Here is a 144179-nt window from a genome sequence, read left to right on the forward strand (position 1 = left end):
TAGATGGGAATGTTAATGATGAGCCCGGAATGCAAGTTGTTACAAAGCCTTTGAGAATAAAGCTGCATGCCCTATATTCCCCTCCCTTGCTGTTCCAGTTAAAACCATACATGCGGAAAGACAAATGAAAATGTTGCCATGGTGATCTGAGCAGTTACCAAATCGTGTACGGTGTGGGAAGGACTCCCTGAAGAACCTTATTAAGCTGTTGTTGCTCCTTTTTAACAAATATTTTCAAAAAGCCATTTTTATTTCAGTGTCAATAAAACAGCTACTCAGTTAGCTAAAGCCTGTTTATCTACACCCCACAATAAAGCTGAACACACCACGCATTAAGAAGTATTCGTGTCACAAGTTAGGAATGGGAATCCTACACTGTAAACTTTCAAATAAGAACCAAGATAAAATCTGTCAGGCCACTTCAATGTTTATCAGGACAGGTACTGTGAAGCGGCTTTGTGCCTAATAGACTACAGATGTCTTCAGCTGCCAAATTAAAACCCAAACTTTTAAATGAAAGACATCCCAAAAGCCTGTTGGTTAGAAGGAATATAGTTTTTTTTATGACAACATCACAGGAAGTAAATTACCACGGAGGCTCCATGTTAGACAGACGTGGTGAATGAGCTGGCCTGCAGCAGAACCACAGCCCAGAGCCACCTCTCTGTTGTGACTGAGTGTGGTTGGGTGTGGTGCATTATCCAAATGGATTGGCAAGAAAATAAAACCTTCCTTTGCTGCTATTTGCCTTCTAGGTATTTAAGAAGCTGATAGAACGCAAGTTTGTGTGGAGGAAGCATGGCCTGCATGTGGCTGTTAAGAGCCTGAACTCAGTCAGACTAGTGCAGCTCTCTAACCAAGCTTTCCCCTGCCATACGTGTGGAGCTGCCTTCGCAGGAGCTCCAAAGGAGCGACATTTCCAGTACATTGACACACCGTACGTATAAAGTACTGGAGTGAGGGAACTCTCTTAATATATCAGACCAGAGAGGAACTTCCACTTTTTTCTTTAAGAATAATTTTTTATAAAAGTCTATAACGCAACATTTTTTTTTCCACCAGATGCCGTGATTGAGCTTAATTTTACTGAATGAAGGCAAGTGATCAATCATATTCCCTACCTCATTCTTTTCCTCTCACTGTGCTTTAAACAAAGACAAAATAAAAAACCTCCCAGAACCTCCACAATTTATTTGCTGATAACTTATCTCACGATTAATCTGGGGCTCCAAAATATACAAACCTAGTGGCTGTCAACAGCATAGCGGTCTCATTGCATATTAGAATCATAGAATGGTTTGGGTTCGAAGGGATCTTAAAGATCATCTAGTTCCAACCCCCCTGCCACAGGCAGGGACACCTCCCACTGGATCAGGCTGCCCAGGGCCCCATCCAAGCTGCCCTTGAACACCTCGAGGGATGGGGCAGCCACAGCTTCCCTGGGCAACCTGTGCCAGGGCCTCACCACCCTCATGGTGAAGAAATTCTTCCTTATGTCTAGTCCAAACCTGCCCCTCTCCAATTTATATCCATCGCCCCTCATCCTATCACTACAAGCCTTTGTAAATAGTCGCTTCCCAGCTTTCTTGTAGCCCCTTCAGGTACTGGAACTGTTTCCTGAACAACAGTCCTTTACTGCTACTCTCCATCCCCATAAAGTCTTGCTCTTGCAGCCAAAAGCATGTAGAAAGCTCCTTAGAAAATGTGATGTACTGTACTGGTCAGGGCAGAATTTAGACCCTTTGCTAAGCTCCTCAGGAACAGCTGAGGTTGTTACACTTCAGTTTACTTTCTAAAATAATTTAAATTGTTATCATTCAAAATAAGATAAGCAGCCACGTGTTTCTACAGTTTTATTGATGCAGTCCTAGTGTGTAACTATACATCTTCATTTTACTTGTAACTACAATGTTGCTTTACTAAGATTGTTTCTGTAGTCAAGTTTATTACAATCTTCACAAAACATTTATAAACACCACTTACGGTAAAAGACTGATTTTTCCAAATATTGTAAATCACTGGGATTTTTTCCTATGTCGTGCTACTTGAGGAAAGGTCACACTTCTCATTTTAGATACAAATTTGTAAAGGCAAATGAATTAAATTCACCTTCCAAAGAAAATAAGAACGTTAAAAATAGCTTCAGAATCCGTATGACTCATTTAGGTCCCAGAAAAATCTATGACTGGCAAAGATATCTACAATTTGATACTGTACTCAAGACTTTCATTAAGACCAAAAGAATCTTTATGAAGAACTGAAATTAAACTTTTAACTTGGTCTGAAAGATAAGGATTACCTTGAATTTTTTAGGATTTGTTAATTTTTATTTTTTACCAGAAAATGCACTACCTTCTAAAAATATTGTAGTTATAGGCTAGGTACTCGTATCTGAAGAAAAAAATACTAAAGCTAAAAGCATGCAACACCGATAACAAATTTTAGCATAAGACATTTTTAATTGAAAACTGACTCAAAGGATAGTACAAAAGAGTTTCTTCTCCCTAAAGGGATTTTCAGATGCAGGCACTGGAATAATAAGGGGATCTTCTCCAATGTGAGCATCACAATATGCCAATAAATCTGCTGCAGCCTTGGATACCTAATAGAAGAGAAGAGAGAACTACAGTAATACTTAATTCTGAAGCAATCTGCATTGCAGAAATATTCTTCATATAACATAAGATAATGGCAGCTGTCATAAAATAGGAGGAGAATTGTTTATTCTTTAAGTTACTAGAGACCACAGCTCCAAATTTCCTCTTATTAGACCTAGTAATCCTTATATACGTTTTATCTAATTTAGTGACATTACATGGTATCAATTTATATGATTCATTCCTCTCCATCAGAAGAAAGGTCAGGAGCAGATACTCATTAAAATACATATTTGCTAATTGCCCATAAGCAATGGGGATTCCCCTTGCAGCATGTGTTTCTGTAGGGGCCACCTGCTTCAGTTCTTGTTCCCAGTCACTGGCTGTAGGGTTTTCCACAAGCACCCTCTCTACCTTTTGCTCTTCTGGATGCAAAACACACACAGAAACAAAAGGTTCTTTAGGCACATGACCATGGGATTAAAAAGTAATAGTAAACCAGCAGCAAGACTTGATCATTGTGTATTTTTTATCTTAATATTTGTATAATTCTAAAATGACCAGTTCTGAAGTCTCTACATTCAGAACATCAGTTTGTCCTTGCTGAAGGGCTGTACAGAAACATGACTGTGTTGACATACAAGATATTTTTAATGAAATGAATAATTAAATATTAAACCATTTCAGCTGTAGCTGAAACCTTGTAACCTTTGCAGGTTTGTGCCATAATAATATTAGTGACATTAGGCTGCAACAAGTCATTTATTTTTTCAATAATTTACAATGCATATACAAAATATTTCTGGTTTGCTCAGTTAGCAAGATATTTACAATTAACCGTATCTCTTTGTTTTGCCTAATTATTGTGTTTTCAATGTGATAATAGTTGAGAAAATAAGATAGGAAGCCTGTACAAAAAAGTCCTTTCTTTGAGCACCATGACAGCTTCTCTGGAGTCAAACACCAAGGTCAGGAAGTTTGCACAACTATAGTGAAGAGGAAAAACAAATTGGATTTCTGGTATTTTTCTAGCAGGTGTGTCATCACTGTGAGCTTTAGCCTCCCCACACCCTGCTTGATTTGGCACCAGTCCAGCCTGTAGTAGGCTTCAGATTAAACCTACGAAGGAAACGAGCATTGGAACAGGATATGCATGAAATCTTAATTAACTTTTGGTAGAAAATAACTGTATTTTATTATTTTTAAAACTATGAATTAAAATATGCCTTTAGAACGCTTAAACGCATAAAGTGCCTATGGTTGCCATCCCAGTATAGGCTATCCTCCTAGCAGAGGAAGAAAGAGTGTTACTTTAAATTAGTTTGCTTTTGAATTGGCCTGTAAAACAAAAGGGCAGCAGAGAAACTACAGAGAACAACAGATTGCTGGACCCAGGTGAAGTAGAAGACTGAACACTAAACTGAGCAAATCAGTAGAGATATTCAGAAAGACCAGTACTTCTCAAAAAAAGAGGTGGGTGAAACAAAAATATGTGGAAAATGACGGACTTCGAAGCACAAAGAAAGGATTATCATTATTTTCAACATACTTTAGTTATCTACTTGCTAAGGAATTATAAAAGAACAAGCCTCAGAGTGTGAGGGCACTGTCTAGAACAGAGTGGTAGAACTGCAAAGAATAAACAGAAAACTTGGGAATCCTATCATATTCCAAATTTTCACTTAAATTTACTTGTGAATGTTCAAAAAGCAGGTTCTCCAAAGAAAAACACGATGTAGGCAGAGCGTGAAATTCCTATCAAGGCCAAAAAAATATCACAAGACAGAAAACGTACTTACCTTTGCTAATGACCTACGCTATATCTCACTGTACTGTACACTAGTGTAGAAAGCATTCACTGAAGAGGAGGTTAGCATGTTTCCAGTAACATCAGGAGGAACGTACCCCCACAGGAGTTTGGAGAAGTATTTTCAGGTAATGACAATCACCAGTACATTCATAATTATTTAACATAAACATTTTCACTTTTCTATTGTCCTTCCAGGTCAGCTGCATGTCTCAAATTAAGGCAGCTCTATGCTCTAATTAATTTATTAGCTGGACCTGAACTCTTGGTCAAACAGACCAAGTCAAACTTGGAGCCAGAGGTGCCCACGGAAAGCTCAATGACATCTTCAATGCTGTCATAATAAACGTTGCTGCCATAAAACCTAATGGAGAGCTAGTCTAATACTCCGTGTCCCAGAGACAGGGTTTATTAAAGATGCCCAGCACATATCATCTTCAATTATTAAGCTAATGAATAAGTTATTTTATTCATGAAACCACAATCTTTTTAAGTAGACTGACCCTATAGGAGCAAGGAACCAACAGTGGACTGACCATTCCATAACTACTGTTTGTTTCATGTACAGATAAACAACGTCAGCCCAAGTACATTGCTTCTTGTTCAGTGGGAGAGAAGTACAACTCCAATCATCACTCTTAGAAGGGATAAACCCGGTAGTATAATTTTCTACTCTACATGTGCTTTGACATAATTTAAAAATAAAAAGGATTTTTACTAGCAAAAGCACAGCATAGTTTTTTTATCCAACTTGTCCAATTCTGGTAGGCATGCCATGAAGCAGAGCAAGCACTTCCTTCAACATCACAGTGTTTAGACAAACCACAGTACAATTTAGTAGAAAACAAACCTGCAACAAGGAACTGAGGAACATGAGCAACATGATCACATTTCAGCACATTGTCACAAACTAAACCTGTACCAGGCTGTGTATTTTCATTCTTCAAAAAAATAAAAAGATTTGGGGAGGAGAAGTCCTCCCATTGGGATTAAAGTAGTTATAAAAGTGAATTATGGCCATTTCTTCACTCAAAGCAAAGTAGCTCAGGCTTGCGCAGTGGAATAATGACCACTCACTAAATGGAGTTAAGTTAGCCGATCACACTGCAGGAGCAATGAAAACACTGGTCGCTGTGAGCAGCGTTGGCAAAGTTGGAACCGTGGCCAAAAAAGAGAAAAATACAGCGTTGCCTCCAGCAATTTTCCTGCACAGTGTTATTACTCAGAACAACAGTGCCGGATGACCTCTGCATTGAGCATCGCATTAAGGCTCCAGCAGAGATGGCTGCGTTAGCACATGTCAGCAAGCAGAGGCTGCCTAATGGCCAACTCTGTGATTTGTTCCTACACAAAATAATGTGCTGATCATGCTGTTTGTGTCATGCAGGAAGCTAAATGAAGGCCACTCTGTCACAGCTTTCACTCACCTTTAGGTTTATTTGTAGCTGAATGCTGCATGGACAGTTTCAGAATAGCTTTTACTAAGAATTAAAATAAGCACATCTAATTTGAATATTCAAATTAAGCTAACATATTTATCATTTCACTTCTCATATGCTTGGTCTGCAGATTCAAAGTCATTTATACAAATTGAAGAAGTGGCTAAAGCAAAACATCAGAATCCAGTTTGATGAATTTTAATAGAAAGTTAGACTTTCTTTTTTTTTTTAACCTTTTAAAGCGTATAGACAGAGAGGCTGGAGTATGTAGGCATCCCGCCGATCTCACATTTTATACAATTATTTTTATTCTGTGTAGTGAAAAACATACGTGGTTGTCAAATTATCAAAAGGAAAAAAACCAACAAAACAGTCAACATTGATGCTTTAAAGAATTTGTCTCAAGAGGACTGTGGAATTTCACCATTATATTTTAGAACAGCAGAGGTGATAAAAGCAGCCAAAGTTAGAACATAAGCCTGTTAGCTGCACTAATAATTATAAGCTTCAATGACAAGGGAAAATGCTGCAATTACTATGTCATCTGTCTTGTCATAGATTGTGACTAATTACCATCCTTGCTACAACACCCACTCTGCTTATCCTTTACATCTAAAACAAAGAGATTCACACACATTTATTGGCAATCCTACCGCTTATCTCCCAACACTATTCAGAATCAGTTAGGAATATTTTCTACCTTCTTAAGAAAAAAGCAAATGGAATAATAACTGATACACCAAGATTCTTAAATGGCAGAGCACTCCTCCTTCTTTTTCTGCTTGCAAAGAGGAGATTAAATAGCACTTTACTCTGGGGACAACTGTGATAAAGCACCAGTATTATCTTTGCTTTCTCAACTTTAATGCTAGCACCTTTGGAAGACACATTATTCCACTAGTCACGAGGCCACAGTCTGCCTTATTTGATTTGATGTTTCCTAGCTTGGCGTCTTTCCATCCGCGCCTCCTGCTTTCTACTTACTTTTCCATTATAATTCTAGCTGTTCCTTCTGTGGGGAAGTAAGGCAGGTCCAATTTATGATCCTTCTGGGATTTTTATGGTTTATAAAAATGCGCCACAGTAATACTCCTTCCAGCTAGCGATCAATACACCAATAACGTCATCCTCGCCTTTTAAGTTGTCCTGTTTCTTTCACACCTCAACAGCAAGCTGTCTTTGTGGAACCTCAAAATGCTGCACTGTTTGCTGCTCCGATTGGTTATAGGACTTGATTTTTATGTTAGTCGAAAAATCCAGAACACAGGGGGTAACAGGCAACTATATAACATATAAAACTCAACATTTTTAATTGAGAAGACCCAACTCTCGCTGGTTACAAGAGCTACCATGCATGGAAAACAAATTGCCTCGGTAGTACAAAAATGAGCTGGAACTTCTGATTTCCCTAGTCAATAATGCAGGCATCTTTTTAATTTCAACAATGTGGTCTTGTTTGTTATGGAAATAACCATGTGGCTATAGCTACCTGCAAAATAGTGTTTAATTAAATTATTAGTAAAGCGTTGATCTTTTGTTACATGCCTAACTAGTTTAAGCAGATGCAAAACATAAAAAAAAAGGAAAAAAAAAAAAGGAATTAAGTTAAAGGCATTTCTCTGTCTTTACAGTTATGATCCGAGAACTCAGAATCTCCTGTCTTGGTAAAATTTGGCTATAGTGAAACACGTTCTTAACTGTTTAAAAATTAAAAGGCAAAGCAGAACTTCAGGGAATAAAAAGCCAACCAACCTCTTCTCACAATCTCCCTTATTCAAAGAAACTCTAGAAACCAAGACAAATATTCTGCAAACTGTGTATCAGTTCAGTTTATATTAGTATAGGAACCCTCAGAATACTGAAACATATTTCCTTTACTGCCTTCTTGGCTCCAAGTTCTTTTGAAAGGTGAAATAACTGCACTTTCAAGCTATTTGTTTTTGAGGTCTGCCACACTTCCTAATAACTGTGTTATTTTTAATTAAACTAACTAAAAATAACATACGCCTTTCTTACATAGGTAATTAAGTACATTATATATCTAACTAATGAAGCTCTTTACATAACTGAGCTAGTGATGTAGCACATGAGTAACCAGTGATTACATAAAAGCCAGTATAAGACAATCTACTAAGTGTCGACAATTTCATATAACAATAAATCGGGCCTTAATTTTCCCAATTGTTCCCTCTGCCACTCACCCCCCCCACCCCATTCCTTCTAGTTAGTTGTGTTGTTCGTGCAGCTGCAATATGGCCTGAATCAGGGGACTAACCCCACTGAACACTGAAAAGGCACATCTTCCCTCACTGATGGAAACAGAAATACCTGTCCCTCTGGACAGGCACCTACTAAGTGATGAATTTGTCAAGACGCTATACAAAACAGAAACTGTAGTTTTGCAGATTCAATGGCCTTACAAGACATTGCTAAAAACTGGAACAAAATGAAGAAATTGAAATTTCTTTTTTTTTTCATATAAGCAAGATTGACTATTCATGTGAATTCCACTAATATTTCTGAATTATAAATACTATTTTTCTAATTAGTGAGCTTATGATACGATGCCATTTTAAAATTGTAATTGGATACTTTTGCCCCCATGCTGTCTACACAGAGATTTGCAGCACACGGTATGGATGAGTGAACAAACCAAGTTAAGACTACAAGGAGAATATAAGGTACAACATTTCTAAATGGTCTTACTGCATTTGTAAACTCAGTTACAAACACTTACAGTCTGTAACAACTCAGTTACAGTTATTTGCAGATAAAGTGGTTATTATGTATTTATTATTTAAATACATTTCTTTTTCTAGTTTCTCTGTCTCTAAACTCTTCTAATTTGTAGAGGCTGGATTTTTCATCCAAATAGCTATTCCCTGTTTTCAGAGACACAGAGAGAGAGACAGCACAAAAAAGATAAGCACTGCTTTCTTAAAACTTTCTATGACAATATTAGTTTTTAGGTGCTTGATTTATTCACAAAACTTTAGCCTAGGAGAAGGCAAAATGACAGGGAAGAACAATCCATGGGCTTTTCTGGTTAAAAACATTAAGGACCTCTGTTTCATAATGCCTTTAGTAAAAAGATTTAATCCATATACATATAGAGGCATGATCACACCAAATCTTCACATACAACGGGCAAGTGCAGAATCATAATTGAACTGTAATCACACATATTTTTTGGTTCAATAATGTCAGTGCTAAAACAAAACAAAGTCATACAGCTTGTGTCATCATTATTCAAAAGTATTGCAATACCTTAAAGACACGTTCCAGTTCTTAAAGGAAAAGAATCTAGACACCCGAGCTGCACCTATGTTCAGCTACAAGTGACAAAGAAGAGCACCTGTGTATCTGCCAGCTCACTTTAAATATTGCACAAAACAGCACTTTTGACAGATATAAAAGGCACTTGTACAGAAGCAGACTAGAAGCCAGTCTCTGGAAATCACTTCACTTGAAACAAGCCGTTTGTATGTGACCAAGTCACAGTACTGAAAATTGTTTTGTAGCTCAATACAGATTTTTTTTATTTCAGGTGATCACTCCTTTCTACAATATCAAAGGGAGGCTGTATCACAAACTAGTGAGTTAATTCAAAACATCAACAATAAGCCTAAGTTTACCTTCATCCTGTCCATGTATGCTTCCATTTTTAATTGTTCCACAGCTTTCCTGGCTTGAGATATATTTGTTGTACTGTTTGACACTAGTTCCTTCATTTTGTTTTTCCTAGAAGAAACAAGGTTGAGACAATTTAAAAGTACAGGTTACAAATACAGCAATCACTGAGAGGACAGTTATCAGCAATCTAACCAACCCTCACCAACTACATCGATACTGCTAGATCACCACTACAAACCAGACACTGTTTATTTCCGTTCTCTTCAACAGCACCTTATTGCATTACACATTTACATTCCCCTCTGCCAGTATTCAATCTGAATTCTGTAAACAACATACAAATGCAGAGTACATGGCCATTATTTCAGTGTAGAAACAGTTGCCTTGGTTCAGGTTGCCAACACATAATGGCTGTTCACAAACAAGCCTTGCAGCTGTTTGACTCCATACCCTAGTTACACCTAATAACATGAAAACAAGTCAGAAATGTGCACCATAGAAATGAACGCCACACCAGTCTCATTGATCTATAGAAAGTGATAAATTTTAAGAAAGAAAAAAAGTCAAAATTCTGACTACAGATTTAAGGAGTTTAGAAATGAAGAAACAGATTATGAAGAAATAATGCAGTGGTGTCCAAATTTTTGCTTACACATCCCCAGTGAAGCCTAAAGATGGCTAAAACCCAGTACAGTACAGTACAGTACACACCACAGAAATGAATTACGTCTTAAGAGATCAGCAGCTCTTGGGAAGGGCCATCTAATCAAGGTATGCCAGTGTTTGTTCTTGCATTGTGAGTCCTTGAGGGCTTGAGAGTAAGTACACGCGTTATCCTGCAGTCCTCAGCACCATTACAAGAATAGTCAAGATGACTACATTGGAATCTTGAATAAAGGCACAATATATATGTGTCGTAGGTGGTCTACATGTCAGGAGACCTCGCGCTGACACCATTTTGCAGCCCTGGTCCAGCACGAGTAACAGTTACTATCTTGGCATCATTGGAAGTTGGGCTGAGCCCCCATGAGAAGAAAGATAAGATACGATACCAATAACCTAGACAGGTTCTTGGACTAGTTATACTACCTAGTAAGACTAGGTGCTGAGGCTTTGGTCACCTTGTATATACACAGTATGCCACAAGTGTCACCTGAAGCACGATTAGTCTAGTGGCAAGTGTTAGAAACCAATATAAGTTGGGCAATGCAAAAGACACAGGGTGTGAGAAGCAGATGGAACACAGGAGAAAATACACAAACCCAGGCATTTCATGTTGCTGCCAAAAGAATTTAGGATCAGGTCTTTCAAAACAAATACTTGCAGCTTATTTCTGGGCAGGAAGTAGACACCTAGAACTACACAGATTTCCCTTCTTGAACCTCAATAGGTTAGCTGACCCAGTCACTGGGGTATAAGATACAAACCAGAAATCGGTAGGACACAGAAAATGCTCTCATAGAAAACCAAATTGTATCTGCAATCTCTTAACCATAGTAGAGTCAACAGAAGCACAGAATCCAGAGCACAACAAGAAGGGAGGAATAACCTTTCACCGCTTTCATGTCACAAAGCACAGATGTTAAAAGACAAGGCAAAGACAACTGTTTCTTCTCTTTTCTAACATTGGTAACCTGTGCTGTAAAATGGGATAGTGGGATACAAATAAAATGGTGAATCACGCTCAAAACTAATTTGATAAGCAAAATTGTCTTTTTCAGCACTTGTGTAAGTCTAGGCAGGGGAAATGCTACCTTAAAATACATTATTTGTGTCAAATAAAGCAAGGGTTTTAATATATGCCGAGGCAAAGAAGAGGTTTTCTGTACACACTTGTCACTTGAATGAAACACAAGTTTCCCCCTTCGCGTAAACTCTGATAAACTAAAACCATGTCCAAACACAGCAGCTTTTTCTTTTGTGTCTTGGGTTTTGTTTACAATTGTTTCACTCATATTCTTCACAAAGCACAGGACTAAATACATGTGGAGGAACTGGCTTGGCATGAAATGCCTTGTGTGGTACAAAAACCCAAACACAACCAACAGCCTCCAAACAATTTTCAGATGTGTTGGGACATGCAGCAGATAAGCAGAAAGGATACGAGACGTTCACAAGAGCAGGAGGTTGTGAATTACAGCTCATCTCTGGACTTTTTTATTGCTATGCAACCCCATAGCTTTTAAGTCTTGATCTATCCATAAAGATAGTATTAAACTCATTTATTTTTGTTTACAAAATGATAGCCCCATAAGCATGAATCATTTAAATTTTGTTATCATCTCCACAGCTAGACTGCTAATGACCACAGAGCCAAAAAAATCAGAGCTAAACGAAGTCACAGAGCCATTTCTACATCTGCCACAGCCCAAGTTCAGAGGCAAATCAGAAATTTAATTTTGAATAATACATTTAAATTAAATAGATTTAAGCAACTGCAACTTATAAACATTAGAGCCAGACAATCTGAACCACCACTGGCCTCATCCAAGTCGGTGAGAACACTGTTTCTAGTACTTCCAGCTAGTTTTTAAGTATCTACTGAAAAAGAGATTGAGTTGAGGCCATAATGGAATTTTGAAAAGACTTTTAGGCACAAAAATGCTTTAAAAAATCCAAACCATGTTTCCAAAGCAATGCCACAAACATCATATGTCCTTACTTATATTCTGAAATAGCAAATGTTGGAAAAGTTAAAAAAAGAAAACACGTATCTTCTCTGGCAAATTATTTAATGATATCAGAAAATAATCACTAAAAGAGGCTTTATAAGAAGAACTTTAAAAAAGAAAAAAGTCTAGCACCTTGTGTTTCAGCCACAGGAGAAAATTTCCACTTCTTATTAGCAAGAGGTTTGTTTATACTCTGAAGCACAAACATTTGTTCTGTTCCAAATCCTGCTCCTACCCTGGCCTTTACACACACTTAAATATTTAACTACCATGTTTCTGGAAGTGCTTAGTATCCATCTAAGTATCTAATCTCTTTTTTTCATACAGACAGTTCTGGTTCCAGAACTTCACAAGTCGGATTTCTCCTGTTTCACATTTCACTTACCAAGCTACGTATACCCCTGCCTTCTCTCACACTCTGCAAACACATCATGTATATGCACATCAGTCAAGGTCCTGTTACATACAGAGTGATGTTGAGGATGAGTATTGTATTCACTTTCAAACCAGGCTGCTTTGAACCAGGCCTCAACAAGGCTTTGGTTGAGATCTGGTTCTGTTCTCTTTAGGACCTGTGATATTCTTTAATAACCTTAAGCTTAATATTCTTTAATGAAATAATACTGCTACTTATAAAAAAGCTCGAGAAAGAAAAGAAATTTTAATAATGAGAGTCTTATTACACACCCTCTCCCTGAACAATCATCCCCTGGAATGTGAGGAAGCCTGCCAAACACCCTCTTGTGGGATCTCTCTTAGTGTTTCTTTTAAGGCTCCGACCCTCTCTCCTAAGAGAGCCCTTTTAAACAGTCAAGGCCTTCATACTCCCGGGATGGCACAATTAGGTTTGCATTGCATCTGGGAGCAGCCTACAGGGTCATGGAACCATAGAAAAGTTTGGGTTGGAAGAGACCTTTAAAGGTCATTAAAGGTCATCTAGTCCAACACCCCCTGCAATGTGCAGGGCCATTTTCAAGTACATCAGGTTCCTCAGAGCCCCATCCAACCTGACCTTGAATATTTCCAGGGATGGGGAATCTATCACCTCCCTGGATAACCTGTTCCAGTGTTTCACCACCCTTGCTGGAAAAAAATTGTTCCTTATATCTTTTAGTCTAAAACCATTACTCAACTTTCCTGTAGCCCCCCTTTAAGTACTGAAAGGCCCCAGTAAGGTCTCCTTGGAGCCTTCTCTTCTCCAGGCTGAACAACCCCAACTCTCTCTGCCTGTCCTTATAGGAGAGGTGCTCCAGCCCTCTGACCCATTCCAAGAGGTCCATGCCTTTCCCGTGCTGAGGACTCCAGAGCTGGACATAGTACCCCATGTGGGGTCCTGTCAGAGTGAAGTAGAGGGGCAGAATCATCTCTCTCAGCATGCTGGCCACACTTCTTTGGATGCTCAAAAGGAATAACACCTCCCCATCTTTTAAATTACCAATAAAGCTTTGAACCAGGAACTACTCTGCTGGGTTTGCTGATGCTCATTCTTGGTTGCTTTTCCGGCACCCTCTATTAAGTTAGATTGATAGACATGTACATAGGTCCTGATAATCACCATAGTTACAGCAGCTATGTTAGTGATCAGACTGTGTGCAATCCACATGTTACTGATGCGTGTCACCAGACCTAGACTACATAGGAGCTCGTTTACGCAGTGTGTATGTATGCAGCACGCTGAGCTCATTAATCTAGACTCTGCGACTCTTCTCTTTCAGGGGAACCCTGATCACGTTAACAAAGAATAGTGACAGCAGCTACACGGGCTTTTTCAGCCCAGTAGTTTCTGCTGAGTGGCACACCACGCCAGCCAGCTGTTTCCTAAAGCACTGTGCCTGAGAGCTGCATAGTCACAGCCTCCCAGCCAGCCAAATTTTCTGGAGTTTTGGGGTTTTTTACCTCATATGAACTTCATCCTTTTTTCTGGATACAGTTAACTCATTTGTATTGAAGATCTTAATTACCAGGGCCTATAAAAATGCTTGTAAAGAGCAACTTTTCTTTATTTGTTTTTAGAACAGATTAGATTGTACCCAACAGCACTTCAAAGGCCAACTTATCTTATGATAACCCAGGAAGTTGCACAAATATTTGCAGGTACAGCTTGACCTTGCAGAGGGGCGAGGGGTGTAACCTACATTCACCAAACTTTATAAACACCTGTCAATAAAATCCAGAAAAAGTCTGAAAATTTGAGCAACACCGCAAAACACAGTTTTCAGGCTCTTCAGTATGAATTTGTACAAGCAACAGGGATGAAAAGCTGCAGTGCAAATTTCTCCCTTTCACTTCCAACAAGTACAAGCTTAAAACATCATGCAAAAAGAATGACCTCTAGAATTCAGCCTAAAAAGCCTGAAACCCAATTGTTGCCTTCTTGAGAAAAGAAAGCTGAGGGGAGACCCTATCGTTCTCTGCAACTACCTAAAAGGAGGTGGGTGTTGGTCCCTTCTCCCAAGTGACAGGTGATAGGATGAGAGGAAATGTCCTCAAGCTGCATCAGGGGAAGTTTAGATTGGACATCAGGAAAAAATTCTTCATGGAATGGGTTATCAGGCACTGGCACAGGCTGCCCAGGGAGGTGGTTGAATCACCATCCCCAGAGGTATTTAAAAGGCGGGTAGATGAGGTGCTTAGGGATATGATTCAGTAGTGGACACGTATGGTTGGACTTGATGATCTCAAAGGTCTTTTTCAACCTAATGCTTTTGTTTCAGTGACCTAAACTGATAGACCTGAAATGACTAGACCAGAGACCCTAGGGACCATGACTGTGAAGAACACCTCCTACACAAGCTCTTGGACCACACAGCACAAGAGACAAATTAATCATGCAACTAAGTGCCAGCGACATTAGAGAGAATTGTCCCTGAATAATGACCTGCAAATCACATTCTACACTAAAAAGATCCTACATTTCATTCTCCGTTTGCAAACATACCAGGAATATAAACAACAAAATTTATGGCATCACAGCTGTTTGATGCCAAACTGGCACATCAAAGGTATTTCAGGTGACAGAAAAATAAAAATAAGGAGGAGTTCTACAGTTGCTACTCAAGTAACCTAAGAAGCACCCCTGCACTAAGACCACCCATTATCTGAGCGAGCATCATTGTCGTAGGTAACTCCCTCTGCGTTTGCAGGGCATGCACGGGATTGCAACAACTGCCCCCAGGATCTCAGTTCTTAGTCCAAGATTTACTGCACCTGATGTAGCTCCGTAAACAGAGAGAGAGGTTAAGGAATCATTTTGTTTTCTCTATCCCATGGCTCTGCAAAGAAATAATAGAAAATCACTACAATTTTATACTCCACCCAGTAAGGATAAGCTTAGTAGTATGAGCAGAAATATATTAGATTAAAAGCAAGAACACTGTTCACGATAAGAAGAGAGTATAGTTTTCAATCTAGAAATACGGTGGCTTCAAAAGTAACTGCCGATCACATAACTGCAAAGCAGCCGAACTTGAAGAGCTCGGTTTTCGTTGAACACAGGTACTTCACCAGCCCAGCTGTCAAGCTCCAGAAATTCTTGCCACCACTCCCAAATCTTTCATCAGAAAAATAGCAGCACCCTCCTCAACACTTGAGAGCCTAAGGAAACACCGGCTGAGACAACGCGACGTTTGACAAGGACAATCTTTCTACGCAAAACACTTCTGGTGGGCGTACAGGTTGTGTGCACGTACAGCCCAGCAACCCAGCGGAGATCTAGAAAGTCCCGAGACAGAAAGATGAGACCCATCTACTATTTCACCTCTTTAGGTGATAAAACGTAGCTGTGACCTCTTAACAAAACACACCGGGCGGTTCGATTATTCCACTTAAATCCCGTTTGCAGCGTATTTAAACACGCAAAGCGGAGGAAGACACATACACACACACACACACCCCGCCCCGAGAAGTTCGGCGCTTTATTACCTGCGAGGTTAAAACGCTTTTGAGTTTTAACCTGTCCAGCAGGGCGGCCCCTTCCTCGCCCCTTCACGGCATCAGGGAGGGGGTCGGGTTGGAAGGGACCTTAAAGCTCATCCAGTTCCAACCCCTCCCCGCGGGCAGGGACACCTCCCACGGGCAGGGACCTTAAGGCCATCCAGTTCCAACCCCGTCTTGGCCCCCAGCAGCTGAAGGCAAAGGAACGGGCACGCCGGGCTGCGCGGGGTCTAAGCAGCTTTCCCCCCCACCCCCCCCACTCCGAACGCGGCAACGGCGAAACCCGAAGCCGACTTTGGCAGAGAAGCGGGTGAAACGCCCCGGCTTTCCCGGGACACCGGAGCCGCCCCCCCCCGCCCCGCGTCCCGCCTCCCCGGCAGCGGCGGGGGCCGCCGGGGCACTCACCGTGTGCGGGCGGCCGGCAGGGAGGGCGGGAAGGAGGGAGACGGGGAGGCAGGGGCGGAGGCGGCGGCCAAGCGGCCCCGGCGCCCGGCACGTGGCGCGCGCCGCGGATGGACACGCCCAACAACAGAACGGCCCCGCCCCCACGGCGGCTGGCCCCGCCTCTGGGGACCACGCCCACCTCGGGGACTGGCCCCGCCCAGTCAGAATCAGAGTCGCCGAGTTGGAAAAGACCCCCCAGGATCATCGAGTCCAACCATTCCTATCAAACACTAAACCATGCCCCTCAGCACCTCATCCACCTGTCCTTAAGCACCTCCAGGGAAGGTGAATCAACCACCTCCCTGGGCAGCCTGTTCCAGTGCCCAATGACCCTTTCTGTGAAGAATTTTTTCCTAATGTCCAGCCTAAACCTCCCCTGGCGGAGCTTGAGGCCGTTCCCTCTTGTCCTGTCCCCTGTCGCTTGGGAGAAGAGGCCAGCACCCTCCTCTCCACAACCTCCTTTCAGGTAGTTGTAGAGAGCAATGAGGTCTCCCCTCAGCCTCCTCTTCTCCAGGCTAAACAACCCCAGCACTCTCAGCCGTTCCTCATAAGGCCTGTTCTCCAGCCCCTTCACCAGCTTTGTTGCTCTTCTCTGGACTTGCTCCAGAGCCTCAACATCCTTCTTATGGTGAGGGGCCCAGAACTGAACACAGGATTCGAGGAGCGGTCTCACCAGTGCCGAGTACAGAGGGAGAATAACCTCCCTGGACCTGCTGGTCACACCGTCTCTGATACAAGCCAAGATGCCATTGGCCTTCTTGGCCACCTGGGCACACTGCTGGCTCATGTTCAGTCACTGTCAACCAACACCCCCAGGTCCCTCTCCTCCAGGCAGCTTTCTAGACAGACTTCTCCTAGTCTGTAGCACTGCACAGGGTTGTTGTGCCCCAAGTGCAGGACCCGGCATTTGGCCTTGTTAAACCTCATACCATTGGTCTCAGCCCAGCGGTCCAGCCTGTTCAGATCCCTTTGCAGAGCCTCCCTGCCCTCCAGCAGATCGACACTTCCACCCAGCTTAGTGTCATCCGGCAATGACACTCACATCTGACCATGCTTGACAGCCCCCTGCCACAGCAGATGGCAGGAAAGCCACCCCAGCCCCATCTTCGAGCTTTCCCTACCCCAACCCATGCAGCAGCACCTCCCCGCCACTCCTTTCCCTGCCACAGCCACCTGCGTCCCCAGCAGGCGCCCAGGGATCCATCAGCCCTGCGTTTCTAAAAGGTGAACAGTCGAAGCCTAGAGCAGAGGGCTGGGCATCTCCCTCACACTAGGAAAAGGAAGGAAAAGCAAAGCAAAACCAGCATGAAAAAGGTAACCATTGTGGAAAAGGGAGAGCAGGGGCCACCTCCTTGAGGCTGGAAGGTCAGAATAAAACAGTGAAGTGTTATAGATCGATTTTTTTTATGTGCTCCTCTGTTACAAATTTGAGAGTCAATCATAAAGGCCAGCGGCAGTTAAAGTGCCAATTAACATTTTTAATGGAAAAATTAGTCTGCCCCAGTAATTAACATGTTGGCAGGAGCACTGCCACTGCCATCTCCATCTGTTTCGTTCCCCAGCGCAGTGACTGATCTCTCTGAAAGGCATCCATTTGTCACCCATGTCACTTATCCCACTCTCAGCACTTTTTCCCATTCCATTTTCATACAGCAGAAGCATTTCCAAGTCACATTTATTTCCTGTATGAAGGGAAACATGGAAGACCCTCATTGTTGAAAGTGCTCTGGAGCCAGAGCAGCCTCCTCAAAGACTGAGTCAATGGCTTTTAAGGCCATGGTGTTTCAGAGAAGGAAATGCAGCAGGTTGAAGGTAAACATTACTGAATTCAAATGATAGAATGGTTTGGGTTGGAAGGGACCTTAAAGATCAGCCCACATTCCACCAGCCCAGGCTGCCCGAGGCCCCATCCAACCTGGCCTTGGACACCTCCAGGGATGGAGCAGCCACAGCTTCCCTGGGCAACCTGTGCCATTGCCTCACCAAGTAAGTAAGTGGATAAGCTTACCTTAACTACAGCTCCAGAAACTGATCAGCCCCTGCTGATGATGATCCATTCATGTTTAATTGCACCATCATTCCATGCAAGACTCTACTCACCAGGCAAAGGATTTACACAGTATTAGACCAGGAGCTCTTGCTAGATGGTTCAAATGATCAGCCAGAAGTCAGTGATTTACACAATACTTCTACCACTGGATTCTAACGATTTTATTCTTTAAGCTAAAATATAAGAGCAAAATGGCTGTTTAAAAACATATTTTCATCATATATTATCTAGACATGTTTTCTTTTTAATGTGCAGACTCATATATTCAACCAAACCCAGGAGTCTCCTACAGGAGTTGGCCTATAGGCCTTGAATGCAACACCTGTAAGCAATGGTTTAAATGCAAAGATCCTTAAGTTCACGTCTCAGAGTCAAAGATGAAAGGTGTTTTTAGTTCATCACAGAAACCATTTTCCTGCAGAAAACTTCATCAATTTTAAGTCAGTACTCTACTGATTTTCTTTTGTTTCTCCCATCTGTTGTGAGGGCTTTGTCTAAACAGTGGATCTCAAATCCAAGATCACCATTCCCTTTTTCCAGCAATGGTTTGGAGACTCACTCTCTCCACAAGTGAATATCTGGCTACTGCATCCCCATCCCTTTCTCACCACCCATCTTCACAACCAGAACATAAATGATCTGGGTTTACCACAGAATCCGGGAAGTGGTATTGGATACACAGACTTTGCCATGTGAACCTCTCACAAACCCCGGCTTCCAGCAGAAGCTTTCCAGTCAGAAGCCTTCCAGAGATTCTAGTTTTCTATTTCCACCCGTCATCTTTTTCTTCCTTCCCTTAAAGAATCCAGGAAAGAACTGCTTTCCTGCCCTTTAACTCACTTAGGTTTTCAGGGAGAAGACAGCTGAGAAGAGGGGGAATGTTTCTTTGAGAGCCACCATTTCATTCAAATTCAGCCACACATCCTATAGGAAAGGAGGACATGTGCACACATGGGCAAAGGGTTAAGCTGAGGGTTTCTCCTCTTCCAGTCTTACACTCCCCCATTCAGTTTGACAGCCACACGATGCACTCCATAAACAGAACTTCCCCACTTCATGTTTTTTAAAATATGAAACAAATTTATCTGGAGTAAAATGTGCAAGATGTCTAGAAAGAAGTGACACGAAACCAGGCTAAAAATCATGTTTCTCATCACCTCAAACAAGCTGGTACAAAGATCTGTTTATTACCCAACAGCGTGACAGTGTATATACAAAGACAGCGTGGAATGTGACATTTACAGGGAATTTCAGTACATCATGCACAGGTACTATTGCAATGTTATTTTATGAGTTCCAGGATGTTAAGCTGAATAAATATTCATTGCTTCAAAAAATCATTTTTACTTTTACATAAAAAATATATAATAATAATAATATTGCACTCTTTACAAGGCCAGCAGTTTTGCATATTGATTTGTAACAAGTGGAGTTCTACTTTATAAAAATAAGCCTTTGTGAGCAACATCCCACGCCAGGGAGCACAAAAGCACCCCAAAACCACAATAGTTGCATTTCTTCCTCTGAAATAAAGCACATCACTTCAACATAAGCCAGGAAGCTTCCCAGTCGGCATTTGGACCTCACATTAACATTCAGACAGTGGAAAACATGACTAAAGCCATCCCATACAATGCTGCTACAACATACACGGTTTAAAATTCAGTTCATACAGTACATGGTCACTTGTTTAATTGAACCAAAGATGAGTCTTTGTGACATGGACTATGAGAGTACCCAAAGACTGTCTGGAATTTTCAAAAGAAGTGTAAAGATTTCTTGTGTCTATGTACTTTTCATCATAACCTGTCAATTTAATACATGATGTTCTGAAGGCAGATGAACCTTAAACATGAGAAGACACAGCAGTTTGTCTGTATGGCAATAGCGGAACATGCTAATGATAAAAAAAGCAAAGCAATTCACAGAAAAGTGTACCTACATCAGACTTGCTTAACATTCTTTTACTATTCGCATGACTAATAGGCACTCAATTAATGGTGTCCGGTTTAGAGGCCTTCAAATCCATCACCTGAAATGTTAAATTTTGATCTGGCCTAAGAATTCAAATTTATTAAGCCTTTCACAACAGAGGCTTATTTTTTCCCCCTGCTTAAAAATAGCACCTAAGAATAAATAACATTTGCACAGTGTATCTGTGTAAACTCTTCCAAACCATCTGATGCTTATGAACATTGAGCATTCAAGCAGTTAGATTCAAACGTTTTACAGTGTATTGAACTTCAATGACACTAAAACTGGACTGCATCTGTGCCTTCTTAAACACCTTTTTTTAGAGCTCTTGAAGATAAGCTGTGTGTGTATACAGTGTATGTGGTGCCACAGGACTGCAACAGCTAGGTATTACACAAAGTTAGGGAGTTAACTAAAACAACAAAACCGAAGTGTAACCTAAATATTGCTTCATGATGCCATGAGGTGTCTACCCATCAGTAAGACAAGTTTTATTTTTGCCTGCTGTAAAGACTATTCTGCTAACAGAGAAGATGGCAAAATTTACAAATTTAAAGACAGCAGAAATTAATTTTTTTAGTATTACAATACCATAAGATGGTGCAAAAAGCACCTACTAAGTTCTTTTGCTTCTCAAAAAAAGCAATTTTAAGTGGTCTTGGATTTTTAAGTTTTGGGTTGCTTATCCCAGAGCCAACTAATCCCACACTCAACTAATCAGATATACATATGCTAACATTTTAATAGATATTTACAGAAATTTATGCTGACGATATTTTACAACATAAGAGGGGGAATAAGCATTAATCAATTTCCTTAAAGACTTCTGTCCAAGAAGCAATTAAAAAAACCCCAAACTATTATGTTTTGTATTGCAGCATTTTGACTTGCATGTTAGAGCATTTATGAGTCGCTTTGCTGGTATTGGAGTATATGACCAGAGCTTCCTGGTGACCTGGATATGCTACAGGTTTGTGCATGCACATATGCAATTTTACAACCACCTTCAACTGCTTTTAAAAAATCTGTTCAGTCCTTTGAAAGACATTCAAAGTACTTAAAAATCCAGTTAAATAAGAGATTCTATGATCTATTTTGGATTTAAAGTGCATCAGAGACATGAGTTAGCCGCAAAAATACTCATCACCCAGCCGCATAACTACTAAGGAATGAATAGAACATGGGTAACTTCAAGCGCTGCTGGTCCTTGCGACACCAAGCTATAACGTTTCCATCACTATTAGCTGTGAACAAGTGGTGCCCATCACAGGAAAACGTAAGGCTGAAAAACAAGAAGACAATCTATTTTTAAGTCACACAGCTTTGTCCTGCACTTCACCATGCCACGCACTTTAGTATTCCTCCCTTTGCAGCACCAAAAAAAAAGGGATAGGATCAGTAGCAGCATCCTACTCCTCTACCTCTGAAAGTAAATGCTCTCTGAACTCACTTGCTGACAAAATAAACTAAATCCATCAGATTTCACGGCACAGCACGACTTTTGTTCAGCTAGGCAGTTCTTAAGCTATAAGAGTAGTAAAGCCCTTCAGTCTTTCCATGGGTAATGTCAGAGACCATGAAGGTCAGCATCCATTTTCTGTCACATTTAAGTGGGAAACTTATAATTATTCAGTAGCTACTAAATCATTATCAACAAGCTTTGTGAAATATGCTCCTTAAAGGAGGAAACAAAGACAATAACTACTATCACACAATGCTTTTTTTGTTTCTAAAGAACAGTTATTAGTTGTTTGGGTTTTAAATTATATTTCAGCAAGTCAAAATGAAATCTTTTTTCAGAGTAATTTGTTACTAGGCTGACATTAAGATTGTAACATTTTGGCACAACTCTAAGACCTCTGTGCAGGGTACTGTACCACTGGGGATATCAAAGACTCAATCTTTCAACTAGGCCCCAAAAGCACTTTGGCATGGGAATAATTCTGCTTGTATAGATCAAGGGGACTCAGTACACAAGTACTCGAAAACGGCAGCTTCCACGTTCTTCTGAGTTTCCTTCACTCCCTTTTTCACCATTTCCCTCCATCATCAGGAAAAAAATGTTCAGGTAAAATGCAGTGTTTTCATTTATTTGAGGGAGAAAAAGAACTGTCTGCTTGAGTCTGACAAAGTTAATATTTCATTATTTTTACACATGATCCTGGGGAAAAATATTAAACTTAAGAACAAGAAAAGTAGCTATTGTTCAGTTCTCAAGGGAATCCTCCTAATTTCTATCTCCCAGCAGCAGAAGCTGGTTATTACTGTCATTACGAACAGTACACTTGTGCTCATTTTGCTTTCATGAATAATTAGCAGGATTTCATTGTTCTTTTTAGACATGGGTGTTTACCTCCTGTTCTCATGTCAAATTCATGTTCAGTACTCAAGGCCTTTTGTTGTGTGGGTTGTTTTATTTTTTTGTTTTGCTGTCTTCCCTCACCCCTCCCCTCAAGAGATAAATCTATTTATTGTATACTTAAGATGTTTTACCTTACAATAGGTTTGGCTGACTTTGAAAATGTTATTTCTCTTACTGGCTTCAAGTCCCACGTACTCCACAGTCTGAAAGAAAGAGTAATTTTTCTTCACATTTAATTTTACAAATATTTCAGTAACAAAGCATAACCTGTTTAACAGCTCCTAAGACCGGAAACAGCAACAGCTTGTCCACCTTCTATAAAGCAAACTACCAGCATGATGTTTGGCTACATGCTCTCAAACTGTGAGCCTAAGTTATAAGGCATTTTAGTAAATAGAAGTTTCAAATGATTACCTTACAACTCCATTTTCGAGCCCCCCTGCAATCACGTTGACAGACACTCCTTCAGGCTGGTTAGAGAAAGCAACAGAGCAAATACTTTCCCTGCAGTGCACATGTCCCACGAGATCACCATTCACTGTCCAAAGCCTCAAATCGCTGCCCCCTCCAACTGAAATGGAACATAGCAGGGCAATATTAAAAAATTATATCTAGACTACAGCTTCGTCTATGCAGCAGAATTAAAGAATTCAGCTTCTTGAAAGATCAGGTTTAAATGACATGGAGTGATATAGGCTGCAGTAAACACTAACTCTTCCCTCGTTTTGTGACAGGGAGCACAAACCACCAATCCACTGCAGTGGTTTAGAAGACATCACTTGATATTTATGGAACATTGTACTTTAAAATATGTGAATTACCTTTTAATGACCAATATTCATGCACTAACAGGGAAGCACAAGGAGGGAGTTCATACTGCTTTAAACAGCTAGTTCTTACACCCTGGCATGCATTTTAAGCAAAATACTTAAAAGTACTAAGCACAATCTTACCTGATTATCTGGGTTATGTGACTCTATCAAAGAACTAATAATCTATCTACGGCTTTGTTTTAAAAGGGGTTGAAACTCATGTCCCTTACCAACTGAAGAATGCAATCATTTCCAGAAAAAAAATAGGTTTGAGCTACAGACATGGAGTTGAAAGTCCCCATCTCAGTTTAAAACCTAAATATTAGGTTTCTGAAACGACCAGAATAATTTTCCCTTGTCCTTTAATACTACAGACTGTGCCATTTTGCTTCCCCACCTCCTGATTTGGAATAGTATTAGTTTCAGCTCAGTCTATGGAGAATGACAGGAAGATATTTAAGTATGCAAGACTTGTCTTACTCCAGGCAAAAAAAGAAAGAAAATTGGCCCAAAGTGAGAGCTGGGTCAATAATGGACTTCTAACAATACAGATAAAGGAAGTTGAGCTCTTTTCCTCCTTATTCTGTTCCTCCTTGGATTAATGGAACAATATCCTGTCCTTTAGATTGAACCTATATTCTCCCTAGTCTCAAGTTAACTCAATATACACAGGTATCCTTAGAGACAACAAAATGGTGTGAGGACTCTTACAATGGTGTGTCTTGTCCCTGCTTTACTGATGCAGTCTTGTAGCACAAGTCAATCTTCAAGTCAATTAGTATCTTCATTTATTAAATACTCAAAAATCCACTGTTCAAATAAGTCTTAATGCTCTCATTCAGAAACAGTACTATGTGGAAAACAAAACAGTGCAAAAACTTAGTATTAAATAAGATGGAAGAGAATAATTTCCCTTTGGAGGAGCCCTAATAAAAATATCTACTGTTTCTGCTTTAGTATAGCTGTTATTCCTCTTTTCTTTAAACTAGTGAACAGCTAAACAAATCTGTGTTTGCTTCTGCAGATATGGAAGCATTTAAAGGGATAGAGTGAATAACAAAACTGTGTTGCTCTGTAATACACTGCACTCCCCTAAAGAACTGTACCTCCATCAACAAATCTCTTAAAATGAAAGCAGACAACTTCACAGAATTTAGGTCTCCAAGGAATCTGTTGAAATGTCAACTCTTTATGAAAAGACAAACTGCTCACTTCTACATTTCCAGATTTTACTCAAACATCTCCCTAAAATTTCTGGTGAAATTTATATACTCCTATGTAAAAAAAAAAAAAAATATCAAAGAGAGCTTCTATTTGACCAAATGCATCCTTGGATGATTAACGCTCAGTAACATATAATAGCAAGTCTCATGATTTATTTGGTCTGCAAATCAAAACAGCTTTCTCGACTGCCAAACATACCTGAATCACAAACTGTTGCAATATCGCCAGTGGTTTCACTAGCTGAAACTGCAGTCACAGGACTCTTGTGCCCAGCCAGGCTCTGGACATAGCACAGCCTGAAGAAAATAAAGATGACAAGCCTAAAGTTCAGACTCAAATACAGAAAAGGTCCTTTGAGGAATATTTAAGACTTATATTAATTTCAATCAATATTTTGCACTATGATGTTATTTTTCATATTCATTCTAGAATGCCAGCACCTTTCATGGGAAAAAACAGTAAGGGTATGACTTACATTTAAGATTACACAGAAGAAATTCAGTTAACTTTAAACAGGTAAAGATACTCAGAAGCTGGAAAACAGGTATTTAAAAGAAAGCCACTGGATAAAGTTATATAAATACTTGTACCTGTTCAAATCCCAGATGATGCAGGTTCCATCTTTACTGACACTTATCATTATACTGTATGGTTTGCACACAAACAAGCTTGTTATTTCTGCTGTGTGACCATATAGATGGACTTGAGACTCCATTTCTATCTCTGAAGGCTGAAAAATAGCAAAATAAAATGTGAACTCATGAAAAAAACCCTAATGAATTTTTTTTTTGGAAAAGGATACACCTTGGGGCAACATTAATTCCTAGATTTAAAAAAACGCTTCCTATTGTTTTTAATGTAATCTGTTTAACAATGTTGTTAGTGCTTTATGTTTAATGCTTTACAACATAAGCCATACATATCATTAAAGTTCAACTTTTTGCTTCCAGCGCTTTAGTGTAAGCAAACATTTTGATGTTGGCCAATGAATCGAAAAGAAGAACTCTTGTACTTCTGTCTCAATTACACACCTTGTAATCAGACAATTTGTTTTCTGCAAGACTGCTATTTCAACATGACAGTGAAAACAGTCCTCATTATTTTAGCATCTACAGCAAGCACTTGGAAACATCAAAGGAAAACCCAGCTCAGCAGTTATCACTCCATGTACAGTAAATTACTGGGAATTCCTCAAGCTGGTGCCAAGTCCTTCAGTGACACCACATTGGAAAAATACACAAGAAGAAAAGTTTAAATATAGAAACTGCTAGAAAAAAATTAAAGCAGGAAATTTAACACCAAGTAACACTTCTTAGTCAAGTTATATAATTTGAAATGATTCAGACTTTCTGAAAACTGGCTAAATTAAAGAAGCGGCTTAATCAGAATACTAGTGTTTTAATTAAGACGATTTGCTGTACAGAGTTAGAAAAAAAAATCTTTTCTTGTAAAAGAAAGGAACATTTTTCTGCTTGTTTCCTAATGTGTCAGAAAACATTGTCTGCATTTTTGTATGAGGGCAGAGGATGCATACAGCAGGTCTACAAAAAGCCTGAGAGTAGAAACAGGCAAGATAAAAATATGCATATGTTTAACTCTAGTTTGCAGAAAATTGATGTTTCTGCACTAAGAGGGACAACATAATTCACGTACTATTGGCAAAAGTCAACACACTTTTTTTCAAGAAGACAACCTGCTATTTTGCTCTTGCTACTGTGCATCACATCCAAGTAAGACACATAGAAGTAGTCAGTTGCCAATTCTTGCAACTGTGGTATCTCACTTCTGCAAATCCTTCTTTAATTGTTTCTCGGTTTAGAGCAAAAAATTATACCAAATTTTTCCAGCAGCAATCAAGACTTCTGATTTTGTGAACAACAACTGATTTTGCTAACCCTTTCACTGCGTTCCTCTCATTTCCTTTAAGTGTTTGCTGTTGATCTGTATTTCTATGCTTGAACTGAAAGCAGGACTCACCTTTAGCAGCTTCTCTCTGTAGCAATACTAGCAGGCAATGGTTTACTGAGTCTTCAGAGGGTTATTGCAATAATATTACAATACTGTAGTGAGACAAGCTGGAATTTTAGCACTAACTATGTTAAGGTCTAACAGGTTATAAAATAACTACCTCATGCTTAAAATGCCATCTATTTTTTTACTTCCCCCTTGCTTTCAGATGACAACCACTAAAACAGTGTCTAGGTGAGGAAAAACAGGCACATATGTATCTACCTTCAAATAGCAGTTCTCTGTTGGTTATCAGAAATGACTGCCTACAGCACTCGAGTGGACACTTTAAATGATGACTGCACAGTTTTAATCTGATTATTAAAGTGCAACACTAATAGTCAGCAAGTGACGGCTGGAGTAATTTGTACAACCAGGAAGCTGCCTTGGCTGAGGTTTTCATGGAGGTATGACTTATTGTCAACCTAGAGCACATTTTCAAAGCAGTACTTCATTAGTTTTCTGACCATCGTGAACAAAGGCTAGGAAAAATAAGGCATCTGAAATACAACATTGAAGGTTTTTCAATTCTGACAGCATGCCTTTGAATTCCAATATCCAATTAGCAGCATACCTGTTTATATAAAGTCAATGCATAGGCATAAATGTGAAATAACACAAAATAGTCATGTTTTAAGAACTGCATTGTAACAGACCATTCATCTCATCACCAAACAGCTGTCAAGATGTATACAGAACAGATGCTAGGAAGCACATTTGCATTCCCTGCAGGCCACACTTTAGTAACTGACTCAACAACAGGAGCTACAGAATTGGCACGAGGTCAGTCTGCCTGGGGCATGTAAAACTGTTAGCGCTGAGAAATTCAGCAAAGATAGTCTCAAAGACAACAGCCACGTAGCTGAACAAAAACACCACTTGTTTGAGAAATGCAGGGAACGTAAGAAATATAATCCCCTTACTGTAATTTCTTCTTAGCATTGCAGAAAGCAAGTATATTGAATTTCTATTTTAGTACCTCAAAAAATTTTAAACTGGAATCCAAGCCTCAGTTCAGGTTATTCACAAGCTCACTATACTGGTGAGTAGTTAGGGTGCCTGACTTCAGATTCAACTGAAGCTTGCAGGCTTCAAGCTCTTTCATTTTTTCAAACTCAAAGTGTTACTGAGCTCAGGAGGTCTAAGTTGCAGATCACTAGAGAATGGAAGAAAGCCAAGGAAGAAATCACTATGTTTGTGCTTTTCCCAGTCTAAGCATCTGCTTTTTCTCATTGTTGAAAACAAAACTGGGTAGACATAGCAGATCATACCCAGATTGTCTCTAGCCCATGCTAATGCAATGATTCAAGAGCATCAGGAGTACAATAAAGCAATTGTATTTGCCGATACCCATATCAAGCTAAGTTTGAGAAATCAGTTTAGTTTAGCTGCTGCTAAGGGTAATTCTGAAATTACCTGTCAAGAAAGTTAAACTCTTTGTTAAAATTATGAAAAGTAGAAGTTACTGATTGTTAAAATCAGACAGAAGCTCAGAAACTCAGCCTGAACTGGAAGATGAATTTCAAGTTCTGTTTGTGTATTCATACCATGCTTATTGTCACATAGTATCAGGACAATTTCTACTATCTTAGTATCTTCCGCTAATGCATTAAGTAATACAAGTTCTTTTTCTCCCTTCTCTCCTCAAAGCCCTTCTCCTTTGAGAATATGACAAAGGGAAGAGACTTAGTGCTTAATATGTACACTGTCAGAGATTTCTTCCTGGCTCTCTGGAGCGTAAGTGCCTTCTGTGCTTGAAATATTGTCTACTTTGGGGAAATGCATTCCACAGTTTCAGTTAAGGCTTTGAAAGGCTATGTCTCCCTCACAAAAAAATTTACTCTTTAATGTAGGGAGCTTTATTGTGCCAGGGAGCTTCAATTCCAAGCCTGAGCCTGAATACAGTCAGAGCTGTCTCTGTGAGCAGTTATGCACCCAGATGACGAGGGCTGACTAAAGGCTAGTGGTATAACAACACCTTGAGGAAAACTCACAAATATACATGCTGAAATAAATCTATTTGACAATGTCAGATAGTCCTTCAAAAATAAATACTAAACAAGCACATGATCCTTCTAGCAATTGTCCTGAAGATGATATATTCCCCTTTTCTTGATAAAAAAAAGAGACTGTAATAGCAAATACAGATAACTCCTTAAATATAAATATTGTCCAATGGAACTTACCGTGCTGCTAGTGAATCTGTTCATATACGCTGTGATGACACCAGATTTACTACCTGTGAACAGCTGACAACTGTCTGGCACCCAAGCACAACTTGTTACCTTGGAAAGACAAAAGAAAGCCAAAACAATTCAGAACAGGAACTATTCTAATGCTATTTTCATAGCATTTGGTCAAACTGACTCTTTATTGGTTATCCTAAAAGCAGTCATGTAAGATAGCTAGGCTAAAGAAATCCAGGAGTTAAAATATACCTGCTATAGGTCATACTTGCTATTACTTCAGAGACTACAGTAAAGAGGGAAATCATGTAGTTCAGAATTCACAGCTGAAGAGCAGCCAACTACTGCAGACCTCTAGATGGTACAGCCACATCATAAGCCAGAAGCTTCTCAGTAGAATCTCATCAACCACTGCAGTGTAACAGAGACTATGCAGTGTTCCCCTTCAATCTTTCAGACAACAATTCTCAGAGGAATCCTAAGCTATAGTGGAGTTCTGCTTCTAGTGGGAGCCATCTATAATTTTTTCCTATACTCATTTTTCTTAGCCCAGAACTTAAACTTTCACAAATCCACACCGGTACTTTATAGGAGAGAAAAGATAGCAAATTCAAATGCATTCAAAAGGAATCTTCACCTAGTACAGGAACACATCCAGGAGCAAGATACACTGGAGGGACACATTGCAAAGGAGAATCAGATTAACAACAGTTGTGTTTGCATGTTCATCTCCAATAATAAGATTTGTTATTTACCACAGTCTCAGCAAAAACGGAAAGCAAGGCAACCTACTGCCAAGTCAGGCCAGCACTTAAACTAGCAATATTAAATTGAAAACCAGGAGAATGATTTTTTTTACCTGATGGAACTGTGAACTCTGTATAAAATTTACTGGAGGTTCATTTTGCTTGCTTTTCAGTCGTAAAATGTTATCTGCATATCCCCAGCTCAGGATAGCTGACCACTGAATATCTGTGCTGTGCATGCTTCTCACACCTGAAGGAAGGCATGTAATACTGTGTCACATTTGCAACAAAAGAGTTTATCACTTTGATAGTCAACAATAAAAAAATCTCAGGTCTATATATTCTGTCTTGTAGTAAAACAAACTCCAAAGCTCCAAAATAAGATACTTCCTGTTAGGAATTAATCTGTAATGTAACAGTTTTCAAAGACATTCAGTGATCTCCAAAGAGTCTGCCACCTGGACAAAGCTTTTTTTTAAATGTTGCATCTAGTGGGAATGGAGAAAAGGGGAATAGGCTGACAGCATTTATGATTGCTCGTAACTTCAAGGAGAACGTTACTAAATCTTGTTCACTAAAACAAAAACCAACAAACTTCACTAATACATGTTACAAAGAGAAGAACATGAGAACCTGTTTTTACATTACCAGTAAGAACCTCTCCAAGGAATTTATCTGCAAGCAAAAGATTCATCATCTCTGCTTTTTACTGATAACGTCCCTCATTCTCTGCCTGTAAAAACACATTCCTTTAATTTTTCTTTCTGTTACTACATGTTCTTTTCATCTGTTCTTCAGTTCTTCGTGGACTGAAACTGCTGGCAATTTATAAAGTTAAATCCTTGTGCTTCAGCCACTTGAATGAAAAATATCCACCTATGAACAGGATGCTTTATGTAGTTTTGAAAATTAAAAGCAATATCCAGTCTCCAGAAAAGATACTACACATGTGGAAGCTGTTACTGGATTTATAAATAAATCTTTGGCCAAACTGACTACATTTGGGAATTTTGCTGAAGAATAATAGTAGCATCAGATATAAAATTATTTCTCATTTTCACATTTATTATGCACAGGTTCATACCTTGCTCCTTGCTATATATCATCAAAAGGCAAAACTTGCGGGACAAACCACAGATCGCTCTAGTTGGCAAAGCCTGGAGAGAGCCAAATCTTTCTCCATGCGGCTGGCTAAAGCAAACAACAGGATCTGGAGCACTTGGGGAACCAACATATTCTCCCCACTTCAAACCTTTTATCCATGGTAACGGACTCTAAAACAAGCACAAGCATGGTTCAAATTAAAAGGTGGTAAAAAGTTCACAGAAAAACATTATTTCATTAGCAAGTAGAATCATTCATATCAACCCCATGAGCAACCATCACATTGTAGGGACTGCTGAAGTAGTTTAAAAATTCTAGTAAGACAAATATGAAGCACTGTAGTATTATCAACTAAACTATAAACTTTAAGGGAGTTTTCCCACTTTAAATGCTGAGATAGCAAGATGGCAGTTCAGCTAGTGTAGTGAATGCTACCAATTTCTTTATATGTAAGGATTCAGTTTCTCACTGGACTTCAGGGAAAACAAGTGTTTGAAGTGAAAAAAGTCCATCTGTCCTGCCAACAATGAAAAAGTTGTGGATGGAATAAAGCACAGTATATGTTTACCTACTATAGGTTCAGACACAGATTCCCAAACTGATCAATGAAAGTATAATACTGGTTAAGCAAAATGCTTTCCATGTTATTTGCTATAACCAAGGTACCACCTTCTGATCACAGTTTGACACAACATATATCAGAAATGCATGAAAATAATTTTCACTGTCACTTCACTAATTTTGTGCATTTTCTTTACAATACAATAAGGGCAACAAATTAATTAAACCATCTTGCAAATTAAAGTGACATACTGGATATATTATTTCTTTAGTGTGTTCTCTGGTTTCTCTGAAAGCAAACTGCACCAGTAATCCCATGGCAGCAGGAAGTTCTCCTTCCATGATAAGCCTGGATCCAGGTCTGCTAACATGTGCTGTATGGAACAGCTGGCGAGGTGTCTGCCCATACGTTTTTATCATTGTTTCAAGAGCTCTTCTCTGAACAGGATCCTCAACAGCAGAAACATCCATCCCAAAATAGGTCTAGAGAGGAAAAAAAAAGGGGATGAGGCAAGAATAAGCTTGTCTAGTTTGGTTTTGGGAAAGATTTCTCAAACCATGCACACAAATTTAGAAGCAGACTCCATGCTTGGTTAAAGAGAACAGTGGAGATATTTATTTATTGGAGGTAACTACCACATTAAGATTATTATGTGAGTTGCTCCTACATGTATTCCATGACTAACTTCTGTCAAAGAGGTTTTAGCAATTGTTTTCTAATCTGTGCAAAACCAAAAGGGTTGCTGATGATAAACAAGTTGAGAAAGTTTTTCTGTACCTCTTTTTAATTAATGTATTAAAGCTCTGTTTTGGGGTGTGGAGGGAGGAAGAACCTTCATGCTTCAGGAGACTTGCAATTTTTTTTTTGTTCTACTTGTCTTTTTCAGGTCTCCAATTGTGTACCATATACTCTTCCTCAGTCACATTGAAAAATGCTTTGACTTTTCTCTTTAAAAATGAATGAACAAACTCACAGAAACTCAATATTTGAAATTTAAGGTAATAACTAAACCAATACTTAAGCACAAAAAAAGGAAGGAAGAAAGCATTTAGATGTCTGCTTGAAAAGGAAAAGCCACCACTGCCAAACAGTACTGTTTTATTAGCTATTCCAGCTATAGAATAAACACTAGACACATGCAACAAGTCCTTTGAAAGCAGGACTGCCTGGCTGAGCAAATCTTATGATCGCAACGGTTAAAGCTAAAGAACTACAATCTGATGTATCTGTGTTATGATTAAGTAGTGAAACTCTAGAAATCTTTACATTGAATGAAGACTTATTTGAAATTAAGTTTACTGGAAAGTCTCACAGCAATCCCTGGGATCTTCTCAGTTCTGCACTGAAATTATTAAAGCGTTTTCTTATTATTTAACACTTCACAAGCAAGGGATCTTGCTTCATGCTGCTGGATGTTTTTCAAGCAAGTCAGACTGAACTTCCTCCATTAAGTTATTAAATACAATGACCAAACATACTGTTTAATAAATACTTACTGCAGGGTGAAAGACATTAATAGCCTGAACAGAGGCCTTGCCTTTTTGCTTATAACCAAACACCAAGTCAATCCAGTGACAGATTGTTTGGGAAACGTGGTCAGACTCCAAAGCCTGACGATGAATCAAGATGAAGAGACGAGGATCATTACGAGCCCAGGGTGGAAGATTGACATGGTTAACTCTGTCACCATTTTGACGTACTCCAAAATCAAAACCTGGAAACAGGAGAATAAGCATTCCAACATTTTAGTTGACAGTGACTTCCAAAAGATCTTTATAGCACCATTAAGCACAGCAATTGCTGATCAACAAAGCAGCACCATTAAGTTCCCTCCCAAACACATTCAAATTATACACACACATTCAAACAGAAAAATAAGACAGCAGGAAACTCCTTTGCATCTCTGACATAATTATGAAAAAATATCCTTTAAATCCTACATAACAGCTTTTTTAGGACATCCAGCAAATTCGTGCCAGATTTCTCCCATACAACTACTGCTTAGCATATTCAGTTAAGGGATATAAATGTTCTCAGTTTTAACCCACAGGCTTAACTGTACAGCTGTTTTGGGAATATAGTTTTGGTATCCTCTTAGTATACCTTCTCTGTTAACTAGAAAGTCGGGAAGGTAGAAAAATTCTGGGATAAGTTCCTTTACGTCAGTCATTGATTCATACGAAGAAAGTCGCCAGGTTGTATTGGTAGAGTGAAAAGTTCTGTCTGGGATGTCAAAACTTTGATCTGTAAAGAAACCCAAACTGAATTTGTTACATCAATGATGGAAAAAGTAACAGTTGCACATCTGCAACTTCAAGTAGTTAGCTGCTCTGCATTTAGCTGAGAACATTTAGAATTCTTCCATCTCAATTACTACGTGTTACACATGGACTGCAAGTCAAACATAGGTCAGCTTTTTATTCTACATATACTAAGGTGTAAATAAGACATACAGCCTTATGGTCTAGCTTGATAATTTCTGAATAGTTCTACTGTGAAAGCATACCAGATTTAATTTTACTAAACTTGGCTATTTGGAATTGATAAACCATGCTAAACAGAGTAACCTACTGCATTCCTGAGTCACTGGGAGAAGGCCCAGATGTGACAGACAAGTGCAAGCAGAAGTACTCTTACCTTGATAGGCTAAAAACATTTTAGTAAAAGGTGGCAGCCTAACTAGGAAATGAAGCACAGTTCCACTGTTGGAATAATGAGATCCATAGTGATATGGTTGTACAGGGGGCATCGGATCATCCTCTCGTGCTCCTTTACGGTACTCTTCTTCCAAATACTAGAAAAGCAGTGGGGGGGTGGGCAAAAAAACAAATCAAACCTCCTACTCAGACAGCATTGCAATAACAAAAATAATAGCTTGCCCAAGTTGTCTAGGAATGAAGCTTAAAACTTCTAGAGGAACATACATTTAAAAGTGATTTGGAACCAAATACACTTCAAGTGTCTGAAGACACATGACCATTCTTACAATCCAGTTCACTGCCAAAGTCTTAAGCCAATTTAAATAACCTGTTTTTTGTTATTCATTACTTTTGCTTTATTTTTTTTTTCTCTTGTTTTCTAACAGAGCGGTCATTGTATAAGCTTTTCAATACTAAATGGAAAAAACAATATTTGCAAGTACACTAGACCATGATGATATAGACAAGTCTGGAGGTGCAGCTGCAGATGCTTCCATTCTCCAGCATGTCATTACTTCCTACAGCCTTTAAAACATTCTTAAGAGCAAAAATCAGAGCACTGTAATTGTAGTGCATGTTAAAATAACTGGGTACTTGAGGGAAAACAGCTTATCTGTTATCAAAGAGAAAGAACAGCCACAAGTCCTGCTGTAGTAATCTTAAATAAACAGCAGTAGGTTATCATCCTGATCTTTAGATATATGTAAGCTTATAAGACGATAGCAATTCAACCTCCTCAACAGTATCCCACCAAAAGACTACATTGATTTATGACTTCAGGTACAGGAACAGGCAAACAGGTTCCAAGCATGTTATGAGACAACTCCCAGGAAACACAGCATACTGGAAACGAACTCCATTGATATAAAATACTGGATTTGCAGATTCTTTTCCCCCCTCAATAACGTACGTAAAAAAGAAAATAAAGTCTCCATATAACTTATACACAGGATAAAGGCAAAAGTTATCCAAATTACCTTATAAGTATCCACATAACGATCCTCCTTTTCTTTAGACTGCACAGCTATTGGTTTGACCAGATTTCTGTAACAGAAGTAGTACTTACATCTTTTCATTTTTATAAAGATTTTGATTCACACCATTTAATTACATATTATTAACACCTTAAACATCATGAAAAGGACAACCAAAACTTAGCAGCACTTTACAAGATAGTTCAGAAAAATAAAAATGCCACTTCTAGCTAGTGCTAATGGCAAACTCATATGCACAGATCTCCATAGCACATTGACAGGTAAGCAATTGCAAAGCATCTCTGTCAAAAGAGCGGCATCATATAAAGCCAAAGACTTTGTGCACAAAAATGTAAAACAGGCTTGACAAATTTATCGGGGCAGGACAATTTGCTAGGATCTTTTCAGAATGAAGACAACGTGATTTAGTAACCAGCCAAATAGTTTACGATATTACTTTCTTTCCTATTTAATTTTCACTAATTGGCTGGAACTCTTTACTCCCATGAACTTAAACACTCAGTTTTTATTTACATCTGTGGACCATTCATGTCACATTAAGACAGTCTATAAGCCAAATTCATAGCGTTCTTTGAATATACACACTCATAATCCTAGGCATTTTGTTTAAATATTCAAGGTGAAGCAGCTACTTATTGTAAAATGCCCAGGTTATTATGGATGAGGCTTGTCCTGGTTAGTTCCACGCGTGTGCAGTTTAGACTAACAAAGTTAAAAAGCTATGCTGGATGATCAGTTCAAGTATTTTGAAGTAATCACCTCCAAACATTTCATATTACCTATATACTGATGGATCATTTAGGTCCAGTGTTTCATTGGTGTAGTCAGAAAGTATAAAAGGAAATACTGGGTATTGCATGAGGTCATTGAAGGAACGGCCTGCATGTTTGTTTAAATGAGTCAGATATTCAAAGTTAGTAATCTGTCCGGTGCACCACAGGTGGGTCAAAGCAGTAATGTTTCCATATTCCAAAAGGTTAGGCAAATTGTTAGTTAAGATGTTGTGGTACACATCATCACGGACCTAGAAGAAAACACCATAGATTTAATCGTATAATTCAGAAAGCTTCAAAATACCAAGGCTTACTAAGTTTCTCTCATTTTACAAATTTCTAGATATCTGCTGTAATTGAATAATGTTTAGTGTTACTAGGATTCCTTAATGTCTTAATGCATCAGGATGTGTTTTACAACATGACCACATTTGTCTAGAAGTCTAGCTGAGCAAAGTTTTTTCAAAGGTATTAGGCAGAATTTAACTAATGCTTGCAACAGGTCTCCTAAAACATTAAAGCATGAACGTACATGTTCTGAAAACACAGCAAAATGCTTTGGTATATTATGCATCAATGCCACATTACCTTTGTATTATCAAAAGCCAAGAGTAAAGTTCTGCCATTTGTTAGAAATATTTCCACAGCGTTGTCTCTTAACTGCCACCAGCGCTTATGAACTTCCTTAATTTCCTCATAGGTCCACGAAAATGATGCTGGTTCAGTTTCCCCATGAAAGCTCTGCAGAATTTGCAGTTGAAGAAGTTACTTTAAAGAGGAGATTTTCCAAACAAGAAACCCTGCAACGTGTCCGTTTTATAACCACACAGCACAGTGTAAGGCAAACTTGGATTTTGCTGTGATATTTTAAGATGTGATTTTCTTCATCCATATTTCCCATCCTCCACTCTCCTCAAGACAGTGGGCAGAACATCATGCATGTTCCTCAGCTGCTCCAGTTCCCTATCCACCACTAGCATGCAATGTCACACTTTCACTGGCTCTTAAGCTAAAATATTGGATAGCCAAGAAGAGCAAGCAAAGCTTAGCTTTGCCATGAATCCCAATTCTGATAGTTCTATGAAGGACAAAAGCAGCAAAACGGCTATTAGCACATTAAACTGCCAGAGCTGTGCACTTAGTGAATGCAAGGAAGAGCTCCCTGAATATAGTTTAAAACTTTCAGCAGTATAAACCATATCTTGGATTAATATTTTTATATGTCTGTTGGATGTAGGCACTTTAATACATTGTAGCATTTGTATATCAGAAGGATTAGGGCAGTTCCAACTTCTTCCATTAAACAGTTCTTTATCCTATAAAATGCAAAATTCAAGAACCAAACGCTGAAGAGTACAGCACAATGCATAGACATGTGAGTTTCCGTACTTCCTGGTGCTCCAGCTTTCAGTTAGGGAAATTATCTCAAGGGCAAACCAAAGCAAGCTCTGCACACTTATGCTGATGAACTCAGAGCACTGGACTGCAAAGGTGCTGAAGCCTTCCAACATCACCCCTTCCTCAGCACCCCTCCCAGCCCCAGGCCAACACCTTTCCTGCTTTCTGCTATTGCCACTGATTCCACAGCCAGGGGCAACAGAAGAAACACTGAATGCAAGCTAATCAGTTTGGCTGGTGTTGCCTAGAGACCTCTAACCCTTGTAACCCAGCAGTCTCAGTGGCTGTAGAGAAAAGCTATTCATGGTCATAGTTTTGAAAAATCAAAGATAAACAACATGCTCTAACACTTACCAAGTTTTCAATTGTGTCCGAAGCATTATCTTCGACAAAATACATGCCACATTTTCCTGCAAGAGAAAATAGTTACAAAAGGTACAAGATATTTCTATTTGTATAATGCATCCAGGAGGTAAGGATGCTAAGAACAACATTGAACAGAATGAGTACAATACTTGATAGAAATAGGATTTATCATTCCACATCTTGTAGCAAGTGGTCTGCAACTTCAAAGTTTAACTACAGTCCAAATAGCATCCATGCAAACAGTACAGAAGAAAGGCAAAACTGATCAATAAAGGATCCATAAGGAGTCAGGCAACAGCTCAAATACTTTAAAATAATCAACCACGTTTATTTTCACAGCAGAAACTTAGAGAAAAGATAGGACTGAAAATTCTACTCACCTAGCAACAGTTCACCAGCAGTCTCTCTAGAAGGCGCTACGCTTATACATCTTCGATGGACTCTGAAATATTTCCAAGCATATTATTGCTTATGGATTTACGTACCTTTCAGCATTACCTAGAACTAACAGCCTCAAAGGCTACAGTTGAAGAAATACTAACACCATGACTCTAGTTCAAATCCCAAGGAAGGAAAGAAAAGTAAAATTTCAACTTTCTACACTTGCACATCAGTGTATTTGTATTTATTTCTTTTGCATGTTCTCTGCAGTTACTTTAGGTAGTATTAGCACCTACTGCTTTTGAACACTGATGAAAAGATCTACGAGACCTAGTAGCACTGCCTGTCTAGGATATCTAAGTGACAAATGAGTAAAAGAAATCCCATCAGGTTATCCCACAGAAGTCCCATCCCCATAACACACCAGATGGTATTTGCTTCCACTGGTTTTTGAAGTCACTGAGATGGACTGTTTTAAGACTCAATGTACATGTTGGTAGCTCTGATCTTTTGCTCATGAGTATAGCAAAAACCTTACCATTTTTGACATTTGTCTCTTATGTCACTTTTTTTTTAATGTTTATTTAGACAAAAAGCGAAGAGAACTGTTTCTTTGGAATAGGAGGTGAGAAAGGGAGGTAAAAGCAAACCAAACCTTACCTTATGTGTTCACTTGCAGCTTTGTCCTTTACAGTAGAAGAGTGAGAAGAATGTGTTTTGTCTTCAAATAAATAAGATAATGGGGTTTTTATCACACCTATAAAAAAAACTCACAAATAAGCCACAAGTAGTCATTACAATTCAAATATATTTGTAGAAGATGTTATAATTACCTTCCTGTTTCTGCCTGTCTGGGAGAAGATACTTGTTTGGAATAGTTAAGTAACATCTCTGCAAGCGGCGCCTCTCTCTGTTTGGGCCCTCTGTTGGATCCAGTTGCCAAGAAGTTGGGTAATAGACTGGGTCATACCAGAGTGCTCTGAAAGAAAACCAAAATATGTTAGAGTTTATCAGCAGAGACAGTACGTATGCTTATTTATTCTGGTTTTCCTTAAATAGTTGAAAAGCAAGAGTTTCACAGTAGTACACTGGTTATTGCTGAAAAACTATCGAAAGACTGAATTTTGTGAGCTGTCCCACTGACTGACTACTTAAGCTATTACTATAAGAATGCTCTTGAAGTTACTAATTCAAATGAAAACAGCAATACAATGGATCCAATGCTATATTTTGAAAACTCAGCTGCTGCAAACATGACATAATACTAGTTCTGCAGTGGTAGAAATACCATTGTTTGGTTTCTTGTCAAGACTTAACACCTTTTGCTCCATGCAGATTAGTGAACACAGTATCTGGATAGTAACATGAGTAACCTTACTCCAAGAAATGTTTTGTTACTCCATCAATGTAATACAAGGTATGAAAACTTGGATGTTCTTCATTCTATTAGGCACAGCAAAACGTATTTAACAAAAAAACTTGTCTAAATGGTGTAGAAATACTACTTGGCTACTCTGCTACTCACCCTAAAAATAGGAGAATAAATCAAGTACTTTACAAGTTTTTAATCATCAGATGATTAGCACAAGTTCAACATCATCCACATTTTGTTTGCCTCTAAGCAGAGCAAGCACATGTCAGGCACTGAGTGTGCCTCTTGCTTTTTCACTGAGACTGAGAGAACAACTTACCGATCATGGGTAAGCTGCTGAACAAGTTCCTGCCAATGTCTGCTGGCACTTAGCTCTGCCTTACACACACCCCTGATGTGCTGGATTGCTTTCTTCCTTTCCGTTCCTTGTGACAGAGAGACAGCTTGCGTGATGTCTCCAGCTATTTTAGAAATGTCTTTAGATTTTGTATCTAGACGTTGAAAGAGACTGAGGAAAAAGTTGTAGTTTAAGAAATCAAATAAATACACTGGAAAGGGAGGACAGGTCACCAAAAGCCCTTATAAAATGCAATCAGTTTAGCAGTAGATACCCCAAGTTCTTGTTATAGCAGCTCCAGAGCAACTTGGCCTATGTAATTTCCGTGAGACTCATTAATACCTTCTGCTTCTCAGCTTTTGAAGATGATACTACTTGTGGCCAAAGACGAGCCAAGCCAGTCAGATCAATGTCTATTTATTTGCACGCTTTACTAATTAATGTATATTCATTACAATAAAAATCTGAAGAACAGCAATGTACCACTGCTCAAATCTCTTAAGTTGTTCAACATAGTAAAGTCTTACTGTTTCTCTGGGGACTTGACTAAGCTGACCTTTACAGCTACTACAGCTGCCTACGTTGAAGCACACTGCGTATGCATCTTGCATCTGACTTTTATGGCAAAGCCCGAGACATGAATTACTGGAAAGAACCTCTGAATCTACCGCAAACTACCAAAATTTACATTACGCCAAGAAGCAGCAGTCTATGTAGCTCACAAAATTATTCAAATGCAATGCTGAAAAGAACTATTTCATTTGCAATAGATTAAGACTAGTTGCAGGACCACAACAGGAGAGGCAATTGGACAGATACAACATCTGTGAAACTAAGGATGAAATGCCAAATGTACAAAACCCATTCAGTATTCTGAAGTTCACGCAATACCATATTCTACAGACAAGCTGGTTTTATAACAGTAAAACAAAAACCTGAAAACTAACAGTACTGTTAATTTGAAAACACATCTACAATAATCATATAAGCAACTTTGTAATGGGGAGTACTGAACAGACAATGTTAAGGAGTTCTTGCAGTCCCTTTAAAAGGTAGCACTTACTTTTGCCGATTATTGGCCATTGTCTTCTCCCAAGCAGCTTTGTTTACACCTTCCTCCATCTCATATTTCTTCTGATCCTGAAAGGAATTTTATAGATTACTTTTTTTCATATGGCCAAAGTAAAGAAGTAGAGGCTAAAGGATATGCCAGTTTAAAAGAGGAAGACTGACAAAATTCAACTGATCTCTTCACAGCATTTTAAACCATCAAAACTTCATTTCAGTTACTGCATTTTTATTATGTTGAGATTTTATATTTTTTTTTTACAATGAAACAATTACTTTTTCTTGACAATAACAGATACTAGTAGCTTATTACGAACTTTCACCTCTGTCTGGGTTAAGTAGAATGCTTAACCAAGAACCATTAATATGTGAGCTTGCTGTGAAGAACTGAGTATACGTTACAGACAGTTGGAGCCAAAAGAGAATCCCCAAAAGCATAAGCCATGCACCAAACAAACAAAACCACTGTCTGTAGCAAAATTGACCCTATGTAACAAAATTGTCTCAAATAGACCCAGTTTTTAAAAGAAAATGTTTATTCACAAACCTCTTTCAATGCTTTCATTAGATCTGGTTTTGGTCGTGGACTCAGGGGGATGCATTTATAGCCACAACATTTTAATGTATTCACCAAGTCTCCTGCTGCTCTTTTTTCTTCTTTGGTCATTTCATCACTGTGATTGTGCATTAACTCATATAAATAGAGCACTAATTTAGGTCCATGCTAGAAGATGAAAAGAAGGAAAGAGGGGAACAGATGCATGACAATTCGCATTTCCACAACACAATACTAGTATATCACCTTTTTTCTTAATGGCAAAAGTGTTAATTGAACAAAGTAATATGATCAGAAAGACATAACTGTCATAGGTTCATCCAATTACTTCCTCTCCTTAGTATATATTGACTCAAACCATAGCATGTTTTACACAACTTATTACATTCTTGCAGGTCCTGAAGATCTCAAACAGCAACATCTCTACCCAATTCCTGATTATGGCTCTAAGAAATGCTCTCTCAAGCTTGCACTAACATAAGGGTACAATTAAAGCTTTTCCCTGACAAACTCAAACAAAGAGAAAAACTGTTCAGCCATTTGAGTTAAGAACAAAGAACACAATACCACTTTAAGAACTAATAAAGGCTAAACAAGAAAAGAGTATTGCTTGGATTGAAGACAGACTGCCTCAATATCCAGTGGAAATAAGTTACAGGTTTCAGTAAGTTTGCATTTAGAGTTCCAAGGCAAGGGTAATTCCTTCATTAAGCTGCTTTTTCAGGGTATCTTAAGTGCTAGCATCCTCAGGAAATTTCTTTCTATTAAAACTAGTACCATCTTTTGTTTGTGTACTACACAAGAGATGTGATGTTTGATGTGCTAGCGTCAACATACCCATCCTGCTTCTTACAAAACTACCTACTCTCAGAATAATACAGTACTTAAAGGTACACACAGGCATTTTGTATAATATAACTTTGCCATTACACTCAACATTGCTAAAATAGCAGCGAACACAACCTTAGCCACATACAGTTCTAAATTGTAAAATTCAAACAAAAAAATTGAATACAGGTTTTAGAAATTTCTCCAAAATACTCTTGAGCTTACTTGCAAAGTTGGGCTAAGACAGTCACGCATAATCTCTTGATGGTTTACTTCATGCACCATCTCCAAAGCCTGCTTTCTCTCCTGCAGTGGCCTTGTTGGAGAAAAGTTGTGCACAAGAAGCCTCCCAAGTTGCGTACGAAATGTGTCCTTACATGACAAGAGGATTCTCTTCCACTGCTGCTTTGGTGTGCTCATTCTGCTGGTGCCCTAGTATAAGAGAATTTTTCAGTAATACTGGGTTAGGGCTTCCTTTTATCCAGTTCTTTGTGTTACAAAACACTGTTAATATGATCAAAACATAGGACAGACTTCTTCACCAAAATGAGGTGTTCAATTTCAGTTCACCTATTATTACTATGGGTTAAATTTGTTCTAAAAAATGAAACAAGGGTTCATTCATTCTAATTAAAATAAGTGTATTTTTCCTCAATCTGCCAGTATTAGGCAACTCTCAGCTTAACTGGATATTCAGTTATAGGGTACTACACAAGAATCCAAAAAGTGAAAATTGTCACGCAGATGGTTTATAAGTCAAAGGGGTTTTTTGTTTGCTTAATGAATTAGCCCTTCTATATTAATCACTAGTTCTGAACAGACTTCCTCAAAACATTAGAAACCAGGTATTGGATAGATGTGCTCACAAAAAGAAACCTGCCACCTTTGAAAAGTACTACAAGTATGACTTGATGGGAAGATAACACATCTAACAAGCCTAATTTTCTGGAGCTAAAATGAAAACTAGGTTGAGCTACTTTTTATAAAGATGATTTAAGAGAAGCAAAGAGGCAAGAAGCAGTAAGTTAAGTTCTCCACTAAAACTATTTCAAGTTATCCAAGCAAGACCTGGTGAACTTGGAAATGTTGACAAGCTAACACCTGTGTGCTTTAAGAGAAAACTCAGACCTTTGGCAACAACTGAAAAAAAAGTTCCCCTTCCCAACTCTGAAATATATTATAGACAGAAGTTGCTCAGAAACTCTCCATCATGTGTGCTTGCACAGTAAATCTTGTTCTATAGGCTCCAGCAAACTTAAACCTCAAGGTTTAAGAGACAAAGCAAACTTGCTGACTACAGCAAAGTCCTTTCTGCATTTGTAACCTTTGTGTGCTTGTTCAAGAAGCAGATTTTTTCTAAATGTTAAGGTAAAACAGAATAGCTGGGAAGCTGAACAGAGATTTTAATTCCACAGCTGAACTGAGAAAGACAGTAAGAAAAGCATTTATGGACTTCATGCATGAAAAGTTCCAAGTAACCTTATGAAACATGCTCTAACGTGAACAATATTCAATACTTACAATGGATACTTTGACTCCATCAACCAACATTTTGAGCATTTCTTTAAGAAAAGGATTTGTTCTGTTAGGCCGTTCTTGTTGGCTTTCCTCTTCAGGAACTTCCAGCTGGGATGCTGAAAGTCTGCTTTGACTTGTATTTTCTGTTATACCCAGTACATCAAGGCACTCTTCAGTACACGCTTACAATTTAAGAGGCACATATGGATTAGTAGCAATTCAAGCAAGACAATCCTGTGATTCATATTTGGCATTAAAATCAACTACTGTTTTTACTACTATAGTTGCCATGCTTACTCTTTCTCTTGCTTCTGTGGAATCTGAACTAGCCCGAAAGTCATTAAGACCTGCTAATAACTAACCATTTAATGAAAACATGCAAACTCATGCATTTTAAGAGAGCAGATGCTCCCTATGGCAGACTTAAGTCTTCAGGTAATGGTTCAAGCAGTTAACACATGAACGGACTAACACAGAATTAAAACAACTTGTTCAGTTCATTCAGATAAAAACTGTATCCAGATTGTCAGTTACATAATACCCAGACAAATCACCAAGAGAACCATGTTTCACAGTTAAATCATTAAACTAGCATCAGTGGTATTACTTTCCTCCCCAACACTACAACACTCCAAAAGCAAGAACCCACTTTTCATATAGAACTACACTAGCTCTATCAAAATGACAGAAAGATCTCCTACCTAAATAAATCAGCCTGTTAACAGCTAGAACAGTCAGCCTCTGTAACCTTTGCACAAACTCAGTCTCAGTGGCTTGGACAGGATTTTCTTGGCTCATCCTCCGCTGCATCATCATGTTGAATTCCTCACTTGCTAGTGAGCGCATTTTCATCAGCAAAGCATCAGACTGAGCAACTGAAAACTTCCTGGAGCCTTTAAGTAGAGAAGCATTAAGAGCATCCTGCTAAAGTGCACAAAAATGTAACCCCTAAGCAACTTCTTTCATCATTTAAGGAAACAAAATATTTGATATACATTAATATTGAAGAGAACGTAAGTGTTATTTGGGTGTTAGTCTCTTTCTTTTAAAAGCTTTTCTATTTGAAAATAAACAAAGGTCAATAAGTGATACCATGAGATGGGTTTGTCTCAGAATCAGAGTTATTGTACAACTCGCATATTTTAGTGTAAAGCAGATTCTAAAAAAATTACTTTATCCTAATTATACAGCAAAACCAGGAATTAAAGGATTAACAATTAACGATACAACAAAACCACTGCATACTTGGAAGTAGCTTTACTGGTGCAAATGAAGTCAGTTATGTTAAGAGCTTTTAAACAAACACATTCTGTACCATATCCATTGCCACTAGTTTTGATTAAAGTAGTATTTCTAACTCACAAGAATATTCCTTAATTATTTTTTAATTAACTGGTGAGCCTTGACTGCACTAGCTTCTTTCAGAAATAACTGATTTTTTTATCTTTAGTGCCTTATCAAATTTGCTAATATAAAAATATTTTCACTATATTTATTGGGCTGATGGAGAGGGCCTCAGAAGCTGACCATAAAGAAAAACAATCCCACAGTAAACAGGGAATAGTGGTATGCTTTGGTTTGGTTGGTTGGTTTTTTAAAATAAACACTTAAACACATGCCAGGTTCCCTATAAAGTCTTAAATGCCACTTCATTTATGAGATACGCAAAATCAATTTCCGGACAGAAGACTCCAAAACCTTTACAGAATGATATCAAATACAGAGCAAGCACTACTGCTAAAGCTAGAACTGCACAAGTGTTTCACAAGCACAGTCATAGTAGAATCTAGGACTCTTGCATTTTCAACTATAAATTTGGAGTGTTGGGTACTTACTTCAGGATGACCACTAACTAAAAATTCTGTAACAATGCAATCCCCACTTCATAGCTATGTTAAACTTAGAAGCACTATCTTTATCTTTGTATTTCCTTACTGTGAAGTTGGCTACTAAAACCACCATGTAGTACTTTTAAAACACCTTTACTAAGCAACTTGTGAATTGAAGAGAACCCCAAAAGAAGGTAATACCTAGCTTTAGGCACCAGAGTGAGAATAAGGTGACTGATGTTTCATTTTTGTACCCTACCATCCTCCTAATACAAAACCCCTGCAAGCCCAAACTGAGTACAGGTTACGCTGTTTTTTTTTTTAAAAAAAAAAAGATATATTGACTTATAAATCAAATCTACAGAAAAAGCAAAGCAACAGGACTCATTTGCTGTATCACTGAAATTATAGTTGGGAAGTAATACATATGGGAGAAAGTACAGGAATACTACAGTTCTGTTACTCACCAGCAATGCCTTTACGCTTTTGAAACATCGCACGATGTGGTGCAGATGGTGATGGGACTGAACCAGCCTGCTCCTGAGCATCTTGGCTTGTTGTAGTTTTTATTAATTCGATAGCTGCTTGAAGAACTCTTAACTGCAGAACAACTGCCATATCTAGAAAGGCACACAGAGGACACATGGCATTCTTTACATGTCTTCAAGAATTTTTACCAGATGTTTGTAAAAATTAAAAACACAAATGTGCCCAAGCCTGTAAAACTCTTGATTACATAGAAGTCATACAGAACGCTATCTCACTATTCCTCAGACAGACAGCACAAGTGTGTTCTCACAGAAAAGCCATTGAACTTGATCATTCTGAAATAAGCTAAACGAAAATGTACAGGACATTTCCATTCAAGTACTCTTGATGAACTTCTATGATTACTGTTTCTTCAGATGAGCAGTACACAATTCTTTACCACAAGGCTGGCTCCTGAGGAAAACTATTTGAGAACCACTTAGAAAACAAAGAAGATCCATCACCAGAAAAACTCCGCCTTCTCCCTCAGCAGGAATATTAATTTAAACAAAAATCCATGGGAAAGGGATTTACTTCTCCAGTCCCAAGACCCCAAAAATAAGCAGACAACTTACTTTGCATCCTTGTATTTTTACTATTTTGAAGATGACCCAGCAGCACAATGAGGTCTTCAATAACACGAAAATATTGAGAACCTGAGGAGCTGCAGGCATGAATTGCAACTGCTACCAGCAGTTGTTGTATATCGCATGCAAGTAACTTGTAGTCATTCAAGGGAATGCTGCAAACAAAGTTGTAGTTACCAGAAACATGACAATTCTAGTGGATTGTAATTCATAACAAGACCCATTACTACTCCCCATCCTACTTCTGCCAACTGTACCTAGTATTATATTTTACCACACAGAAAACTGTTACTGCTGAAGATTAGAAAACTAATTCAAGATACCCCTTCAGTATTAACTTTGGCAGATTGTATGTCTACAAATATTTGAGACATTGTAACATTAAAATTGTAACAAAGTTTTAATATAAGAGCAATGATGCATCATCAGGTTTCTAAGTTAAAGAACCTGCCTGAAACCCCATATTACTCAAAAAAATCAGGATAATTTAATTTTTTAATGATGATGAACTGAAACTGTACTTGGGTAAAAATGGAAATCTGCCTATTTACCCGGGAAAGCAACTAATTAAATTAATACCCCACCTCTCTGCCCTTCACTTAATAAAATTCCTTAAAGTACAGAATGTTTTGTAACTAATGAAGTCATTTAAGTTACTCAAAAGCTCAAATATTAAATCACGGGCAGCACAGGAGAGACTTTTCCTGCAGTTTAGACACTGGCTTCAGACAATGTAGAATGCTACCTTCTCCTGGGCCTTTACATCACTGTTCAGGTGAGTTTTATTAGGAAAAGCATCCAAAGTGCACACACACTACGGCAAACTTACATTTTAAAATGTCACTTCACTTAAGTTTAAGGTATGGAAAGAACACTCCATATTCCATTGTTTGAACTGAATATCTAAATAGTAACTTTCTCTTACAGGTGTAATTAAAGCTGAAAACCTCAGAATTAGTGCTATTTTGTACATGGCCTCTGATCATTTTAGAAAGCAGAACTAATACAGTACAGTAATTTTTGCTAGACTTATGGTTGTGCCTGGACTATTTTAAAGCAATTGATACAATACTCACTTTGTTTCCAGTCCGTTGAGAGCAGCCAGTGTATTGCACAAGACGTAGAGCAAACCATTATCAAGCAGTAGGTCTGCAACTTTTGAGCAGGAGTTTATGATTTGCAGCAGGAGACAGAAGCAGTTATGCAGCAGAACATTATCATACAGACAGTTCTCTATAAGACCCAGAACAGGAATGACACTCCATTTTTGAAAGAGTCCAACATTCTTGACATCTTCCGGATCAAATCTATGAACGTAATTATAAGTGAGTGACATACTTAAAACAGCAACCAGGTATATGCAACTGGAAAACCAGTCTGTGGCAGTATTTTGGCAAAGATGTAGATGGCAATTTCCTACATTCCATTGCAATAACAATGCTTGTCTACCAAAGGAAATAAGAGCAAAATAAACACTAAGAGCCACAAGGAAATGAAGCACCTAAAACGTATATCTGAAGCTTCAGCTAACTATCAATTGCCTACAATATAGATTTCATGAAAACAGAGGGGGTTTTTTTAATTGGCATAGAAAAATGATGCATCATGTTTCCAGTAGTAAGCATTACAACTGACAGACACCATCAAGAAATTGGATACAGCTTGGCATCAATATAACAACATACTGACTGATAGCAGGTTTGATATTCAATATCCATTATTGCTGAAGTTCAAATTTGGCAACTTCTGGCTTACTGCAATTGTCAAATTCGTAAGTGCTTTAGACCTTGTACTACTTGTGCATTAGGAAACTGGATTACTGTTCAAAGGTTACCAGCCCATCACAAGTATTATACACAATCATAAAACCCTGAGACATTAGAATTATAGTAATTATTTTTGAGGAAATAACAGCTCTCTGCTTTGTGGATAGTTAAGCAGTCAAGTTTAAGTCTTGCAGCTAAACAGGATTTTTTTTTTAGGGGGAGGAAGATCAAGACAACAGACAGAAGTAATTGGGCTAAACATCCTGGAGACAGCAACTAAGAAGGACTTTTGCAAGTTTTTTGCACTGCTGACTACATTTTAATGCATGCTCTCTCCATACAATCATTAAGCAGTCAGACTAATTAAAAAAAAAATCATTTACTTAAATAATTGTCTGCTCAAAGGTCATCTCCTCTCCTGTCAATATGAGGTGGCTCTTTGGTTCAAGGAAATGGTGTATCTGTGGGATTTTGCCTAAAGGAAATAGGGATTTCAACTCAGGGCCAAGCCAAGGGACCAACTGTAACAACAAGCTTTTTCCTTAACCACCTACCAAAATCCAGTAGCACAAGTTTAGCAACTGTTTAAACTTTCTAAGGATATAAATTAGTTTCATGTATGATTAGAAAGAATAGGAGGAATTAAACTGATTACAGGACATTCAAAGTGCGAAGACCTTTGATGCCCTTGAAGGAGCTGAGGGTTTAAACACTCCCAGCTGACAGCACCCATCAGATAAAGTTACTTACAAACAGCTTAAGGGCTATACAGTAGTCATAGGAAACAATCTATTTAAATGTTAAAAAAGCAAAAGATTCCAGAACAGTTTTGAAGGAACTTCATGGTTGTTGACTACTAGGAAACAAATAGGAATTAGAAAGAGACCACTTCCTTGCTTCCAGCAAAGTGCACTGCCTGTAGTTCAAATATTAAGTTACAGGACACAGAAGCAAAGCATTACTTACTCTTCATCCAAGCCAACAGAACGGCCAAAGAGCATTTCCAAAAAGCACTCTACAACTTCCTGAGTCCCCTGGTGAAGGTAAAGCTGGTTGGCAAGCAAAGAGAAGCCACGATTCTTTAAGAATTTTTCCTTCTGCTCCCTCCTTGCTCTGTTGAAATACGCGTCCAACAACTAAAAACAAATGCACAATTATGACATAAGATTTAAATGTTTAATATAACTTCTTTGAAAGTTTAGTTCTTCTCAGAACCGAAGTTTGATATAAATATTTTTTTAAATTCCAGATTAAAACCATCAATTGCACTATTGCAACTGCAACCTATACTGCCCTTGTTACAACCAACAGCTGACTTAATCCTTTTAATTTGAAGACTAACATTTTTAGTGAAATTTGGGGGAGATCATACACAACAGTTACAGAACGCATACCATAAACACTCAAACATTTCATACTTGTTGAATCTTGCACTTTGGTGTGTATACAAGTGCATGCACATCCAGAAGCTTTGTCCTTGTGAATAGTACAAAAACCTGACAACATTTTGAAGCTTCAAGTCCATGATCACACCACAAATGTGCGGATGACTCCCCAGAATAACCGGAAGTCAAACACACTAGAAGTCAAAACTTCATGTTTTCAACATGTTAACTATACTAACTCACAATGTTAGTTGAAAATATTTTATATAGGCCTACTTTAATGACTCCTTGTTGTATGAGAGGAGAAGGGTGGTTCACAAGAACTATAAGATAATCAGGTTGGATAAGTTTGTCCATCACATCATCCAGCATCACGTCTGGTAGGATTAGGAGAACTCCACGCAAGAGGTCATATAACCCACAACAGATAAGCACAAGACAGTCTTCTGTACATCTGAAAACAGAGGAATATATTTTACTGCAGCTTATTGCCTACAACAGGAAACATTAAAAAACTGCAATTGTTAGCTACTCTTGGGGGGCAGAGAGAGGAGAAAATTTAGCAAACTTCTCTCCAATACTCCTATTGCCACTCATTATTAACGCCTATCTTTTGCATGGCAGATAGCTAAAAGGATACTCTGACCAGAACTGCTTGCTTGAGATTGTGAGCTAGCATAACAAGCTCCCACTCCCACCATAGATAGAAAAATTCCTGATTATTAAATTTTGCTATGTGAATAATGCAAAAATTGAAACAACACAATTCTATAGATTACAAATGTAATTAATTGGTTTATGACAGCCATCAAAAACATTCCCTTAATCTTCAGGCTTTCAGTTTTTGTAGAATAGTAATCAAGACAGAACTATGAAATTAAAACACAACCTGAGATACTGTTGTTTTTTTTTTTTTTTTTTCATCTCCTTACCTGTCATCAGGGCTTTCAGATAGTTTTTGGGTAGTCTCATTAACTGAAGAAAAAGCGAGACTCTCCCAGTCTTCAGCAAGTACATTCTTGTCAGCAAAGCTTGGCCAGCGAGCAATGGCTGATGATCCTCCATGAACGGAAAATGCTAGGCCCAAACCTGCAAAATTACTCTGAATCTTCTGAAATGAAGGCAGTCCTTTCAGATTGTCTGGACGATGTAGCGATTGCTCAGCTGCAGCACCACCACCTTCATTAGATTTCAGATCTGCATCTGCTTCTTTACTCTCAAATGCGTTTTCAGACAGCTCCTCCTCTTTTCCAATATCTTCAAATGTTTCAGCAGACGTTAACTCTGAATCACAAGCTGTTTTTGCAGACTCACAACTGCTAAGAATGAGCTCTTCTTGTACTTTCTTTACGGTTTCAGAACTTCCTACAAAACCAAGTCTACCCTGGAGATCAATGTTGTCACATCTGCCAATATCCTGCAGGTCATCAACACTCCTTCCAATTCTTTCAGTTCGTCTTTTTCGATGAAATTGAGGTGAGGAAGTTGGAGATGCTGGCAAGCTTTTGCAAAGCCTTTTAGATTCCTGAGAGCCTATCTTCTGCTGTACACTAGCTGTGGAAGTGTTCCCTGGAGAAATAAAGGTATCTTTACCATTCCTTTTATGCTAAAAACAAGCTTTTCCTCAATGTTACACTACACATACATTTAAAACAGCGATGACTCAAGCTAATTTTTATGTGACAAAACTGATTCAACACCTGGCACAGCTTAGATTTGGCTGATCAAATAAAGGAAGTAAACTGAACAACTGTTAATTATGCACAATTAAAGATAAGTATCAGCTTAATGTTTTGTACAGATAGCGAGCCATAAAGCAGTAGTTGAAATAGGATATGCTTAAGGCATTCTCAAGCACCTCTAGTAGGTCTGTTTAACAAATGAAATTGTTCAGCTATCTGGTCTACTTCACTGCTTGAACCATCAACGTAGCAATTTGTCTCAGCTTGAGACTGAAGAGCAGTTCAGGCAGCATGTTCAATTCAATCCTACTAACTCTGCTGTTGAGGCATCAAGCTCCAGGGGGCAGAAGAAGCTTTAAGAAATATCTGTGGTAAAGTAACACTTTAAAGCACTCTAGTAATCTGCCAAAGGACTGCCTTAAAGTCCTTATTTTTCCAGCATTGCTTTACCTTCCAGTGGCGAAGCTGTAAATCCAGTTGGAGTTGTAATCACAAATGCAGAACTGTCTACTGACTTCCCACCACTGCTAGAATATCTCAGGTACTTAAGTGATTCAACTTTCTCCTGAAAAATTTTGCCATCTAGAAAGAAAAGATAAGGCAGAAAGTTACACAGGAGCTTTTTAAGTTGGCATTCTTGATATATTTAGACTCAGTAACTAGATTACATTTCAAGCTGATCACTGGAGGCTAATGAGAAGTCAACTCACAAGGATCTGAGAAAAGTCACTTTAGAACAATTTTTGGTTTGGTGACTTCAAAATTTACTTCAGACCATTGGAAATATTATGATGTTCTAAAGTTATTATATTTAAGATGGTCCTTGCAGGCATACAAGCAGTAGTAACTGAATTTTTGCTATATTAGAAACAGGTGCCTGTTCTCAAACAGGTTCATCTAATAAGCCTTCAGGTATGAAAATGTACATTCTACTCTTGCTCAGAATTTTACATCTATTTAATAATTAGAGGGCAGACACAGATAAAACCAACTGTACTGCTTTTGAAACTAATAACTAAAACTGGAGGTACACAGGCATCTGCAAAAGGAGAAAACATCTCAAAGTCGGATGATGCTTTCCACATTAACGTAAGCTATTGCTAAGGTTCTACAATACTAATGTTAAAGCAAGAACTACTCACCTATCAGTTTCTCATTTTTAAAAAGAGCAAGAAAATTTTTAAAGCTCATATCACTCATTTTGCCAAAGTGATCATGTAGTACTTATATATTAAAACCACCTCTCGTCTTAGTTCTACACCCCTCAAAGCACAGCAGTAGTTTCAGTAAATTGTATCCAATGCACTGATGGTGTCTGCCAATGACATTTTGCAGTGCAACTGACCACTTGCTAAAAAGGCTCCTCAGACCTTTTATCTTTCCAGAAATTCAGTTACAGGAAACAAGAAAGCAGGGACAGAGACAGGGCCATATACAAGTAGTTGTAAATGAATCTTCTTCAGAAATAAGTTAAATGTATTTCCTCTAAGATTTGCTCACAGGCAAATGCGTCCATAGAGGCAGCTAATACTATTGCTTCCATTTAGCAGCAAGCTTTAATGAAAGTTAAAGACATTACCACCAGAGAGATTATCTACGGCCATAAACAGAAGAAAGCTCTCCTACTGAGACAAATAATGTTTAACTATAATTGTCTCTCAATACTGTAAACTACTTTCACTTTACTAAGTCTCAATAGTTCAGCATTTTTTTTATATATGGTTATTACAATATGGCAGTCAAAGAATATATTCATAGAGAAGTAATTTATAACAGTGAAAGAAGATTTTTTTTCAGATATTAGTTCTTGACTAGATTTCTACCTGGTCATTTATTTCTAGTTAAATTTCATATATCTACCTATGTGCAGGGAAAAGTAGAAGTTGGTAGGATTGTGACAAACATATGTATTAGTGGGAGGGTGAACTGCTAAGAGGAAATTGAAAACCAGTGTCAGCAATTCCAGGTCTGGGGGAGATCCAAGTACTTCTTCAATTATTTTCACAAATGACCTGCAAACCTCCCGAGGTAGGGATGTAAAGTGCCCTTCTTTATGCTCCTAGAAAGGAAGAGCAGTACAACTGTAAGTAATTTGTATTTTTAATTTGACAGAAATCATTTTGTAAAAAAAAAAAAAAAACAACAACCAAACCCCGTCATCCTGTAGTAGAACAACAGACACTAATAAAAAACCTAAGTAATAAAGCCTGTATTCCTTAGTTTGAGAGTAGTTACTGTACCTACTCAACGTTACCCAAGTCCAGCACACTCAAAATTCAGGCCCAAACAAAATATTGTTGATGTTATACAGTTTGATTTTAGAAAATGAACATCTTCTGCATACTATGATACTCTGGCTTGCTGGAGCCTCAGGACATGAATTGCCACTGGAAGTGTAGTTTACTGTCACTGTATTACATACTTGTAGAGAAATCAAAGTTGCTGATGCTAATGTTTCAAACTTAAGAACTTTCCGAACAGTGCCACACTGGGTCTTCTGTATTTCCACTTCCATAGCTGTTTTTATGAACATAAACATTTGAGATCTCATTGATAATTATATTTTCTGGTTGATGAAGCATTCTATATAGTTTGACAATGGCTATTTGAAAAAAATCTAGTAACTGAATAATGATTTTTAGAACAGGACTTCACAAAACTTGTGGGAAACCTCACTAATGTGACCATTGTGATTAACTTGTTTCTAACTTCTCTAAATTTCATCTCTATTTTTGGTTCCCAAGCACCTCAAGTGAGACTGCTGTATGAAAAAGCTAAATTAAGTTAATTTAAGTGAGATTTTCCAAGAGAATGGTTTACAGTTTTATCTTCTATTCCATCATTCAAAAAAAAATTGTCAAGTCCTCGTTGGACAGTTTGAGTAGATTTTTAACTAAAAAATTAATTTCCTCCCAATAGTCATCTATTTTAGTGTTTGCATTCATGTGCAAAAGACAGGGGAAAATGCTAGGCAACATTCCGTATCTAGGTATTAGCATTACTATACAGTTTTAAAAGTTACCTATACCACTAAAAAGCTCCAAAAGCAGAGATTACCACATAAAAAATATGGAGACATTAAAAATACACAGCAATTAAAAGATATTAAAGTATTAGAAAAAACAATAAATGTATTTCACATCTTACAGGGAGAAACTCAGAATAAAAAGGAAAGTTAAGACAGAAAATGTAAAAACAAGTGAATACAATACATAGTTACACAAACATATGTACTATAAGCAGGAAACAGTTTCAAAATCATGCTACCTCCATACCATGGAAGAAGCTAATACTGGGTCAAAATCTGGAGAGGGGTGCTCAGACTGGGCACTACAGGCCAGTTACCCTCTCACGATACAGGGCAGAGTTTCTGCTGCTTGCACAGTACCTATGTTTTCTGGTAATGAAGACTTGTTCAAGGGACATCTTTGGTCTTTATAAAAGGGTCACAGTTCATTTCAGCTCCTACTCAGGTATGGACTGCATAAGTGTCTAGGTTCTCAAATAGCACCCGACAGTTAAAACCTCTTGCCCCTTCTGTCTAGCAGTAAATAGAGCACTCAGATGGGAACTGCATCAATTTACAGCAAAAACACCTGTTAAAGATGAAAGGGGTCTGGAAGCCTACTGAAGACGTTTTCTCTATAGTCTTCCCCTCCCCTCTCCCCCCAAGTATTTGCCAACCACAAAGTAGGATTTCAGAGTGAAAGTACCTGCAGAACCTGACAAGTTAACAGGAAGTGATGTACCACTTGAGCTTTCAATAGCTGCTTAATATTAAACATCTGTTGATGATGGTTAGCTCTGATAAGGATTTCTAGAGCTGCTAGCAGGGTTTCCCAAACACCTTGCTGGAAAAAAAAAAACACCACAACGGGATCACGGCTTCAAAAGTATATTTCTGAGTCTAAACAAAGAAATAAAAAGCCAAACAATTTAGGAACATAACCAAGTCAAGTCAGTATCGCACTACCAAAGAGCCTAAATGACTGCAAACTGTCAGAAACTATCAGAGAAGTTACACTCATACAAAATAAAGTGTATTTTAATGGTTAAGCTACAAAAAAACCTGCTTCTCATCTAAAACTAGTTTGATACGCTCTTTGTTATACTAGCACTGGATGGTTATTTCCAATAGTTTAACCTCAGAAGGAAGCAGATCTTCCTCAGTCTTAACACATTTACCTAAACAATTAACCTGTTCAACTATGTAATTTACATACATTACACTTGGAATTCAATACATGATTGCTACCTGCATTTTTGATAATAGGAGCTTGATGCTACTACCAGCTATTTAAGAATAACAACCATTAATTTTAGAAAATTTTAGTAATTATCAGCATCTGACTGCAATTAATTTCAGACCTCATAACACTATCACTTCTTTTAAAATATTGACTTTTAGACTTAAAATCTTTCCAAAATGAAAGTAATTACCTTTGCTTTAGACCATATCTTCCAGTCAAGCAGCAGCTTTTCTAACAATTGAACGTCTTGGATAACTGCAGTACAATCTGCGTCAAGCACGAATTGACCGTTTTCATTTATATAGAGAATCTCATCACTGCAGCACCCTTCAAGGAGAGTCTTAAAGAGGGGGGAGATTTTTGAGTGTCATAATCACAAAGGAGTACAGTTGTCCTATCCACTTTAGCAACAAAACTTTAAAGAGACATCAAACTCTTTATAGAAAAGATGTATTTCTACCTGGTCAACTCTGAAAATAGCTACTGAGTTTTGTAACCCCACTGGAGGTATTTAAAGAGGCTTCAGTCTCATAAAGCCAGTACAAAAATTTTTTTGGAAAACAATTGCACTGAAATATTTTCAATTGCTTATGAGTTTAATCTTACTTAAAGATCTTTGTTCTCAGGGAAACAAAGTTGCTTCCCTCCCCTGGACTCCACCACCCCTTCCAAAACCAGGGTCTTCCAAAATTTTGGTTTTCACCACCCCTTATCTATCAGGAGTTCTATCAGGAGTTTCTAGTTCAAAGCAAAGGACTCCTAGACTGAACTTGCTCCAAATAACTGTTCTACATTTCAAGCTGTCTTCACAAAGGCAGAATTAAAATCAGAGAAGTTCAAATTTGTGCTAACATTGAACACAATATCAGGTTTAAAGATCAGTCTACCTTCAGCATGCAAAATCCAACAATGCATTTTGGTTTGATTAACACTTGACGAATCATAGAATAACCATTACAATTGTCCATCTCTTGTATTCTCTGTTGATTGTACTTTGTCAAAGATAGGATAAGTTGTAGTGCTAAAGCTTGAGTGTCTTCACAGCTGTTAATCTCTACAACCTGAAGAAAAGGCAAATTTAATAAAACAGATTAAGTGAGAAACATTTAGAAAAAAATCCTTAATAATGCTTTGTTGCAGTCTTCAATTGTAACTTCTGGATTAAATAAACTTTAAAGATTGAGATAATGTACATAACCTTTGTTTTTGCCTGTGTGCGAACAATTAGATATTATACCTGAAGTGATAATTGCTACTGCAGTAGAATATGATCTGTTAAGAGAATTGAAGCCCCATTACAAGAATCCCTTTTTGAGAAAAAAAAAATTTCTAATTAAATTTTGAGTAGAATGCACCAATTTATACCTGCTATACCATAAAGTCACAAGGTCATGACATACATAAGCCACTAATAACAGTAAGTTCTGTTGTCTTTCCTGGAAGAGCACATTTCCTAAAAGTTCAAGGAAAGCTTTAAACTAAGGTTCCTTAAGGCCTGGAATGTCTACCTCAAAGTGTAAAGTGCAAAAGTTCTGTTTTGTCCACAAAGAGACAAAGAATTCAAGAAACTAAGACAATGGACAATTCTTCACTCTTTGCTTCCTGCAATTCTTGAATTTCAAGAAAGAGCAAATAGTATTTTTACCAAAAATGCACAAGGAGGAAATATCACATGAATGGAATTTCAGTTCCTATACTTCCCCTTACCATATACCTGTTAATTCTGCTGCACATGTACGTTTCTGAGGTCTAACAGCTAATCTAGTATTTGCTTGCTTTATTGATGCAACTAGTCTACAGCATGATATGTAGCACATATGTAGCATAAACTTATGTAATACAACATAAATAAAGACTTTCCTCCTCAGATTTCAATACCAATGTTAAAATTACAACAATGCCTTTCTAACCAGAAGTCTGAAGACCTGACACTCCACACACATTTCAAAACATTACCATTGCCAAAGGCACACAAAAGAAACATGTTTTAATTCAATATACTAATGTAGGCCTAACTGTAGTACTTCAGAGACTCCTAGTACAAATATTAGGCTCTGAACATGGCTGAACAGTTCTCTAAAAAAGCTTCCACTATTTGTTAGATAAAGAAACCAAGGTTCTGTACACTAAGTTTATTTATTCATACAATATCCCATGTTTAAAGTGTTCAAGATATGCCATTAATTTAAGCAGCCGGAAAAATTAGAAATAAAAAATATGATCAATTCTACAACATTACTAAAAGTCTTTTGACGTTTAGAAGCCCCACCTCTAAATCAGAATTTAACACCATATCTTACATACTAGCATTATAAAAACCATTACAGAATAGAATTCTAATTAAGTTCCCAATTTAAGACAACCTGTATGATGTAATCTGTGTTATGCCACAGGTATTTTCCACAAAATTTTTTTAAGAAAAATCATAAGCAGACTAGAGCATGGCAGCTAAAATATGTGATTTGCTATGGTCCAAGAAAAATTTACATAGTAGAAGACACATATGCAACCCCCTCCTCCAATCCCCTTACCCGAGCAAAGAGGAAAACAAACACCCCGGTTCCTCCAATTTCATGTAGTATACTCTGAAGAGTCTTATATTGAACAGCCTGAAGGGTTTTCAGGTGATGAGAGTCCAACACATGGCTTTGAACTTCTTTTGAACTGAAAGGTCTCTGAGAAGGTACAGTTCTCACTTGACCTTTCAGTCTAATAACAGGTTCGTAGATGGTGTACTGACCAGGGCAGGATGTGGTATAAACAACAGCAAGACTCTCCTGAAATAGGATAAGTTTAAGCTTTTTCTTGGAAGTTTAATACAAAAAACACACCACGTGCTCAAAACAAATCCACACACAAAAGTCAACTAACAGCAGGTAGCAGCAACTTTGGCAGCTCATATTGACTTTGCTCTTAGCACGCTCTTTAGTTTTGTGTGGATGCACATGCACTAAAATGCAACAGGTTTTCTAAATTTTAGCAAAATACACAATAGCTACAGCACAAATTTACAAGAGCACTAAATTCCACCAAGAATTCCTCTCTTATTGCTTGAACAAGCATCACAACTATGCTGCATAAAAACCAAGTTACCGTCAAATTTAAAAGAAAATGAACATAGAGAGGTACTGGATAAATTGTTCCTTTTCCCAAGTGACTAGTCCAAAATACAAAGTTATCTGCTATTTTATCAACATTTCTCCCATTTTTTGTTTTAAGACTGTCTTTTAATCAGCCTTGCCACAAAGGGATCTCAATAGAATAAGTTTCATTACTGACAAGTGACTTAAACCCAAAGCTTTTATGGAAAGTAACAGACTCATTTCAGAAATCCTAAAATGATATTTGGAAGGTTATTACAAATTAATACTTAGTAAGTTATTTAAAATAAAGGAAATAATTACACTTAAGGCACTTGCATTCTATGCAGAAGTACAGAGATTAATCATCCAAGCAAATAGTTCTTCTCTCTGGTTACTTTGCCTTTTGTAAGGCAACAAACTTAAAAGTTGCATGACTAATTAGTTAGGCATTTAAATTTATTTTTAATTATTCCGTTCACTCCACCTTAACCTACTCAAAATTTAGTACATTTGTTTTACAGAGGATCACATCCAGGCAGAACAACTCTTTGCCTACAGCTACAGAGCTGCTGTAGAACAAGATCAGAAAAATCCCTCTAGTGGAATGAATTCACACAGCAGGAAATACCAGTGCATGAAGATAATTACAGAAATATAGCAGGCTCCATGGAAAGTTTTATTTTTTTCCTTTTCTAGTGTAAAAGGATAATACATATGTTCATATAGGGTAACTGTAGCATAAGCATATATCTAGCTATACAGTGTCAAAAAATAACAACATATATATAGTGTAACTATATGCATACATGCACCTGGCATGGTTGCTTCAGTTAAGAAAGATGAGAAAAGCAAAAGGTCTGCCATCTGGAAAATGACTTTTCAGCCTAACTTGATGCAAACTTACCCCCTCCAACCTCTCAAGGAATTGGGATGAAGTCTCTTGCTTTCTGTTAAAGCCATATAAATACTTTCTCCTTTCCAGGTTTAACATTGAAAGGTTAACTAAGCTGTTCTTGGCTGCCTTTACACAAAGGGAGAGAAAAGCTATGTATTCATTCTAGGGTATTTTAGAGATGCCTGCTTATCTATAGATTAAATATGTAGTATTACAAATGCTGGAACACCTAGAAGTTGTCAGAATCCAACCTAAAGCAAGATGATACGTCCACCTTGCGTGGAGGTCAGCTCCCACTGAAATAAGTGGGCAGCACCCTGCAGTCATTTTAACAAGAAATAGATTTGCTCCTGCCTGCTCTGAGAAATTGAAGCACTTCGGGAGGCAGCAGGAAATGTGTTCCCAGTTCTCTCATCAGTTCTAAGAGATTAAGAAACATTTTTAAGTAGAAACTTACAATTAAAGGCCCAACATCCACTTCCTTTTTTGCCATGAAGAGCTCCTTAATTTGCTCACATTGTAGAATCTCTTTACTGATGTACTTAGAACAGTCAGTTGATGTTTTGCCATATTTACAAGGCATAAGAGATGTGAAGTCCGGCCCACGTGTGTATAAATAAAACGCTTCCTCTGGTCCAATCTTTGCACCTAGGATCCAAAAAATCTGTTAACTCTTCAGTATACAATAAAGCAAAACTCAGACATTGGCTAGTAGATTGCACCAGAAACTTCACAAGCAAGATCATAAACTGGTTTTCATAAGCAAAAATGAAAAACTATCAGTGTAGTCCAATGCTTGCTATTAGCTACTGTAGATCATTGAGTTCTGACACATCACAGGCCAGATCAATTCAGCAGCAAAGGCAACTGAAACAAAGTCAGGAAAGTGCTCTGCATGAAGACCAACTGCTCTGAATAATCAATTATACTTTTTTAAACTGAAAACTCATCTATCCAAGCCCCCTCAATTTTTTCAATATATAGCGAGATTACAGATGGCAATAACATGCTACAGGATCATAGAGTTGGGTAGAGTGACCAAGAAGGACACAACAAGAATAATGTAGGAAGTAGAAGGCCAAGTAAACCTCCCTTCCCTTTCTGGACAGCACATCTCAGGTCATCTATGAGAATGCACATTCAAAAAAAAAAAAAAAAAAGCATCGAGAAGAACCTAGGCCTTTGATGTACAGCAGTAAATTCAGATTTCTCTGGGCACATCAATTATGCTGGCTGTAGGCACACAGCAATCAGACTGTGCAGATTCACCAGGCAAAGCTTACACTGATGACATGCATCTTACCTGCACAAATACACTATATTTATTTATACAACACCTGCATGCATCACACCCCCTGGCAAAACTGATTTCACTTGTGTAGTAGTCCTGACAGGGCACTGCACAGGAAAAAATGCCAGACAATGACCAGCAGTGCCTTCAGCACTAAGTAAGCATCTGGAAAACCACGACAAAATTTTCAGAGAACATAGGAGAATTATGCATCTAAGAAAAAGCCAAAGTAATTTCATCAGTTTCAGAAATGAGCATGCTTAACTGACTAATCAGTGGTTCAGGTTTTGTTTACTTTTTAATATGCTTTAAGCAATTTGAAACTAGCAATTCAAAAGCACATAAGTGAAATCAATTTTTCACCCGGGAGAGATTGAGTGCTTTAAGAAAAAAAAAAACAGATCAAGTACCACCATCTCTCCATCCACCACCCCAAGACATTATTTCAAGAAACACTAAAGTAACTGGAATTGCCAATTATTGCACCAAAAAAAGCAAAAGTAGTGGCAAAAGGACACATTAGGAAATACCCAATATTGAAATGTTCAATTACTTTCTCCCTGATATATTACGCTGGTAAAGAATGCATTGTTGCTTTTACTGTAAAAGCTTGGCATGTTAAAAGAAAACACTAAATTTAGCCTTGGATCTTGGAAGGCAAAGAAGAAATGAAGGCTTATTCAAGAGAAAAAGCATACAAAAGTACCATTAAACAGAAGTAGATTTCCAAGATCCCATCTTCCTGACAACTGAAGCAATTCTTCCTGAGATGACGTGCAATGGCCAATCATACAAAACGTTTTATTACTGTCAGATGATAAACTTGATTTCCTTGGCAGTGCGTAATCTAAATTAATCTCACATTTCCTAAAAACACATATAAAGAAACAAGTTTAAAAATTAAGAAGTGATCAAAATTGCCAAGGTAGATTGCAGTATTCAAAAGATGAGAAGCCATGCTGTTACCAATATTAAATTACTAAATCTTCAACTTTAAGGTACCTTAAAAACTCAGTTACATAATGATGCATGTATTCAGATACTGCACAAGAACAGAGTTCCAACTGTGACTGCCATGCAGTCAAGATTTCCTAGATATGAAATCCCTTCCTCCTGACCACAAAGAAGGAACTGTACGTAACAAACCGTAGATGCATTTCTAAAACATAACATTTTTTCAAGAATGTCTGCTCTACCTAAAAAGTCAAAGGCCTTTGAATATACTAATGCACATCTTAAACTGTAGTTCACATAGGCTGGAAGATACCATTTTGAGAATTTGACTGTAAAGGCCACCTGAAACTTCCTGGAAAAGCCAAACTATTAGCAAATTGGCAACTGACTCATTAACCACATATATGCAGAACACTGTAGTATTTATAATCTCCCCCGTATCTCCAAATTTGGACTTTACTGCACATCAGTATGCAGAGACTGAACAATGAGGGGGAGGATATAAAGTTGTTTAAAAATAAACTCTATGTAGTTTCAATAACACAGGGAAACAAGTATTATACTTCACAAATCCAGGTTTAGCTGCAGGAAGAAAAACTGTGCAACAGCTTTTCCCTAGATACAGTTTTGGGAATATCTTTAATAACATTGCTTGTTTACTGACTGAATTCTAGAGGACTAGTAAAGAATTTTGTGATACATCCAACTGATTTACAATGTAGCATTTTGACCACCGGCTTCCTACTTGGGACACAAAGGAAGTCTCCATAGTCTGGACTTCAGGAAGAAAGGGTAAAAGTTGTGATATTTAAACTCTATTTTGTCTAGTCAATAAATATTTAATGCAGTCACAGGCCCATGCAACACAGCACCAGGTACCTCATTTAAGAATCTTAAGTTTTCGGTGGAAGTAGTACTTCGCATTGCTGGTTCAGATCTTGTTTCAAACACTTTTTTAAACTTCTCCCCTTTCAGTGGACCAAAGTGACTGCCTCCTCTCCATCTCTTCTTCATTCCTACTTTCAACAATATCAACAGCATCTGAACTGTATCTCCTTAATTTGGATTCTTGACTGAAATGAGGTTCTCACAGGCCCACTTCTCCAGCCTGTCCAGGTCCCTCTGGATGACATCCTGTCCATCTGGTGGGGCAACTGCACCACTCAGCCTGGTGTAATCTGCAAACTTGCTGAGGGTGCACTCAATCTTGCTGTCAATATCATTGATGAAGGTATTAAACAGCACTGATCCCAGTATGGACCCATGAGGGACACCGCTTGTCACAAATCTCCATCTGGACTTTGGGTCACTGACCACTACTCTCTGAATACAACCATCCACCAGTTTCTTATCCACTGCACCATCTACTCATCAAATCCATATCTCTCCAATTTAGAAAGATGTTATGGGGGACCGTGTCAAAGGCTTTACAAAAGTCTAGATAGATCACATGCATTGGTTTACCCGTGGCCACTGCTGTGGTTACTCCATCATAGAGAGCCACTAAGTTGGTCATGCAGGACTTGCCCCTGGTGAAGCCGTGCTGGCTGCCACACGTCCTCCATGTGCTTTAGCATGGCTTGTAGGAGGATCTGTTCCATGATCTTCCCAGGCACAGAGGCAGACAGATCGTAGTTCTCAGGGTCATCTTTTCAACCCTTTTTAAAAATGGGCACATTACCCTTCTTCCAGTCACCAGGGGCTTCTCTTGATTGCCATGACTTTTCAAATATCATGAAGAGTGGCTTAGCAACCACATCTGCCAATTCCCTCGGGACTCTGGGATGTATCTCCTCAGGTCCCATAGGCTTACATATTTTCAGGTTCCTCATGTGGTCATGAACCTGATCCTCCTTCTACAGTGGCATGGTGTTTACCTCCCTGGTCACCATCTTGTTGTTCCATGACCCAGATGAGGAGAGCAGTTATCAGTGAAGACTGAGGCAAAAAAGTTAAGTACCTCAGCCTTCTCCTCGTCTGTTGATAAGCAACCACCATTTCCAAACGTCAGTGAGGGTACATTCGCTTAGATCTTCCTTTTCTGAATGACGTACCTGTAGAAGCCCTTCTTGTTAGTCTTCACTTCCCTTGCCAAGTTTAGCTCCAGCTGCACCTTGGCCTTCCTGACTTCATCCCTACACAACCGGACAGCGTCCCTATACACGTCCCAGGTTCCCTGTCCCTGCTTGCACTGCCTGTGCAGTTCCCTCTTGTTCTTCAGCAGCTCTCGACTCAGCCACACTGGTCTCTTCAATTTCTGCCTGATTTTCTGCATATGGGGACTAAGCACTCTTGCACTTCATGGAAAGCTTGAATATTTGCCCACTCTGTTCTGTTCCCTTGTCCCCAAGGACCACATTCCAGGAGGTCCTACTGACTAACTCCTTGAAGAGCTGGAAGTCTGCTTTCCTGAAATTTAGGGTCCTGACTATACTTCCTCACCTGTCCCATATCGCTTGGAACCTTGTACTCCATCAGTGCATGATCACTGCAGCCCAGGCTGCCTCCGATCCTAATATTACCGATGAGTTCGCTTGTATTGGTGACCATAAGGTCCAGTATTACATCTCCTTGTGTGGGAGTCTCTATTAGCTGGACTAAGAAGTTATCCTCAATGCACTTCAGGAGTCTCCTGGATTGCCTACAGCTTGTCAGACTATTTTTCCAGCATGTGTTGGGGTGGTTGAAGTCCCCGAGTATGATGAGAGCTTGCAAGTGTGAAGCCTCCTGTAGCTGAAGGAAGAAGGCTTCATCAGTTGGTTCTCCTTGATCAGGTGGCCTGTAGTATACACCAACAACAAGGTTCCTGTTGGTTCTTCAGTCTTTAATTTTGACCCCCAAGCTCTCAACCTGTTTGTGGCTACCCTTCAACAACAGCTCTTCACACTCTATCCCTTTCCTGAGATAGGGGACAATGCCTCCACCCCTCCTTCTTGGTCTGTCCCTTCTGAACAGCCTGTAGCTATTGATAGACATGCTCCAGTCATGGAATTTGTCCCACCATGTTTCCGTGATGGCAACTAGATCATAGCTTGCTATTTTTTTTCCACATTGACTGTGCTGGTCCATGGTATGAACTGAAGATTCTCAAAGCAATCAAGATAGTGCTGGATAGCAGTGTAAGACATCCCTCTCCTGCCCCTAGGAGACCACCCAACAGTAACTTCAGCTTGCACCAAAGTAACACAGATGTTTTCCTATCAGAGAACAACTTTAAGAAGATAAATGTCTAGGTACAACTAATGTATACTTTACCTCTGACCAGAAACCCACAGCAACAACTTTCCGTGGATATTTTTCTTGCCTTCTGGCTGCTGCAGGTATGTTATTGCCAAATGCTGCCACTTGCCCACAACGAAAATATTCTCTGGAGATTCAGCCTGTGCCAGCAGACCAGCTTTCATCTCATCATTTGGATCCACACACATACTATGAAAACAACAGAAAAGGAAAACAAGTTTGCGTGTTTGTTTTCAAATTTGCATTTTTTAGACCCAAATCAGCATTTTTTTTCTGGCCTCAATTAATTTAAGACTGCTTTCTTAACTTCCACAGATATAGCATTGCAATCAATAAGTTATTTGGAGCGGTCAGCATAAGCTAGGGAAATCCTCACATTATGGTTTTAACATGGTTATTTAACTTGTTTACATGAATCTGCTTGAGTTTAAGGAGATTATCTCTATTTTACAGATAAGGTAAATTCATCTTATTGAAAAAAGGCAGGTGCTTTGAACACAGAAAAACGGTGCTAAAACTGCAGCTTTAGATTGATTTTAAGGATAGACTACTTATGTGAACTAAAACAGGGCCAAAATGTATTCAGAAGATTAAAACCAAGATTGTCACGGTAAGTACTAAATAACAGCAATTTTCACACCTGATGTGTGAAAATGTACAGCTACAAAAGCTTTTGCTTATCTTCACACGTTCATTGGGTCATTTCATGAATGCAATGAGAGGTAGAAATTCAAGTATGCTTATGACTGTTATTGCACCTTACTTTGGGCAATTATTTATGTGACTACATGAGACATGCAAGACCAGTGACTAACACTTTAAGCAAGCAAACCTGTAGATCTGTATGCAATAAACTTACTGATGTTGCCATCAGTGTGCAAGATGACTCTACTACAGAAATTAGCTCTCTACTCTCCTCCAGTGTTCTCAGCAATCTGCTACTGAAAGCAACAATACATGTTCACAAGTAGTTTTTGGACTACTATACCATACCGAAATATAAATGCTCCAGTGTTCACATCTGCCCAGACTTGTATCATCAATGTTTTGGAACCCAGTGAAATTATATGAATACAGCCATCTTCAACAAGTTTATCTCCCAGGTATTCCATTCCTACAGACTGCATTTCTTCTAGAAACAAACATTTAAACAAAATTATAATACATCACAATAACATTGCCTGTCCTACCAGATACCAGGCATGAAAAGAAATAGTTCAGGTATTGTAGAGAACTGCTTTTTGTTTAGTTAGGGTTTTACTGGTTGTGTTTTCTTCCCCTCCTTTTTTTTTTAGTGAGCTAACAAATGTGTTATTCTTTTCAGAGACTAAGATCACTTAAACTGAAACAGAACAGCTTAACATTAAGTCAGCACTTCAGTTTTGTTTCTTTTTCCACAATCATGTAAATTCACTAAGCATGAATACACTTAATCTAATTCAATTGTGCCATATCCTATTACATTCTCATGTTGAACTGGCAAACTTAGTGTGCACCATGAAATGTTTATATAACAAATTATAATACTTTAAGCATGATCTAGCACACTACTTTAACTTTTTACCAAGCAGAAGCATCTTCTAGCTAAGAGTGCCAATATTTAAAGTCTAAATTATGAAGATTTACTAGCTCTCTATTAAAAAGAAAGCACAAGAGCCAATTGCTTCATCAATACATAAAACTAAATAAATTTGAGAGTATCTTTTCATATGACTTTTAACCTTTAGCATTTAATATTTTCTTCAGCACAGCATGAAGTAGCATAGAGATATTTTATAGAAGTTACAAATTCAATGAGGATATTAAATTTCTAAGGAAGTAGGCATTAATCTAACAGGGACTGGACTAAGGCTAGAAATATTTTACCTTGAAGTATAAAATACAGTACTCAAAGAAAAATCAGAAAGACTAGCACTCCTGTTTAAACTCTATCATAAGAAAAAAAAAATCTAACTTTTTGTATATGGTACATGGATTAGTAATACTTGTAGACAGAATCCTTCTTTGTTGTTTTAATAGAAACAGGAAGCACTATATCCTCACCTGTGCTGTCAAAGCTGTTCTCTCTTACAGCTACCAGTCTTCTCTTGATTTTTTTCCCTTTTTCTGTTGATTTTTCTGTTTCATGAGCACACTCCAGATGAAACCACAGTGAGACACTGAAGCCATCAGACATGTGTGGCCAACAGTTTTGTCCAACTAAAGGCAAGTGAATTGGAGCTACATGCCATGAAGAAAGCAGCTGGTGACTCAAATTTTCACCATCTGCCTCTTTCTTACTCTGTGAAAATTTCACTCTTTTTAATAGTCCAGCAGTTCTGCTGTTGGGAGTGATAGCAGATTTTTGTGAAGAATTACTACTCAAATTTGTGCTGTGCAGCAAAGGGAAGGGAAGGTACTGTAATGGGTTCATATAAATATTAGTTTCTATAATCTTCAATACACCCTTCAGTAGTATCTCCTAGAAGAAAAAAACAGAACAAGAGAGGGAAAAAATATCAAACTGTTCACGTGACCTAGTCAAGCGTCATCTAACTGACCAGAACCCCACTCTTAATTTAAATTTGGATTCATGTCTTCCAAACAGAAGCAGACTTGCATATCCAAACTGACACACATTTACAAAGGTCAAGAAGCAACTTCAGACTATGGCCCAGTTTTGGAGATTAGTTCAGGATAGATCAATCAACTTACTACGCTTTAGATTCAGCTGAACCACAGCAGGTGGTCATTGCACAATCTTATCTCACATTTGTTATGTGCTAACAGACTAACTTATACCTCAAAAGACCACACTTTTCACCCCATATTTGAGGCTGGTTAAAAAATGCACACATAGGACATCACTTGGTTATTGCATCATCAGTGGCAAAACTAGCCAAGCCCTTAAACCAAAAAAGTTTGTTGTTACTTAGCCAATTATTGCAAGCTACCTTTGAAGAATGGACTGCTGTCTCCTTGTTTGGTTTGGTACTGTTTCAGATTCCACAGGTTTTTTATTTCCCTTCACTTTTTTTTTTTTCCCCCTGCAGACTCCCACACAAACCAAAAGATAGGTATTTTAACAGTATATTCCAAACAAGCAGCAGATTGCAGTATTACACCAACTATCTTCAGACAGTTTTGAAAGTAATTTCTCCTGCTAGAGCATTCCTGAAATAGCGAAATGCTTTATAACTTTAAAAAGAATGACTTCAAGTTTTAGAGTATTAGTGCGTTGTCACCCATAACTACAATGTCAATCTCGTCAAGAGGAATCTTATTTTCTCATGCTGACGAGTGCCCAGGGTTCTAACACACTTAAACCTTTTCTAATGTCCTGTTTCCTTTCCAAGTTTTGAGAATTAATTATTTCAACAGCCAAATTCCATTTGTTCTTGTCAGTTAGACTGTTGCTGTCAGTTTCCTTGTCCCCCAAAATACTTGGACACAAAAGGATTTTTAGCTTCATTTTTCTCAAAAAGCCTCTGAATTTTTCTATTTGCTATTGCATACATACCGTACAAGGTGTCTTCTCCAAAAATATCCTCAGAAGAAGAGTTAGCTCTTCTGAACATGTCTGTGAACTCAAAGAAACTAACAGGTCTACCAGCACCATCTGACATGCTAAAAAGAGACAAAATAAATATTCTTGAAAGTAATTTTTAAAAGCTTTAAAAATTCATATTCCATACTATTATGAGAAAAAAATAACTTGGAATTCAGAGTGTTCTGCAACAAAAATTTAAATTCAGGAACTAGTAATGATTACAAAATTAACTCTAGAGATCCAACAGTATTTCCTGCCATTATCATTCAAAATTTCATTGAACGAATCTAGATGCAACAGCAAGTGTAGTCCTAGCTTTACCAAGCGGAGTCTGAACGTCTGGGAAATTAACATCTACATTGCAAAGGCTCTCCCCGCAAAGCCAGGGATCAAAGTCCTGGAATGGGATTACATCATCTGCTGTGGAACAACCTCATGTGAAGCTGCTTTAGGGCAAACATTTAATTTGCTTCCACATTCTTAGATTATTTAGCTGTTTTCCACTTAGAAATAAAAATCAATCAAGATATCACCAGAACTTGTCTTAAAAAGATACCTGAAATAAAAACTTGATGTGACAAAGTCTGATTCAGTCAGTAAGCTAACTGCTACTTTTCCCAGCAAAGTTTAACACTGTCACCCTAAGTTTATGATTCCAACTACCAATTTCAGATGTCCCAGCATGTGTTTAAATAGCTGATTTCCCCTAGCTCGGAAAGATCTATATTTACACCTAAGTTAGATACTTGTCACAAGTTAAAGCAGCTGCATAAATTCACACATGCCAATAAACTTCTTTTCAATTTTGTCCCCGTAAACTAAAAATCTGAGTGTGCATACATGTAATTAGAGAAAAAGATATTTAAGTTGCTCAGACTTTGAACTCACCATGAAAACTAGACTCCGTTTGTGTCAATATTTTCAGAAATCCTCCCAAAAGATGTCTAACAGCTCCCTGTTAAATAAATACAAGGAAAATTAATATCTGAAGAACATACAACAGCTCCAAGAACCAAGAAACAATTTTTTTCAATCAATTCTTGTCTACTATTGATTTTCAGGTCTATTCCAGTTATTAGAAATTATGAAAATATTTTTTACATTTGCTAATGAACATTCTTTCATGTTCTGTACCGTTCAGTTGCAGAAGACAGACTTCAAATCCAAATTATTTTAGAATGTAACCTTTGAGCTATTATCAATTCAGCAGCTGAAATCTTCCTTGTCTTCTCACCCATAACAGTATTACAGGATTTAACAGGTTGTGACAGAATACAGCATGCTAGTATGTAGTGATGCAATACTGAAAGCAAACTCAATCTTTCCCCAATCTTTCTATTCAAAATTATTTTATAGAAATAAGAAAAGCCATTTACTTAAGAGCATCCTTCACAAAAGCATCTTAGATAAAGGTAATTTGAGAATTTATAATATTTAATAGATTGCTCTTTCTAAACAAGATTGAAGATTAATGAAATTATTTTGGATCACGAAAAACTACATGTGTTGAAGTTCAGAAAAAAGAAACACATATGATAGTGATTTGAAGCTATTAATGCACACAAACAATTGGAGTACTGAAATAAAACATTGTTTTCCTTTCCTGCTTTTGGTTTACACTATAAAGCTCTAATCTTGTGTCTTAGTCAAATGATTATGTGAACAAGCACTTTAAGCCTAGATTATTTAACCGTATTTTCTTCTTTTACAAGAGGCATACTCAGTTTAGTTATTAGAAAGCAAAAGACAAGATAACCATCAGAAATTCCAAAGGAATGCGAGGATGACCACATGTACATAACTAATTTCTAAGATAAACTTCAGAATAGAACAATGAGACTTTTGAGGTACATCAATGGAAGTTTCTAAAATACACATTGAATACATAAATATTTAGAATGTTTACATAGGTGCATATACAAGAATATATGTGGGATTTGGGGGTTTTCTCCAGTGGCCTGACAGTGATTCTATCTGTATCTATATAGCTTTAGCGACTGAACAGTCTTGATAAAATAAGGCAATTGTGAAAATCAAAAGCTTTGTAGGTCAAATATCTTTCAATACCTCAGTTAAATATTCTATAGTTTCTGGTAATTTATATACAATCCAGCTGGGAATATCAAGCATTTACATTGTTTCAAGTCTTATCAAATGCCATAAAAAGTCAGAATATTTGAGATCACTCTAATGGGTAAACTGGTACTATAAAACTGAAGAAAATAAGGTATGTAACTTCTAAGCTGTTGCCTTTGTTTAAAAACATTTTTACCTGTTCTATAAGTACAGTGGCATTTCTCTCCTTCTGGTTGACGATATTCAGGCAGCTTTGGAATACATGAGCAAGCACATCTAAACTTGCATTACCAGTTGAAAGCAAGTTTAATTCTAACATGCAGATTTCAGGATACATTAATTCTCCTTGATTGATGTTCTCAGCTAGGTCATTAAAATAGCCTGAGGGACCACTAGATCCCGGTTCTGCCTTTGTGTCTGCTCCTGAAAGAAAACATTTACCTTAGTGAAGCTTACTAAGCTGAATACAGTTTGTATAATTTAAGCATCGAAGGACATATTTTCTCCAACCTTCTTATAGGTACAAAACAAAAAAGGCACTAGCTTATAAGCAGTTTTCAGAAGTTAGTATCTTCTATTCTGCTTCAGCATTCTGTATTTTCCTGCCAATACAGAAGGGCAAGGATTAGTTTTTCCCATTATATGCTCTTCAGGTATGTGCCTTCTTTTCCTGGGAACGGGACACACATAATAATATTGAAATATACAATTCATGAAACATGACAGTAATATTGGAACAGAGCCTCAAGCTTCTATACAGAACTCTTAGCCTGCCAAGAGACGAAATAAATTTTGATTATTTTATTTCATGTTAAAAGGTTGGGGGAAGCAGTTGTTCAGTTATTGAACTCAGAAAATGCACACTATGACAGGCAAAAACACCCTAACAGAAACATTTAAGCTGCTCCCCTTACATTTTGGACGGGCTTTAAAACACATTACTTCAAATTATTTGGTACTGACGTAAGTTTCATGCAAATGTTTCATGGAAATATTTCAGGTTAGATTTTTCATTCAGAAATGCTTTCAAAATGTCATCCATCTGCTATCAGAGCCATTCCACATAGGTAAACACCAACAGCTGAATGCAGTTCTAGTAGAGGCTGCTATTGCTCATGGAGACATCATATAAGAATGTAAGCAGCCAGATGTTCAGCACAAAGGAAAAAGTTAAAACAAATTTATGTTCAGAATTGCTTACACAAAGTACAGTAAGAGACGTGCACATTAGTCATTGAATGAATATAAAGAGACACAATTAGACAAAGTAATTTTTACCAGATTGTTCTAATACTAAACAAAAAATTAAGCACTGATTTTCAGACAAGCTACTCATAAGCATCTCTGAAAAAATGCTTCTAGACCACAATAATACTTTCGAGCAACACAAACTAGAGCAAGAGTCACATAAATCAAGAAAACCAACACAGAATAGTTCCTGTAACACTAAGAATATTCCTCATCTCTCCATCCGTAACAGCATCTTATTGGGGTAAAAAAGTTGAACTGTTTCTATCCATTAATGGTCTCTTATGCTTACCCTGTTTTTGATCACCTCAAAAGACAAGCAAGCTTTGCTATGTCAAAGAACCCTTTGAATAGTCAGAAGTTCATATTTACCTTCATTTTTTGTTTCACTGTCATCAGGGTTACTTTCACTATCTGCTTCATAGCCTTCCTCTTCAGCAAGAAGTTTAAGGCCACAGGACTGTGATTCTTCAGCTTCTTCAGAAATATCTTCAGGTTGTGACACAGGCTCCTTTGCAGTGTAATGGGCCTGCATAACAGAAATATGTTTACCATCTTTGGCCAAAAAAGCAAGTAATTTAAAACCTTCCAGATGCCTATTCCCTCCAAGCCTATTGGCAAAAGGAACAAAGTAATCATACGTTTTCAAGAAACTTCAGATACTTTTTATGGACACTTCATTCTTACATAGAAAATGGATTCTGCAAAGATGCATTTTCTTTACTAACCAACCTGATCAGAGTTTTTATGGCCAATGCATTAAGAATAATTGTTCCCATAATCGCTGTCGCCATAAACATGCACCCTGACATCAATCCTAAGGTGAAGGGATGTCTGCAGCCACTAAGGTCAATGTCCCTGTTTGAAGCTCTCCCTCTGAGTTTCTCACACACCATAGTGGGATGAAAGAGTGAAGAGAATGTCAGGTTTCAAGTACGTCCATAAAGCATAACACAGCTTGCTCCTTTTTTGGGCATGGCTCATTTCTGACCAGTAAACGTGGGAAGCGCATTAATAACCAGCATTCAACTTACATGCTTACATATGAGAATAGAGAATTAATCTTCAACAGCCAGAACAACCAAACACATTTAAACCAGTTTAAAACCAGATTGAAACAACAGAGACCTGACTGAGCAAACTTGGAAGTATTTAGAATTAGACTATTTAGTTGATGTTTCATACCTTCTCAATTTTTTCTTCAGTATGATCCAGATCATCAGAAAAAGTGCCCAATGCAACACGGAGCAGAGAATCAAACAGAGGTTTTGCCAAGTCAGTTTCTATCACCTTTGATTTAGCAAGCTCCTCTCTTACTTCAAGTAAGATATCATCCACACAGGTATTCTGTGTTTTGGGGGAGATAGACATTTTTATACATTTTATTTTGTTCTGGTTAAGAGAAATGGTCTAGTGCTTTCATTTAAGAACTTCCCCTTCCACCCACACCAATCTGACTTCTCTATTAAGGCCATCAGAATTCATCTCATTTGCTATGACGGAGATTTAGTTGGTTAAGCAATCTGCACACTGGAAAAAAAAAAATCTGGCAACGTGCTGCTTCCCAGATATGGCAAGTAAGAATTCTAACATAGGCATCTCTGAAACAATTTCAAGTACACAGTGCATTCAGACTACACCACAATACTACTACAGATTAACAAAATGGAGAGTGACATGTCCAAGTTCACTAAAAGAGTGCATGGCCCAGAAAGAACTCTATTTTCCAGTTCTCTCCACACCTAACACCACCTGTCAAGTAAAATTCAAAATACCAATTAAAGCATTAAAATACAATAAAGGTGCCTCCTGTGAATTAACAACTTTCTGGAACACTGAATTAGTTCACCTCTAAGGCTTAAATAATACATTTTTTAGGCATACTTTCAGTACTCGTGCCCTCTAATACTCCTCTTCATCAAGCACCACACTGCTCAGAATCATCACCAGAAACACCATGTGCGAGTCACTACTTACAATGCTCACATCTTGCCAACAGCTCTCCTTCAACCCCACCTCTGTCACATGCATTCTCTCAATGAATGTCCTTTCAAAACCCCCACCATTCAAATCCCATCAGCCCAGACAGCCTCTGGAGAATGTGGGACTGGGCAAAAAGACTACACGGGGTGGGGGGAAAAAAAAGCATGCCATAAGTGACCAGAAAAGAAACACAGGCATAGTTAGCCAGCAATTCACAGTTGTTGACATCCACTACTGCTTTTGTAGCCAATGGAAATCACCCCATTCCTCTTGCCTGGACCCTTTCATGCAGAAAAACAACAACAAAGTCTTCATCTGCCAGGATCACAGTCTTCCTTGGGACTCAAGATACATTAACCCAGAAAACAGCATCTAATGTTGAGTTCAGCCCTCAGCCACATTGACCATGCTGGCCCAAAATGTTAACAAGTACACAAAAAACAAACCAGAAATACACTTTGTAAAAGTGAACAAGGTAAAAATTTCACCCAGCCTGGATCAATTTGCCATTCTGAAAGGCTCTCTCTCAGCCTCTGAGTAGCAGGGAATTGGCATGAACAAGGACCAACCCGAGAGAGCAGAGGACAAAGTTCATGTTGGAGAACAAAGGGGTGCAGGGTCCTTAGCAGCATCTTAGTGATTACAAAAAGGGTAACTTGCCTTCTCAGAAATAGCAATTGTTTGTTCATCCACCCAATCTTATTATTTTGTGCCTGCTGACCACTAGCCTGACTAAGCCTGTCATTTAACTGTATGCTTTCAGAACTACATAAAAAAGATAGAAAATCACTGTTAAAATAATATTGTATGTAACAAATACTAGTAAAGGGAAGTTGTACTGTACCTGGTGAAACATCTCTGCTTCCACTTTCTGCTGCATGGTGCTTGCACTGTGTAGACAGATTGTCAGCAGAGCTTCTAGAAGTCTGATACCTTGAAGGGCCCACTCAGTGTCTTCTCTTACAGAAGTCTTTATTTCTTCAAGATTGGGAACTGAAGCATGTTCCCTACTCAAAGAGCTGTCACAGGAGACAGATTCAGGCACCAGCTTTCCTGTACCAGCAAGACCATCAGAACTATCAAGCTCCAATTGCGACACTTCTCCGCTTTTAGCCAACTGAGCAGAGTCATCCTTGTCAAACTCACCACAAGGACCCCTATGTGAGTTCCTCTTGCTTTCACCCAATACTTCCTCTTTTTCTTGATCCTTTTTCTCATTTTTTGCAAATTTCTGAATTATCAGGATTAGTAACCTATGGCATGCTTCAAATCCTCCAAGTCTATGGAACTGTCTCTGGAAAACTGAACTATACAAATAGATCGAACAACACATGGACCAAATATCCACAGCCCTGTGAATATGTTCCAGGGAGGGCAAAGTAAGGCTTTCCAGTGACAGATATGGTAATCTGTGGCCTAATGGCTCACTAGCTGTACTATCATATCCTGATGTGTCTTCAGAGTCATTAGCTGAATCCAGATCACCATCTGCTTCTTTACTTACGCATAAAAAAGCAACACAGAGGAAGAGGTTTATTGTGTTGACATGAATGTCTTGGCTCACAGTTTTTTTCTTTTTTGGGTAAGCCTCTTTCAAACCTGCGTAAAACTTGCTCAGGCTTTGAGGAACTTCTGAAACAGCATGCTGGCTACAAAAGGAAACAGGCAAGTCAGACATAGACTCCTTTTGATCGCTGTTCAGGCCTTCCAGTTCTGGCATTGCTTGGTCTTTCTGCTGATCACCAAGGCAGAGCATCAAAGTCTCTAACACTTTCAAAGAATAGCTTCTTAAAGTACCTAAGTAATTTAACTCAGTCATTTGATTCACTCCATTACAACTCAGAAACAACTCTCTAATTACCCTGCAAGAGAAAGCATCACAGAGTTACCTTACAGAGCAGTTACAAACTCATGTAGTTCAGATAGCACATCTATTCAAAAAATAACGGATTTATACACCTGAGTAACACCAAGTGATCATGTTCACAATAATTACTAGAAATTACTGCAAACTGTAAATGAAAGAGAGGAGGAACTTGTTTGCAGCACTACGGAATGTCAAGTAAGCATCATCCATCTAGTAGTAGAAAATTCCATTTTTTTCAAAGATACAACATAGGAATAACTTTAAAACATAGACCACAGATGCATGATGTTCAAACCAAGGGTGGGTAATCAACTTACTTATGAAATTTGCTCCTTAGTGGTACTTCCTCCCCCTAACTTTTTATTAGCAAATGGAGCTAGTAAACATCTTTACATCTCTCAGTTCTGTGACTTCACCAGAAAGCAGAGAATCCCTCTCAAATAAACTTGAAGATTTCAGACATTTTACTAGCTACGTCTATTAGTTGCATAAATGATGTATTTAGGAGAGAATTCAGGAATATCTTTCAAGTACAACTTTTTGTGCAATTGTTACACCAGGACATCCAATGCTAAAAAAACCTTTCAGTATGTTTGTTAAAGCATATTTTTCCCTTCTTTCTACTTCAAATATTACATTGAGTTCAAACAGAATTTGGGGGAAGGATGTCTAAGCTTCTTAGTTTACTACATTTGCTTGTAGACATCCACCTTCCTTACCCTCCCATCTCCTTCCCACAGGGTCAGCTTCTACTGTATCAGAATTATAGGCTCTAGAATCAATCACATACCTGTATATTCCCATCTGTAAGCCCGTAGTAAACAGGATTAAACTTTAATCTAAACTCTACTGCTCTTGCCTCTTTGCCACTAAGTGCACTTTCAAAAATTAATAGCTTCTGATATAGTTTAGGTTAGAGTAAAAGTTAAAAATGTATTTGGCAATCCTTCGCATAAACTGGAACACTAGCTTATCTTTCATAATTGTCTCCAATAAACTGTAGTGAATGTAGTAGGATTATCAGTACTCCAACAGAAAAGATCAGAAGCTATCCTGGACAAAAGGACACATTCATACTCTGAATAAACCTCTACATATTTTATTAGTACTTCATCAATTAAAAAATGAGTAGAGTTTCTATTTCATGCCTTCAAAGAATGTCTGTGGGTGTTGTGTCTTTTTAAACTATTTTTAAACAAACAGGATTTACTAAACTAGGGAAACAGTTGCTTCAAGACAAGTAAAGCCCTCAAGCCTTATTTTTGAGAGGTGGTTTCTATGAAGCCCATTCTGGAAGGAAAAGGGAAGTGGATCAGAAAAGTAAGCAGTCTAATTCCCACAGAGAAGCAAGATGTTAATCTGTTCAACATTCCTGACTCACTTCAGCATGAAGAATGAAGAGGCAAAGAGCATGTCACATTGGACAAATGTTTTATTTGTTTCTACACACTGTAGCTTGCTAAAGACCACCATCAGTAGACAGCCCTCACTTTCAATGGTTTCTAAATCCAAGATTAAATCTTATTATTCAAGCATTTATCTTGTTGCCACCCCTCCAATATCCAAGTGCAGCCTACAGCTCAAATAAATCTTAAGTTCTGGACAGTAAGAAAGAAACAAAGTCCTGTACACAAATAGCATGGTTTTCATAAATAAACAGAAAATCAACCAACCTGGATTTAAGCAACACAGGGAGTGTCTGCAAATAAATCTGAAGTACTTCAGAAGACAAACACTGGCTATGGTAACTGCATGTGTATTTATCAGGTGTAGTTAGTTTGAGTTGTTGAGCACGGTAAGCTAGCTCAACTCCTCTTTGAAGCGCAGGATTGTAAATAGAGTTATACAGTTTCCACTGGACCACTGCATTTCCCTTTTGAATCAAGTGGCAAATATGGCTAGCAATCTGCATGCCACATAGTTTGTCTTCTTCAAAAGCAACATCCTGATAAGCCTCCAATGCATCCCATCTTAACAACATATCTTCAGATCCACTGCTAGGCAGAATCCCCTGAACTCTGCAAAAGGAACTAGATGCAAGACCAGCATCACTAGAGTTGCCCTGCAAGGCATCTTCCAGCTGAGCAAGCTGATCACAGTCAACAGTACATATATTGCATGATGCCTGTATAATTTTTGAAGAAACTTCTGCTCCACCCAGCTGATCCAATATAAACTTGTTAAGGATGTTCAATATGTGCTGTTGAAAGTTTTTTAATATTGGTAACTTCAGAGCACGAAGCAACGGGACAATCACAGACTTGGGATCCATACAGCAACATATTCCTACATTATGTAAACCTGAGAGAATTTGAACACAAGTACTGCTCAGAGAAACTTGCTGCAACAAGTGCAGACACTGGTGCGCACAAACAGCAACACAACAGCATCTGTCAGGATAATGAACTTCACCATCAGAAGTTTCAAAGGGGTTTTTGGAAGCTTGGTTTTTAAAAGCAGATACGGAGAGCCCAGAGAGATCTCTGTGGTGATGCATGAAGTGAGAATAATCACATCGTCTGTGCCGCTTTCTTGTACACACTGATTGATGGAGCTGCTCAGACTTCACTTTCTTGACAGCGGTGATTATTTTCATAATGCTGTTGATTAGGCCTGTCAGGCGCTCTGAGGCCTCTCCAGTTACCCCTTCATTCTTCATACATAGACACTCCATTTGAAGCACAGTTACCTCAAACAGCTTAAATCCCTGATGTTGTATGAACTCATGAACCAGATCTATAGCTTGGCTAAAGTAGAATGGATTGGAGGCTGCACTTTGTAGGCAGCAGATCAAAATCTGCAAGACCCCTTCTATAACCTCAGGTAGAAGCAAGGCTCTGTGATGATATCTAGAAAATACAAAGTCATCCTGAACTGGCTGCTGTAAAGTTCTCTTGTATCCTGGAGAAAAAGGATCAGGTTGCTTTTCCAAGTAAGTTCTGATTTTTAAAGCTGCTTTAAGTAAGTCTGTTAAATTTCTTTGTAAATTGTCAGGCAGTGTTTCTGTATTGTTAATATCTAAAGACATAAGATGTAGCACTGTTCGAAAAAGCATCCTTTGGATCAGAGCCACAGGTTCTCCTGTCCACCCTGAAGAAACTACCTCATTGTCTGTGTTACTAATTACATTGTAACAGTCTCCAAATCCTGATAAGAACTCAGTCAATGTGGGCACCACACTAACTGAAAGAGTAGAACTGTGATTCAAAGCAATATCAAATTTGCACACCTTCTCTAGCAGTGACAATAAGACACGGCATAAGTCAAAAGGAGAGTTATCCGTGTTGCTCTCAGCAATTCCTCTATCTGGCTCATTCAAAATCTCCGGGTTTAGCTCACGTGCTGGAATAATTTGGCTAAAATCTTCTAGACTAGGGGTATCAGGATTAGAATTGGGTACTGTTTCCACAGGTAGGCAATCACTTCTACCTACAAAGTAGCTGTCTCTAGCTGGATACGTTAAAAAAGGCTGCAGCAACTGGGAGCGTCTGTGCTTTGTTCCTACAGTAGTTCTGTCATCCGAATTGCCTTCTGAATCAGAAGTGGACAATTGCGATCTTCTTGCATCTCGCACAGAGTAGCGATGAGTGGTTTTGCGCAGACGTCTACTTTTTCGAGACTGAGGATTTAGTTTTACAGAAGTCTGAAGAGATGAACGAGAGCTTCCATCTAAGCCTAGTTTTTCCTGAGTAGATTTCACAGAACTTGAATTCTCTTTGGTCAGGCATATGTCTAGTGTAAAGGGTATATTAAAATCTGTTGAAACAGAAAGACAAAGGTACATTAAAGGAACATTCAGGAAAGTTATAACATGTAAAGTATTTTCTCTAATTTTATAGTTTAATTCTTCCAGCTTAAAAAATACAATATAAATTCATATGTTAATAGGTTACAGGTTTGCATATACTCACGTCTAGCATTTTCAGTGTAAAAATGTGAGCAACTACTCATATTTAAAAAACATACTAGCTATTTCCAAAACCTATACAAATGAGTTCATTTTCTAATTAGAATTAGACAAAAAAGTGCTAGAGGATTTCCTAAAAACTTTTCTGTAGGCACAGCTATTCCATTCTCTTGAAAGATGTTATCAAGGTAGATGAAAGGACTTTTTGGGAAGCAAAGGGAAGAAAGCTTAGCGTGAAACCCTTTTTGACTGTTATAGATAGGATATAAAAACAATATTGCCACAAGTTTCTAGCTATATTCAATTTAGATTTGAAAATGTTAAACATGCTATTACAGTAAAACATTAATCAGCAGGCTACCAACTCTGAGATTTCCCCTATTACTTAGCTATTGAAGCAGGTTTAGGCAGTTACTCAAGCAATGCTTACTTTTTGTATACCATTTTATATATTTGAAGTCTCACTAAAGTACTGCCAAATGGCCTTATCCCACAAGTGGAGAAAAACTAAAGTGAAGAAAAAGGCCTTCTCAACTTGATGACCCATTGCCACTTTTTGGAACTCTGCTGCTATAAGAACTAGATGCCTTAATTCACAGCGTCTTTGAATGCACAAAGAGCTTGTTAGAGTACTAGGGTTAATAAAAAATCTATTTCTCTCTCTAGGAAGAGTGCATATCTTTAAGTATGCAGACTTCAGTTTTTACTTTAGCATTAATTGTTGCAAACAAAAAGCAGAAATAAAAGTTGTGGATTTTAAAATAGTCAGGAAACAGAGGGAAATGGAAAGTAATAATGTTTAAAGTGCTAAATATTCCCACAACAGCCAAGACAAAGAACCCCACATCTTTCAAGTACTCAGTATAAAACAGTGAATATCAGTTTTAAATCTGATTCAATGGGCAAGACTACTTCAAACAATAAAATACAAGTATTTGCAGTTCATGTGTATTGGTAAACTATGATCATAAACTGTTGAAAAAGCAGGCAAAGAAAAGTCTGTATGTTCTTAGGTAAAATCTACTGTTACATTTAAGTAGTGCCAGAAGTGCAACTGGATGCTTTGAGTAATAAAAAGCCTAGCATAAAAAAGCTATTACTAAACGTACTGAACGGTGGATACTCTTTAGAGTGATAGATAACAGTAATAGCAGCCCAACCCCACAAAGCCCCCAAAGCCCACACAATAGCTACAATCAGTTAAATTGAAGGGAAAGACACTTCCATGTACAAACATGACCATGCCTTGCTGTTTCATGAAGTTAGGGTTGTGATGCTTAAGGAAGAAACATCATTTGCTTTGTAGGCAGGAAATTAACCAGGAGTACTTTATCAAACAAAGGGTATTTCCTGCATCAAAAATAATAAAGCTGTCTGATGTAGCTGGAATAAGTCCTAGTAAAAGAACTTCTTGGTGGATCATGTTTATTGCATCAGTACTATAAAACAGACCTTTAAACTAACCCTGGAGAAGTCACTAAGCTCGCATAAGACAATCAAAATGTCTAATTAGATCATGGTTACAGGAACATGAAAGAAAGTTGCACCTGAGGGAAGTGCTATAAAACTGGTGCTTCAAACACTTCAGGTCTATAAACATTAACAAAAGCCCTCAACTTGCAGTTTAAAACACCAAAAACACTGGAAGAGCTTCAGATGAGAATCCTTAGGAACCCTCTCAGACAGACAGGTAACTATTTGTTTCATCCTCGGTTTTATCCTCTAATAGGGAAAAGAAGGCATCAGACAAATGTAAGAGCCAAAAAAAAAACCAACCAAAACCAAAAAGAAAATAACTAATTTCCTGGTTCAGTTTTTGCACAGTTTATCTTGTATTATCCCTTTCATTTCTTTAATTCCCTTTAAACTGACTCTTTGGCAGCTGAACCCTCGTGACTTGATTCCTGAATTAGCACATCGGCTTCTGACACAGAACATCATGTTTTCTAAGGAACACAGCCTGGTTCTGTTTATAATCATCCAGTATGATGGGCCTGCCCCACTGGTAACACTGCATTTTTCATACTCTGCTGTCCATTGTTTGGCTTTAACTTATCTTCTACTTATTTCTCCAAATCCAGAAGAATAAGTCTGTCCTATCCTGTCTCTGACCAATCTAGTGACAGCATGTATCACTTTTTTCTTTTCAAAACCAGCATGTCTTCCCCTTCTGCTTATCATGAGACAATTCACATTACCAAAAAAAAAAACCTCAAAAAAACCCTCTTTCAAATCTCTTCCCCGAAATCACCTGAAAAGAAAAAGAATCTCACCCACATCAAGTTCAGCTACACAGCATCATAAGTATTGCCTCAGACACTGACCAAGAGTTTATACCTTCTCTTTGCGATCTCAGTCTTCCCTGGGCCCTGACAGAATGTTGGCATTGGAGTTTAAAATCTTGGAAGAATTCATATCTCCAGTCTGTGTTAAGAGGATATGCATTACCATGAACTACTGCTCTTTAGTCAGAAATCCTAGGCTCTATATTAACACACAAGTCACTCATGGGTCCTTAATACCATAAGTGATAAAACACACCTATTGCTTTTTCTTCTTGGACAGGAATTTTCCACACCAATGGCAGAAGTGACAGAAGGAGTGCCAGAAGTTCTTCCCGACATGTCAGCTCCTATGTTAGAAACAAAAGGTTATGTACTTTAGAACATACAATAAATTAACCTTTTTATTTTACAAAGCTATTAAACAGGGGATTCCCTATGCATTTCTGCTGGTTTACGCACTGAAAAAAGTGACCTAACTCAAGAGTGCTATAATCATTAACTAGAGCCAATCAGAAAGCCTCTAAGATATTTATTACATCTCTGCAACTGTTTCTATACAAAGCTCTCCTAATCCTTCTTGTTGAAGGAATTCTACACCCAAAGAACAAAACCAGAGAAGTCCAAAGCTAGTAACTTGTTGCCTTAAACAAATGCAACATGAAGCTCAAGACAAGATTGAAACTTTTGTAGTTTCAAGTGAGTAACTTTGAAGTACTTCATGGGAAACTTTCTACTTTTTCCAGAAAGACACTTTAAGCCAATGAAAAAGCTTAAATGTATCAAGTAATGTTACCAAGACAGGATAGAAATGTGAAATTTTATGGGAGGAAAAAGAAGTTTACTTTTAATGCAAAAAACCCCCAGAACACCCACTACAAAAAACTCACTCCTCCTAGGATTCTAAAACTTCATCACTAAATTTCAACACAGAGAGGGGCACTAGAAAGCACAAAATTTAAATACCAGCAGATAATTTCAATCTTAAAGATCAAAACTTCTCCATTTTTTCAAACACAAACAGGTGACATGAGCATTTTAGTAGCTGTTATCCTGGGACATGCAGTTGAAGTAACATCCCCCTCCAAAAATTCAAGGTAGCAACAAATTTAAGAGACAAACAACTTAGTTACAGATATAAATGTAACAAATGTGTAGTTATATATGTAGTTATGGAGCTATATAACAAATAGTTTCTATTTGCCTGATGAGATTATAAATTTAAATGAAGCTTCTAAAAAACCTAATATTAATACTATACAATTAGATATGAAAAGTAAGCTTTTTTCAGAATTATTCTCCCAACCCTCTTCTGCTACTAAAGGTATTTTCAGCAAGATTAATCAATACAGCACTCAAAGCACAAAAGGCCTGCAAAAAAAAGCAAAATATTAACTTTTCAAATTTCAGTGGTACACTTCCCCATTAGTCAAGTTTCTCCTCCTCTGCTCACACATATTTCTATAGGAAATAAATGCTGATGCTTCACAAAGAATGCCATAAGCTTTTTTTCCCCCCCTTCTACTTCAGAAGCGGGTATTTGAGGGGGAGGCACATGGAATCCCTTATTTTCTTTTTACATGAAAGCCAGCTGCTTTTCCAGCAGCTCTAGTTCTGAAGCCCCTATTAACAGCAACTGTACAGAGCTTGAGCAGCACTTAAACCCACAGCTCTAGAACTGGTAAAGGTTGTTCTTAGAAATTATACACAACTGCATTCTTGTGGGTTTACTGTTTAGCCAGTGCTTCTATTGGAATCCAGAATCATGTCAGAACATCTGACCGGAGTCTTGGCACAAGTCACCTCATGATGGAAATGCAAACTTGACATGATTTAAGACAAGGGCTGAATGAAATCAACTAAGATTCACTTGGTTTATTACTCTTAATTATCAGGACCTGCAGTTTCAAAGCATGAAGACTTCTAATTCAACCCATTGCTTAACAAAGATCCAATAGTGTTGAGAGGAAGGAGAAAAGATAAAAATGGACTTTCACAGTTACAGGGATGCACACTAGATTTTTTTAATATTGAAAAAAGCACAAACTGACTACCTTTCTAAAGAGCTTTCCCTTTTGAGCTAAAGTTACAAGATATTTGGTTTCTATTATGTTCAAGAGCAAGCTGGTTAGCACAGAAAAAGTATTTCACAGTCCATAAACAGAAAGGTGTATGTTTTATTTTATTTTACTGTCTGAAACCAGGAAGATCTCAAATTAAAAAAAGTGTCACTTTGTAATTTCTCCTGAAAATTCTAACCTATTGCTTCTTTTTACCCTGCTGCACTCTAGCTTCACAGGTGCTTTAACTAGTCAAAACTTTGGTAACCCAGCTGATACTGATGCAAACAGGTACATGATTAGCCATTTGTTCTGCTTCTGTTCTTGAAGAACACAATGCAGCTGCAACATATCCTTTTGAACTTACAGTCTTCATAATTAACTCATACACTCTCTACCACAAAGAGGCAAAGAAATCTGCATCAAGAAGAACAAGTACCAAACAAATCTCTTCACAGTCAAAGCTCAATACAAAAATTATAAGCAGGTAAGAAATTTTTTTACCTGATCAATAGTTGAGTTCAGTGTGGTAAGCAAAATAAATCCACGGCCTTGAACCAAATATTGTCCCAGTGCTGCCATATGAGTTTCTTCCTCTTCATCTTCCTTGGCCTCTGCCCTCTGGACCACTGCATTGCACAGTCTGTTGACATCAGTCAAGAATTCCCGTGCCAGTGAGTTACTGGCACTGCTCATGACTGAGCTGTAAGTAGAGGAAAGTACAGAAATTAAATCCATCAGAAAACACATTCCTTATAGAGAAAAGACTGGGGTAAAGAGAGGAGGAGTATTTCTTCCCTGTTCCCACTCCCCACAAAAGGATGGAATGTTTGCAGGACTGAGGAACCAATATATCAATGTAGGAATAGAAGGGAATGAGAAGGATGACCTTAGATTTTGTTTATTTCAGTAAAACTTCAGCTAGCAGCTATTTTATAAGAATACCAGGTAAAAGCCTGTGACACACAGCATTCCCTCCCATCACATAAATGAAAGTTAATGACTTTTTCAGCTTTTCTTTGTAAGATAGATGCGTGCTTCAACCTTCATTTACTTTTAAAAGGTATTTGACCTGAAGCATAAGCAGAGAACAGGCAGCTCTTACACATCATTGCACAGAAAACTTTTTTTAACAGCTTATTTGAACACATTATCTTCCACTATGTCACATATTCCAAAAATATGCAGATTGTTTCAAGGGGAAAAAAAACCTATTTGAGTTAAGACCAACACGCAAGTCTCAAATACAATGCTTCAGATTTACCAGCTCTCATGGCATTTTTCTTCAAGCAAGACTGAGTGAGTAACAGTCACTACCATAACATACTTAATTTAAGATACAATTCTACTGTACATGTTCAGGAGAAAATACCAAACACATTAGTACTGATGCCTAAACTGATTAATTTTACTTTAGATAACACACACAAGGCACTCATTCACTTCGTCTGTTCACCATCTTATAAAACCACTTTTTTGGTTTTCTCTTATGCCACAGCTTACTCTGGTTGGTCAGCACAAGCATGTGTTGAAAAGTTTAAAACAAATATTAAAACTAACAAGAGAAGAAACAGTACTCTGCTATAGAAAACCCTCAGGAGGATACTGAGGAAAGCAAAACAAAACCAAGAATCAATGATAGCATTTACAGAAACAAGAACACTTAATCCACATAAAACCCACTTAATGAATACCACAGTATATTTATCCACTTTTATTTCTCTATAAACAGCTGAGGTAAAATCTTTCAAACTCAAGTATTTTCATCATGTCCAATCATATAATATGCAAAAAGAGAGCCAAATACTTTAAATATAACATCTAAACACACCAGATGGGTGGGTTAACACTGCTTGATCAAGAAACATGTACATGCAATTACTAGTTAAGAAAACAAGAAAAGATCAAGTTTGTTAACATTAATGGTACAAAAAGCTCTTTTTAATTGCAAGACTGAATATTTACACATATAGTCATGTTCACTGTAGAAGTAACAAGAAAATTCTTACCAGAGTTACTTTGCCAGCTTAACACATTTATCTTCTACTTGGAAGAAAGAACAAATATATTCAGGAAATAATACCCTTGGTTCACCTGTTTTTAAAAAAACAAAAAAATACATCCTGGGTAATAGGCAATTTCTTTGTTTTGAAACCTAATTTTACAATAGCTATTTGAAGTTATAGAGTCCTTGAGGATTTTCTTAAGCTTAAAAGTGAAACCTAGAGCTTTACACTTATTATGAACAACCAAAATCCTGTAACAGAGAAAATAATCGGTGCATATAAGGTAAGTTAAAACTAATGAATTTTCTTATCTAAGATGTAAAATGAGCTAGGCATGCAAGTTTAAACACTTCCCTCTAGAAGCAGTATGAAGTTTTAGTGATGACTATCTGCTTACAAAATACTTGAAGCACTTGCAGCTTTAGGTAACTGGAACAGAACAGTATGGTATCTGCTCTATACAGCCCACTAAAGCAATTTAAGAGTTACTACTTCCCTCCTATCTCTTTAACCCTCTCCAGTCTTAACAGAGGATCAGAACAGGCAATACAATATTTTTTTTCTTTTCTTAAGAGAAGTACTTTAAACTACCTCTGTTTTGAGCCGTAATTAGTTGTGAAGAAAAAACTAAGATAACAATAGGGAATTGGCTCTGAAATGGCCAGGAACAGCCAGTCAGGTACCCCATAACCCTTTCTGATTTGGCAAAAACGTCGAAACAAAACAACACTTAGACCAGACCTGGTTTTGTGAGCCCTACACCAAGGGCAAAAAGAGGAAAATGATTGCTATAGGGAATATGCATTCCTAAAGCACCAACATCCCAAATTCCTTGCTGTAAGCTAAACTGTCAAAGCGTTTCTTCATTTTTCATCTTAAAATTTCAAGTTTCTAGTTATCATGCTTCCCCTCACATCTTTAGAGTGTATTCAGTCTAAGAAGAAGAAAAAAACAGGTAATCCTCCTGAAATACTATTTTTTACTTAAACAAGACTGAAGAGCTCTTTAAACATGCTTTAAATCCTAATGTATGGTTTTATCCGACTGGTTGATGACTTTTTCCACTGTTTCCTAGAAGAGAGACACCACTAAGTGCAGAGGCAATATTTATTTCTGCAAACTCTCAGCATTGTTTGCTAATATTTTTGAATTTTGAACAAGAGGTAATTATTTAACTGTACAATGGTAATAGGAATCCTTATCAGTTTTCCTTAATAGTTAACTCCAATTTTTTTTAAACTAGTGTTAGAATATTTGTGCTTGGTGCCATTACATGCATTTTAACTAAGCCAGTCTCTAGCAAAACCCTAAAATTCTCAGAAGTTACATCCACTGCCACATAAGGCATATGGAGAGAGCCACTGTCCAAACCCACCTTTACTGAAGCATCAACAAATTGGGATGCTCCAACTGCAAGCTAGTCTAAATACTAAAACCTCATCCTCTAGACATATTAAAAAGCCCCAAATGCCTATGCTATGAATACAATATAAAGTGTAGTAAGCCAGGAAAGCCTCAAACATTCAACTACATTAGTTCGTAGGTAAGCACTCATCCACAATTAATAAATTGTGGGGGGAAGAGATGGGGACAAGGAAAGATAAAGACTGAATTCAGATGGCAATTAAATAAAAACTTCAACTTTATCATGACAAGCATGAACATTTCATGAAAGACCTCCTTAAGGAAGGATAGAAACACTAGATACCCTGGCAGGCTCCTAATAATCAGCCCTGCTTTGTGCGCTTGGCAACAACACATTCCATCCATAGCCTCACAGAAACCCAACTTATCCACACAGCTAATATTCATAATTCTTTCTAACTAAGCAGATAGTGGTTTTTGAGTCATACCAGGCTTCATAAGAAGATGTAAAAATATGCTGTTCATGTGTCCTTCCATATGAAACTTCAGTCTCCAGGTTTCTTGCATTGCTTACATATGGATTTAACATATTGCCATATTCTGGCAAAAGAGTGAATACAGTGTCACCAGTAAGAAAGCACTGTTTTGTTGATGATAATGCAAGAAGACATCAAGCATGTTTTCTTAATGAAAAATTTAATATATTATTGGTAAGGAACTAAGATGCTCTCATTCTACAGTGCAGAAAAAATTGTAGAGAGATATCATGCTGGATAATGAAGCACTTTTGAAAGGACTCGTTCCCACAAGTGCTATCTACTTCACAGTTGTACCTGTTTCTTTTTTTACAATTAGGTTCTGAAACAGAATGATAGCACAAATGTGTCTTTGGAACCCGTTTCAGATACAACCTCATTATTCATCCTATCTTGAAGCTAGAGGCAAAATAACAAGATAAAGAGAATTCAGACATAATTAAGCAGCTTAAAAAAAAAAAAAGGCTGCATACACACAGACAACCGTCTTCCCTTTCATATTTGTTTCCTGACAAGTGATCTGAGCGCTTAAAGCATGTGTCTTCACAAAGAACTCAGTGAACAACTTGCTTTGCCAGTGCTTTAATGTAGCAAACACTCTGAAGAAGTGAGTTTTTTTGGTTTGTTTTGTTTTTAAAAACAAATCCACCCCACTAAGTTTTCAGCTTGCTTGCCACCTTCTCTTTCTGTTACAGATTACGGCACACTGATTCTACACCCTACACAGCACAGCATTGCATCTTACTCTAAAACATCACACATGACCTAAGCCAGAAGAGAGCAGAAAAACCTACCAGAATCTCAGGCTGCGTACAGTCTCAATGGGATGGTTACAGTTTTGGAATACACAATATGTCAGGATTTCACATTGCTAGCCCGCCTCCAAAAAAATAATCACTTCACCCTCTAGAATATCATTATCGTATTTCATGAAAACCATCTCTACTAGAGCGTGTTTATTTCTAAAAGGAAAAAATCCACATGCTTTAGAAAAAAAATTACTTAACCGTGAAAGAGCTGACATCCACATGTCATCTGCTCTCTTCATGCCCATCTTTCTAACATCCTTAATTCAATCCATATCACATCTGCCCTCTGGCCCTTTTCTGCATCCGCACTCAAGGGATTTATTTTCTATTTACTGTTGTGGTACAAAACCATTTCCTGCACTTGAAGCTTGTATTTTCTCTGGACTTTTTTCCATTTTTATAGAGCTGCTCATCAGCTGAGCACCCTAAAGCACAGGAATGCCTCACAGAATCACAGAATCACAGAATCACAGAATCACAGAATCACAGAATCACAGAATCACAGAATCACAGAATCACAGAATCACAGAATCACAGAATCACAGAATCACAGAATCACAGAATCACAGAATCACAGAATCACAGAATCACAGAATCACAGAATCACCAGGTTGGAAGAGACCCACCGGATCATCGAGTCCAACCGTTCCCATCAAACACTAAACCATATCCCTCAGCACCTCATCCACCCGTGCCTTAAACACCTCCAGGGAAGGTGAATCAACCACCTCCCTGGGCAGCCTGTTCCAGTGCCCAATGACCCTTTCTGTAAAGAATTTTTTCCTAATGTCCAGCCTAAACCTCCCCTGGCGGAGCTTGAGGCCATTCCCTCTTGTCCTGTCCCCTGTCACTTGGGAGAAGAGGCCAGCACCCTCCTCTCTACAACCTCCTTTCAGGTAGTTGTAGAGAGCAATGAGGTCTCCCCTCAGCCTCCTCCAGGCTAAACAACATACTTACTTCAGTGGACTTCAAGCCTTTAAAATAATATACCAAAACTCTTCTTTAAATAATTCAAAAGGATGGAACTTAAGACCAATTTAGCGGTCTTGAATACTGAATTGAATATACTAACTTTATAGAGTGCTAATAATTAGATGGTATTACCTATAACATCAGTGCATCTTTGGGAACGAAGAAAATGCAATAAAAGCTTGAGGTGACAGCTAGCACTCTGTATATAAGTGAACTGAGCCCTCCACTTGCTTATGTTTCCAGCAATGCATTGCCCAGGAAGGCCTGGAATGTCCAGCAATACAACAAAAAGTAGTAATTGCTAAATTACTACAGCAGCATTTCAATAAAATTCAGTACTACGCCAAATGAAGTTAAAAACATCATAATACTCATTTAAATTATTACTTTGAGCATCTATTGTCCAATAGCTATGGCAAGAGTGAAATAGAGGCAGAAAGTTTGGTGGTGGTCTCCAGTTGACAACAGCCTAAATAAACCTACCTTCAACAGCCATTAAAACAAAAAAAAAGTTAGTATTATAGTACTAGCAAAAAATGAGTTACTTAAACCAACTCTATTTGTTGTGAAGTAAATGTCAATAAAATTCTTCAAGTTGCTCATCAGTAAATAGTTGCATCAGTCTCAAAGGAAGATGCTGCTGAATGCTGTTCATACAGCTACATAACCAGGTCGAGCACCTCAGTAAAGCAAAGTGATAATGTACCTAAGAAGGTTTGCAGGGCACATAAGGGCCAACTAGAAGCCTTGATTTCCCATAGCTCACTATGTTACCTTCAATAAAAACACTTGTCTATCAGGTTATACAAGTATCTTGCTGCACTGAAGGAGTGATAGCCAATCTCACAGAAAAATAAACTTATAAGAAGCAGATAAAGAAAAAAAACTAGAGAGAACACAGCTACATTAAGCTATTAATATATTTGCCTTCCCTAGTTTTGCAGATAAGAGGCAAATGTTGACCTGGCATGGCATGGCTACAGATACTTTTGAGTGTACAATTAAGTTGTATTTTTAGTAGGTATTAAACTCATACTTTGAATAAAATAAAGTTTCTGTAAGCCATTGTACAATATAATTATTTCTGGCCTCCAGTTCAAAACTTGCAGCCCTTTTGCCCATTCTCTAGATTAAGTTATATGGGAATACGAGTAGCTACTGGCTACATTTACTTTATACAGTATTCATTCCACTTGGCAAACACTGGTTCCAGCCTCATTGCTTACACTTTTATGCTCTAGAGAACACACTTGTGACCTCTTTAATGATTTTAACATAATATATCAACAATGACTTCAATCACATTTATTCTGAGGCTAAACTCTCAATTTAAGCTCAAGCTTCAGTCAGAACAGGCATACAGCAGAGCACCAGAAGGCTACAGACACGAAGACATTCCATAACAGGCTTTTGCCATTGTAGCACAGCTTGCCAGATTTGTTACAGAAACTCTTTATCTTGTTAGTAGCAGATACTAAATTTGATTGTCTTCCGATTAAAGAAATTTGTTAGCAATAAAACTAAGGGAATACTACAAATAATTCCTTTGTGCAAACTAGAGAAAGAAAAGAAAGCAGAGCACTAGTGAGAGTGGTAGAGAAATACTTATAGCATGGCCTGCAACAACACTGGAATATACCCTATAGTGCTGCTTTGAGGTATGTACTTGGTGGTGAAATGCAAGCAAAGCCTCAAACTAATGTGTCACCAAAAATCAGCATTCATCCTTTTGGTATCATTCAGAACTTTAAAACAGGCTAGACAAATACCCAGCTGACATTGCCAAAATGGGTTACAGAGCAAGAACAACACACAAGCCATTAAGAAAACATCTACCTGAAATTCTAGCAAAGCATCAACAGAAAACTTGAGATGCTTTGATGCTCTGTCTTACCAATGCAAGGCAATCAGCCAAACATTTAACTTATAAAAGGCAGTGAACATCTGCTAACCATGCAACAGCTCTGACATTCAAAAACAGGAGCAAACAAGAACAAACACAAGACATTTGAAATTTGGTTCACTCTCAAAACAGGCATACCAGACAACACTACAGCTCTGCAGAAGACCTACTCACTCTATTTCCAAAGACTATATGCTCTGTCCTTTGCAACTATTTATTAACTGTTTGGGATTACAGAACCAGAAAACTTATTAAAACATAGCAAAGAAGTGCTGCTCCAGCCATTAGGTTGCACGCAAAAAGGAAGCTCTTAACATGCAGAATTTATTTTAAGATTCCAGGTAGATGTCAGTTTTCTTAGCACAGTTCTACTGCTGTCCAAGTCCTTTATTTCATCAAGGACTTCAGTAACTAGCTTTTAGTTTTCCGTGCAATCCACTAGATCAATACTATCTCCAAATGAGTTACTTGGAGTCTCTCCCCGGAATAAAGAAAACAGTGAAAAATAAGAAGGCTTGTCCTTTTAACTAACCACAGAAAAGCACATCAAGTTCTCAAGATGGTAAACAATATTAAGTCAACAAACACTGAAAAGCAGGTTGAGACCTTCAGAGCAACAGTGTTGCTGTATATATATGTTTACATACATATAATCTTACTAATGACATTTTTACACAAAATCAAAAGTAAAATGTCACCCAGGTGGGATGTTAGCCTTGCAATACCTGGAGTCTGAGAGCCCTGCTTCTACAAGTATCTTAAGCCTCATATCAGTATGTGGTCTACTTATGTTTGGCTGCCAAGGTAGTAAAATTTAATCCATGAAGTTCAGTGCTCACACAAGCTGAGAATTAGAAAATTTCTGCCAGTAAAGGGATGTCAAAGCATTACATCTTACACTAAAAAAAAAAAAAAAAAAAAAAAAAGAAGAATTAAGGAATTATATTATCTGTGGTTTCTGAAAAACAGTCCTTAAATAAAAGTATTCATATTGTGTATGGCCAGGAAACACTGATGCAGATGGCTAAACCAGCCACTCCTGTCATAGAATAAGAAGGCCAAAGAAAAAAGCAAACAAGATCAGACAAATGATGCGTCAGATTAAGCCAAATTAAAGAAACAGGCACTTCCCAAAATACCTATCAAGCATACACAAACAAGTCAGCAAACATGTAATTAGCAAACATACCCAAGGCTACAGGCACCAAGGGATATACAAAGTGGCAGTACAGGCAGTTCAGCTTCTCAGAAGCTGTTTCATAGATGTTGTTCTGCTGATGGAGTCCCAGATCTGCTGTGCACAACACTAAATGTGAATTTAGTAAAAAAAAAAAAAACAAACAAAAAACCACCAAACCCTTCCATACCCACAAACTACCATTTGCCATGTATGCCACGTATTTTGAGGCTTCAGTGTTTTTTGACTGTTAGAAGTGGGCAGAAGGTTTGTTCCAGACTACATTTTCCAAATGCAGCCTGTGTAGTTCGTATTTGCTGGAGTTCAGTCTAGTTTCTGTGATATATTCTGGACTGTAAATGTTTAAAATCTGCTCTCTCCAATAATATGATTGTTTCTAGAATCTTACTTTTCTCTAGCATAAATTATTAGTAACAACAGCTCTAAACAACAGATAGCACAACTCAAAAGTATAGCAGATTAACATAAACAATATTCTTGCTTACATAAAACTAAAAAATCCCGTTTACCCATAATTTAGTTTTCCTGTTCAACAGTTTCAAAAGTGTGACCTTAAGAAATTACTTGCACTAAGTGAACTCTGATTTACACCCTTAGTGTTTCCACTATATGCTAACCTACGAATGGCCCTGAAGTGCATAAGCTCATACTGCTGGGCCAATGGAGACTATCAACTCCAAAGAGCGAGTTTCTAATCTATTAGCAACCAGTGACTATAAAAAGACTGTCACTAACAGCAGCACATAAGGGGACAGAAACCAAGGCAAGAACAATATTAAAGTATAATAAACTGTTTTTAAAAAATTGACCAAATTGACTGCCAGAAGCACAAGAGAGAACTTAGCAAGAAAAGGGCAGGTGATACAGGATCCGAGTGCCTCAAAAGGAAACCAGCTCACATGCAAGCTAATTGCAGACTTTTCCACATATGAGCAATGCACCAGACATCTACAAATAAAACTGAGTGTTCACTATTTGTATGATGAGAGAATCTGAGAATCATACAATCATAGAATATCAGGCTGAAAGGGACCTCAAGGATCATCTGGTCCAATCTTTCTTGGCAAAAGGACGGTCTAGGCAAAATGGCCCAGCACCCTGTTCAGCCGAAGCTTAAGAGTCTAATGTCAGGGGACCCACCACTTCCCTGGATAGATTATTCCACTGGCTGACTGTTCTCACTGAAAAGTTTTCCTCTTGTGTCCAATTGGAATCTCCCCAGGAGTAACTTGTACCCATTATCCCTCTTCTTATCCATGTGACTCCATGTAAAAATGAAGTCTTCACCTTCCTTGTAGCCACCCTTTAAATACTAGAACATGGTGATAAGATCCTCCCCAAGCCTTCTTTCCTCAAGGCTGAAGAAAACCCCTGTTCTCTCAGCCTTTCTCCATACAGCAGGCTTCCCAGCCCTTTGATCACCTGTGTGGCCCTTCTCTGTTCTGCTTACACTTTCCTTGTATAGCGGGGACAAAACTGAACACAGTGTTCCAGGTATGGCCTGACAAGCACCGAATAGAGTGGGATTATGACTCTTACCTCCACTGGTGATGTCCTTGTTGATGCAACCCAACACCCTCTTGGCTTTCTTTCCTGTGGGAGCACAGTGGTCACTTGTATTAAACCTGTTGTCTACCAGGACCCCCAGGTCCCTTTCCACAGAGGTGCTCCCCAGCCAGGTAGATCCCATCCTGCGCTGCACTGCTACATTATGTATTCCCAGATGCAAGACCCTACACTTGTCCTTGCCAAACTTCACAAGGCTATTGTCAGCCTTCTCTTCCAGCCTATCCAGGTCTTCCTGTACAGAGGCTCTCCCTTCTGAGGTTTCCACTTCCCCATTCATTGGCATACTCTGCAAACTTCATCAGGGTACACTTGACCTTACCATCCAGATCACTTATGAAGACACTAAACAGCACTGGACCCAATACTGATTGCTGGGGGACCCCACTTATGACAGATTTCCAGTTTGAAAAGGAGCTATTTACCACAAACCTCTGAGTAGAGCCTGTCAGTCAGTTCACAGACCACTTGTCTAGACTGTAACACAGATTTCTCTAGGAGGGTGACCTTTTAGGGGTGTGAATTCCAGAGGCAGAACATTCAACATGATGATTATAATGAATAACTGACTACCAACACCAATCATGATTCTAGTCCACCTTGGGGACTAGAATTAAGTGGCAAGCGTCTACTCGTACAAGCATTATCAAAAACTTTGAATACAGGTACCACCGTGTGAGAAAAGGGAAAAGAAAATCTGTTTGCTGAAAAATAGCATGTTTTAGTTTCATGAAATGCCCTAGATTTTCCACATATAAATACCTACCTGACATACCTGACCCGTATTTGGGGAAAAAAAAAAGATGAGATGAAGAATTTTAAAATTCTTTAGTGCAAAATTTTGAGAAGTATTCAGTGTAATAATGACCAATGCAAGCTGTCACAATGGAATGGAACAAAGCAATACCAACTGCACGCTAAAAAAAACCACACCAGAGATTAAGTAACCAATGCTAGGAAAGTTCTTGCTAAAATTCATCATGTTGTTACTGGGTTCTGCCTTGAGCTACAGAGATCTGTATCCCCTTTACAAGACAGCAGATAATCAATTTCCTCCTTTTGAGTCTGGATGAAATACCATCAAGACAGAATTAATGGCATAGAACCCCACAGGCTAGTGGCATGTTGCACAAGTGCTTTGGGGCAGCTTCTCAACACAACATGGAATTTTGAGTCAACATGAAACATCTGTGAACGCATTCTTGTTAAGGCTGAAATTAAGTTAAAGATGAGATGATTCACCTACAAGATAAAAAGTACAGCACTAATGAAAGACAGGCTTTTAAACAACCACCTACACAAGTAATGTATTAACCCTGAATATACACCATGCTCAAGTTTATGCTTAGCTTATGGTTTTATACTATCCCAAGTCAGTAACTACAATATAGTTGTTCACCATGTCAAATCAAACCCAGTTCATTTAAAATTTGTGTATTTCTGACCAGTGCATGCAGGCACAGAATAAACCTCCCCCTGAATAGGCATGGGAAAAACTGAGGGTCTTCAAAGATAATCATTGCAACATAAACCATGTTATAAACAAAAATGCCTGCTATCAGGGGAATCCCCTAAATTCACCAAAGGAAAAGAATACCAGGCTGTTACCAACACCACAAAAATGCTAGAGACAAGCTTTGTTAGCAGAGATGAAGACAAGGATCTGTTACAGATGTTATCTGACATGCTAGAGGGCATCACCTGTAAGAAACACATGGTACTAGAGAAAGAAACTGACAAATACTCCACCACAAGACAGAATCTATGTAGAAAATAAGCTATGAGAGACCACCAAGTTCTTCCAAAAGGAAGATGAAAGTCTTCTGTAAAACATTCAGCAGTGAAAAGGCTGAAATAGTTCAGCTCCCAAGTGAGCCCTGTTCTGAACACTACTACTCAGCATGCTAATAAGTTCTTCTCCAAATTAAAATTAATATGGGTAATCCTCCTAACTATCTTTTTCCAAGCTTGGTGTTTGATATTCACTCCCAAAACACACTAGGCAAGCAAGCCTTGGCAGCCATAGTTGCACAGTAATGACTAACGACTGAAGATCAAGGGTAACCTTCACAGACTCTGCAGAGTGAAAGAAGCAGTTTGCTAGACAAGGCAAGTCAGAAGTTCAGAACCTCTTCAGTACAGAGCCTACAGAGACTAGCCCTGTAAGAACAGGCACACTTTGGGAATAGCTTCTTACATTAACCTGCAGTACAACAGATAGTGTGGTCACCAGTGCAACTGGGAAAGACACTGTAATCGTGACCACACAAGCATGGGGTCTGCCTCTACCTTGAGATTATTTTAAAACAACAAATTTACCACACAAATCGTGATCTAGAGAATCATACAAATGTTTTTGCTATTTATAAGAGTATACATTTTGGTTACACAAATACTCAGAGACAGCGGAGGTAAAAAGGAGTTGAGGTGTAATTTGAGGCACTCTTGCCGAAGGGATATCAATGAGTAAAGGCTATTCCTGAAACTGAAAGCTTAGTAGTTCGGGGATTAAAACTAGAAAGTAAAGTGCTTAAATTTTGGCATTGTGTCTAAAGCACCTGCTAAGAGCAGTTAAATAAGAGGGCAAGGTCAATGATCAGAGTTAAAAAGAGAGGTCATTAACCACCAGAAGACAAAACCTGCTTCTGGGACTTTAAAACTGGTCAGCGAAGCCCGTATCTTCCATTAGTAATCACGTGCAGACAAGACAGGGGGCAGCAATTCTGAAGGTGGTATCAAATAAAATCATTCATCTAAATATCTGAGAGTTTCACACATCGTTATTCCTGTTAAGCTCAGTCTGCCAGCTTCTTTACAAAGCACAAACAGCTTTGGCTGCTTCGGGGAAGCAGACCCTGTACTTCTCCCAGGCGTCAGAGCAAAGAGACACTTGCTCCAGCTGATCCCTTTTGCACTCAACTGGTCCCAGAAGACCCAGTCAACAACCAAGAGAACTACAGGCAAAAGGACTCACAGCTTACATCAGGTAGCTTTTCTCCAGTGGGAATGCAAATAGGGTAGACCGAGGATTTTTATTTTATTCTTTGAGTTTAAACAGCACTTAGCAGCAGTACAGGCTCCAACAGAGATACTATAATAATTACAATTAATTTCACATAATGACAACTAAGAGTATGAAGTTTCTCAGTATAACTACTACTAGCCAGACAAATATTTAAGAAAATCCTGAACCATCAGAGAAAAACTTAAATCCATCTACAATGCAAAAAGAAAATAGCCACATTTCAGTAAGTTCCCCAACTATTGGTATCTGTCACACATTAACACACAAACAAGATTTGACATCGCCGAGATATGGCTGGGAGATGAATGAAGCATTTCAGATGAAGCCTACATACAGCTCCAAGTAGTATTTTCAGTAACCAAACATCATATAATTTTTTCTGCAAATGCTAGGGATTTAGCAGGACTCCCATAATCAAATTGACTCTGTAACTGAAGTAATTCAGGCTTCTAAAAATAGTTCCAGATTAATTAGGACTACCTTCTGGAGTTGAAAAACCCCATACACAGCAATTCATCTATACATCCAGATACAAAGAAAATTCTGCTTTCCTTTTATCTTTTTTTGTTAATTGAAACATACAAATAAAGAACAAAAATACACACTCTTCTTTTTGCTTTGTTTTCTTTACAGCAATTCATAAGAATGCTTGGTCTCAATTCTTTGGAATTAGGACTGTTAAGCTCTCTCAACTCCCAGCAGAAAGAACAGAAAGGTGAAAGACTTACATTTTTTAGTTAAATTTAAGACTATTTCAGTGTCTGAAATACTGAATCAAAGCTGGACAAATTTCAGGTCTTGAAATGTTATAATAAAAGCACATTGCTGGGTTTGTATCAGTTCCTGCAATACAAGTATTAACTATCAGGAATAGTTCCTTAAGTCTTAAGCCTTAAGTTTCCTTCCTTACTCAGTCTTTTCCAGAATGAAGACATTAAAAAACCTATTCATTGCTTCCAATTGCCTTTTCTGCTATTCATTCCTTATCTGATTAATACACTAATGCCCAATCAAATCAGTTATTTACTGAAGTTAACAGATCTAGTTTGATGCTTTTTGACATTTCTCCCCCCGAAGAACACAAATCTTCAGTAAATGCCTCCACAATATTAGGGAGGAATACATGAAGTCAGACATTTGCTGAAATAAAACTGGACAAAGTTCACATCAGTTTTAATGCTTCCAAAGCCTTGCATTGACACTACCTGGCAGTAATTCCTTCTTATATTTCATCTTCCTAACTGTCTCTTCAGAAAGCAGAAAGGTTTGTCTCTATTGCCAGAGGTCTGAAAAATCAGGAGATCTCTCTTCCCATCTCATGTTCAGTACCTCATGCTCCCATACTTCTCCACAGAGAATGGTGACGCTTTTAACTGAAGTCAGGTAAATTTTTCATGTTTAGGCTGCAAATATGAACCATAAAGAGATAGCAGCTTATAGCAAGAAAAAAAATCAAGACTGCACATAGGATCTTTTTCTCCTTTCCTTTCTCCTTCAGACATTGCAGCATCACTTCATTACAAAGTGCTTTAACTGGAAGCAAGACATTCCCATGCAGCAACTTCAATAAGTCCTGAAAGACGTGTTCAAATGCAAGACCTGAATCTGAACAGAGGAAAATAAAATATGGATCTAGTGGATACCATGCTGCTTTATTAGTTCTTCTCAAAAGACCACAACAGCTGAAGCAGACACTCTTAAGTCTAAGCAAAAGCCCCCACCTCCTGAGGAGCAGCTAGGGTACAGTTAAATAAGACAGCTCAGCCCACCTGACAACCAACGATTAGCAAGGTGTTTCTGTTCCTCCCCAGCAACTCTTCCCTTCCCCTTCCTCCAGCACTGCACTCATCCAATTCCCTTTCAGTGTGACTCATATCCACAGGTTTGCAGATAACTAGGCAGTAACAAGCTGCTCGATCAGCTTAGCAGCTCAGACAAATCAGTCCAGGCGACAGAACGGAAGCAACCACAGATCTCTTCTACCTGATATACCAGTCTAAAAACAGGTATATCATCTCCAGATCAGACCTAGTGCAGGAGCCAATAGCTTTGATGATACTATCTGAAGCCCAATGGAACTTCATCACACAGTAATTTGCCAGAGTAACTGACATTCTCACAACCATATCTAAACTGGAAAGGAAAGGAAGAAACAAAGTAATGCCGGACATATACACATAGAACCTTCCCTCCACTGCATATTACAATCCTGTTCTAACATTATCATCCAGTTTTCCAATAAAAAAAGATGACCTTAAAGTTAAATCAACAATATGAAGTAGTGACATCTCATACAACAGCTACTACAGTTCTTCACTAAGGAAGCTGGCAGAGCCAGACATCTACTCAAAAAGGAATAAAATAGATACTACTGAGGTCTTGTTGATGACAGCTGTTCACTCCAAAGAACTTAAATTCACCCACAGAGGACAAGCAAGCATGTTCTGGACAGCAAGCACTTCCTGGTGTGACAGAATCCTCTTACAAAATAATCATTTCACCCTACATCCCCTCTGCCCCTTCTGCACACAAAAGGCAAGTATCAAAATCAGTTTTGCTTCAGAATTCCTCTATGTGCAAAGTTACGTGAAAAGAGACCACCACAACAACGGCAAAATTCTTCTAATATGAATGAGATCAGATCCCTACACAAGCTGCAAGGGATCTATATTAATAAGCTATATATGGTTATATATTAACATATATTAATAAAGGTGCACCATGGTCTCTCAAAGAAATCACTGAAAATAAAAATATAGAACTAATAGCTTCCTGAAGCGTTTGCTCATCTTTCATAGTATTTGCTTATACTTTTGGAGCTTAACTATAAAAAGAACTATATAAAAGCAGCAGCTTACTTTTAGTAAGCATTAAAAATGGTTTCTCTTTTCCAATGTTTACACAGCAAGTGTCTTACTTTTCAACAGACCCTATGCTATTAATAGCTCAAGGTACTTACAGATTTTTTATTGTCTTAAAACTGCACTAAAAACTGACATGGAAAACCTACCGGGGAGTAAGAGAAAGGAGAAAGCAAAAGAAGCATTTAAGAAGAATCTTAATTAAATGGTTACTAACCTGACAAAAAAAAACCTTACTACAAATAAACATTTTTAATGGAAAGTTGTCTTTGAGTCTTGTGAAAAAAGAAACAAAAAACAACTAAGGAGGGAAGGAGAGAGGGAAAGCAGGAAGGGCGTGACATTCAAAAAGCTCCTTTGTAGAAACTCGGATACAGTCTTACAAATCAAGAGATGACTGACTCCCTGAGGTCTCATCTACTATTAGCTTTGGTCTTAGAAGTAAGGCTTTGAAAATTACTTGCTCATAGCTTGCAAGATTCTCTATCCAAAGCATAAAGAGGAAAAAAGAAGAGTAAAAATAAAATATCATAGAAAAAGCTGATTTTTTTTTATTATCTATGACAATATATGAAAGCATTCTCATTTTTCATTTACTCTACTTCTAATGCCCATCAGAAATTCTCAAGGCCACTCAACTACAGATTTCCTAAGGTATCCAAGAGGACTTGTTGTTTGCATTATTGATTTGTGAGCCTGCAGTTAAAGGTAGAAAAAGAGACTCAGTATTTTCCTGACTCCTTACCACACTGCAATCCTGTTACAACAACAGTTCCATACAAATATGGTCTCTTGTTTAAGCAAAGAAATTCAGATCCTTCCTTCAGGAAGGGTTGTGTTCCAGACATCCCTTTTCTGCTACCTAGCACAAGATGATCAAACAGCTGAATAACAAGGATATCCTTGCTGTTTTCTGCCAAAGTTTGTTCCACTACCTCACAGGCAACGGTAAGATTCTGTTACTGACAAGCTGGTGTCACTAACTCCAAATTTCTCTAGATCTTTACACTGAAGTCTTAGTGATTCATGCAGCACTACAACTAAAAAGGAAAAAAGTGTCCCATCCAGATTTTCTTCTCTAGCCAGTTCCAATTTATAACCACATGCAGATGCTTTTCCAGCTCCTAGGCCACCACAACCAGTCATCCGATCCTCTTCCGAATTTATTTGATCACTCTGCTTTCTCTTATACAAGACGTTTTATCCTTGTGTGCAGCAATACCTGTGCTTTCCCTGCCTTTTCTCTCTCACTGCATAATTAAGTAAAAGGCAGATCATTAGTTCTCTTGGGTACACCAGGTAATGTCCAATTCTTAGTACGTCCAACAGATTCCCTCCTCCCCCCGAAGAGTATCTTCATACGCTCTCCCCGAGCTCCAAGATTATCTAGAGGAGTTCTCATTGCTCCTCTGTCCACTCCTTAATTAAAAAGGCACAGATCAGGTGCTGAAGTGCTGCAACTTGTATTGCGTGTCCATAAACGCTATCGCGTTTCCGCGAACAGCCCACATTTGCTTTTCTTCAGCCGTTATCTCTATCTTCAGCAAACACCTCGTTGCCAGCAAGGCTTCGCGCTCCCGTTTTGCCCAAGCGGGTGGCCAAGCAGGGCCCAAGCCACCCCAGTCACACGTTTAAACGCCAGCAAAAGCGGAGGCCGCGAGTTAGGGAGCACGAACTGCGGGACACAAAACGCCGCATACAAAGGCACTGAGCACAGGGAGCAGCCCCGACTGTTGTCCCTCGGACACGAGGGGAGGGGGACACGAATAGGACACCCTGAGGGGGACCCTCAGACACACGAGGGGCGGGGAGACAGGACGGAGACACCCTGAATGGGACCCTAAGGCACGAGGCAGGGGAGGATGGACGAGACCCTGAGACATGGGGTGGGGGGACACGACACAGACTCTGCGGGGAACCCTAAGGCATGAGATGGGGGAAGGACAGATGGGATTCTGAGACACGGGGGAGAGGGACAGACTCTGAGGGAGACCCTGATACAAAGGGGAGGACCCCGACAGGGACTCTCAGAGACGGGAGGGGAGGGAGGGGGAACCCCGAGGGGGACCCTCAGACACGTGGTGGGGGACACGAGGGAGGATCCCGAGGGGGTCCCTCAAGCACGGGGCAAGTGGGGGACCCTCAGACACGGAGGGGGACACCCTGAGCGGCTTCTGACCCGCCCCCCGACTCTTGCCCTTGGGACACAGGGGGACCTGAGGGCACACCCCCCACCTCAGACACAGCGGGGGCGGGGAGGAGGGGGGAGGCCTGAGGGGGACCCTCAGACACATGGGGGGGAACCCCTCCCTCAGCTTCTGCTCCTCAGGACACAACGGACCCCGACTCCACCCCCTCAGGCATACGAGGGCCCTGAGGGCATCCCCCCGCCACCGAAGCGGCGGTGACGGCGCGGCTCCCGGCAGGGCCCGGGCGGGCCGGCCGGCCGGCCTGCCTGCCCCTTTCCTTCCTCCCCTCCCACCCTGTCCCCTAGCCCCGCCACCCCGCCCTTACCAGCTCCTCGCCCCGCCGGAGCCGGTGCGTCCGGCCGCCCCCTCGGCTCTTATCCCGCCGGCAGCGCCCCGGCAGCCCATGGCGGGCGGGACGGGACGGACCCGGCCCCTCCCCCGTCGCCCGGGCAACGCCGCGCCCGGCCCACGTGACTCTGCCCCACGTGACTCCGCCGGCACCGGGAGGTGCGCGCAGGCGCGGCCGGTGGGCGGGGCGAGGATCCCGGGGGCGGTGGCAGCGCGGGGGAGGTGGGCGGCAGGCCCCGCCCCCTCACCTCAGGCCCCGCCCCTCACCCCAGGCCCCGCCCCCTGGAGTCGCCCCCGGCCAGGGGGGTTCGAGGTCCCTTCCAACCCGAATCATTCCAAGAGGCTGTTGACGCAAGGAGGAGTTGCTATTACAAAAAGTGGAATATTTTGCTTGAAGCAAAAGCAGAGTTCACTTTGTCGGAGCAATTGTGTTCTTTGGAAGAACACACCGGAAGGACGGGATGTCATCCAGAGGGACCTGGATGGCCTGGAGAAGTGGGCCTGTGGGAGCCTCATGAGGTTCAACAAGGCCAAGTGCAAGGTCCTACGCCTGGGTCAGGGCAATCCCCGATTTCAGTACAGACCGGGGAATGGCATGATGGAGGGTAGCCCTGCAAAGAAGGACTTGGGGGTGCTGGTCAATGAGAAGCTCGACATGAGCTGGCAATGTGCACTCACAGCCCCAAATGCCAACTGCATCCTGGGCTGCATCAGAGCAAGCATGGCCAGCAGGGCAAGGGAGAGGATTCTGCTCCTTTGTTCCTCTCTTGTGAGACCTCATCTAGAGCATTGTGTCCAGGTCTGGAATCCTCAACATAAGAAGGATATGGAACTGTTGCAATGGGTTCAGAGGAGGACTACAAAGATGGTCAGAGGGCTGGAGCACCTCCCATAGGTGGACAGGCTGAGAGAGTTGGGGTTGTTCAGCCTGGAGAAGAGAAGGCTCTGAGGAAACCTTATAGTGACCTTCCAGTACCTGAAAATGGCCTGCGTGAAAGCTGGAGAGGGACTATTCATAGAGGCTTGTGGTGATAGGACAAGGGGGAATGGATATAAACTGGAGAGGGGCAGATTTAGACTAGGCATTAGGAAGAATTTCTTCACCATGAGGGTGATGAGGCACTGGCACAGGTTGCCCAGAGAAGCTGTGGCTGTCCTGTCCTTGGAGGTGTTCAAGGCCAGGTTGGATAGGGCCTTGGGCAGCCTGATCTAGTGGGAGGTGTCCCTGCCCATGGCAGGGAGTTTGGAACTAGATGACCTTTAAAATCCCTTCCAACACAAACTATTCTATGATTCTATAATTCTATGGAGGGTAGACAGAATGTCCCTCTGACAGTGTGTTTTCTTTAAAACAGCATTTTTCCAGATACTATTCGTTCTTTGGAATGCCTTGTGTTCAGTGCGGTCTGTGCTGAATAGATGTGTCTGCTGTGATCACCTGTTTGCCGTGTTTCCCTATCTCAAATGCAAGGTCAGACAGAGCTGCAGCTGGCTGCAAATTAGCAAGAGATTTCAGTGCTGCAAACTTTCCTAATAACATTAAAATCAGACCTAGTAAAGTAATAGAACATGCATAAGATTTCTGGGAAAATCAATCCATGTGCGTTTAAGTGGGAAATCCATCCTGTCCCAGCTCTTGTCTGGCTGCACACAATTGATGGAGATCACTCCCTCATATTGCCTAGGCTTGATAAAGGATGTTTCATATCTAAAACTTTTAAAGTTTAGATGAGTCTTAAAACTCTTAGATGAATCTTAAAACTCTTAGGAGTCTTAGAGACTTTTATATGACAGCATTTTTGGTATCTCTGTGATTTAAAAATGCTCTTAACATATGTGTCATGTATTTATGCCCTGTACATGTGTTGGCATCAGTGCCGTTATCAAGTGAATTGATAATGTGCCCTGACTCAATGCCACATGTCTCCAGGAATTCACTTACTGATTTCTTGCACTATGTTACAGGTAATTTTAATGAGCATACACTTCACATATTTGTACATGCCCAGGTTTGGCAAAACCTTTCTGATTCTTGAAATCAGGAAAACAAACAGAGGGTGCATGAGTTTCCTCACCACAGTGCATCCTTCCCACAGCCTCTCCCTGCTGCATTGGCCTCCCACTCCCTGATCTCTGCTGCCTTTCCTGGTGAGGACTTGCTTCAACTCTGTGACTGCTTTTCAGTTACCATCCCAGAGCCTATCAGCTACCTCAGTGGCATATTTGGTTTGCAAAACTTAAGCCAGGCTGCTTGCCAGGATTACACAGATGGACAGAGACAGATCTTGGGAATGCTTCAGACAGCCGGATCACAGGACCAACATGCTGAAGTACTAGGTAACAGCGATTAAGCCTTTTGCCAATATAAACTCATCTTCCTCTACACCCTGCTTCTCATACTCTTTCTCATGGCACCTGTTTATGGCCATGGGTTTTATTTTTTACCTCGGCATCTGCCTTTGGCTGTTATTCATGCTGGTCCTCGCCTTATCAATAGGAATCAAGCCAGTCCCATCAGGTGGGTACTGGGCTAAACGCACCTTGGGTCAAAGCCAAGAGGACAACTACCCTGCAAGGGCTAACTGTGCAGACCCAAAGACAGCACCTTTCTCTGGAAGTCAGGCACCTAGACAACACCGCTGCACTTGAAAATATCATAAATTCCTGGGAAAAAAATCCTAGGTTAGTGACACTGGTATTTCACTTAAACCAGGAAGGGCAAGGATCCAGCTCACTGCCCTGCTGCTGAAGGAGGTTACACAGCCGTGGAGCTGCAGGCAAGGGAGCCCCGGTAGCATCCCATCCCCCCAGTTAGGTGCTCACCCTTGGGAAGGACAGATCTCAGCTCAGGAGACAAGTGGCCTTCAAGGGCACCTAGCTCTCTTTACTGCCCACAGAGAAATTGGCCATTTCAGGAAAACTGGTTCATTCAATGCCCTGGAGTTTAGATGCCAGTTTCTAATTCAGACAGACTAAACTCTATTTCTAAGCCAGTTTATTTTAAACTCCTGGTTAATGTCATAGGATTTGGTCCAGCCTATCCCAGCTGGCACTTCAGCCACTGGGAGAGGAAAGCAAGCCAAGATTCCCAGCCCTGGGCTCAGGGAGTCCTCATCACAAAGTAAACTCCCTAATGCTCACATGAAGCTGCTCCAATTCTGCCAGCACTGAAAAGAGAAAAGTCTCTTTTGCTTCTGAACCAGGGCTTCCTGTTTGCCAGAAAGAAGAGATAGAGCTATTTTATCTTTCTTTCAGATCTCCCAGCTGCCAAAGGATGACGACATGTCCCTCCTCAGTGTTGGCAGCAGCAAGAAGACAGAGGTTTCTGTGGGCTTCTATGGTGAAACTCCAAGGCTCTTTGTTGGTACATCTGCTGCTGCCCAGTTTTCCTTAGCAGCAGATGTTGGGCAGAACCAACACAGTGCTTGACACTTACACATTGTCTATGGTTTTCTCAAGGTGACCAGTGAAACTAAGCAGCTTATACATGTGTGGTTGTGTGGCAGAACTGAAACAGCAGCAATGAAAATTAGGTCAACAGCCAACCATACATCAACTCACCCTTAGAATATTAGCTTTTAAAGTACAAAGAATGGGAACGTTTCAGATTGATAACATAAATTTTACTGAAACTAAGACTTTATAAATGAGAATTGGCCACAGCTTTCACTCTGAATGAATTTTTGCAAGGCATCTATTAAAATCTATTGAAGGGAAATCAGCCATAGCCTAAATCAAAGTGCACTGAAGCAGGTGTCATGTGTGTGCTAACAAAAAAGACTGTAAACTTTTTGGACTAAAAAAATCTTTTATAAAGGTAAGTAGGTACAAATAAAGATTCTATCAGAATGATAATGTTCTCTCTTGAGTGCTTCAAAGTGCAACCTACCTTTCAGCATACAGATTTTCTTTAATTACAGTATTTAAAGTTCCTACTGAAGATACGACAGCATGCCTGTTGTTCAGTTTTAAATCTGAGTTTTTCACTGAAGTGCTATGCGTTCTGAATTCAGGTACATCTATGTAAACTTGCAGCAGCTCCATGAAAGTGAGTAGAATGACACCAGTTCGTGTCAGAATGACTTCAAGTCAAGTCTGGTTCTTTGTGTTGGTTCATTGATAACTCCCTCTAGTTCTACAAACAGTATCTGAAACTCACTGCAAATCTATTAGGTTTTTCATCAGAAGTCTTCCTGAATTTCTAGTATAATCCTTTCTCTTCTGTATCTGCGCAGAAGGTAGTAAGATGGAAAACAAACAAGGAACAAGGATATTAAAGTTATTTCCCTTGGCAAATTGAACAAGCCCACAGCACTGACACTTGCACAGCTCACATTAGTACACAAATTCTTCAGTATGTGGTGTTAGTGTTCACAGACAGTATATTTTGATTAGCAGTTCCAAAATTTTAGGGGTCAATGGGCCACTGTCTGTTCTCAGAATTTCTTAAGTACCTACTACACATTTTTCATAAGGCACCACCTTGCTCTCATCATCAAAGTTTTGGATGCGAGCTTTACAAAAATAATATAAGGCCCAGATTTTGTGGGTCATTTCTACAGCCTCATTCTCTCTCCTTTCAAATTATTATTTAATTGTTTAGGACAATTTACCTATGTTTTAATGGTATAATGCAGTCAATAATAAAAATTGTGGAGTAATACCTATAATATGTGAGCTCTCTTGCATCCACAATCTTAAAGCAGAGAGGTTCATGGAAAGAACATCTTCTATCAGCTGAGATGAACAGTCTTTTAGCAGGGAATAAATAATGGTCTGTTTCCCCAAGGAAGCACATTACTTCATTTTTTTTCCTATGCTACTGTAAAAAATCTGAAAGAGTCAGTAACATAGCAAAACAGTTTTGTGCTTAGAGAATCAATGAATAGTCTGAGAGATTCATTAAAATAACCTGCTGGTTTAGAGGTTTGTCTGTCTATATCATGAGGAGAAACAGTCTGTGAGCAGCTGCACTTCCAGATCAGTGTTGGAGGAGGTAGATCTTGAAGAAATTCTTGGATAAACAAATCCAGGCTGGTTACATTTCATGTCTGGTTTCTTCATACCTGACTAGTTGACTTCGGTGATGCAGAAAGACATGTTGTATGACCGCTAAATTTGTCCAATGTCTAATCTAGTTGAAAGATTTCAAAAGACTTGCATAATCAATGAGTCTACTTTGACCAGCCTTGGCTTTCCCATTTAGAAGGAACTAATCCAGTTTAAGGTATACTCAAAAACAGTTGAAGTAAATCTCTAGTTGCAATGTATGTTGGACTAGAATTAAATTGCATTTAGTGTAACAAGTTTGTATGACATAACAAAACTTGACTGATATCAATTTCTATAGAAATTGCTGTAGAATAATTACCACTACAATGAACGAGATGCCTAATGCAAAATGCAGATAGTATAAATACCTATATAAAGGACTTGGAGCTTTAATTTGCACCTTCTTGTGGCTCTGAAATGTATGAATTATACCATAGCCTTTTACAGTTAGACATTGTCATGTGTATGTAACAATGTCTGAAGACTCCTCCCTGTTCTACAGTAAATAGTCAGGCAAAGGAGGTGTTCTTGAACTGAGTCACTTCAAGAGGTGAAACTGAGTTGAAATCTCAGTAAAGGCAAGCTAGGGTCAGTTTTCACACTTCTTTACTAGGTCCATTATTGTCTTTAGCTGGAACAACTACCAATGCAGAAATACTAGACCTCCTAATCCACTGCAAAAAGCATACCTGCAGATCACAATAATAAATATTTTATCCTTTCCTAATAAAAACAATGAAATAAGCTAATTCATAGAAAGAAATATTGAAAAATATTTCTTATAAGTACTGCTTCATAGAAAAAGACCTAGTAGATTTACATTTTCACCACTAATACACATTTTCTGAATATTTTTCACTGCTCTTCTTAAAATATTAAATTAAGATTGGACTCAAAAGTTAGGATGGGTGGATATTTTACAAAGAAAATACAAAACTAAAATTATCTAATTCACAAAATCACAAAGAGGCCCCTGAAAATGACCTAGTTGCCATATACATGTTTTTGCCCTAACGTGCCGGTGCATTCATACAATAGTAAAGGTTATCCCCAAGAACTTGTCAGGGGATATGACAGCTAACCTTCCTGCATTGCTGTTCAGTTTGACAGGGGGACAATTTTTGGTTTTGTTTCAGTGCAAATACCTCCATGAATTTTTCACTGTTTCAGTTCCCTACTGGATTCCAGTCATGTCAAAAATAGCCAGACTGGGTCAGACAAAAGGTACATTCAGCCCAGTATCAGTTCCCTACAGAAAGACAGACGAACAGGACAAGTATATGGTGACACTTAGTCCCTGTTCAACTTACAGCAGTCTGCAGCTCAATAATGTCCTGGGACAGATGTGCTGTCCCTGTCGTTTATGGGCTTTTGATTAATTTTTCTTCCACTGGTTTGGCCAGTAGCTGTGTGAGCCCATGTAAGCCTTTGGCATCCACAGAGTTCCAAGGTTCAGTTATGCAGCTAGCTGAAAAGTCCTGCTTTTTGTTTGTTTTGGACCATTCACCTGCCCATTTCTCTCAGTTTCCTCCAGTTGTTCTGCTTTGTGAAACAGGAAATAACTGCTCTCTAGTCCGTCTAGTCATGGTTTCAAGACTCATTGTCAAATCTCCTATCTGTTGATTTTGTTCCTCTCTGAAGAGTCCCAAAGCATTTAATTATTCACTGTGTATCAGTTGCTTCAGGTTTCTTTCCCTTCTTTGAACCTTTTCATGTCCTTTATAGCACAAGAGAAATGGAGCTGCAGACAACACTCAAGATGAGAGTTCACTGTAAGTTCCTGCTACTATGCTTATGTCTTCCTCTCTGACAACTTCATAAAACTGTGTGTTAGAATTCAGGGATCTCTTCTATCCAAGTACGAGGAGAAAATTCAGCACTGCTCTCTCTGCATGCAAAGTTAAGATTGTTTTGACTGGGCTGCATTCTTTCACTGCTATAAACATCGTTCTTTTTCTGTGATTTTAACCAAATAACTCCTAGCCTGAAATCCTTTTCCCAGCTGACTTTCATATTTGCTACCTAGAGTAACATACCACCTGGATACTGTCTCACTTCAAACCACGCTTCTTTTTCCAGATTATTTCAATGTCAAGCAACACAAGCCTGGGGGTCAGATTTCCGAGACTTCACTGGTGACTCCCATCTCCTCCCTTCTCCCCCCAAATGCCAGTAAAGCTGTGAGATATTTTTTTCTACAAAAGAGGTACTCATTTTTCCTCCTTATGTCACATTTGCTCACACTAATTACTTTACATGCTATAGTTTCTACCAATTTGTTCAATCTTTCTGCAATTCTTTGCAATCACTCCTGGTCAGATATCAAAATACAAACATAAAACATTTGGTGTGATAATCTGTATTTTATAAGTTTTTTTAAAGCCTGGCCTTTTCAAGTTTCATGAGTTTCATTATGGGCAATATAGCATTAGAAAAATTCATCAGCATAACTTGATCTTTCACAAGAAAAAAAAGAAATGTAGCTCTATATAGATTAGGTTTGGTTGGTTTTTTTTAAAAAGGGAAATTGATAAGCCAGACCAACAACACAAAGCTGCTAATCACAACACTATGAATAAATGATGAGATAAACATAATCATTTTCTAGCAAAATGACCAGCATTTTTCCAAATTTATTGACTCTAAAGAAAAACAAAGAAACTATCCTGTTTAAAACATTTCTGCTCCTGCATGGGACTCCTACTGCATTTCTCACTGTGATTTCTGATTAGCAATCTAATAAGTTTTGTTTCCAGTGTAGCCATGAATTTCTTAGTGAATTATCTTTGCTGGAAAAGGAAAGGTAATTCAGCAAAGATAAGTGTTTGATGTTTGCAGACATCTTTTTTTTTTTTTTCTTCTCCCTCCCCCCATCCCTCACCTCCCAGGTTAGAGCATTGGATGTCTCCATCTTCAGAATTAGTAACCCACCTCCATGCACGGAATGCTAGAGAGCAGTTGTAGTGCAGACGTAGCAATCGTAGTAAAGCAGTGTTGACAGGGCTGCTCTCAAATACTCTGCTGGCACTGGGGGGCTCGTAGTTGCCTACTCCTCCAAGCAGGACATACTGGTATGGTGAAGGTCTGGTTCAGTGCCTGTTCCCCACTTGTTACAGTGCTCATGGGAGCTGCTGTCAGCATTGCAAATGGAAACATTTCCTTAGACAATCTGCTCCCCCCCAGCCCAGCAGCTCTGGAGAACAGACATTTAGACACATTTTGATCCCTACTGGTATATATACCAGCTTCAGCTCTGGTACAGTGTGGGAATCTGACAAGAATGATGATGCTGAGCTAGTGAAAGGGTGCAAGAGAGCCAGCATGGATGGTACACAGGGTTTGCATCACCTGCTTTGAACTAAATCAGGCACATGAAGTAGCTGCTGTAGCAACACTCAGCCTTTGTGCTTTTCTGCTTTTCTTCAGGTGGAGTTGCCTCCAGATTAGCATTTTTGGAGTCACTAGTCCTGAACATGCAGTGGGGCGCAAAGCATGCTCTATTTCAGACACTGTCATTTCCCCGCAACCAGCAGCAGTCTGCGCTTCAGTCTGAACCTTTCTGACAGCGTTACGTCATTTCCCCCATGCTCCTCTTAGAATGTTTTCTGTTCTTTCTCCAAGTGACTCGAGCATTGCTCCAAGCTACCCATTTGATGCTATAATGTAACTTTCAGAAAGAGAAAATAGCATTGATTCAAGACAAAGGAGGAAGCCGGTTTTGCAGTTTTATGTAACCCACTGGAGCTCTCTAGTTATTTAGTTGCCTTGAATAATTCAGCGGGGAGGCTGTCTGAAATGCAACAGCCTCTTTGTTTCCTATGAAAGGTGATGCATGCTCCTAGGGCTTCAGATAGCTATCCAGCAACCAGCAAAAACTTTTTCAGATGTACATGCATTTATATATTCAGAGACTACCTCACAACATCCCTTTAAGCTCTCTGCCAAATCTTCTAATTTTCACATTGTAAAGCCAAATCCTGTCCACACTTTAGTCAGCAGCTCTCTACTACTTTCAGCAGAATCACCCCAGATTCACACTGGTGCAAATGAGTATCCCACAATCTTCACTGTTTCCCCAGCCCATGACATCCTAAACCTTCTCCCCCATCTGGACAGTAGATTTACCCTGCCTGCTGATCTGAAAACAAGCTGTGCATAGATACCAAATGACAAATATCAGTCCTCAGTTTTGATTAGTCACCAGACAAGCACCAAAACATGTGTGACAGCTGCTACTCACCCTTGAGCCGTTATGTCCTGATGCCAAATGTGAAGCCTCTCAGGATCCCCACCACTGGGCTGCAGACCTCGTCAGAAACCTCTCTGCCAATCCACACCCGAGGCAGATGCCCCAGCCACCTCTGCTCAGGCTAATTTTCCTGCACCTCCTCCCACAAGAAACCTGACTATGGCAAGGAGAATGACCCTTCTCAGGGACGGTTCTTTCTTTCATCAGTCTTTCTCACGTCCATGTAGCTTATGCTTCCCTTGGAAATAAGCCATAATCTTTAGAATAAAAACTGTTTAAAAACCTGTAGAGCATACCTGGTTTCCTCAGAGTCACAACTGAAAAACAAGGGGCAGTGACACAGAAATACATCATGGGCATCCTCTTTCTGGAGACTCCTCTGCCAGCATGTCACATGAACCCGGTCAGAGGGATGCTGCTGCATCTGCACAAACTGCTGCAGTGAAGCCTTGGAGTTTCTGCCAGGCTGCTGGATGAAATCACAGCTTCCTTGCTGATACACTCTGGCTCCTTTTCAGCTTCACACAAGCAGTCTGTCCTGCAGAGGTCTGAAATTTGGAGATTGCTTTGGTTTGTTTTATTTTTGAGTCAGTTGTACTACTGTGCCTGCAGTGCTGCTGGAGAAAAAAATAAAAAAAAGGAAGGGAAAAAATGAAAGGGAAAAAGCAACTCATGCAGGCTTTTACCATCAGTGGTGCAGGAGGACAGGTAAGCAATGCAGACAGCTAAAGAGATTGTGCTAAGTGGCATAAGAGGCTAAAAGCTTTCCAATATGCCACCCCATTGTGTTTTCTTGAGTGTTATATGTAGGCATATAAAAAGGGAACAGTTCAGCCCTAAGGCCACATTCATGAACTGAGACGACTGGCTGCAGAACTTAAAACTCTGCTCTGTCCAGCTGAAATACTTTCAATTTGCAAACCAGAGCTGATCTAAAAAAAAAAGTGGAAAACAGAGGAAAACATCAGAAAAAGAGAAGAGTGATCAAACCATGCAATTCAAAATCTGCACATATATTTTGGAGCCTGCAGTTTTAGATATCTCCTTTTCAATTTCCATCTGCTCAGATTCCCTTATTTTAGTCACAATAAAGAAATTATATTTGTTTTAAACCACCAAATTATTTGATCTAAATGTGAGTAATCCCAGCTACGTAGGCACCAGCTCTCTTGTTGCTAGCACTGGTATGCTGGTTTCAGCTCAGTGGGAAGACATCCAGAGCCATGAGCCCTTTAAGAGAGTGATCTCCCTGTACACTGTGAGTGTACTGGCAGCAGGCAGGTGCTGAAAGCACAGCTAGAACTAAGAAGTTACTAACTCTTGATGCACTTCTCTGAGCTGAGATGCCAGTGTGATTGTGTTTCTCATAAAAAGCTGATGTTTTAGACTGCTTCTTTGAGCTACCCTGCCACATAACACCATGCCAATTTACCCATTAGTCTTAATATGCTGAATTATGATACCTTTATGTCTTCTCCTGTCAGTACAATATGGTCTTGGGATTTGCCTCAAATATTTGCTGGGCTACTTCATTTTTTACTTTCTGCATAGTGAAAGCTACATCTTGGGGCCCAGTTTCAGGAAGCCCAGGTGCTGGAAACAGAGTGCTCATTCTTGTCTGATCTTGCAGTCAGCTGGATCAGGCCACTGACCCGACCGAAAAACAATCGGCTGTTTTTCTAGGGCAAGGTTTCAACCAGATAAGCTTGCTGACCTGTTTGATGGCATAGTCATGAGCACTGTGCCAACACACGGGAGGACAGAGACATGCATCCACAAGCTGAAGGGCAGTGCTGTCCATTTTTATTTCATTCTGTGTTCCACTCTTTTACGCCTAACCATAAAGGCAAAGTTTACCATGCACTTGCTGAACAATGCAGGTGCTGGCTAAGCACAGTTGTATTGTGCTTGAGACTTCATCTATAGCCACCAGACCTACATCATATTAACTTCAGAGAATTTCCTCCAAATTTACAGTTGTCTGAGGGGTAACTCAGGCAATCTCTATGCAAGGAGCAGCTTGTATGAAGGAAGAAGGTACAGATTACTGTCAGTGTGACGTTACTGAAAACATGTAATCACTATTTCATTTGATTTCTCATTTTTAGCAAGCTCTTGGAAATTCTCCAGACACAAATTTTTTTCCTGTTCTTATATGAAGAGAAAGCTGCTTCTCAATTTCAAGGAGAGAAAACCTGGCACAGGGTGCTATGAAATACTATAGTGGAATTTTCTGTCTGACACAGAAACCTAAAACAATTCCTGCATTGGTGCTGTAGTATCTCCATCTCATAAAATGACCTAGAAATCTGTTTGCACATCTGCCTGGGCATTTATAAAAATTGTGATGGATCTTTAGAGTTTTCTTGAAAGTTGAACATCTGCAGCAAGCAGAAGGGGCATGAGGTTTCTCTCATCTAACTTCTACCCCCAATAAATTAGACACAGTCTAAAACAGAATTCTTAAATGGTCAGTGAGAAGAGATAGAAACCTCCAGAAGACAAATCAGTCCATCCTAAAACACGTATACTGCATAATTGGGGTGACCTTGCCCCTGAAAATGCCCCTTTCCATCTCTCTCCACTGATGACAGAAGAAGCCAAGGTAACTACCTTAAACTACAGAAGGAAACAAACATCCCTGGGCTCATTAAAGGACTAATGTGATCCAAAGAAAGCCTAGATTCATGAGGACTAAGTGGGCCGTGAGGGTAATCTAGAGCTGTGTGTGTCAGGTGTTAAGGCATGCACAGGTCTGTCAGAAACTTAGAATCATAGAATAGTTTGGGTTGGAAGGGACCTTAAATATCACCCGGTTCCAATCCCCCTGCCATGGACAGGGACATCCCACTAGATCAGGCTGCCCAAGGCCCCATCCAACCTGGCCTTGAAGATCTCCAGGGATGGGGCAGCCACAGCTTCTCTGGGCAACCTGTGCCAGTGCCGTACCACCCTCATGGTGAAGAATTTCTTCCTAATGTCTAGTCTAAATCTGAACCCCTCCTATTTATTACCATTTCACCTCATACTGTCGCTACACGTCCTTGTAGGAAGTCCCTCCTCAGCTTTCCTGTAGGTACGGGAAGGCTGGGGTGAACAACCCCAACTCTCTCAGCCTGTTCTCATAGCAGAGGTGCTCCAGTCCTCTGATCATCTTTGTAGCCGCCTGCTGGACCCATTACAACAGCTCCATGTCCTTCTCATGTTGAGGATTCCAGAACTGGATACAGTACTCCAGGTGAGGTCTCACAAGAGTGGAGTAAAGGGACAGAATCACCTCCCTTACCCCACTGGCCACACTTCTTCTGATGCAGCTCAGGGTATGGTTGGCCTTCTGGGCTGCGAGCGCACATTGCCAGCTTATGTTGAGCTTCTCATCAATGAGAACTTATTGGAAACTTGCTCATGCCTGTTTCCTTCTAAATGCTTCAGTTACCTATAGGCTTCTTGAGCCTATGGAACAGGAAACCAGAATGTTCAGAGGGTTGGTGGTTTGGGACAGGGCAAATTCAGGCTACTGGGAAGTCCAAGGGCCCGTGCAGTTGTACCAGGTTGGGAAGGGCAGTCTCCTCTCACAGGCAGGTGACTACTGCGGGCAGAGGAACGACATGCTAAGCAGGAGCGCAGCGGTCCAAAGCTGAGGTAGAGTTTAGTTCCTGCTCACTCTGAGGGTGTGCCCAACATCCTGGGAGATAAGCACAACCACCTGATGAAAGTCTAGTAGCCTACAGCACCTTAAAATCTGGAAAGGCTCTTCTGGAAGACAGTGAGAGCATCAGGCTTTCCAGTCTTACAAAGCCAGTTTGTCACTTGCTGGCTCCAGTCCAGGTAGGACGTAAATCTTTCCATGAGTAGAATTTTGAACAGACCATTCTGCTCAGAGCAGATTGCAAGCATGTGTAATCTGGGAACAGAAAAGCCTAAATGCCGCATGCACTTAGCACTGAAACCATATCATTTCCATGGCCTGTGTGTGTCACAGCTGACGGCAATGGAGCCTGGGTGATGGAAATAGCTTCCTCCAGGCAGAGCAGGTTTGTTGCTATGCCATTTCCGAGCTCTCTGCTTACTTCTGTTACTGGAAATGACCTAACATTTGTTTCTAAATCTGTCTCTATTGATTAGCACTTAGTAAGTGGCCGCATGGTTTAATACAATGATCATAGCTCTCACTCTTTGTTATTTCCAATGCACAGAAGACTGTTCTTTCTTTTTTAAGTTGCAGGATGGCCTCATTAGCTCAGCTTAGCCCTGTGCATACATCACAGCCCAGGGTATTCAGGTTTTTCTTTGGAATTATTTTACACTGGCAACAAATAGGAAAAAAATGTGCATATTACTCGTTTTGAATGAGATGATGACTATCTACCATAACACTAATGAGGTATAAAATGTCACATAGCTCACCAGTTTTTTTGTTGCACTAGTTATTTCATTGGCTATCTTTATCACAGAGAGCACTTGGTTTTCCCACAAGTATATTAATAATCCTCATAAACAGCTTTGGTTTATACTGCTAGTAAGTCTATGCTTTGACTGAAAAATGAAGTTGATCCTTTATCAGAAGAGTCCATTAAAATTTGCCTTTAAATACATTCATTGTAAAAATCTCATTATGCAACTACCATTACCTGACAAGCTGCTGGATTGTCTCTGTATTGATTTCCTGACTGTGGCATTACATTTTTTGTGATTATATTGCTAAACAGTTAGTTGAAAACAAGTAAAAGCAGCAACCAAAACCACAAGCTCCTCATGAGGACACAGATAGATACACTCATTTCCCCATCCAGCAGTTCTGCAGTTGCTATTCTTCGTTTCAGGAGTCATGAGCATCAGCTTAGGGTCAGAGTCTGGAACTACAAGAGTTTGCAAAGAGCTGTTTCAGCTGCAGCATAGAGCCATCCCCTCAGGGTGCTGCTCAAGAAGTATCTGGTGGCAACATAATGCAATTTGGGAGCCACCTTTGAGTTTCTGCCTCTCCCTACACAGTCCTGAAATCAACTCAGTTATCTCTCAACTATTCATGACCAAGAGGAAATGAAAGCTGATCACTCACCTTCAACTCTATTCTCAGAAAAAGACTCGAAACTGGTGCTGGCACTGGAGGACTGAGTAGAGTAGTTCAGCTGATTGTAATAGCACTTTGTCCTCTCCCACTCTACAACAGGGCTTCCGTTTGAAGACTTACAAGAAGCTACTGCTCCAAACAGCTGGGACTGGTGCCCAAGTCACCATGACTGTAGGCAGAATTTATGTAAAGAGTGTGGAGACAGAAGGAATACCTTTGCATCAGGAATAATGTGCTTGCAGTATATAAGAAAGATCAGTTTTATTTATGCTGGTCCTGATTTGCCCGGTCAGTTATTCTCTATAAATTTTCACAAGGCAACATTAGAGAGCAGAGAGGCTCCACTGTGACATGCACTCTGCATACTAGCTCCTTTAACACATCCTACTTGTACCGAACACATTCCAAAAATCACGCTGTAACACTTTGAAAGTTACAAGAAATGTCACTTCAGGATCACTAATGCTGTCCTGGCCAATGATCACAATGCTAGGCCCTTTAAGAATGCTAGATGCCTATATCTGTTAACACAAAATCTCTAAAGAGTGACTGAGGAATACTGCAAAAATTAGAAGCTAACACTAATATAAACAGTTGATGCTGATTTAGGTGCAACATACCACACTTTTTAGTCATTCTTCAAAGGTTATTAATCTTCTTCCTGGCAGGCTGATAAACAAAACCACGATCACAGGATACACAAATGACTCATTCTGGAGGGCTCCACTTCTTCAGTGCCAGTGTGATATTTCACCTAAAACACATAAAAGCAGAATGCTATTTAAGAGTCAAGAAAGGCTGGGGGTGCTATCTTCGGCTGTACGCTCCAATGCTCTTGCAACAGCCTCCCTTCCATTCCTGTCTACAGTGTAACAGCTCCTATAGTCTGCTCATAGGACTGTAAGAGAAACACAATGCAACTCGGTCACAGATGGAGGCTCTCATTTCAATAAAATGGCCAGAATCAAAGCATGCCCATCCAGGGAGATATGCATTCTGAAAGCAGATGTTAAGGAAGTTCTCTTCCTTAAATTCAACCTGACCTAGATTAAAAACAAACAGCAAACCCCATCCTTACTCTTAATATTTAAACACTTTCCAATGAGACAGAGATACTTTTGCCTTATTTCAGTCTGGCTTTGGCTGCTGCATTTTATTACTAAAATGGGAGGAAGGATGGTCTTGTGATTATAGTCGCAGGCTTTGAGTTAGGAGATCAATGCCTAGCTTTTCAAAGTTTTCCTCAATAACTTTCATCTCTGTTTGCCCTAGGAAAGAGTGGGTGATCTGTTTCCTTAGCTTACAGGATTGTAAGAACTTTTATGATGCTAAAAAATACTTTCAAGGTCTCTGTCCACAAAGTCAAGTCTCTAATGTGGCAAGGGACATGATTTCACAAGCAAAGTTTAAAAAACAACTTTGTTCTGAAAACACAGGCCTATAATGCAGAAATGAAAGGCAGAAATATCTATGTTAGTGATTCAAGGGAAAGGAAAAGCGCATCGTTCTTTGACTGCAGCACAGATGTTCCAGGAAAAGGTAGTTGGTAGAAACATCATCAGTGATTCTACCACCAAAATCAGTGTCAGAGGTGATGAAGGCAGGCTACAATGTGACCAGTGCTAGGGAAATGTAGTTTTACATACAGGACTTATTCAGAAGCCCTTTGGAGTCAACACGGTATATATAATTGCCTCTTATTAATCTGATCAGACAAGACAAGACCTGCTATGTGTTTGGAGCCATACGTTTCCGATGAGAACATGGCCTGGTGTTGTTTTCCCTGGGCATTGCCTGCCCTTCACACATAGAAGAAGACTGAACTGGGGGTAGTGCTCTAACTTCACTACATGCCCTCGCTCTCCAAGCTTTGGCTCACAGACTTACTATGCAATATACACCATCGTGCAGGATCTCTTCTTGTCCATTTCTGCTTGGTCCCCTGCTGTAGGAGCAGTGAGCATGCACCGTTGTCAAACAGCAGTTTCTCTTCAAAGGTGGGTCTGGTGCCTAAACCTTAACTACAGCTGATGTGAAACAAGAAGACATTGAGCACTGTCTTACAAAACCCAGACATCTAAATTAAGGACCCAGCATTCTGGGGTTTCTTCTGCTTTCTGTAATATTCCTCCTTTGTTGGGCAAATTGTTCTCTGAATAGTTCTGTCAGTAGATGTGCAAAATGTCAGGAGCACCTTTGACCAAAAAAAAAAATCAAAAAAAAATGCTGTAATTAAAGTGTGGTGATTGGATTGAATTTTGGGTAACTAAGTCTAGTCACATTCCCTACAGAACATTTGACTAAATGAATGCTTTGCATGCTGAATCAATGTGGCTGCTCATCTTGCAAGTGAGCTTGGGGTAAGCATCCAGTTACATAGTGAACAACATAGAGCTCACCTATGAGATACCATTTTTGGGTCATGGCCACGTAAATACAAAATTGTCAGTTCCCAACTACATTACAGGCTGAGCTTTTCCATAGCAATGTGATGTGGAAACATCAAGTAGTTTTACCCATGCACTTGCGTCAATCTATTAACATTTACTCTGCAGTACTGCCTAAAGGCTAGACCGCTTCAGCTCCCCTTGTGCCAGGTGTGGTACTAATGAATGACCTCATTCATTAAAGGAGGTTGCAGTGTTTAGAGGCAGCGGAGATCTTGCTGCATTCATTTAAGAATCACATGTGCCATCTGACGATGTTCACCGCTTTGTGGGAAGTTTGCAAGGAGAGAAACAAACACAGCAAGCTAAAGCAGAAAGGTCTGCTGCCATTCAGAAAGGAGGTGGCCCTGTGAGTGAGTTCTGGCTGCCTCAAGCTGTTGGAAACTTCTGAGAGAGCAGGCCGAGGCAGGAAATAAAAAAGCACATTGAATAAATCACTTGATGCTCTGATTAAGAGGCATGGGACTGTGTATCATGTGATAGCTAAAGCCGTAAGCTCCAGTCTTGAAGATATTATTTGGTACGTGAGCAGTCTGAATGGGCAGATGGTATTCATGAGCAGGATTACTATTTCTAGCAAAACAGGTCAAACCAAGCCATTTAGAAACAGAATTAAAATTCAAAGATTGTTATTCCTGAAGGTGTATGACTTTTTAGAGAGAGCTAAAGAATTAGGCTCTTTATAACTGCTTCATTTTAAAACACAAAATAATTCTGTACTATAGAGAAAAGCCTTGCCTTCGTTTCCTTTCTGTTAGCACACACATTTTCCAGCATGAATTTTGCCTTCAAATAGGAATGAATCAGCTGGCTGGTACTGACCAAAAGTATCCATTTTCCTGAACTACCCAATAAGGCTGCAGGCTGAGCGACGTGTTGTGAGTGAGGGTAAATGCTATGAATAAAGCACGGTTCACTTACAGCAACGTCTGCCTTTCTGAACAGTACCCAGCCTCACCTTCCTATGGCATTTCTGTAAGCAGACACCTTGATGGGCAGCAGCTCTGAGCCAGGAGTTAAAGCAGATTACACAGACAGCTCAGGACAAGACTCTCTGCCCTGCAAAGGTACAGAATTCTTAAAATTAAACATGTAGCAGAAGTGTGAGGCTGGTGTAGAACTCACATTACTTCTTACAGCAACCAGGGGGCAACTTTAGTTACTACCTCTGGTTGCTGGCTGGCTAGTCTGAAGCAGAGGGTAGGAGGAGCTGCTTTTGCAAACGCAGGTTCCAGCAGCCCCTCAAAAAGCCCTGACCTCCCCACATTGAGGGAGGGGAAGTGAGAGGAGGGGAGATTGCAGGGTAGCAGAAAGAGATTGCAGCTGCTTACAGGGGCAGGTTTACAAGCCAAGTCCCTTCAAAGAACTGGAAGGCACTTTGGAAAGGGACTCATGGAAGGAGACATCCTTCTGCCTTTTCTAAGTGACCATCAGCCCTCTGGGACCATTTCTTACAGACTCGTCCCTAGCGTTTTTCTTTGCCTAAGACCCCTCTAAGCCCCAGCACATTAGGAGAGTATTAGAAGGAAAACAATATCCTGATTGATTTTAAGGGACACGGAACACTTGGGGATTTCAAGTTTTGTGCTTTGTCCTACTGAGCCTGGCAGAATAAGACCCTGCTCTGCTTCCCACTACATGGCTGAGTGCCTCTTCAGCCTTGGGGCAGCCTCCAACTCTCCTCAATACCATCTGACATTGGGCTCCTGAGGCAAGCCTGGGATGTCTCATCTGAGCCTATGCCTTGCCCCAGAAGCTCACAGGTGCTTGGGAAGGTGCCTCTGGCCCATGTCTCCCAGTGCTGCTCTGGCAGGCTGGGCCGGCCAGGGCTGTTGAAGCAGGCAGGCAGCTCCCTAGCCACGGGCATGGGAGGAGACAGCAGGGAACAACTTCACAAGCCAGAGCAGAAAGAGGCCACCAGCCTGAGACAGCTCTGCTCGCTGCTCTTCCTTGCTCCTCTCATGCCACTTCTGCATCAGCAGTCCTAGGAGTGTGAGGAAATTACACCTGGGGCTGCCACTGAGCATTTAAAGGCTTGAACAAGAAAACAAGAGTGCCTTGCTCCCCCGGTTATTGGAGGTATGGGAATGGAAAAACCATGGAGCTGCAGGAGAGGAGAAGGGGGGTAGAAGAGAGAGATGAAGACTTAAGGGAATTGACACAAAATTAATTACTGTTTGAAGAAGACACTCATCATCAGGCAGTTCCTAGATTTTCAGCTGTTAAGAAATAGCATTTGCAGCAGGAGTCAAAATCACCTTGTTCTATCCACACAGAAGGGAAGACAGTGGTGTTCTTGCATGAGGGATGGGCTAATTAAGAAACGCTGAGGGAGCCTTGGGACATTTGTTTGGTGAGCAATGCACAAACTCACAGTAAGGCAGTCTTTGCTCCAAAGGGCTTGTGCTGCAGATGGGACCACTGATAAAAAGTAGAAGGAGAGGAGACAACAGACCATTTCAATTTTATCTGGGTGAGGAAAAGAAGTACAGTGGGAAACAAAGGGTGATGGTGGTAAACCATGGATGAAGGACAAGTAGAAGAACAGGCAACAAAGCTGGCTGGTAGTGAAGGGCTGGTAGGAAGGGATGGGAAAGAGTTTGGCTTCATAGCCGATCTGCAGAGGAGGGAAACAGTGACACAACACAGTTTAAACACAATGTCAGCCTGTTTTGCCTTCCTGCTTTTGCTCAAATGACCTCCCTGCACCAGACAGCTCTGCCTCTGGTGCTACAGAGATAGTGCTTGATAGGTGCAGAGCAGATGTTGAGCAGCATGACCGTGAAGAGGATTGTGTTAGATCAGTATCACACCAATTTCTGTTCTAGAAGGTGCAAAGCAAGCAACTGCATATTTTGGCTGATTACTATATAGAAAAGATGCAGCCTTGGTCCCAAAGTGGGGGTATAACTCATTTTGCAGTGATACGTGTATTACAAACCTCAGATTTTTCTGCAACTAATCAAAACTTGCTTTGTGTTTTTTTCTACCCATGCCCACATGTGAATTTAATGTGCGTGATCCCAACACTTCTGAGAAATACCAAGCCAAGGCTTTTGGAAAGTAGAGCTGTACATTTAACCACAAGATACCTAGAGCATAAGCAGGGCCTTCAGTGAGCCTCTTTCACTTACAGGAGCCACGGAGCGTGGGGATGGAGGTTTGACTCACACAGGCATATATGGCTGCTTCTCTGTGCTGAGTTTTTCAGCAAATGCGGTGATTCCTGGCAGCCTGTGGTTGTGACTCTGCCACATGCACTGGCCAGCGGCTGCTCTCTTTATAGTTTCAGTTAAATGACATTTAGTGAGTCTTTGTCTCATGTCTTGCTGTTTTTTCTTATTTTCTCTTTTTAAGAGAATGGAAAGCAAGGTATGGAGAGCAAGAGCCAGTAACATTCCTTTCTGGCTCATGAAAACCCAAAAGGCTGCCAATCCATAGGCAAGTATTCAAAGAACTCAATCTAAGCATCCTCATTTGAACTTCTAAACAGGATTCAAATGCTGCATTGGCCTTGTGACTTCCCTTTTTACTTCTGCTATCCATAATTCACTATTTGTTGCATGTGACTTGTCGCTTAAATCGTACAGGTTATTTCTGGTATGCGCTTGTCTGCTACTGAGCTTATCTAAAACTGGTCTATGAAAAAAAGCTCCCCAAAATGTGAATAGAAAGAAACACCTTTTGCAAATATTTGTAGAAAATAAAAGGAAAACAGAAGCAGGGTAAATTTGATAAAAGGTGGTTGTTAGATGGGTAAAAAATTAAGAAATAATTTCTTTCTCATGTCCTGTCAAGCTATGCCACTTCACCCAGAGAAAGACTAGGCAAAGGTTATGTCAGATACAGATAAACTTCTCTTTTATCACATTATGTGGTCTGTTTCTGAGCTGTAATTTGAACCTTGGTTCAAGGAAATGTAACAAAGACACAAAGCATTAGTCAGACTTCAGTAGGCACAGGTCCTGATATTCAGTTCCAAACTTTCCAGTTCATGGCAGGCATCAGATATCATAAGCCTTACATCTGTTACTTTAAAAGCATTCAATTGTCTGAAGGAAAGGTAAGAATGCCAGTGACCACTTATGGTATTCAGGTAAGTAGGCTTGCTCTTATATTTGCCTCCTTCCTCCATTTATCAGATTTTACTGTAAATCATAGCTTGGCACTTCACCAACACCTTTGTTTGACAGCCCCTAGCAAAGGAGCCACACGTGATGGCTTGGGCCCAGCCTTTCAGAATGATAAAGAGGAATCTGGCTCTGCAAATCGTGTGTCCACAACACAAGTGCACCTTCATTTAGGCTGGGTTGTCATCATGGCATCTTAATGCTGGAGTGACTCAAAGAAGCTTTAGTGTAAGGAAGCCTCAGGCTCCATTCAGCAAGATGGCCAATGTGCAAATAAAAGGTAAATAAACGACAAAGTGGTACAGCTTCAGCTTACAGTGTCAAGTAACCCTTGGAAAGTGGTTAGCACTTTCCACTTCAGTTAATTGCCGTGAAAGTTGAGAGATTTCAGCACGACCAGACTTGCTTCAGCACGTTGTAATACTGAACCTTAGAAAACAAGAGGAGCGAGGAGCTGCAGAGCCTCGGGGCTGCAGGTGTTTTGCTTGTGTGACAGCTGCATGCACAGTAAACATGGCTCTGGCCATGACTCCTGCAACCCATTGTTTTTCTATGGCAGATAAATGGAGGTCCCGGGCGCTCTAGACTCTGAAGCATTACTGAATAAATATAAGGCTATCTCTGCCTTGTTTAAAACTTCTCATTTCTAAGTCTAACTGTCCCGAGGAAAACCTCCTTTCCTCCATCTCCATAGTACAGGCAGTGTGTTAGCCTATACACTGTTTGTGGTATAGATGTAACTGTCATGACAAAGGTGACAAGTTTACAAGCATCTACTGCACACACAAAAGGTGGAATTTCTACTTTTTAGCTCTGCTTCTAATATTTGTATAATTTATGCCAGTTGGTCAGGTTCATTGAGAAGAGGTGCATTTATCAAAGCTGGTATGTTTATTTTAGTGAATGTTTACCTAGGTACTCCCAGAGCAGCTGTGTACATGATAGACTAAGTATAATCAGCCTAACAGCATAAACAGAGCATGAGAACCACAAAAATAATTCTCCAGGCCTTGCTGCTTTGCCTCAGTGGAACCCAGATCACCTTCTTCAGTTACTCTGATACTCAGTAACTTTCTAACTTTGTTATGCAAATAATTTACAAAGAAGTTGGTGCTTTTATGTTGCTTCTCTTCAAAAGGTTTATGTCAGTATGTCTCTCACAGTCTGGGGCTCTCCCATGTGCTGTTGTGCCTACAGATCCACAGGGGCATGCAGAGACTCCAGTGGATGGGATGACCATTTACCTGCATTGGAACAGGTGAGTCTATGGGATCTGGACTCACATGGAAGTAGTGGGTTGTGGGGTCAACCCCTGATTAGGACAATCCCCTTCCCTACACTACTGCTTGTTGTAACACTCACTGTGTGCTACCCTTCACGATGAGATTCTTGGGATTTCACTACGTGGAATTGCAGAGACAAAAGAAAAAAGTCACTAAGTATGAGGAGTGCTGCTCAGAGAAGGGAGATACAACAGTGCCCAGGGAAGATGCCTCATTAAACTGTCACAAACCTAATAAAAAGAAGAGCAGCTAATTATCAAGCAGAGTTAAGCAAGGAAAGGTGGTAAAAAGCCAACCTGCAATATTGAATCTTCTTAACGCTAAGGGAAACTACCAAGCAAATCTGCCATTTGTAACACCAGAGAGAGGAAGAGATGGATACCTTTAAGGTGATGATTTGTGCTGTATTAGTAATCCTTTTGTGGTGTAGTTTTTAAATTAATCTATTTATATAAATCCAGTGGATGAAGGATGGTCACAGAAGCCACATTGTTTTAAAAATACATTTTGGAAGCCAAGTGATTCTCCTTTGGAAACAAAAAGGATGCTCTAATAGTACGTAAAAAATGACAGTGGGAACTACTTTCTGTAAGCCTGCCATACTCCACGATTATTGTATGAGGAAAAGGTAAAGGTAGTTTCAGGAAAGGCAGCAGACGCCACAGAAGACAAACGTTGCATAGGCATCTGTATTTCTAGCTGCTGGAAACCCAAAACACCCTGACTGAGTCGGTCACTATGGTTACAGACAGACGTGAAAGCTCCCTTTGAACAGACCATCAGCTGCTGTTGGTGAGGCCCACAGACAGGCAGCAAAAGATGAGAGTGGGAGGTCTTCCCCAGCCTGCAGAATAGTTTGCCCATGATGGTTCACAGGTCTCTAGAAACTATGCCCGGCCAAGATGAGGCTAGAATTAGCACAATTACTGCTGCCACTGTGTACAGACTGCAGCAGGGCTAGCCTCTCTGATGCAAAGGCATGGAATAAAGTGCATATTAATACATAGCTACTGGCATTTAGGCAGTGGCCATAAGCAAAGTAGCCAGCTTCTTCAGAGGTGGGGCTGAAATGAAGATAATGATTGCACACCATAGGGCCACAACCCAGTGCCAACCCATTCTCTTCTTTGCCTGTACACCATATGACTTAGTGCTTGCGTAACAAAAGTGTCCAGTCAACACAACAACACGCAGGGACCAGGACGTTCCTGAGTAAAGGACTTTCTGGCACAAATTATTGCTCTTACCCTAGCTCTGGGCAAGCAAAGATGAATTCTAAACTTACCATAACTAGATTGAATTTTGTCCTTATATAGTACTTTTTTTTTGGAAAGAATCATTCCAAATAATACTCCTGTGACTCAGGAAGCCTTGCATGCCACTTGTGATGTTCTACCCACTTCTCCTTGTGACGTGTCCACATATGCACGTGGATAGCACGCATCATTTTACAAATTGCTCTAGGAACACTCTCAGGGAAATATGTCATTAACAGTTCTGCCAGTCTTGTCATTTACTTGGTTAACCATTAACAGAATCACTCTTTTAACATAGTCCTCTCAAAGTCCATAAATTGTATGTAAGTATAAGAGGCAATGTTCTTCCCCTCAGCACACCAGCCTCTGGTCTTCAAGGATGCAGGTGGTCAGTTGCAGACTACTGAAATGTTCCATTTTCACCTATGAACGAGAAATATTTAACTCATCATTTTATGCAGAACTCCGAGAGCCTCTGGGCCACTCTCTTGTATCTTACATAAACTCTCAGTGAGGAATGAGGGGTTTTGGGTACTATTTTTATGAACCATGTTTGTGTTTCTTCAGTTTTCTGTGTGATGCTGGACAGGGGAGAGGTGAGAAAATAAAGTTAATCACGACCCTTGACTGTAGAAAGCAAAATATGAACAAACAGCATGTAGGCCAGGCTGCTATGAAACGATCTATCAAGAGTGGAATGGGCTGTTTTCCTGAGGGAAAAGCATCATGGTAGACTCAACACAAGGTCCAACAACTGAGGAGTGATTTCAGTAATTAAAATTTTAAAAGGATGGACACAAAGGTACGTAAGTATTGGACACAAAGGTACATAAGACAACGAACCCTGAGGGAGAGAAAGCAGCAAGATGTTTCCTGGGAAAAGCAAAGCCTGTTGCATGGCTACTCCTGCATTTGTAGACATAATCTGAACTCAACCCTTTAATCAAAGGACACTACCAACTCTGTCCAGTGAAATAACTAACACTGTCTTGTTTTGAAGAAAGAGCTTCAACACTACAATTATTTCTGATAGCACTATTTGCCTGGATGGTACATGCCTTAAAAAACAGACTCCGTGGCGTGTCCATGAAAATGAGGAAGAGCTTGACTCACGGACCTTGTCTTGAGGGATCTGTTGGACCTGCCTCATAAGGAGCATTGTCTCTTTCTTTAGGATATACTTGGAGAGACAGTTAAAAAGGCTGGGATCTTGAGAAGAAACTATGACAAGGTTTTCCCTGAGGAGAAATATATCACATGCCTTCAAATCTCATTATCATCCAGTTGCATTTCCGTGTCTTAAAAAACATGTGTTTCCGTACTGTGTGGCAATGTGAAAGGCTCATTGATTAACCAGCTATGGGATGGGAAAAGCGAAACTTTGGGTCAAGCTACATGCCTCATGGCTTTAGCATGTGGTCATGTCAGAGACGTCATAAAGGGAATGGAACATTCTCCCCCGCCCCAGTTTCCCCTTCCCTCCTCCTTCCTTTTCTGACTCTGTCCTGTCAAACCACCAGCCTGCCCAAACTGTCTGACTGGTCCCATCTGTACAGTGGCAGAAGTGAGAGCTGGGGACTGGGCAGTGAGAGGGACATGGAGAGGAAGGAAGACCTCTCCTGCTGACATAGAGGTGTTGTAACAGCTTAGTCACACTGTACAGCTTTGGGTGCTGAGAAATGTACAGACACAATGGTAAATGTACAAAATAAATCGTCGGGGTCATGGGGAAATAACCTCTTCCTCTAGCAGCCTTCGGTTGCCACATGCCAAAGCGATGTGAATTGTTGCGAGAGAAGGTTTACTTTTAAGCTGCAGGCTCCATTTCAAGCCCAAGGTGAGAAACCTCCATAAAATGACTCATAATTTGGAAATTATGCCCAGAAGAGGACCTTCTGCCACCAAAAGACCATATCACACGTACTTCCTAGCCCTGTCTCTGCTCTGACACGCCAGCAGCAGCAGCCAGACCCTGCCTGAGTCTAGAGGTGCTTTTCCTGCTTTGCAACATGAGTTACTCTGAGACCTGGTGAAAAATTCCAAGCAAGGCCTTCCTTGTATTAAACACAATGTATATTGAAGTCATATTTGCAGCTTGCTCAGAAAAAAAAAAAAGGTAAAGTTTCACAGGTAATAGTGAGCAAATACAATTAAAAACGCAGACTAAACCCAGAAAAAAAGCAGGTAGTTTTTAGTTTTTTCGTACAGTATTGTCTGTCTAGCTGTAAAATAGATGAGGCATCTGTCATTCAGAACAGAATAAAGAAGCTTGGAGGCAAAAAAAAAAAAAAGCTATAAAGATCCATTTTACATCTAGAAGATGCAGACAATAAAGTCATGACTCACCCTTAACAAGTTCATACGCTATTGTGTGACTAATGCATTGAATTATATAATTCACAAATGCCCGATTCTTCAGGATTTTACTAAAAGCTATTTGCTGAATTAGAGATAGAGATAGCAAAATGAAGTGAAAATCAGGGCCTTTTAGAAAAAGAGAAGCAATCAGCACTAATGGACTTATTGTGCAAAAGCCCACGTGGTTGAAAAACCATGCACGTACACACACATCTGGCTGCTTCAGCTGTTGCTAGTCATAAATACAGCTTGCTGATGCCAAACAAAAATCCACATCAATACAATCATATTTATCCATTTCTGTAACATAGATCTCCAGATATTAGCCTCAGTTGTAGCAACAATAGAAACCAGCTAGGTTTTCCATGAGAAATTTAAATTTGAACGAAAGTTAATCCAAGTCCATGCTAGACAATTTAGCTAATTGATAGGCAGGGCTTACCTACTGAGTCACAGAGACATTTACACTGAGTCACTCCAACATTTACAATGACAACAACTGGGATATCACTTCCAAAAGCTCTTTCTCTTTCTGATCCATGACTCTGACCTCCGTGTATATGTCAGAAGCATGTATAATATATATACTCAGCATATTTTCATGCCAACAGCATATTTAAAGAAAATATAAGCTTAGAGTTAGGACACCTAAGTACCAAGTCTTAATCTAAAAGACCATAAAAAGAAAGTTTTGAGGAGGGTACAGGTGGTAAGTGGATAAAAATTTTCAGATAGATTCACCTTAGGTAAATAAGCTAAATAAGCTAAATCTCTGCCCAGCAATACAGACAAACGAACCATGTTGAAAAGGGTGCATATAAGAATACATTTGCTTAGTGCCTGCAAGGATGAGGAACAATTAAGCTGAACTCTGTGTGCAGGTACTTGGCTGACAGGATGCAATGCCCAAGCTGGAAATTATTTACTTTCCCTTCACTCTGTTCATTACCAATGATATTTTATGTTCTAAGACTGTCCTCTCAGCCACAACAATTTTGATGAGTTCATCACTAGTTTCATAATATTGGATTGTCTTTCATAAAAGCCCGGCTCTTGCAATTATGTGGTCAACAAAGAAACTCCACTTCCCCCTCAAAAATTACTCATAACCTCAGAGCTGCAGATCAAAGCATAGAAAACGAAAGTGCTGAAGTCTCAGAAAACAAAAGGCTAAAAAATAAATTAATATTTAGAATTCTGAGAAATGTGAATTTTAAAAAGCAAATGTCATCATTTTCTATAGGGAGATTGATTGATTGCTCATGAAGCCCTGGCTTTACACACAGAAGCTTACACAGCCTTCCTCCTTCCCCAGCAGTAAACAGGAGCTGAATTGTTCTCTGTATTCTGAAGCTGGTTAAGATCACGCACAATCCAGTAGGACTTCACCAGAAAGACAGCTGATGACAGATATCCATTTTCTAAAAAATGCGAATTTTATCACAAATATGTATTTCCTGAAGAATTTTACATTACTGAAGAAATTTGAATTGTAAATTAACCTAATTTAATTGTGCTTTAAAAATCTGCAAGGTTCCACCTTTTTTTTTTTCATTTTGGATTCCCCACCCCTCACCCCCTGCCTGCTTGGCAGAGGCGACCCAGAGGATGGTTTTCAAAAGATTTTAACCTCTGGCTAGTGCTTCCAAAATATAACACTCTCTCCTTAAAAAATCACATTCTTACCCATCCCCCACCCCCCCAACTTCTGAAGGGAAAACCCTGAAATAATCAGTATGCTTCCAAAATTAATGTTGAGAAGTGATTCTAAATAACAGCTTTTAAAAGTAATGATTTCCAACTAGTTGTAAAAATTCCTTACAGACTGCACAGCTATCTCCTGATTCACTGTGACCACATCATGAATAAACCAAGAAACCTTGTGGAAAAGATAAGTAATTGATTGTCAACTTTAATGGGAAAATTACATTTTCAATGCTTTTTTTTTGCAAGGATTAGAAAAGGTTTTGAAAGGACAAGTGGGATCATTTCACACATTTATTTTGCTTCAAACTAGAGGAGCTGTGTGGAAGTGTGTCTTGCAAGCATGCAGCGTCTGGCTCTGATAGCAGCTCTGGGCACCCACAGAATTCACCACTTTTAGATCAGCATGGTACATTTAACGCAACAGGACACATTTCAGCACAGAGTGAGCAAGTTGATGCGAGTTAAACAAAGCTATGGTTCTGTCCATGATACATTTTAATTGTGTGCTATGCTTTGAATACAAAAGGAGATCTAGTTCACCCAACATTTATATAACATTCTTCCTTATTAAGAATTTATTAGCAGTGTCATCAACACTGAAATCACAAGGAGGGGAGAAACCAAGTCCATTTAAACCCACTAATTAGCTGGGAAATCTGATTATACATTCACAACAGCTGTTGCCTTCTTGGGGTTTCAGTGATCAGCTGTGGAAACAAATGCACATTGGAACATATTAAAAGAAGGGAAAGCTTTTTTGTGAATTAAAAAGACCCTTAAAAGTGAAAAAATTCCATGCAGATATGGAGGATATAAACCTGCACAATCAAAATTGTGTTTAGTTTTCCTGAGGAGCATTAAAAACATTGAAAATGCCTCTTCTGCTACGTGATTTACTTCCTTGATGAAGAACAGAGAGTGCTTTTCTGAATCACATGGGGTTTTGCTGCATACTGCAACTCTTGGTTTCATTTATAATTATCTGATAGGATTTGCAGCTTTGGCCTCTGTTCCTCCTGAGGACGATGGCAGCTATGGTATTGATCTTAAGGTGATGCAAGTGCAGGCAGCTCTTCCATCCTCAGTAAGTACATACATGCAAGAACACACTACCTTAGGCTCCACTTACTTAGCTAAAAGCTAAGCGTACAGGAAAATAGTACATCTTTAGCTACCCTTTGCTTCCTGCTCCCGTTGAAGACGGTCACTAATAGCACCGACTGCAATTTCCCTGTTGGTATTAAGAAAGCCACTACCATCTCTACAGAGAACCAGGTACTGTTTATAGGTCCTGTGCTACTGCCTAGACTGGGAGGACGTTTTAAGTGAGAAGGTTTCAAACCTAAGGTCCTTTGAAGGGCAATGAACTTCATTAATTTTCCCTTGAACAGAGAATGGCTAATTCAATTCCTTTGTACATTGTGGTTGAGAAAAAGTGGTAACATCAGCCAAAAACCAATAGCCAGCTAGCGTAAATTACGCAATGCCAATATCATATGCTGCTATTAATGTCATTTTTGAAGTGGTCTGTTCATGCTATACTAGTGTTTGTGCCTGAGCTGGTGCAGGAGGTAGTTCCTCATAGATTGTCTCACATCTGTTCCAGAGGGAATGTGAGTCACTATAATAAGATCCAAGTCTACCTTCCCCTTCTTCAGATGATCATAGTTTCCAGGAAATCTTTTTTTATGCCATCCCTTGGTAGTAACTGGAAATCAGCCACAGAAACATTCTGAAATCACAGGTCTTCATGCAAGATCATACAGCTGGAGAGTCACATTTCCTCCAAGCATCTCTAATTAACTAGCAGGACTGGAAAACAGTAAACATATTAGAAAGTAAAATAAGTTCCAAAATCACAACCCTAACTACTGACGTTATGTCTGTGAAAACTTGGGAAGATGTGCCCACTGATTCCTAATTCATCACAGAGAAAACAGAAACAATTATGATTTAGCCCCAATGTTAGCAACTCCAGCTTTTGAAAGCAAGCTTGTGAAAGAGTTTGAAGTTATCTAATTTGTTATATGCTAACATCAGAAGCTCAGAGACTTTGTCAATATGTGAAAGTTTTTTAAAACTTTTGGTTGTAAACTACCCATTCTACAGGCTGAAAACCATTTAAGTAGTAGTTTTTAATATAAAAATTTTCCTAATTATTTTTTGAATGAAAGAATAAGAGCTGAGTATACAATTTGGTTTCATTTCAAACAAAGAACAAATACCTGTGAGCACTATTATACTGCTATTCCAGACATATTTAGCATCCCTGTCTACTAATGCAAATAAATACATGGCTTTGATATCTCTTTTACCTTCTGTTGCTCTATAAGTAGTGATGTTGGGTTTCTTCACTGGTACTGTATGAAAACTGCAAGTCTGTTCTTGCAAACCAGAAAGCAGCTTCTTAGGATTTTGCTGCCTTTCATATTTCCTTGGACTTCTAAATTCTGAATTGTTGATTTACTTGCAATCATACTCCAAGTGATACACTTATTCTGTATGGGAAAACCCCACAGACTGGCTCTCTGTAAATGACTGTCCTAGTCCTGAGACTGTCTAGGACAACTGTGTTATTTCCAGTCCCATTACTTTTTGGGTTTAGTGGACAGGAAGAAAACTTAAATTTCATTCAAAAGGCAAATAAACTAACCTAAAATGCTTCATATAGTGTTGCTGTTTTCTGTCGTGAAGAACTCAAAGCTACTACACATGGTTCACGTGCTCAGATAGAATCGTTCGTGTTGGTACTGGGCTTCTGTCACAAACTCCACAGATTTTAGGATTTGTTTTACAAACACATTTGCTTCCAATTCAATTGCTAGCCTGATTTTTTTAATATTCTGCAGGTGCAACTTAAAAAAAAAAAAGAGAGAGAGAAGAAAAGAAACCAAGGAAAGATAGCATTTTGCTACCAAAACCCCCAGTATTCATTAACTGGCGTAAGAAACTTTGACATTCAAAAATCAATTAGTTGTTCAAAGTAAAAGATACCTATTCACAAGACAGTTTAAAATTGTTTGGGACAGTGAAAAGAAGAAATCCGACATATTATTTTGTCAAGAAGGCCTGCTCCTGATTGTGTGCAGTAACTTATTGCTAGTGGAAGTGCCTTAGGACTGTTAAATGTAAATACACTGGCAGATACACTGAGAAATCGCGCTGTACTTCGATGTGTTAGACTGAACTTTCACTGCTTATCAGGTCAATAATATATGAACTTTACCTCTGTCATCTGAGACCTCCATGGCCAGCGAGACCCCAGAATTTGCTCAGGCAGGCAATTAATTTTGCCAAGATTTTTAAGTTAAAAAACCCAAAAGTTTGAATCCAGAGCTGGCCAAGAACAACAATTTGGAGTTTACTTCTGACTTAGGTCCCTAGGAGGAAAAATAAAGCAGAACTGAAGGCAAACACCCTTCTAAGATACTGGGGAAATCTAGGCAATAGGAAAGCCATTTTGAAATGCAGTTTCCTGTTCTTTAATCCTTCTCTACTAAAGGATTTGATATATCCTCTCACACAGAGGAATAAAAATAATAGTATTCCAGTAAAATTAAAGACAATCACAGAGCAGTTTTCAATGAATGAAGCAATTAACAAACACCAGCTCCAGAGCTGCAAGCCTGTAATGGTGCCATCTCTCCTGGAGATTGCTGTTATACAGGAAAAATGAAAACACGGAGGAAAGAGTAAGAGATTTTATCAGCCAGAGTTTCTAGATGATTGTTGATGAGATAGGAAGACTTTTGTGAATATTTCCTTTAAGCCTAGCATGAGTAGCGGGCACAAATCTGCTTTTCTGTGCACCAGCTAAGCAGGAAGCCACTCCATTTCACTTGACTGATTTAGACCACATCTGCAGAGAGCAGGGATTGATGAAATGTAAGTCACTCTGTTTGCTGGCTGCTGTCAGCCCCAGAAAGAATGTTTCATAGATGTGCAACCACATGGAGCTTCTGAAGAGCCATGGTTGGTAAAATATGTTGAACCTTAGAGACACAAGGCAGTTGATCCTGGGATTTCACAGAAGATAGAGAAATAGAGGGAGTACACTCCAAAGGGGCCAGTGAGAGGCAAAGGTACTGATGTGCTGGTAATGGTCTTCCCACCAGGGCAAGGGCAGACTGACAACACAAAGTACAGAAGTTCATTCTGCAGTAATCTATGAGCTCCTACGCTTCCCTCACTGACCCACCCGGCAGTGGTTTCATGGTACTACTCCATCACCAGAAGATTCAGCTGAAGATGTTCCTATACCCAGACAGTGATCCCTGACTCTTCTGTAGAAGGTGAAGCTATGTCACCAATACAGGTCCTTTGAGACACCATTTAGAATCCAATCACACAAACATTTAAGTCAGCTGCAGCAGGGAGAGAGAGGAATATTTTAAGGCAGATTTGCCATTACACGTTTGTAACATAAGGGTACAATCTTAGGTACTCTGCAGTGTAACTCTGTGCAACTCTAAACTCTTACTGTGCTGATACACTTGACAAGCTAACTCAAGATGAATTCACTTGGATAGTCATTTATTTGAATTGTTGCTACAATGAAAACAAGCACTTCAATTGTTATCAGTGAGCTTTCATTCTTAAGCACCAAGTACACTGTAAGGAGTACACATTTTATTAAAGCTTAAGACTCCTCCTTTCTCTTCCTGTATTCCATGGAAAGTATTTGTTTTATCAACAAGGTTTGGACTTTATTTTTATTTACTTTGGGCTACTAACTCTTCAAGTGTTAGTTATTGCACAACAGATGATATATTAGATGTGTTATGCCTAGCAACCAGAGCACTTTTAAACCAAATTACAAAGACATTAGAAAAAAAGCCATGGTAGCTAATGCTATTAAGCTATTGGACATGGACTGATCACTACAAATGGAGTTACTTGTTATAACATTTAAGGAAGTAGAATAATAAACTAATTCTGCTATCACACAATTATGTATGAAATGGCTGCAGTTTTATATTCCTGCTTTACAAAAGAACTCTTTGTCAGATGCACTGGAACTAGAATTGTGATACATATTGTTGCAAAATAGGAAAGCACCATGATGTATGACCTATGGCACCATATATAACTTGTCACGCATTAGGAGAACATGACCTGCATAAAAAATGAATGGCATTACACATGACTTATGCACAAACAGCACTAGAAACCATCATGCAGAAAGTCTCAATATACATCAAATCCACTACCGGTTCCTAAGAGTTGCCTTCTGTCTCTTTTCAACCATGTAAATGTCAAGCCATTAGAAATCAGTGTTTCTCTGTTCTAGTGAAAGCACACAGGGGCCACGGCTGAAGTGAAGAACAAGGGAAAGCCTTTTGAGCTCTCTACCATACATTACAATGTAGACAGAAAATAAAAATAATCACAAATGCTGGAAAAGTATGAATGAAGCCTTAAGATAATCAGAAGACTACTTCCATATCTGTGATGCTTCATAACTGATAAACATAAGCCCACAGCAATACTCAGCTGAACTTCTGTGAGAAGCTGCAGTGAAGCTGGAGAAGAAATCTGAAGAGTCTGAACAGGTCACAAGGGCTGGAGACACCCTTATTTGTCTGGTGTTAGGTAGGGGTGCTCAAATTAAGAGATACAGCCAGGGAACAGTACTCTGTCCCTGTCTGGATTCAGTAGGTCTTTTAACCCATACAATGGAGACAACGAATCTGTGAGACTGGCATGCAAGGGCACTTTCAGGGCACTTTTCCTGCTGTGCAGCTCAGCAGTCCTGTGAGCTGACAGTCAGACTGCTTCCAGTTACCTGTGAGACAGATGTGTGCAGAAGCAGGTGGGCTGCAAAGGTCTCACTGCACTTGTGAGTCCTCTGCAAGAGCCATGGGGCTTAAGGATTTGGCAGCTAGAGCTTCTCATGCTATAGTTACTGCTTAGGTGTTGAATGGAATAAATACTTTTCAGCAAGGAAAAACCAGTCACTTTTGTGGGTTTTTTTTTTCATACAGAGCTTGTCCCAACTATTCACAATGAAGTCGGGTACTTGAAGTCCTCCTTCTACAAATGCAGAGTCAAAAGGCGCCAAGAGGAAGAGTGAGGAGTGTAGTGTCTACTGCAGAGAGGAATGCCACAGCAGAGCTCCCCTCAAGGGCTGCTCTGCAGCAAGGGACAAGCCTCCAACAGCTCAGTAGGCTTCATTGTTTTTTATTTTCTTCTGGCCATAGTTTCTGAAGTATGCACATCTGCATGTTAACCACTAACATGTTTCATGTCATTAAACAGCAAGAAATGGCTAACAACCCTCTTCTTTTTCACTCTGTGTCTCCTAAAGGGAATGTGGAGTTGGACTATCAGTGACCCAGCTTGTTTTCAGCCACATGGGGAAGCACAAGAAAATGTCTTGCATTCTAAAGCAGGAACAGGGAACATACATATCATCAACCTTTATCACCCTTTATAATCAAACTGTACCTTGAGATAAGAGCGTATTTCTGAAGAAATCCCCCATAACCATTTTTGAAACGAGGACGTGTGAGTTCACAACGTGTAACTCTTCTTCCTCTCTGTGTTTGCCCCAGAGCTGTGTATACACCGCTGATATTTCCTGACTATCTGCAAGTAGATTTTCATGCACAGCACTTTTTAAATTCAAGTTTCACATGAATATCATAGGAATTTAAGATCAGAAGCAATAAACCAGATTTGAATCAATGTATGAGAGATCCTAAAACTTCAGTAACTGGAAAACTACACTACCACTCAAGAAGAAAGCAAGGTATACAATAAAATACCAAGCTAAATTTCTAATGATGCACACAGATGACGGGAGGAACCTAATGCAGTTCAGTACATTATTTTCATATGCATATCTGACAGCATAGATGCAGATAGACATGTTATATATGTTGTTAAAAACCAATATTTACTGTTCGATTTCCTTGCTTTCCCCAAGAAAAACAGATTTAAAAAATGTAATATTCGTAAACTCCAATTCTAAATAGGTCTAGTTAGTAAAAATCATCTAACATAAACAAAAACCATTAACTATTTTCCTCCCTAAAAATAATAAGCAATCTATTAATATTTGGGAGAATACAAGGTAAAAATTATCTGATTTTTAAAAAATACTAAAAGCACATCAGAATCTCTGAATACATCTTTTTCTAAAGCTGGTGGTGACTTAAATCCAGATTTTTTTTTTAATCACATCTCACAGTTTATTACAGACCTACAAATAATTTTCCCTCTTCTCTCCTCATTAGCATGACAACAGGCTGCAACATGAACAGTCCATGCTCCCAGCTACAGTGGAGCAGTCTGTAAATAGAGAAGAAAGTCTTGGTAGTGGCTGACCTGACCTGAGGAGAAAGCTCATGAGTTATGGAGTCTTTGTTGATTTGGAGATAAAGTTTCTAGTCTTGACAAGAAGGCTTTCCCCTCAATCTTTGCCCTAGGAGGAAAACTAAAACATAAGCCTGACGGAGTGTGAGTAGTAAGGGAGTTCCTCACGCAGAGTAGTTGTTTTAAGAAGAAAAGAAACTGTGTGAAAGTGGCTGATCACAATGAACATTTTGTTAAACTAGAACTTGCTTTTCAGTGCTCAGTACCATGGCCAGTTTTAATTTGTTACCTCTATTCACTTTAAAACACACAGGGATTTATATTTTCACTCTTGCATTCCACATCTTTATCAACAGATGCTTGTATTTTTTGGATCAAAAGTTCCCCAGTTTCATTCTCACTGAAAATTACCAGCTCAATAAATTATCTATACCACAATTTAGAAGGCAGAATAGGAGAGCTTTCTGATCCTTGCCAGGTCACAGGAATCAAGGTGTTCTGAATTTTTCTTCCTGAGAGTTTGCTATCACGTTGGTCTGAGGATCAGTATGTCCAAGAGGCAAAACCAGAACAAGGGGAACCCTCTACTTTCCAGACTAGGAAGTGCTGAAATTTACCACCCTTTCCAGAACCTACTGGAAAAGAAAAAAGTAGAATAAGACAGCAAAAAGAAAACAATCACAAGTCTCTTCAAAGAAAATCGGCAACCATATCTCTAGACCGCCTAGAGATATAGGTCTTTACAGGATGTACCCTTTCTTAGTGCTTCATAAATACAAAAAGAGATTGCTGTGTGATTTACCTTCCATCAGGTTTTAGGATGAGACCTTAATAACAGTCGTTTTACTTCCACACAGACAGGAAATATCTGGCGACACTTCCACAACTGTTAAAGGTTTCTAAGTATCCCAAAGTATACATTTTAGGCTGCTGCCCTCTAACATAAATGGCTTCAGAAAGGTTGTGTTGTGGAAAAACAGGCTTTTATTGTACTACCTTTAAAGTCAATGTTAACATTTCCCATTTTTCTCTGTAGAAATGACAGATAACCAATTTCTAGTAAAGCACTTCATCCCCTCCAAGTTGAATCTTTCAAAAATAAATGCTAAAATTTGAAACGATGTCCCGTGCTTTAGGGACTAAACAAATTCCTGTTCTCAATGCATAAGAGAGAATATCGTAATAGAAATCAGATACCCCACATCTATCGCTACTTCACCACCTACAACCCGCACTATCAGTAATGGAATGATGGAATAAAGGGGTGACAGGACTAGAACTTTCAGGAAAGGCTTTGCACATGTGTGAAATGTTTTTTCACTAACAACTGATGTAAATAGGTGTCAATGACATCATACAACCATAAACAAAGGCCATCCAGCTGTCTACTTTCCTGCAGATACACCATCTGTTTCATTCAAGAGTGCTGGAGGCTTGAGTCAAAGCCCATTGTAATTACTGGAAAGATTCCCATGAATCTTTGACTCTGTGACTCATCTGTAGCTTATATGATGCACAAAATGTCAGGCTCGCAAACTGCACTGTGCAAGTATGACAGCTCAGGCTTAAACAAAATACAGCAGCAGTCACCTCTCTCACACCAACATAAGCCAGGATTTGATCTGCTTTAACTCTCACAGCTGCAGTAACACAGAGCAGGAGCAGGCAAGAGAGGGGGACAACTCTGAAATGATAACTTTAACCAGAGCGACTTTAGGAGACAAGAGGACTCTCTCAGAGCCAAAGGAACCAGTTCTGCTTTCACATCTCTGGAGTGATACTATAATACCATCAGTGGAGATGATGCTCCTAAAAGGAAAAACATGAGCCATGATGCCAGAAGAAATCACACACCACAGGAGAGGTGGGAGGAAAGAATCTCTGAGAGAATATTAAGAGTAGGCAGAATTCAATGGCAGTGAGTAAAATGGGAAGAAGATATAAAACAGCTTGCTATATCTATGGATTCAAGTTGCCTTCCACAAGTAAAGGTGACAGCACTTCCCCCCTCCATGATTATATAAAGAAACTCAGCGTGAGTCACTGTGGCAGACTGCTGGGAAATACATCCTCAGGGGAGCTAATTATTGCATATGTCATAACAAGCTTGCAGAAGAGGTTTTATGAACACCTGCCACTGTTTCATTATCTCCAGTTCAGAAAACAGAACAACTGTCAGCCTAAATGACACAGTTCTGTATTTTGTACTAATTCTTAAAATAAAGAAGTGAAGAGCAAGTTCTGACAACACCTTTGGTTTCAGAGTTATTTTCAGGTAAAATGTGTATTTTTAAAAGTATGCTAATTTTATCTCCAATTTCCCATAGGAATATGCAGTAGTTAGGGTTTCTTCTCTCACTTACTGGACAAGAATTAGCAGGGAAAACTAAAAGGTTACCATATGTCTGATTTCACTTTTGGACTTGCATAAAAAATGCTCTGTCAGTGGTAATGGTTCAGCAGAACTGTATCAGGTGAGAAATAAGAAATTTGAAAGCCAGCAGAACAGAAAGGAGGAGCACTACAGTGAAGGGCACCAATTTTTCTCTTGCTTTGCACTTTCTCCTCCTGTGAAGCAGACAGAAGTGACAAAAAAAAAATTGTCCTTACTTTCTTATTCCAGCAGAAAGATTGAGGATAGAAGCAGGCAAAAAGAAAAGGACTTCAGAAATCAGGGAGAAGAAAATGAGGGAGAAATCTCAAGCAGAACACTTAATTCCAAAATAAAAATGTGTGATCAGCATTGGATTTCAACTGGGATGGTGGTTATTTATGTGCCTCATACTCAAGAAATCCCTTCTCCTGAGGGACTTCCCTTGGGCAAGTGAGAAGGTGTTGTATGAAACTGCTTATCTTCATATGGTCTGCAACATACTGAGGTAATCGCATCTCTTGCTAGGTACAGCCTACTGAAAAATATGGTTGTGATAAATACTTGCACCCATCTGTATTATCTTGTATGAGGCAATGGGGGAATAAATCACAGAATCACAAAATCATATAGGTCAGAAAAGACCTTTAAGATCATCAAGACCAACCACAAGCCTAACATCACCGAATAATAATAATAACGAAAAAAAAAGTAATAGGGATTGTTATTTTTTTCCCAGGCTGATGATGTTTCTGCAAGTCCATCAGATGTTCTGTGCAGGTTCTCCTTTCATACACTTCCTTCAAAATGTGTCAGAGGGAGATGAACCTACACAGCAGTCCTCTGTACAGCTCGCTTTTTAGGCAGTATAGGCTTGCACATGCAGAGCAGTCCTTGTTCAGCAGAGAAATGCAACAGAAAGGATTGACTAACTTAATATTTATTTAAAAAAAAACCAAGCTGATCTATTTAGCTGTCATGGAGCTTCAACATCTGGGCGATTTTATCTTTTTGACACTTCATCAACAACACATCATGTCAAAACAATTCAAGAAAGAAATGCAGGAGAATTGGAATCTGGTACAGAAAATAAGAGTGATGCAGTCAAGCACTAGAATAGCCGTGGATACCACCTTTTACTGATGGTTGCTTTAGACTGAGCCACATTAGCTTGAAAAAACATCGAGTTGAACAACGTACGCTATTTACTTTTTGGTTTGTCCTAACACTCTTTGGGCTCTTTCTCATCTTTCTATATTCTGACTGTGTATCAGTATAATGAGAAATTACTCAAAGAAATCAATGATGTTAACTGGACCATGCAAAACAGGAATTAAGTTCAAAAAAGCAGTAGCTGTATATACTCTCAGAGCATCTCTAACACAGGAACCTAAACTGTTCTTTTAAATACTGATGATGGCTTCCAATTAGTCACAGAGTCAGTACCCAGCAAACACAGAAAAGCATTTTTCCAGTTCCAGGAAACTCACTGGTTAAAGCAGGTTAGGATAAATTTCACAGAATCACTAGGTTGAAAAAGACCCCCAGGATTGAGGCCAACCATTCCTATCAATCACTAAATCATGCCCCTCAGCACCTCATCCACTCGTCTTTTAAACACTTCCAGGGATGGTAACTCAACCACCTCCCTGGGCAGCCTGTTCCAGTGCCCAATCACCCTTTCTGTGAAAAATTTCTTCCTGATGTGCAGCCTGAACCTCCCCTGGCAGAGCTTGAGGCCATTCCCTCTTGTCCTGTCCCCTGTCACTTGGGAGAAGAGGCCAGCACCCTCCTCTCCATAACCTCCTTTTAAGTAGTTGTAGAGAGCAATGAGGTCTCCCCTCAGCCTCCTCTTCTCCAGGCTAAACAACCCCAGCTCTCTCAGCCGTTCCTCATAAAGCCTGTTCTCCAGCCCCTTCACCAGTTTCATTGCTCTTCTCTGGACTCGCTCCAGAGCCTCAACATCCTTCTTGTGGTGAGGGGCCCAGAACTGAACACAGGATTCGAGGAACAGTCTCACCAGTGCCAAGCACAGAGGTAGAATAACCTCCCTGGACCTGCTGGTCACGCCGTTTCTGATACAAGCCAAGAAACCACTGGCCTTCTTGGCCACCTGGGCACGCTGCTGGCTCATGTTCAGTCGCTGTCAACCAACACCCCCAGGTCCCTCTCCTCCAGGCAGCTTTCTAGACAGACTTCTCCTAGTCTGTAGCACTGCACAGGGTTGTTGCGCCCCAAGGGCAGGACCTGGCACAGAGATCAGATCTGGCTTTCTTCTTTAAATAACAATAATAGGCCTAAAAAGTCCCAACTTATAAAGATTCTAAAATGAAAGTTTCACTCTGCACTGAGCAGCCAGGATCTGAGACCCTTTGTTGTATTTGTTACTGCTTATCCAATCCACGTGCCTCAAAATTACCTGAAAAAGCACTGGCATCATGTATTATCTGCCCAAACTGGAAGAACTCCAAATCCAACATATAGCACTGGCCGCACCTAGTGTTTTGTGACTGCATTTATAGAACAGTGATACGGAAACATTTAATAAAGGAAAAAACACCCACTTATTATGGCTTGACCAATTCAGAAATTATAGAGTCTATACTCACACTGCTCAAAGGATTGTCTGACGTGGCCTGGCTAAGGGAAGATGCCTGGAGCCGAATTTTCCCTTGAGTCCCAGTTCTTTCAAATTTTTTTTTTTTTTTGCCTCCAGCTTGCTTCCTCAGCACAAGGGTTGTAATGACATGGGACACTCAGCTGAGCTGGGCTGGGCATGCCTGGGATGATGGATGATGGGATTAGTTGCCAAAGGCTTGCATGCACAGCAGCAATCTCCCAGAAAAGCTCTGTGGATGAATGCTGCAGTGTGAGGCTTTGCCTGGACAAGGCTTTTCCAGAAAAAAAACCCAAACACAGCACCATGGCCCACCGTGTTCTGCAAAAATGAATTCTTGTTGGAAGGGACGCAGAGAAAGATGCTGGGAATCTAAAACTATCTTGTAAGATGAGGATAAAATGACTAAGCTTGTTTCATCTAACAGAGTCTGGGAGGGCAAGTGATTACTTTTTGTAAAAACATTGGAAAGTTTCACAAAGAGAGGGAAAGTGCAGTTTAAGTAATGGGGTAGCATTGGCACAATGACACATGGCTGTGAACCAGACACATAAAAATTTAGACAATGATTTCTACCCATCTATGAAGTAATTCTCTAGAACAGACTTCCAGGCAGGAACAGTGGCTACAAGAGGTCTATCAGTTTTAAAATGGAGCTTGATAAATCTGATAAAGGGATAATGGGACAAGATTGCCTGCAACAGCAGACAAGTGGACTCCCTGTTTTAGAAGACCCTCCAAGCGCTAAGCTCCCAGACAAACGTGACAGTAATTTCTCACGATATGAACTCTTGCTAAACAGTATACTGAGTCCACTAAACTCTGTGCAGTATTTGGCCTAGAAATGAATACTTAATTCAGGTCGTGGCTTAAAAACATCACTGTTTCAAAGTGCCAGATATAAAAGGCCTTTTGCAAAAAGAAAATTGTATGGTACATTAGTGTTGAGACAGAATTATCCCAGATTTTCTCCATCTGTACCACCCCTTATTTTCAGATACTTATATGATCCTATTATTGTAGTTTATCCTTCCATTATTATTTTGCAAGGTGCTAGTAACTACCCTCATTATTTTGTGGCTTTAATACAAAACATTTAAAATCTTTTCTACAAAGGGCTCAGTTTATTCATTAGTGAATATAGCATGCTGTAATGCTCAGAATAACTCCATCTGAAAGATCTTTTAAATCAGGGATAGAATACTGCACTCTGAATTTGGAATCCCTCCCTGAAACATTGCAGTGAAAAAGCAGTTAG

The 144179-nt window shown here is 39.4% G+C and overlaps 2 protein-coding genes across 4 annotated transcripts; both read right to left on the reverse strand.

Moving 5' to 3' along the window:
• Window positions 1-1824: 1824 nt before the first annotated feature.
• On the reverse strand, window positions 1825-16580 carry GNG4 (G protein subunit gamma 4). 3 transcript variants are annotated; one of them, XM_069852341.1, is made up of 4 exons: window positions 16487-16519; window positions 15356-15420; window positions 9479-9584; window positions 1825-2602 (listed from the first exon to the last, which is right to left on the reverse strand). In XM_069852341.1, exons 3-4 carry the CDS (start codon window positions 9572-9574, stop codon window positions 2474-2476), a joined length of 225 nt encoding a protein of 74 aa, XP_069708442.1. In that variant the 5' UTR covers window positions 9575-9584; window positions 15356-15420; window positions 16487-16519; the 3' UTR covers window positions 1825-2473. The 3 variants fall into 3 exon arrangements, with proteins under 3 accessions (XP_069708442.1, XP_069708443.1, XP_069708441.1); XM_069852342.1 differs by lacking the exons at window positions 15356-15420; window positions 16487-16519 and adding an exon at window positions 16070-16165; XM_069852340.1 differs by lacking the exon at window positions 15356-15420 and having other exon boundaries at window positions 1826-2602; window positions 16487-16580.
• Window positions 16581-19693: 3113 nt separating this feature from the next.
• Window positions 19694-103140, reverse strand: LYST (lysosomal trafficking regulator). Its single transcript, XM_069852352.1, has 53 exons — window positions 103041-103140; window positions 86295-86379; window positions 84790-84988; window positions 82485-82575; window positions 77710-79792; window positions 75014-76031; window positions 73372-73533; window positions 72559-72715; window positions 71135-71361; window positions 69751-69817; window positions 68833-68939; window positions 67377-67794; window positions 66327-66465; window positions 65349-65522; window positions 61846-62006; window positions 60306-60496; window positions 58402-58647; window positions 56758-56931; window positions 56061-56210; window positions 55334-55471; window positions 53481-53679; window positions 52071-52202; window positions 50871-51507; window positions 50215-50392; window positions 49520-49689; window positions 47864-48094; window positions 46776-46942; window positions 46140-46292; window positions 44545-44736; window positions 43847-44025; window positions 42551-42757; window positions 41489-41665; window positions 40937-41013; window positions 39856-40044; window positions 38998-39143; window positions 38825-38921; window positions 38164-38225; window positions 37772-37827; window positions 36608-36760; window positions 36026-36270; window positions 35229-35295; window positions 34190-34346; window positions 33656-33796; window positions 33049-33266; window positions 31804-32034; window positions 30971-31160; window positions 30000-30136; window positions 29141-29239; window positions 25538-25677; window positions 25146-25243; window positions 23326-23482; window positions 23043-23114; window positions 19694-21831 (listed from the first exon to the last, which is right to left on the reverse strand). The coding sequence occupies exons 3-53, from the start codon at window positions 84979-84981 to the stop codon at window positions 21693-21695; spliced, it is 11388 nt and encodes a 3795-aa protein (XP_069708453.1). The 5' UTR covers window positions 84982-84988; window positions 86295-86379; window positions 103041-103140; the 3' UTR covers window positions 19694-21692.
• Window positions 103141-144179: the final 41039 nt, after the last annotated feature.

This window comes from Phaenicophaeus curvirostris, chromosome 2 (assembly GCF_032191515.1).
Source record: "Phaenicophaeus curvirostris isolate KB17595 chromosome 2, BPBGC_Pcur_1.0, whole genome shotgun sequence".
Taxonomy (NCBI): Eukaryota; Metazoa; Chordata; class Aves; order Cuculiformes; family Cuculidae; genus Phaenicophaeus; species Phaenicophaeus curvirostris.

Bases quoted from the DNA above. Each gene is read 5' to 3' on its own strand.
- GNG4 (XM_069852341.1), bottom strand. From the start codon at position 9,574: ATGAAGGAACTAGTGTCAAACAGTACAACAAATATATCTCAAGCCAGG. The intron at 2,603-9,478 runs GTAAACTTAGGC...CTCTTCTATTAG, and splicing joins CATACATGGACAGGATGAAG to GTATCCAAGGCTGCAGCAGA.
- LYST (XM_069852352.1), bottom strand. From the start codon at position 84,981: ATGAGCAGTGCCAGTAACTCACTGGCACGGGAATTCTTGACTGATGTC. The intron at 76,032-77,709 runs GTTGGTTGATTT...TTTCTCTTGCAG, and splicing joins CCTGTGTTGCTTAAATCCAG to GGTAATTAGAGAGTTGTTTC. The intron at 72,716-73,371 runs GTATGAAACATC...TCTGTTATGCAG, and splicing joins CTGAAGAAAAAATTGAGAAG to GCCCATTACACTGCAAAGGA.